General features: G+C 44.8%; 3 protein-coding genes and 2 long non-coding RNA genes across 8 annotated transcripts; 1 reads left to right on the top strand and 4 right to left on the bottom strand.

The window, feature by feature from the left end:
• Positions 1 to 18,548: 18,548 nt before the first annotated feature.
• On the bottom strand, positions 18,549 to 28,786 carry LOC107323106 (ubiquitin-conjugating enzyme E2 variant 1). 2 transcript variants are annotated; one of them, XM_015881865.1, is made up of 4 exons: positions 28,655 to 28,786; positions 23,018 to 23,166; positions 20,665 to 20,790; positions 18,549 to 20,299 (listed from the first exon to the last, which is right to left on the bottom strand). In XM_015881865.1, the coding sequence occupies exons 1-4, from the start codon at positions 28,674 to 28,676 to the stop codon at positions 20,153 to 20,155; spliced, it is 444 nt and encodes a 147-aa protein (XP_015737351.1). In that variant the 5' UTR covers positions 28,677 to 28,786; the 3' UTR covers positions 18,549 to 20,152. The 2 variants fall into 2 exon arrangements, with proteins under 2 accessions (XP_015737351.1, XP_015737352.1); XM_015881866.1 differs by having other exon boundaries at positions 28,661 to 28,767.
• A 3,186-nt stretch (positions 28,787 to 31,972) lies between these two features.
• Positions 31,973 to 45,538, bottom strand: LOC107323104 (transmembrane protein 189-like). 2 transcript variants are annotated; one of them, XM_015881861.2, is made up of 6 exons: positions 45,285 to 45,537; positions 42,096 to 42,215; positions 35,808 to 35,899; positions 35,040 to 35,184; positions 34,219 to 34,431; positions 31,973 to 33,131 (listed from the first exon to the last, which is right to left on the bottom strand). In XM_015881861.2, exons 1-6 carry the CDS (start codon positions 45,499 to 45,501, stop codon positions 33,010 to 33,012), a joined length of 909 nt encoding a protein of 302 aa, XP_015737347.1. In that variant the 5' UTR covers positions 45,502 to 45,537; the 3' UTR covers positions 31,973 to 33,009. The 2 variants fall into 2 exon arrangements, with proteins under 2 accessions (XP_015737347.1, XP_015737348.1); XM_015881862.2 differs by lacking the exon at positions 42,096 to 42,215 and having other exon boundaries at positions 45,285 to 45,538.
• LOC107323107 lies at positions 42,912 to 44,423 on the bottom strand. Its single transcript, XR_001559156.1, has 2 exons — positions 44,361 to 44,423; positions 42,912 to 44,177 (listed from the first exon to the last, which is right to left on the bottom strand). It is a non-coding gene; the product is annotated as an uncharacterized LOC107323107 (long non-coding RNA).
• A 2,938-nt stretch (positions 45,539 to 48,476) lies between the features above and the next one.
• On the bottom strand, positions 48,477 to 128,596 carry LOC116654274. Of its 2 annotated transcripts, none has more exons than XR_004309384.1 (5): positions 128,314 to 128,596; positions 72,147 to 72,345; positions 67,581 to 67,737; positions 66,188 to 66,329; positions 48,477 to 48,838 (listed from the first exon to the last, which is right to left on the bottom strand). It is a non-coding gene; the product is annotated as an uncharacterized LOC116654274 (long non-coding RNA). The 2 variants fall into 2 exon arrangements; XR_004309385.1 differs by having other exon boundaries at positions 67,581 to 67,734.
• On the top strand, positions 51,950 to 54,323 carry CEBPB (CCAAT enhancer binding protein beta). Its single transcript, XM_015881863.2, has one exon. It carries the CDS (start codon positions 52,329 to 52,331, stop codon positions 53,313 to 53,315), a length of 987 nt encoding a protein of 328 aa, XP_015737349.1. The 5' UTR covers positions 51,950 to 52,328; the 3' UTR covers positions 53,316 to 54,323.
• Positions 128,597 to 132,980: the final 4,384 nt, after the last annotated feature.

Raw genomic sequence — 132,980 nt, 5'->3', positions numbered from 1 at the left:
CCCACCAGCACGTCCTTCCCCTGGCTGGCACCAGCCTCCTGTGCCCTGCCACCCCCAGCATCCGCACAGGCAGGAAATGGGGGGACATCTGTCCCTGCGGCGGCGGCACTTGCTTCCTTCTGCCAGTGGCGCTGGGTGGGGTGCAGCCCTGTGCTCGCCACGCGCACACTGGGTGTGCTCCAAGTGGGTCCTGTGCTGTGCAGCACCTGCCGGGCTCCAGCCCACTCCTCCCCATCCGCAGCCACAGCCAGGGAAACACACTGCGTGTTCTTCAAGGGAAACTCCTGTTTTGCACAAATATTTATCCCACCTGCTTCCTTCCTGCCTGTGGCCGTTTGGCCCCAGGGACTCAGCAGGTCATGGGCAGCACTCAGAAGCCTTCATCTGCAGCAGGCCTGCAGTCCACCCGTTTCTTGATGCTGTGTTTCCACTCACAGATGTCTCGGGGTGCAGTATATGGTGGGTGTCTCAATGCTTCTAGGAGAAGGGCAAAGTGAGAACTTCAGCATGGTCTGCTCAGAGGCTTTGCTGTTCTTTTTTCCAGATGGGCCAGGCACCAAGCGCTGAAGAAGGGTGCGGTGCTTGGATCCCACCAGACACAAGCATGGCACCGCACCCACCCTGCAAGCCCCAAGCACTGCAGTGGGCTTCAGTGTGCCTGTGGCACCCCATAGGCCCAAATCCCTCTAGGAGTACTGCAGCCCCCACATTCCATTGTTGTCCCACCATTGCTGTGCTTTCCCCCTCTCCTTGGCACTGCTGAGAGCAATGTGCTGTACTGCAGCCCACGAGCACCTGCAGGATGTTCCTGCACCACTGTATGGGGATGCTGGCAAGAAGAGTCCAACTCACACCACAGTTCATGACAACACAGCTCTGCAGACTGGCAGTGTTCTCACCATTTCCTTGCTGCAGTGGGCTCCTGCTTCCCAGGCAGGGCAGATTTCACTCCTTGTGCTGCAGCTCCTCATGGTGCTTCACATACAGAGGCTGTGATTCTGTGACATACAGCCATGGAGCTGCCTGAGCTGCTCATTTTCTGAAGCAGCAGTGTCAGCACCATAGTGGCCTTTCCCAGCCTTTGTCTTGATTTCCCACAGGGCTCTCTTACCCCAGCAAGAGGTTGAATGCCCACCAACATGACCTACAATCCAGAAAATCCCTTTGTGGGATGTGAAAGCCAGCACAACCCACAGGGAGATGCTGCTCTCAGAGATCCCTTTTGTCTCACCTCAAGTGAGAAACTAAGCAATGGGGCTGTGAGCCACCCTGCAGGGGAGAAGTCAGACCTACAGATGCCCACTAGACACACCTCTGCAGTGCGGGGGACCTGGGGGGGGGGCTGGGCACAGGGACATATTTGGCATCATGCACAGCTGGTGCTGGGGGAGTGCTGGGTCCCCACATTCTGCTGTTTTCCCACATCCCGTGTGGTCCCCATGTCCTTCTGGGTCCCCAGGACTTGTTGGGTCCCCCCATCCCACTCATCTGAGCTTGGAACAGGGCTCGCTTCCTGCTGAAGCAGCATATTCACCAGGGGAGGAAAGGTTGCGCTGAGGAGCTGGGGCTGTCCCCACTTCCTTCCCTGCGCCCAGCGCTGCTTATCGGCAGCTGTGGTTTCCTCCAGTTCCTGTCCAGCCTTTGCAAGGTGCAAACCAAGACCCAGTGTGGGCACCCACCTGCTCCCCTCGCGTGAGAACTCTGCTGTTCCTCCAGCAGAACTCTCCTGTCCCCCCAGGGCAAATGCTCAGTGGAAGCATAGCTAAGCCAGGAACATCCCCCTCTGCATCCCCTCATTCTGTGCAACGAACGCATGCAGCAGATGTGCTAGTGCTCCTTCCCCACTCCACAGAGGGAAGAAACATTGTAAGAAATGCAATCTAATGTGGGCCAACTGCATGGGCCTCTCTGCTTGCCCATGTGAGGAATGTGCTTAGGTGAGGGGTCTGCAGGTGTCCCCTGTTTGTGCCCGCTCTGTGCAGTGCTGCTGGGGACTTGCTCAGGAAGACACACTGCCCAGCACTCTGGCGTCACACCAGTGACTTTTCCTGTTTATATCCTGTCCTGAGGATTCGTCCCGGCTGGAAGCAAGTTCCCGGCAGCCGGAGAGCAGAGATAATCCTGCAGGAAGTGGAGCAGCAGGATGGGGAGAATGGCTTTGCCGTCACCATCTCTGCCGCCTGGCGCTGACACCGTCCTTCTCCCTGCTTTCTGTTTGGCAGTGAAGCCCTGCCACCATCACCATTTCCTCTTGTGCTGTGAGATGGGGCTAGATGCCGGGTAGCATAAGGGATGAGGAGCTCTGCGCAGAGTAGCACGGACACTTAGATTGGAGGGAGCCACGTGGTGCCTGGACTAAAATGATGTAAGACAAAAGTATATATCACTGTGTTTACTGGAAAAACTGAACAAAACTTAACGAGACAATCATGTGGAAATGAAACTTCTAACTTACTAAAAAAATCAGGCACCAGCATCATTACAGCAAAAATCCCCAACATGAACCACGTGGGCTTTCTCCCAGGGAACATCATCAGAATGGCCACATCCAAGTGCTCTGAGCTCCCTGGGAAGCTGCTTCCAGCAGCACCTGCAGGACAGAAATGGGAAACCTGGAGCATGCTGAGGTGGCATTTGCATGAGGCAATGGCATGGAAATGCCCCGGGTTGTACTTAATTAGTACAGTAGGCTGCTGACACTGCAGGGCTGTGTGCTGCGGCTCCCTGTCTGTTTTGCTGTCCCTGGGTTTATCACTGGCCCTTCCTTTCACAAATGGTGGAGTTCTAATTTAACAACCTGGCCATGCAGAGCATGTCATGGCACTGTGCTCACACATGCACAGACTCACGTGAGGTCTCAGGTTGGCTGCCCACATGCCCGTCATCCCCTGGCACATTACAGCATCAGGGACTAGTTGGCTCTGCCCAGGGCTTTGGCTTTGGATTCCCAGGAGGGGGACTTATCTGAAATTCTTCAGCACTCACTATGTGTTTGCTTTGGCTCTGGGTTAATATGTATTGGTTTACTGATCAGATAGGGAGATCAATGGACAGAGCATTGACAGGTCTATTTTCTGCCCATTTCAAAGCCTTCAGCCTGAGCAGCAACACAAGGCTCCCCAACCTTATCAGTAGCCAACTAAAGAACCTAAAATTCAGACTAAACATTTTAGCACACTCTTCCATCGGAGTTCCTCATCGTGGAGGGGACAGTGAGAATGCTGGTGGTAAAACTGGAGAGATGAAGGCCCAGTCATTCTGTGCCAGCTGTGCCTAGGGCACACATACCACATTCAAGCTGTTGAATGCGGGCTCCTTGCAGCCCAGCCATTCCCTCCTGCTCCCCATCCCCATCATCTGCTTGTCTTCCACTGACAAAACAGGGAACAATTAGGGCACTGCTTAGTTCACCAGGGCAGTTAGAACCTGGACAGGTAGAGCAGGGCTGTAGAGCAGGGTAGGTAGAGCAGAGCAGTAGAGCAAGGCAGGCAGAGCTGAGTAGGTAGGGCAGGGCACGTAACAGGGCAGTAGAGCAGGGCGGCAAAGACAAACACCATAGAAGCGGATCCTCCCAGCTCAAGGACAGGGTCCTTTCAGGGATTTAGTCCCTTTGTGCTGGGTGAAGCAAATGTTTACTGAAGCTGCTGCTACAAACCTCAGCAGCCCCACTGGCAGAAAGGTCTGTGTGCACCCTGAAATGTGCCCATGGCCATGGGACTGTGGCTCCAGCAATGCACCTGGCACAGTGCAGCCTGGCTCCTTCCCCCTTCCCTTTGGCACACAGCTCACTGACGTCTCGCAAACAAGAAGCAGGTTGATGTGATTTTTCCATGGATGTCTTGGAGACACAGATAATTCATTATTCACAGTTCTCTCATTAAATACTGAGCCCAGCGGCTGAGTGAGTCTCCATTGGCTGTGCAGGTCAGCCAGTTTCTGCACAGGCGTGGTGCCAGGTCACCATGCTGGGCTAAGGGCTGTGCTGGGAGGGACTCCTCCAAAATCAGGGCTGATGCAAAGCATGGTCAGAGCCTTTCTGCTCAAGGTGAGCATCTGGATGAGCTGTGACCCCGCAGCAGTGCTGTGAAGCTTCACAGTGCATTTATCTCAAAACACACCCATAGAAGGAGCTTAGAATCATAGAATCACAAGGTTGGAAAGGACCTACATGATCATATAGTCCAACCATCCTCCCATTACCGTGGCTACAGCAAACCACTAAACCTTATTTTGGAGCTCCTCATCCAGACACTTGTGGCCAGCTTTCTGGTGTTCACTCTGTACCTTTGGTACCTAATTCCCACTGAAATCCGCCTCACCAGCATGATTTCACTAACTCTGGCATAATTTCACTGTTTCACGCCAGCTTACTACAAACCAGGCTGACAGTGTGGATGCCCAGGGCAGCAGAGACTTAAGAAGTACCCAGTATAGGGGCACGGTGATGGCTTTCTGGGGCTGCTGCATGGGGCAGTTCCCACTCCACATCCCGTTTGCACACATTGCATCCCTCAGCATCATCCCTCTTCCAGAAGAGCTTCCCAGCTCTGCCCGCTGCCATTCCCATCCTCGGCTCCAAGTTTCCATGCAGGGCAGGGGCACCCCTGGAGGACAGCACTGTGTTTCCAGCCCAGCTAATGAGAACTCCAAATGTCTTTGGTGGGCTGCTCTCTGCAGGCAGAGCTCAGCAGCGAAGACAACCAGGGCCATTTTAATCATTTCCAGATTTGTGTGGGAGGTCAGGGCCCTGGGGTGCTGCTCCATGTCAGTTTTATAAACACAGCAGTTTTTCCAGATGGTCTCTGGCTCCAGCCTGGCTAGCAGGTTGATTGGGCCAGACCGAAATAACAACAGGTGGAGAACAGGCCATGGCTGCCTGACGCTATCTCCTTTTTCCATCTACTCCCCAAATGATTTTTTTTTTTTCCTTTGCAGAAAACTTGCACAGGATCAGGGTGTAGGGGCTGAGGCCCCACACCTTCACTGCTGCATGAGAGCAGAACTGCTGTATTCTGTCTCTGCTCCATGCCCCCATCCAAGGCTTGCAACTGTGCTGAGACAGGATGCACAACGCAGCCTGGGAGGTCCCTCCCACAGCTCCACGACTGCAGGCATGTTACACTGCAGCACTCCAGGATGAAGGGCAGGAACCCACTGTGCTTGGCACAGCCGTGGCTCCGCACTGCAGCAGTGCCCTTGTGCTGCCCAAACACAAACCCCAGTGAAAATGGGAAGCCATAGACACCTGGCTCTAAAAGAAGAGCGAACTACATTGAACTGGGGCCATCCTGACTCAGTGCAAGTGCCGCCAGCTGCAGGCAGTGCTCGTGGCTGGGAGTCATCTCCCTGCACAAACCGAAAGGATGGAAAAAACACTGCACTGTGTTGGAGGTGGGTTGCAGTGTATCCCACACAGAGGCCTTTTCATATTTCCCATTTGCCTTTGAGTTCAAATTCCAGCACAGGCCAAATCTCCATGTACAGGAGATGAAATCTTGGCCAGACATTACAAATTGATTGCGGGTGTAAAAAAAAATGGCATATTTAGCACTGCTGCTGCCAAGGTCAGTGCATGCCCCTCCAGCACACAGGGACCCCGCACACGGCCCTGTGCTCCAGCTGGCACAAGCTGAGGTCAGGGAAGCTCCCAGGGATCCTCTGCTCCCTGATACACTGCCAAGGACCAAGGGAAGGTGGATGGCTATGGGCATCCCAGGGAACAGCTGGAACATCTGACATTCTGCCACTGCCCCCATCATGCCCTGAGTGGCCCCCATGGTGTGCCAGGGGCAAAGGCAAGCTGCCAACACACACCTTTATTTCTAAACCTGAGCTAAAGCTGAATCAGACCCAGCACATGGCTGTTCTCCACCCCAATAATGACATCTTAACTTCTTTTGTAGTTTCTGGCCCCTTTTGCTCTGAGCACGCCAACTTTCAGAGAACTGCATAGCCCCTGCTATTAATTACACAGTCCCAAAGTAAATATATCTCTGTCCCTGCCTGCAATTTGTATAAATTGCTCATAATGCTGCAATTTAGCGTTTAAGTTCAATTTATTTTCTATTGATTAATGGAAAAGAGACTTCCCCCTGTGACTAATAAAAGTTGCTGGCAGGCAAGGACCCCCCATCCTGGGAGGCTGCATGGGCTGGTTCAGCTGCATCGCATCCAGCACTGTGCACAGCATCATCCATAGCGCTGTGCACAGCACCATCCATGGCATCATGCACAGCACCACGCACAGCGCGCCAGCCCCAGCTGGATCCCGCAGCAGACACTCAGTCCCAAGCCCACCTTGCCACTGCGGAAGGAGGGGCAGGAGCTGCAGCACCCGCCTCCGTTTTCACAACCTCCTAAAATGGAAATTATGAGTGCTGGGTGCCGGGGTCTGGACAACTTTACCCACATAGGCAGGTAGCAGAGCAAAGCTGGAAATGCTCTCAGGTCTGGGAAACAGCACAGGCTGCACCGAGCCCCTCCTTCCCCTGGCCCTTTGTTGAGGAATCCCATTTGTGCCATGTCTAAATGGGCTCTAATCCTACAAACACTCCTCCAGAAAAGGGACCGAGCCTTTCTCTAGTTTTTCTGTGCAGCACTGTGTGCACCCAAACCCTTGGAATAACAAAGAATGGCTTTGGCTCTTATACAGCACTATTGCACCTGCAATCTTATTGACCTTTTAGAGTTTGGAAGCGTGACCATCCTCAACCCACATGTGGAATCGCTGGAGCTGTGCATACAGACTGGAAGAAATGTGGTTTCAGTGCTTCCCAAGCGCTGTCACCATGTGATACCAAGTGCTGACACTGTGGAATGCATCCTGCAGAGCCCAGTGTCAGCCCAGAACCCACCTGCTGATGCACCTGGGTGCACCTCATCTGCACGCAGCATCTGCCCCTGATTTCAGGAGCCCATAACGAATTCTCCCCTCAGAACATTATCTGGCAAATGCTCTGCTTTCAAGCATAAAGGCATCGGTCACGTGAAATCAGTATCTTTGGAGGGCTCAGCACTGTTGCTGCTGCAGACATGAAGCGTGCTCCAGGAGAGCGATGCCTTCTTTCTGGACAGTCCCTCTCCCCCACACTGTTTTTTTATTATCGTCTCAGGAGACAGTGTGCTTCTAAAATTAATGCAGTGAAACTCCACACGTATATACTGGGGGATGGAAATGGGTTTAATCACTGGCAGACATGTTTGGAAGTGCCAGGACAGAAAAATGTCTCGGAGAAGCACATGAATGGCGCCGCGAGTGCCTGGAGAAGTCCTGGCTCTGACCACACGGCCATGAAACTTACCTGCACAGATGGAACTGTGTGTGTACAACTTGCACCCTGCATGACACGTGTAATAACATGTGCATGTTTCTGCATGCACAAACAGCACTGAGTTGATGCACATGCAAAACTTGAGAGCCACGTGTGCACTTCCCTCTCTGAGTGAGGCGGGGAGGAAACAAAGGCTGAGGGCTGCGGATGAAAGGGAGCAGAGGAAGGGCTCGAGCGGCCCACACACTGAGTGATGCTCATGCCGTCCCCTGCACGTTCCCATGCTGCTTCCAGAGTGCAGGCAAGTATCCTTTATTGGCTGCACCTGGCTGCTATTAAGCATTCAATCATAAAGGGATCATGATCCAGATACAACTAATTTGGAGGAACTTTTTTACACAACAAGCCCCTCTCTGTTTGTTTGTTTAGTTTAATATCTAAAGCTAACTCCAGCTGGTTTGACACTGAACAGGACTCTTGGCTGCCCCAGGAACCAGGAGGGGACGCAGACGTATTTCTCACAAATGCAGGGGAGCTCTCCTTTGGTGGTTTAAAAATAGCATTACAAAGGGCAGCTGCTGGATGCTGGTGGATGCTAGTGCTGGTGCTGGTGTTGCTGGCGGTGCTGGTGGTGGCGGATGCTGTGATGCTGCTGGTGGATGCTGCTGGTGGTGCTGCTGGACGTTGGTGATGCTGGTAGATGCTGGCAGCACCAGGGGGCAGCCCAGTTCCTGCCGACCCTTTTGGAGTCCCCAGAAGCTGCTGTCTATGTCCCCTGTGCCTGTTTTCCATGCCCATCAGGGTAACCTGGCACCCAGACTGACACTGGATGAGACAGGGGAACCCGTGTGACACCTGACAGCAGGGATGCTGTCCCTCCATGTCCCTGGGGCAGCCCCAGCCAGCAGAGTGGGCCCCAAGCATTTTCTACTCGACCGTTTGAACCATGGTTCTGGCAGTGCAGAACACCATCGATCACCTATGACACTTCCTTCCCCTGTGACAGAGGAGTGCTGACTTTTTGTTTCAGTACCAAAAAAACCACATGAAAACCTCACATTTATTCCATCCTTACAGAGACCCAGCCTGCAAAGCCTGCAGGATCCTGCATGACCTCTTCTAAACTCCTTCCTAAGGGCAGACACGTTGTGAAATGCAAAAGAATGAAGGGGATGAGAACCACAACACTGATCCCTTGGCTGCTGCCTGCGAAGCCCCCATCACTACTGATGCCTACCCTGGAGCCCTCCAGCAACACCAGCACCAGGGACACATCATACCCAGTGGGACCTGGCCACCTGCCCTGGGATGACAGCACAGTAACACGGCTGTGGATGTGGCATGGCCCTCCATTTCACACCATCTCAGTGCATCGAATCACTGTTTCTCTCCCCACTTCCTCCCGCTGAGAAGAGCCCAGCACAAGAAACTGCCAGTGAGAGGGTGTCCCAGGCTCTATGCAAATGCAGAAACCAAAGGCTTCTTGTGGATTAGATGCTTCCCTTTGTCCTGTCAGCCCGGAGGAATTTATCAAGCACCTGATCACGGGGACCATACAATGCATCCCACGCATTCCACCACACATGGGCACTTTCAGATGTTTACTGATGTGCAGTAGCTTTTCAGAAGACTCCAGGGAGGTTTTAATTTAACATCGGCAACTGCCCTGAGAAGAATTTTCCAAGTAGGGGTAATTCTTTATCCTGATCAGTATGGGGAGAAACAAGGAGCAGGGAATGTACAGATTTCAGTGTTAATATTCCTACATTTGGGAATGGGTTCAGGTGCTATTCCCCAGATGCTGACATTTCCCAGGAATTTGGCTGTTTTAAACATTCTGGTCACCATTTGCATATTATTCAGAGTGATTTCTGCATTCCCATACAACCCAGCTCATGTGGACAAAGGGACCAGAGGAACAGAGGAGCCTTCTGAGGTTGTGAAAGAGAAATGGGCCATGGGCAGTCACCGTTGTTGTTTCTGAGGTCCCCTTGGAAGCCCAATGCTGCAGTTCTGCTGTTCAGTGGCCCACAGAGAACAGGGTTTCCCAGTTCCACTATCCCCTCTCTTGCTGGCCCCAGCTCTGATGGAAGGAATTAGCAGACTTGGCTGGGAGCAGCCCCCAAATTGCTCTCACAGGGAAATGGGGGAAGGCAAATGTAGAGTTCTCTTAGGAAGGACATTGCAGAGCTTGCCCTGGAGAAGCACCACATCTATGGGTTGTGGCTCACATGAATAATCCTCACCCCTTTGTCTACAATGTCAAGACTCCTCCAAATGCACCTTCCATTTTGCAATGCTTTTGCTCGGGCCATTATTCAGGCTGAGCTAGCCTTGTTTCCTTGCCAAGAGCTGTATTCTCTATCTGATAAGATAAGCTCCTTAAAAGAGGATTTTTGGGACCCTGACTCACTGGAGAATTTTTTTCTGTGAAGCAGTCATACGGCCTATAACATACTTAACTATTTGATGAGCTTATCACTGAAATTCAAATGTCCATCCTTCTTGTCCCATAGGAGGACAGTCCCTTATCTAGGAGCAAGGTCATCTCAATCAGGTGCTAAGCATGGAGAATCTCCCTATCATCTCCACCTCCACGCCTTCAGCCCCGCTGTGTATTCATGATTACCCCTGCTCCTGCCTCAAGACCTTCTGGCAGCGATGAAGGTGATGGTGGGGAAGTGAACCCACCTGGCCACCACAAGACCCTTCATGATGGTTGCACAAACCCAGCTCTCACCACCTGTAATGTCAGCCTAACCTTACTTACTCCATGAAGGCTCCTTTGTGCCTGGCACCCCAAGCAAAGCACCCTTGGTGCCCCTTCGAAGAAGGCAGCCCCACTGCCCCTGCCATGTCCCCAGCTCAGGGGATGTCACTGTGCCACAGCCCCCCAGTACAGGAAGCCTCGTGCTTGGTGGATGGGGCTAGGTTTTATTTCTTTGCTGCAGGAGACCCTCTGTGCCTTGCCCGTGGAAGCTGCAATCAGCAAAGCCTCATATTAGTGTCGCTTCTCCTTTCCCATATGTTTCCAGTTAGAGGCCCTGCCTGTGCCAGCAGTGCTGTCCTGCTCGGCTTGGACGGGTGCAGTGTCAAGCCCAGCAGCTGGACAACATCCCCATCAGCCCCAACAACCTGCTGCCCCGCTGCTGTCCCCAGACATCAGCATGCCCTGACATACACCTGTGCATGGGCAGGACCCAGCCCCACTTACAGCTCTGCTGCTTCTGCCTGCGTGTGCTTGGCCATGCCCTGAGCAATGCTGCACCAAGGAGCAGCTGCAGGGCATGATCCAGATGCTCCAAATCCACTCCAGGCTGTTTGCCCCCCTTTAAGGCACTGACATTTCTCTTGCCCAGGAATGCAAAGATCTCACCTCAAGCAACAACAGCAGAGGGACCCCTGACACCCTCAGCCCCACTCCCAGCACCATGGGGACCCTGTACCCATCTCAGGCCCTGCAGGTTGACAGGCTTGGTGAGCCTCAACAACTGCAAACGATCAATCCCAGGGGGATTTTTTCCTCCCCTCGGCTCTGGAGTCAATTGTCAGCCCTGTTTTTAAAGACTCTCTTGTAGGCAGCCTGGCTATGCTTTTCTGCTTTGGAGGAATTCCTCTAAAACAATAATAGTGACATTGTTCCTCACTTTGCTGGTGGTTTTATTGGGCTCACGTTGGAGAAAGGTGACCGTGGCTGCCTTTTGGCCACATGTGTTTACACAAGGAAATGCATGTGGGTTTTGGGGTGGCGCCTGGAGTCAGCAGCCGCTCTCTGTACTCCTGACCCTTACAGAGCTGCTTTCTTGCTTCTGGGTACGTTTACTGCACTCCAGATGTGAGCTGGCTCCAGCAAGGCTGCGGAGCGCCAGGGATCTGGCATCCCCAGACTCATCAGTCCGTGGGGTAGAATGCCACGGTGGTTGTTTTAAAAGCTGTAATGCGTTCTTGGTAACACATCATGATTTATTCAGTCCTTGTTTGACAGGGTGCCTTTATCAAAAGCTCATGTGAATCCAGGCTGCGTGGCGTGCTCTGGCTGCAGCTCAGCCAGGCTCTGCAGACAGATCAGTGTGGGCTCTGTGGGGCAGTGTGCTTTGTGCCACGCTGCTCCAGGCGTCAGCACCCATGGCTGGAGCACAAGGGAGGTGATCCGATAGAACAAATGTTGTAACATTGATGGGTCTCACTCAGGTGCCCTACATGATGGGGTAGCCGGGGGGTGACAGCCCCAAGTTCCGCCATCATGCCTTATAGAGCCCACATACTGCTGGCCTCACTCCACTTCTCAAGTCTATAAACGGAGGGGAGAGAATCAAAATCAGAGTGTGCTTGAGGAAAAATTCGCCATGGCTGTGGCTGAGTGCGGGTCCTGGCAGAGCAGCGAGGTGTCATCAGCATGTGAGCTTCCCTGTTACTGAAACCACACTTGGTTCCACTTTTATGCCCTTTAAACCACACAGAGCAATTGCAGGGAGCAGAGGCTGGGAGGCACCTGGCAGGTTTCCGTGCACAGCCCCACAAAGTGCTGTCAGCTTTCGGTCCCACTGCTTTGTGGGGTCATTCTTATGGGCACAGACAGATGCAGGAAACCTTAGCCCTGGATTAGGAATGAGCCTTTGGCTTAGAGATATTTATTTGCCTTTTATCGTAATGGGAAAAAATGAAACAGCAGACAGGAGATGAAGAAAAAAATTCAATCTGGGTCAGAATCTCACACGGGCTGGTTCACTTCACAGTTTAAGTAAATAATTCTCATCCCCAAACCCTTCAGGGTCACATAAATGTGCCTCTTTGCATGGAAGAGACTATTTTGATAGAAGCTGGGTGCTTGATGAATTTGCAGCTTTCCCAAACTGGGAAACTTGATTTTTCACAGTGAGATATAAAATCCTATCAATTAATCTAACTTTTATTGCACCTCTGGGGCATGAATGTGATGTTATTTAAACAAATGGTTCCCATTACCTTCAATTATTTTATAAATGTTTTTCAATGATTTACAGGCTTCTATTAAATGGACAATATGCTTCTGTGCTCCTTGAGGGGTAAACAGTGATCTGAGGACTGGGGCTCACTGATCTTTGTTTTTTTCTCCTCTTCCTCTTACCCACACACTGGGCTCTACACACAAGGGGGGGGCACAGCCCAGGTCATGCTGATGGGGCTGCCCCTGACCCACACCACATCACTGAGGTGGGGGACCCTCATCCCTTTGTTTCCACCCCAAAGCCATCCCTGCGCTGTGACAGCCCTAAGCAGAGCTCTGCAGACTGGGTGTTTCCAGCTGCACTGACCTCCCCACATCTCAGAGTGGTGCATCTGGTCCTTGCAGGGCCTTCGTCCCAGGGATTACCTGGGATTTGCAGGATCATTTTGTAATGCACAAATGATACAGTACTCTGCGCACAGGGGAGGGAAGGGGGGACTCCTGTTTTGCTTCTCTTTCTCCCTGCTTGATGCAGAATGCCCCAGAACTCTCCTGCAGGCCCGCACTGGACCAGGACTGTGCACCATTGGGTTGTGAGGAGCCACCAGGCTGCAGCTCACAGCTCAGCCCCACTGGGCTCAGAGCCCTCCAGACCCAGGCACAGGGCTGGTCAGTGCAGGTGGGCAAAGTAGGTCAGATCGTCCCTTCTCAGGTTGGAAGGAACCCATGCTCTGCTGCCAGGAGGAAGCGCTTGTCTTGGTGGGGGTCAAGCAGAGACGTGGCTCCTGTAGTGCTGACCCCAGCCCAGCCCTTATCCATCTCCTGTGCCCTGGTGCTCCCCTGCTAATGCTCAGTGCCACACGTTGACAGGATGGCAATTAAAGTCTGTGCTCTGCTCATTCACTTGAGCCTGTCCACATCTCAGGCAGCCATGGAGATAGGCTCTGTTTACAGAGACTGCTGCCATTTATTATTTTTCAGGGGTGTTGTGAAGAACAGGGAGGGAGAACATCACTGTGGGAAGATAAACCTGGCAGAGGGCAAAGACACATGGCCATAAATCCACAGCCCTGGGTGCACGGAGCTCTGCACTCGTGCTCTGTGCACAGCCAGGAGCTGAGGGAGCACACAGGGACAGACACAGAAGGGACAGAGCTATGTTAGATGGCAAAGCCGAGCTGAGGTGGCAGCGGGCAGCCAGTGCTTTTCTTCCTGCAAGTCAGACCATAGTGTCAGGCACAGGGTGATGTTTTTCTCAGCTGGCCCTGGATATCTGCCTTGAACTGCAGCCATGGGCCTGCTTAGGATGCTGGGTGACCCAAAAGATTATTTTTCTTGGCAAACAATGACTCCCTCCAAGTTGTTACATGACTGAAAATAGCTAATAACATTTTACTTAATTAAACAGTGCAAGGCCTAACAATGTAGATTGTCACTTTTTCCCTTGCATTGTATTGCTACAGCAACCCAGATGGGAATTTTGCATCCATCCCCCAGATGGGGCCATGTGTGCTTGTGAGGACTGTAATGCAAAATGGAATGGAATGCAAAGCCACAGCTCCATGTACACACCAGCCTCAGTTCGGCATCTCCGCACTTGCAGAGCCAATGAACCACAGCTTCACCCCCACCTTCAGCCCCCCAAAGCCTCCATTCTGCTTTCTCTCTGTCATCTCCAGCTTTTTATGCTTTCCTCTAACTTAAACCTATCATATTAATAAAATATATTTACCTGACACCCTGTCTTTTGTTTGCTTAAATCAGGTGATGTTTAGAAGACAAAAGCACTGCATGGAAATGGCTTTCAGGGGCACCAAGGGGAGTCTTGTCTGAAGGGCTGGTGTGGAGTCAGCATGGTGCTGCGATAGCTGTCCTGGGCTCTGAAATCAGATTTCAGTGCAGTGGGAGGGAGCCTTCGTAGTGTTTCTTCACATTTGGGCTGGGGTCTGTTTCTCACAGCAAGGCTACTAAAAACACTCGGACCTGAAATGGTTTCGTTTGTGTCCACGCATTTGCTGTTTATTATTACAAACAAGTGTCTTGAGGGTCATTAAAATAAATTGGAACGAGTAAAAAATGAGTGAGAAGTACAAGGAAACTGAATGACTGAAAACACTCAGTTTCTAGGGCAGAAAGCTCCCACTTGGAGCAATGCCTCAACTTGTGAGACAAAGAGGAAAAACTCCTCTGCTTCCTTTTCAGCCACGCATGTCCTCCTCCCACACAGGGATGCAGGGGATGGAAACAGACAGAGCCAGGTCCCAGTCTGGGCTGGGCAGCTCTGTGCCTGTGCGCACTCCCAAACACTTGACTCCAACCACCCCATGAGGAGACATGCATGTGAATTGCAGGGATGTGTCCCCTGGGGCTGACGGGACCAAGGCTTGTTGCAAAATGCCACTGGGTTTGAGAGCAGCCCAGGTCTTGGAGAAGTGAAGCCCCAAAACTCGATGGAAGTAATGCAAAATTACAAAACCATGACAAGGACACGGGGAGCTGTTCCTTGCACCCCAACAGGACAGCAGCATCTTTCAGAGCTCACGTTTGAATTCACATACGGAACAGAGAATATTTCAGAAGAACTCCTTGTTAGAAACTTTTTTTTTTTTTTGGAAAGATATCTAATAACTAAAACCAAGGCTCTAAACACTGGGTTTAATGCAAACCTCCCCTTCTGACAGGCCCAAACAAGCTGCAAACAAGCTTAAACCGAGTGGACAGGGGCCCTTCAGAAGAAGGAAAGTTGAAAGCAATTTCGGTGCACTTGTGGGGTGAGGGGAAGAGACAGAGGACGCAGGACTGTGTTCTGCTGGGAAGCATGACGACATCCACAGGACGAACACTCGGAGCCTTCTGGCCTAAATTATCTGCTAACGTAAATAATCACATTCCAGGGACCACACTGCTCTGGCGCCACTGGAGCGCGGGGCGGCCCCTGCAGCAGGTGGCAGCCTGCCGGCCCCGCTCCCACCCCGCTCCTGCTGCTGGTCCCAGGAAGCCAGCATCGCTCGTGGTAGTGTGGGAAGTTTTTAATGGTTTGCTCCAGGCAAGGCCTCTAAAATGTTTATATTAATACTTACACGCTGGACAGCCACTCATTGAGTCTCAGCTGGAAAGCAGTCCGAGCAGCTGAAAAACATCTGGCTGCTAACCCCGGACAAGGCATGATCTGGTAGCCCAGGGATTTAAGAGGTCTCTTCGGAGGGAAAGAAGTTTGGCAAATATCTCCCGCAGTTGTTTCTCAAGTCTCAGTCGCTGCCGCAGTGTCAGACAGTTGTTCTTCATCAAGACCCTATTTACACAGCATCCAAGCCTCAGTGATTACAAAAAGCTGTAATTAAGCATTACTCCCAGTTTCCAGGAACACTTCTGAAGGTGTGGGTCTGTGTGTGCGTTTCTCTGACACATGCTCCCCTGTTCTACATGGAGAGAAAGCAGCTGTTTGTCCTTTCACAGCCGTGCTGCTCCCAGCGCTGCCAGCCCTGCCTGCCCCCGGCCCGTCCAGCCCCTGCGCTCACAGCGCATGGACACAGACATGCAGAACCTTCCCTGGGGTCCTCCATCTCGAGTCCACAAACCTCTGCAGATCTGAAGACCAGGATGAGGAAACCTATGAACACACAGACCTACAAAAAGAGCAGGGACAAGGTACAATGGACTCATGCTGGCTCAGAATTTTGCTTCCTTTCTCTTTCTAGAATTCTTGGTTTTCATCTTGGTTAGTTTGCCTTTGGAGAGCATCTTAGCCAAGGATTCATGCAATGTGTCAGTTTCTGCTCACTTAGGAAAACTCTAAGCCACCAGGGAAGCTTTCTTACATTCAAATTAACATGTAAAGAAGGTTATATACTAAGAATATCATCCTAGAACTTTCTTCAACTCCTTTCAGCTCAAGATAGAGCTTGAAGCAGACACGTTTACAGGTACATGCAGAACTGGAACTTCCTTGTTTCACTGTAAGCCAATGCCAGCTTAAAATAAAGCAGTGAATTCACTGTGCTTTTCCTTGATGTAGGAAGCACCGTCCTGGGGATGAAGCACAACCTCAAGTGCCCAGCGGCCAAGTACCACAAACACGAGGTGAGCCACAAACAGCACGACGGCTCTGGGCAGGACACAGCAAGGACTGCTACTGGGAGGAGTGGGGCACATCTGAACACTCCTCACATCGACAGGAAAACCTGAAAAACTCCGGCTTTGCTTCCCCTTTAAAACTGGCACAGCAGCACTGCTCCTCTAATCACATCTAACCACACCTGCCTGGTGCTTTCAGACGGAGCTCTGTATCGCTGTATCACGTTGTTTAGCACCACTAGGATAAAACGCTGGGGCCTGTTCCTGGCCGGGCTGTGCCCAGTCAGAGGCACGGCCACAACCACGGCCGCATCCACGGCCGCACCCAGCTCTACCCGCGCTGCCCCTCATCCCTGCACAAACACAGGCTGAAGCTCAGCCCACGGCTTCACACCCAGCAGCTTAATGGCACCTTTTGGCTTCAAAGTTATTCCACCAACCGTGATGGAAGAAACTTACATTCTAAATCCTAAGCTCCAGGTTAAAGGCCAAAAGGACAGAAAACCATATTTGAGCATGTTCTCCCCATACAAATACACAGAGCTTAATTACATCAGAGCAAGAAGCAAATAAGCTCTTTATTAGCAACTCAGATCTCACTGCACTGGTGGCATTCCCCTAATGGCACAGTAAAAAACAGAACAAAGCAAAGCAAAGCAAAGCAAAACAAAACAAAACAAAACAAAACAAATCAAATCAAAACAAATCCTCGTTCCACAGCCTTTTAAATTATTAATTGATGGACCCACGTTCCCCACGCGCGGATCGAACCTCCCGGCACTCAGCACTGCGCGGCGCTGTGGCGCCCCCTGGCGGCCGATCCGGCACAGCGCAGCGCGGGGTCGGGCAGCGGGTCCGCTGCGCAGGGCCGCCCCCAGCCGACACCCCCAGCCCCCGAGCAGCAGCATTTCGGGGTAACAGGGGTATTTATTATCTCTCACACCTTTACTTCAACAGACACCGGATCGGAGTGCAAACCAAGGTCAGCAGGGACAGCTGAGCGCCCTGCCCTGCACTGCCAGCGGAATACACGCAGGAATACACGCAGGAATACACGCAGTGCCCAGCTCCGTGTGTGCAGCCCGAGCAGCCCGGGTCGGTGCTGGCAGGGATGATGCTCAGCCCCCGCGGAGCTCTGAGGTCGCACACAGCTGACAGAGCCAAAGCACGGGGATCAGTGGCAGCATGAAGACTCCACAGCATCTCAGTCTTATTGAGCTGCTCTTCATGCTGCTCACACTTAGCATGGAACACCACTGCGCCAAAGTGCTCCCGAGTGCACCTCCGACATATGACAATGAACAGTGAAACACTTTTTCTTTCTTTCTTAAAGCATCCCCCCCCCAGCACTGTATCACAAGGACTGCGGATAGCACAGACCCCAGTGAAGCGTGGCCCAGGTGAAAGCAGGACACACCAACCTGTGCACCCTGCGACGCACATCTGACCGTTCTGGAGTTTCAAACCAGCACCTGCAGTTTGAAGGTGGGGAAGCACCAACCAGGCACCAACCAGCCCGTCCTGAGCAGCACACGGACACTCCCAGCAGGGAGTAAAGCAGAGCTGTACAAGAACTGCTCCACAATGACCAAGTATTTTCCCGGTTCCCATTTAACACCTTTAGATACAGAGCTACTTCAAACACACACAGTGCTGACACAGTGTTAGTCTCCCTGTCGTCACAGATGCCCTCTGGGTTATGACCAGCACAGACCAGAGGACAGCAGGAGTTTCACACATGCAGCTCATTCCGTTTCCTGTCCCCAGACCCAGAAATCTGTTTCATCACAACACTGAACACACAACTGGGTCCTTCTGGTAATCTTCATTAGTGGAGGCAATTTGCACCCAGAAAAGCCCAAATTGTGCAGCTCCAACTTCATCCAGGTTTGCAGAGGTTTGCTTTTCACAGTTCACCAGCTGAGAAGAACCAGGTGAACCTTCAGGCTGTGAAGTTCTTCATTAACTCGGCAATGCTGCATGCAACCACACGTGGATTTGACTTCCTCAGCATTAGGGCACTGCAGTACCGGCACTCCAGGCAGCTCCTCAGCACCACTGGCATCGCCACTGACAGCTCTACACAGCTCTGTCCGAGGGCTAAATTAAAACTAAAGCTTCTTGGCACAGCAGCAGCAGCAGCTGGATAAAGACAATTGCCTTTCACCACCAGTTTCCATGCTGTTAACTAAGTGTGATCTGTAGGAAGATACTTCCAACAAATCAAAAATTCCATAGGGGATCAAAATCTAAACATAAATACAATTAAAGCCTTCTAATATTAATGCACACTTTTTATTATATTAAAATCAGGCAATGGTCTGATACAATAAAAAGGCTGCTTATGGAATACTGTTATGTTAAACCTTAATTACAGAGGATGTTAAATCCTTACAACTAATATTTTCCTCAAAAGAGTTAATGGAAACATTGTTGTTCACTGACTTGATAGCTGCTGCTTTAAAATGGAGTTTTATTTTCTTTTTTTCTTTTTCTTTTTTTCTTTTTTTACACAAACACTTGATCTTTTCATAAAATTCCAGACACACTAGGTTGGCTGCATGTAAGCTTGCATCCACACTGCAGTTAGTGGTCCAACAGTAAAACAGAAAAGGCAGCAATTTGCCAGGATGCAAAGCCAATACTGGTCCTCACTCTGCACCACTTCCCCGGATCTTCACCAGGGCGTTTCCTCTTCCAAGACTCAGAGAATCCTGATGGAATCTACGCTGACTCAATTTGTCTGTCAGACCCTCAGAAGCGCCAACCTGGGTGCTGCACTCAGTTAGTCAACATTCCCGGGTCATTCCAAAGCACCAGAAATACAGCTACTCAGATTGGAGTGTGTGTTTTGAACCTACGTGCAGCCTGGCAGCAGATTTTGGTCATCCTGGTATATTACTGCTCTTTTCATCATGTCAAAAGCCTATCTAACATCAGCCGCAGCCAGCTGGGTGGTGTGGCAGCAGAGCCAGAGGGACAGGGAACATCCACGTTTGCGATCAGAATGGATACTCTTGATTCCCAGGCTGGTGAAGACTATATTTGTTGCAAAACCAAAACGATAAGCAGGAGGGAATAGGTCAAGTTATTGCCCCAGTGCTTACCCCTGCCATCCAAGGGTGAGAAGAGACATAGAGAGGGGCAAAAAGAAAGCAGCATCCCTGCTAAAAAGAGGGGAAGAGGGAAGAGATTAAAAGAACCCCGAATCTCTCACCCAATGCTCACATTACTGGTGAGGGAGATCAGGAAGAGGAATACAATCTATGCCTTGGCCAGAGGAAAGGAGGAAAGCTCGCCCCAGATTACCATGGCATGAAAAAAAAATATAAAACCAAAAAAGACTACAGTCACATTCAGCCTTTACTAGAGATAGCACAAAGGGAGGGATGACGGAGGTTAGCACACATCCCCATTAGTAGTCCATAAAGCCCAGTGTCGTACTGGAAAGAAAACCTTTGTGCCTATTCTAATAAACAGCCCTGAGCTTCAACTCTATTGCAAAAGACAGAAAAAGAAAATAAACAACAAAACAATCCTGGCCAGACACACAGCAAGGTGATTGTGGGATGTATGCTTCACAGTTAAGTTAGATGTGCCACACTGGTCTTGACAGTAATAAATTTAAATCAACTCTTCCTGATACCAGAAGTTCAGCTATGTGGACAGTGGTTACACAACAGGATTATTTGTTATAGCACAACTTATATTTCAAATGAAAAAAAAATTAGTATCATTTACAGTATCTCAAGAAAAATCTCCTCTGAATGGGAACTTCCTTTCCAGTATTTTGAGGTCTACAAGATGCATCTAGAAAATTTACTACTGTGGAAAATGAAGACAGCTTAAATTGAATAAGGGGGCATGATTATTTTTTTAATTAATTGCTGTAACATTGTCCTTCAGGTGGCTGAGGAAGTTTCATATTTTCTTTAGACATCATTAGACGCCGAAGCTCTTGCAGAACAACTTTGATGCTAAAAGAATTCTGCCATTTTGCTAGGACTGATATGGCTCTGGGGTCCACCTAGAACAGACAAAAACACCATTCCTGTCACAATCAGAACTGTCAATAACTCCCACACACACCCTCCAGCCAAAGATCTTTTAAGAAGTCTCAGTGGAAGAAACCAAAGAAGGCAAAAGCAAGCAGGTGGCTTTCCTGAAAGCATGATTAATCCATGCAGAACTATTTGCAAGCTGCAAATGTACAAGAAAAGTACATTTTGATTCCAGAATTCTCTCAGTTTGTACAGTTCCCTCCTACTCCCCTCTTCTACTCCAAGAAATGGTACGAGCAAACAAAAAGTACTAAAGCAAACTGCAAATAAAAAGCATTCATTAGAAGCTGCACGTGAAAACCATGTAAAATAGTAAAAAACAAAAACTTACCATTCCATTGGAATTATTTATTCCATTCATATTAATTTTAGTTACAAATCTAACTGTAGGAGGTGCTTCTGGATATTTAGGTCCACACTCTACTTTCAGACTGTATATTCTGTTTTCATAAATTGTCTGGGGGAAAAAAAAGCAGGAAGGGGGAACAATTATATCAGGCAGTTCAACAAACACTTGGTTAAAACAGTGGTTATTTCAGGAACACAAACCACTAAACAGAAGGTCAGCTGCTTCCATTCTGTGCTGCCTCCCCCTGTTTTGGGTTCATTTTACAATATTTGAGCACTAAATGCTGCTCTTCTGCATATTAAATTCTACTATTTTTTTAAGCACACATTGAATTTTCACATAAAGAATGAAGTTGGCATTGCTTCCTGTTCACTCCCTGAAAAAGTTTTTCTTATCACCATATAGTTTAGTTTTCTGCTCTTCAACCAATCTTTATAAATCAGTTCTGTTTTTATCAATTCACTAATCACAGGCATGATCTTGAAATCAAAGCTATAGCTTTAGTGTAGAGAGCCATCTGAAGTTGGCTGGTCCTAAAGCTTCACTTAAAAACTTTCTTTGGTCAATCGTCAACCCAATGCATGAGCTCCCTGAAAAGTGAATGCTCCAAAATCTAGTACATTTAAAGTACACAGGTTGCTCCGAAAGTAATGTCTCCTATTTATTTCCACAGAATCTACCACAGATACACAGAGCACAATAACATTATTTGATAGAGCAAATTCTCAGCTATAAAACATTGTTTTTCAACACAGTCACCACCATTAGCTGATTCATGCAGATGAGCTGATCAAGGCACTCTTCATCTTGTTGTATGACAGCTGTGCAAGGTCACCTGGAACACGGCTTGTCCTTCACGCTGCTATTGACAATGCAGAAAGGCACCAGCATGACTGCACCAATATCCACTGCCTGGTCTCCATATAGGTTCAGCAATCATCAATGAATGTCAATGGGTGCCATTTTTTCTGTTCTGCCCCTTTGTTCCATACTTCTATGTCAGACACCACTCTGTCAGGCTGCCCCTCTGCTGCCAGCTGTCACACAGCAACAAAATGGAACAGGACATTGGTGGGAAGGTTCAGCCCCTACTGCCACACCAGCAACATCCGCCTCTGACATCACAGGCCAACATCATAAAACAGGAGGCATTACTTTTGGAGCAACCCTTCTACATCCTGATTCCAAACAGCAACAACATTGTTCCAGAGACTGGGGGACAGTTACCTGACTCAGCCTGGACTGTCCCAGTCTCCTAACAGAACCATGTGAGCTCTATGCACAGAGCAATTAACACACCAAAGTCTGCAGCTTTTTATGGCCCTTGCATATAACCACATCGCATTAAGACTAGTGAACAGAAAGTCTTCACCATGCACAGGCCTAGAGCCAGACCAAGTCAAAGTTCTGACAGCACCCCTGTTATTGAATAGCTTGTATAAGCAAGAGGAATGACTGGTTGCAAAACCATCTGCACTGAGCCTGGGGAGGAGCAGTATGCTTCCATGTAAGGTAGCAGGGACAGCCCAGAGCAGCAGCCTGGACCCAGCTCAGCACAGCAGTTCATTTTCCCTGCAGTACACCCAGCACCAGATTCCTCCACCTGCCACAAGCGCGACTGTTTTCTGCTCAGAGGAAAACAGGATTTTTTGACTTTTTCCCAAAGTCAGCATTTCTCACATTCTATTAAAAAAAAAAAAAAAAAAAGGTAATAACATGACTGTGTAAAACAGATGTAAAAGCAGAGGAACCTCCTCACAAATAGGAATGTCTGAAAGCTCCCAGCAGGCCGTGGCTTTCAAACAATTACCTCAACTCAGGAATGGAAGAAATAACAATAAAAACTGGAATTCCTAAGTGTGTCAGAAAGACAAAAGAGGCACAGCTGAATAATTCTTTCGTGCTAGTCCTCTAGCCCTGGTTAGCAGTACGACATGAGCTGCAGATTTCTATCATTGCTGACAAGACAACATAGGCCTAGTTGCACATTTCAGTGAAGGATTTTAAACCTTACTGTATTCAAGAGCAGAGAATACTAGAATCCTGGAATCTCAAAAGTTAGGTCTTAATGGATCTGTAAATACAAAGCAGACATGCGACAGAACTAACCAGAGATGGGTACTAAAAGTGTTCCAGATCGTAAGCAAAAAGACATAGAGATACATGAAATCCATTAGTGTACATAAGTTGATCTTTCAACATAAGTCGTTTACTGAAGAGTTTTTCCACTCATTTGTGGTTTTTTTTTTTTTTTTATTTCAGTGCTTAGATTAAGAGAAGAGGAAGAAAAAACGAAGTAGCATTGGTATTTTAATATTTAAAAGTGGATGCTTACCCTCGGTGGCCCAATAATCATGCCTGTCCACCTGGTGAGTGTCATATCTTCATCATCTTCAAGGCCCCAGCTTACTGTACCATCACCTACTCCCTTCTGCCCTTCTTCAAGTTCTTCCAACAGACGAAAATTACGAGGAACTTTTACTCCTAAAAAACAATCAGAACAATACGTTAAATAAAAATGTTAAAACACCTCCATTTCTCAGCAGCATACAAACAGCCTTCTACGTAGAATGGAGATTTCAAGTGATACCAAATATGCCAAAAGTCTGACAGGCCAGATATTAGGGCAGGCAGCAAAATGAAAGGAAACTTCTCCATCCACTCAGAGACACACACAGTATTACAGAGCTCTATGAGCTCTTGTTTAAATGATGTGCAGCATAAAAATGTACAAGATCCTACAAAATGAGCAGGGTCAAGTCCCAAGTGCAATAATGGAAAATCCTAACGAACGCTCTTCATCATCACTGATGCAGCACATCAGCAAAAGAATCCCAAGTGAGCCCAGTGGACCTGTCCTAAGGCGTCACCTCATCCAGCGTTCACAGCACGCTGCACACAGAGGATGTCAGAAAGAAACCAATACAGAGCTCTGAGAACCATCCAGAGCTCCCTGAAAACATGGGCAGCCATGGGCAGAGGGCCTAAAGCTCTGTAAAATGCAGCAGTTCTTAAAGTCTGGTGGCTCTGGTGTTCTTAAAATTGCTTCAAAGTATATTAATGGCCTACAGAAACTAAATGTCGAAGTCACTCTTGCTCCCAGAATTATAGCTGCCACAATTTCATTCACTACAAAAAAAAAAAAAGCAAGTTACAGAAGGAATTAGTTTATTGGCCAGTTTGGTACCACATCCCCAATAATCAAATTTCAGAATACTCTGGGTAAACAGGATTTAGTGACACAGCTGTAGAGAGGAGCCCAGAGCCAGCTGAGAGGTATCCACCGTCCCATCAGAGCAGCACCAAATGCAGGAGGGGCTGCAAGGCACAGTGCAGTGCATCTCCACGCTGGATCGTGCTGTGACTGACTGCTGAGCAATACAAACCTTCAGCTGTGAAAGGAAATGAGTCAGTGAGGCTGTGAAGCCATCACCATGAGGCTGATCCCAAACCCTGAGCAGGAATAGGACCTCTGTGAGACGGATGTCATCTCTCTAGCACAAAACCTCCAAATCACGATGCAGCTTGTGGGCCTTCAGCATGGGAAGGTCCAAGTGTGCTCCTCACAACTGGGCTACGCAGATCAGACATCCCATCCTAACTGGAATCCACAGAGATAGATACCACCTGCACATGCTGCTGCTCTGCAGGACCTTCACTGAGCGTACCATGCCACCAAACCACATTTCCCTGGGCAAAACTACTGTGATGCCCAGCAAATGTGATCTGAGCCTCTCCCTGTCAGCGCTCACTAAAACTGTCTCATATTCACCAGTGGTGTGAAGGAAACTTGCTGAAGCTGAGTGAGACCAAAATCACAACCAAGGAGGAATCAGTGCCATGGTGGCCGCACCACGTGCTTTAAGGAAAGCAGACGCAGGCCATACATAAAGAAGAAACCCACAGATATTGCCTACCTGCCCCTTCTCTGAGCACCAAGCATGCTGCTCAATGATAGAGGCAGGAATCCTGCATGAAAAAATTATGTGATCATGTAATTAAAGATTTCATCATCTGGCGAGGCCATAATTAGACCAATGGGCAGCTTTACTGCTAAGCACAGCTAGGCAAAGCTTTGCAATGCTACAGCAAGAGAAAGCAGCTTGACCTCGGGGCTCCCTCAGGGCACGGCTCCTCAGATGCAGCACACATCACACATCTGACTGCCTGAATCACAGCCACCCAATGCAAACTGCATTTCTGAGGTCCCTGACAGGCCCAAGGTCTGCAGAGCGCTCACTGCTCACTTCTCGCACTGGCTCCTATTACACAGAAAAAGTGAACAGAAATGGTTGTTAGTTCCACAGCAATTGCTTTCCAGTGAGCACTGCAGGAGCATGAGCAAATGACCCGTCCTTACACAAGGCAGAGGAATGGGTTGGATGCAGGCTACCACATCCTGCTGATCCACAGCACCTGGGCAGGACTGCCACTGCTGACTGTACACAAACATACCACCGTGCTTTTGTCCAGAATTCCTGGAAAGTGACTTGAATTGTTCCACACACCAACACTGTGTGTCAGGCAGGGCAGGGGAATGCCCTGCTCCACCCCATCACCTCCCGCAGTGCTCACGGTGCAGCAGTGAAGGTCTCCCAGGCAGTTCCCAAACCAACCTGTTTTCCTGAGAGTTCTTTGTGTAACACAAGAAAACCTCAGTAAAGTCACAGGTAATTAAAAATTAATAAAAAAATACTTCCAGCTATGCATTCTCATAGAGCCTTTGCTATGACTCAAGAAGACTCCCGTGCAGTGGGAGTGTTTATGGCATAAACACACAATTCCACACAGGTAATGGTTTCACTTGCAGTTTCCTTGATCTTGCAGAAATGCTCCCAGAAACACAACAGGAGAAGCATTACAGAGCAAAAGAGAATATTTACTATCATTCAGAAGAACAAACCTATGAAAGCCGAGCCACATAACTGCACTAGTAAGGAAAACATTCAAACCACACAGGTTTGGACAGTGTCTAAGAAGTTCATGTTTAGTAAATTTGCATACAGGAAGCCTCAAATCCAGACAGTAATTCAGTAACCAGTTCATTAAATATTTTTACAGGAAATCTCAGAATAACACTGAATAACAGGGGAAGTTTTGCAGAAAGTCAAGACATGAATTTTGCTGAACTTAAAGTTGCAGTTAAGGAGCTGCTGGGTTCTAGGTGACATTCTCTTCAGCCTTTGTTTCCAAAACTTCCAGTGCTGCGGCGTGGATGGCACCAATGAGTGTTAGGAACCAGAGCTGTTGGCTGGACTGTGAGCCACAGGCTGGGCCAGCTCAGTCACACTGGGACCAGGAGCCTATGGCCGCCAGAACACACTGCAGTTCTGCACCAGGGAAACAGAATTATTCCTGGAAGATAGTTAAATGCAGCTGGAGTTTGTAACGCCCTTAAAGCACTCTGAGATTCGCCTTTTGTCCCTGTGGAGCCTGGCTGCATCTCTCCTAGATCCCATTTAAGGGCTGACTGCCACTAAGGAAGGATCTCCTTCTCTGGAGATTGCTCCTTTGTGGAGTTTACTGCAAGCCTTCAATATTGGTGAGCATTTCCATTTATTATAGATTATCTTTCCATCACGATAATCTTTCTTAACGAAACATCTGTTTAAACCTCTGTTTACCTATTGATTGTACAACTGAATAACCGTACAGTGCCACAGTGCAAACAGCACAGTGAGAGCAGTGAAATGAAGTGGGCAATACTCCTGAGAGTGGATGCTCCTGAATGCTCCTCCTCAGCACGAGCAGGAAGAAATAAAGGCCCCACAAAAAATGTCAGTGAATCTCTTTCCTTTCTACAATGAAATCTTGAGGATTAAAGCACAAATATTTCATAGAGAACAGCTTAGCAAAGGGCACTGAAAATGCTCTTCACTAGTGTTGGAGTTTAGCAGACAGCTAAGCACCTCCCTCCACCCCAGTAGGATGGGGGAGAAAATTAGGAGAAAATGTAGTAGAACTTGTGGGTTAAGATAAAACTATTTACTGAGAAAAAGACAAGCAGCAGAAGAGAGCGTGATGAACTCCCAGCCCCTTCTAAACTCCTTCTGCTTGATGTTGTATGGTATGGAATATCCCTTTGGCAGGTGTAAGTCAGCTGTCCTGATTCTGTTCCCTCCCAGCTCCTTGGAGCCTTGGCTCTGCACAGCACTGCTTAGCAGCAATTATCAACATCACTGTGCTATCAATGTTTTTCTTCTCCTCGAACCAAAACATGGCATCATACCCAACATTCTGAAGGGAACAATTCTGTTCCAGCTGAAACTAAGACAACTCGCCAGGAGATCTTAAAAGAATTGCTGTAGGTTTCTTTATACAGGAAACCCCAGATTCTACTGGTGCTGTCAGGAACACTATATTGCTCTCTGTTTCAAAAAGGACAATCTCCAGCCATACTTTACTGGTGCACCCAGACAGAACAGGTTGGTGGTAGGTACAGCAGTCTGGGATTCACGGCTGGACAACGCTCCCATCAGCGCAAACCACTGGTCTGTATGCAAAAGTTCCTCAGTCCCAACCATGGGGCTTACTGCAGAAGTTCTGTTTCAGCAGCATGGCTTTTTTTGACACATACTGTTTTGCACTATTTCCTCTTGCCAGCAGCACTAAAACAAACAGGACCTCAAGAGCAGCTAAGTGCAGTGCTTGTCTGATGCTCATGTTTTAGAGGCAAGGAGCTGAGCACCTGCCTGCCATCTCCCTGACTCTGCACTGCTTCCAACACTGAAGGCCAGGGACGGTTCAGGAGAATATGAGGTAATGCAGCCATCCAAAGGCACAGCGTGGCTGATGGACAATGGCTACTGACACACAGCTCATCCCAACAGCACAAAGGAGCTGTGCAGGACTGGCCCCAGACTCAGTCACTGCAGTTTGGATCTCCATCTTCCTGCCCCTCTCCTGGACCACACAGACAATAACTCATGAAGCTGCACTGGCTTAAAAGCAGCAGTCACTGGCCTTGCTCTTCCAGACACATACAAAATAAAGTGAGCAGACCGACAGGATTACAGGAGCAGAGAAGTGAGATAATGTGGTAGTGGAAATGTGCTCTGTCCATAGGCTTTACCCAGGTGCTCCACAGCTCACAGCCACCTGCTTCCAAGCAGAGAACCTTCTTATGAACTTGATAACTACTTATTAACTGCATTAATTAATTAACTGCACTGTGACATTTATTCTTGAAGGCCGGAAAGCCACCAGCAGGAACCTATCTGTAAGGAAGGTACCTCTAGATATTTCTGCTGTACCTCCAGTGCAGCCCTTGGATGTTCCCACATTTATCACCAGAGGATGCGATCTGAGCACGGCGCTGTCAGGGCACACTGGACACTGGTTACAAGAGCAGGTAGGTGAGACTGGCAAACAGGAATGAAACCACATTATTTGGTCTGCACAGGTCAGCCAGAAGGGATCAGCAGGAAAAGATACACTGAGGTCTGGTTACTGCTATGTAGTGTAACGTGAACGATAGCCATAGGGGGCCGTTCAACCATTCATAGCAGGTGCAGAACGAGGCAGGAAATCGCCGTTCAACTTCCTGAGCCCTTCGGAAGCGGCTCCTCGGGCCTGTGCTCCCCGGCAGCCGCCGCCCAGCGCCGCGTTCCGCCCGCAGCCCGTAGCACTGCGGCGGGGCCGGGACTCACTGCGGGCTGGGGGCGGCCGGGAGCGGCCTGTGCTCGGCGGTGCCTCCGCCCGGGTCGTTCCGCGGCTCCCGTGCCCGAGTCCCGCCCAGCCGCATCCCTCGGCCCTCGGCCCTCGGCCCACCCAGCCCACCCGCCCCCCGGCCGGGCACCGCGCCGCGCCCCTCGGCCCAGTCCCCGCCGCCGCCCCCTCGCTCCGTTCCCTTCTCCGCAGCCCTGGCCGCTCTGTCGCCGCCTCCCGGCCCGGCCCCGCCGCCCGCTGCCCCGCGGAGAGGGGCGGCCCCTCCCAGCGCCCCCGGCCCAGCCCGGCCCCGCCGCCCGCTCACCCGCACCCGTGGTGGCCGCCATCTTGCGCCGCTGCCGCCGGACCCGCCCCCCAACGCCGCGTCAGCGCAACGCGGGAAGTGAGGCCTCGCGGGGCGGGCGGGCGCGCTAAAGACGAGGCGAGAAAGAGGAGAGCTCTGTGGTGCACGCCGGAAGTCGCCCGAACTTCGCCGCGCGGGCGGGCACAATCGAGGTTAGCGGCGTTCTCTGTTGGGCTGGGGGGGCTCGAGCTGTTCGTGCCCCCCGAGGGCGGCAGCCGGCTCGTGTCCGGGACAGCAGAGCCCTGGATCCTCCAGGGAAGCCTGAAACACGGGCATGCTTTCAAACATTTAACGTCCTATAAAACTCCAGTGCAATTAATAATGGCCAAACCACGTTCATTATGGTCGGAACGCAGGCAGCATTTAACTCCTAATGCTCTTAAATTACCCAGTCACTTGGTAATAATCTGGTGTTGTTTATGTATTTGCTTCCCAAACGTCTTCAGCTAAGGAAAGTACCAGAGTGGTGCAACATTTCCTTTCCTTTGCTGCCATTCTCTCGTTGCCGTGAAGCACTGGCAGCAATCCGTGCTGTGTGTTCTGTGCAGACCCACAGTGAGCGCAGCCGAAGGAAGCAGCCAGCAGCACGCAATGCCCGCCCGTCTGCAGCAGGAAAGACACAGCACACACGGGTGTCCCCGCTTTGCTCCTGAAGGTTGGGACTATGCAGAAATGGAATCGAAAACAGGCGCTGCCAGATGGGACCTGACAGCAGATGGACCTAGAGGGCTGTGCTTCAGCGGCAGCATTTTGCTTTGCCTCTGTCTAGCCAGTACAGTAAAAAACAAACAAAGAAACCTGGGAGGAAATGAATTAATAAATTCTGCTTTGTCTTGCACTACATATCCCCAGATATTGTCCTGAGACATCGCATGGACATCTCACAGAAATTATTAGAAGATTTAGAGGCTCATGACTGCCATTCAAACCCTCATCCTGCTGTATCAACCCCACAGCGCACAGCTACAGCACCATTTCTACCAGCTATTCACTGATGCTGCTTTAAAAACAGCAATGCCAGTCTTGCTGCTGGTCAGACTACAGCTGAAGCCTAACGCTGCATTTCAGAGGCAGCCGAGAGCAGCACGGGAAACGAGCAGGGCAGAAGCTGGGTGGCACAACTGCTCGGCAAAGCTGACCTGGAGCTGGGGGTGCAGATGCCAGGAGCTCCCGTTGGAACTGCTGCAGTTCTGGGGCAAGGTGGGTGCTCAGTGCAACCCCACTGTTGCAGCCCCCTTCCCCTCTGCACCAGGTTTGGGAGGGGATAACAGGTATGGGCACCTCAGGACAGCCCAAACCTCCTATTTTAGAACTGCTCCAGGCGGGATCAAGGCAGCGTTTTGCTGCTGCTGCTGGAGGCTGTTCTGCACCTCCTGCTGCCGTTCTGGGAGCCCCAGGGAGCAGAGGGTCACCCGCATCTTTTAGAGAAGTGACAGGGGGAAACTAAGTGGCCTCAGCAAGTGTCAGTCACAATGAAGCCCAGGCCCACGCTGGAGCTTAAGAGGGGCTGGTTCTGTTTTAGCTCTAATCTGTTCCTAATCAACTTAAGGCAAATTCATCTTAAGCCAGATTTACATCTGTTGAAAAGGATCCACGTAGCTTTTTGCTTCAGAATCGCTATGTGGATTTGACAGAAGCACCCACTGCTTTAAGAAGATGAAGGAGTTCTGGAATCCAGCAGAAAGACCAGAACCAAGCCAGCATTCATTAACACTGCTAGGGATTCTGCTTGACTCAACTCCAGGGAGCTGAGCAGAAGGGAAGGGAGTAGGACAGGAGAGAGAGAAAACTGAGGACTACAAAGCTGTTAGAATATGAATTACTGGAGCCTCAGAGCAGAAGGAGACATGAATTTAGGTTTTTGTCAAGATGGAAGAGGTAACTGTTACTGCTCTTTGTACTCACAGCTTTGTACTCTACGCTTCTAGAACTGCAGGGAACTTGCACACTGGAAGGGGAGCAGAGGGAGAAGCGTTCTTTGTTCTGGACACACGATTGTTTGCATCCCCACCACAGCAGCATCCATCACGCTGTAGTTCAACTTCTGTCACACCTGTTACACCAAAGAAATTTAAAATAAGTTTTAGCCACAACTTGAGAATGTTAACTAACTTAACTGATTCAAAGTAACAAACGACACATCATGCCCAGTAGAGGAACCTACCATTCTTCCCACAAAAATCTATATTCACCTCTAAGGTTGTGATATACAACAGTCAGTACATGGAAATTAGAACTAGTTTTATCGCTACCTGTTTTAGGAACTACTCTGACCCAACAGAATCAAGCTTTATAAATACCTGGATGGGAGAGAAGCAGCATTAATTAACAAAGAGCTTGACGGCCTGTAACAACCTCCCCTAACCAAGCTGGCAGTCTCTGGCTGCAGCCCCCAGCACTGCATGTTCCTATGCATGGCCTTCACCGAGGCTAGTGCTGGAGACCTTGGGTGAGAGCTGCCCTTTTCAACAAGGGCAACACAAAATCATAGTTATTTTCTTCAATAGCAGTATAAAAGGAGTACTCCTCCCTCTTCCTCAGTTTCAACTAAATGCTTACCAAAGTATTCTATACTGCCAAAACCACAGAGATCCCAGCATTGACTATGACAATTGGAGAAGACAATTTAACAATAGTAAAATGTTGTCCTTAAGGGTCTGAATACTTTATTAAACACTTGGTACCTATAGTACCAACTGTGACTTTATTTGTAGAAGCCAGCTCAGACTTCAGCATTCATCAGTTCTTACTGAAGGAGAGATGGCAAGTCCCAATCCTTTAAAGTGTTGTCCATCATTGAAAATTGGTACTTCAAAGCGTACACAGCAAGATCAAGGTCATCCATAACCTATGTCTTAAAAGCCCCTTACCATGTACTTCAGGAAAGTACACTATGAACTCAATACAGTTTACAACTAGTGAAGAGAACCTTCAGTAAGATTTCATTTAGAAGAGAATTAAACAAGAAGCAAACCACACTTACTCATTTCAGTGCCCGCTGGATGTAAACACTTAATATTGTGCTAAGGGAATTTTTTTTCCCCAATCTTATCCTTAGCATCCAAAGCCATTGAAGTTAATTGCACTTCTGGAAAGGTGCTGAAGTCTGGTCTAATGCAGTGTTGAGCTCCTAACAAAGCTGAAGAACAAGCAACCACTTCAACGTAAACAAGGCTTAACAGGCTGCAAAATACCCAGGTGTCTGGAACTGTATTTTGCAACTAAGTGATCAAGTCTGGACTAAACACTGAGAACGTATGAATGAAGAACAGCAACAAGTCATAGCAAATGTGATTAGTATTATCCAATTGCTCTGTTATAAATATATTATATACATTCAAACATCACATTAAAATATTATTCAGTTACACCAGAAGAGATTAAGGCCTTATATTATTTACAGAAACAAGCAAGCACCTTAAAAAAAAATATGAACAAAACATCAGTCATTGACGTTTCCCTTCTAACATTATAAGTTTGATACCTTGAGCTCTTGAATACAGCTATGTGCAATGTGCCCAATGCTATAACTACTTCAAACATTTATTGTCAGGGTAGGAAATGCTCAATAGAATGCCCATTAGTGACCACTCCATACAAACAAATGCAAGCATGTGCTGTGCCTTCCCTCTCCTCAGGTGGCTGTTAAGGTACAACTGAAGGCTTATACAAAAATGGTTTGCCCAATTCCACATAGAGTAGATCAATTTTATGTTAAGGGAAACTGAAGACACTTAAGGATTCATGACCCACCAGTGGAGTGGGATTCTCAAAGTTCTGTTCCACATTACATCCTTTAGATTTAACATGATAGCAAAGATGGAGCTGCAAGTTTACCAAACAAAGAGTGCATTGAACAGTGATGATTTATAGGCTTCCAGTACTGATACAGTTTTCATGCAGTATTATTTGGACTCAAACATGAAGTGACAAACCGCTGTCACCATTCCCCCAGAGGTCTCTGGCAACAAGCTATTTTTGAAGTGTTAAATAATGTTGATACAACACGTTTACAAAGCCACCACGTACCAATGAATTAACTGTCCTGCCTTCTGGCTTGCCTGACAGCTTTACGAAATACAGTGATGAAGTACTTTCTAAGATGTAAGCGACATGGCTAAACAAAAGGTGCTCAGTAAGAGTAATCATCTTCAAGTATTGTTTTAGGAATTAGTTCTTTAAATTACAGTCTGTTAGCACTTCTTAGTTTGTGCTTTAGAGTCTGTTATTTCTTTGCAGGTCTTGAATTTGGCTGATGGCTTCTTTAAAAAAAAAAATTGGCAACAATGGTAAGGACTGCAGACGGCTGGCAAAAGTTATTTGATTTTCTGAGCCCATTTCATGTCGTCTGCTCTTGGCTTCTCCCCAGTAAGTCCTTGGATCATGTTTTCCAAACACCTCCAGAACCCAATCTTCTCCAATGGATAGTTCAGCCAACCTAAATGGAAGGAAAGATAAACGTTTATCATAGCACCCAAATAGCACACATAGATTGCTTATTTCTGCCCTTTCCATCATTCATGACCTAGAAGAAAAACAATTAGGGCTACAGAAACACTGCTCCACCAGAGGAAAAAAAAATAAAAAGCAAATATACAATCTATTACACCGCCTCACATGGGAGCAATATGGTATGAACACTTATATAAAAGACTTATTTTTTTTAAATTTTAAATAAGAACATAGAAGTAACTGGCTCAAGAACACTGTACAGTCCAGCTCCAGCTTTCAGTGTTGCTACCGTATCATTTCAGGACATAGTGGGACTGAAAATACCCATGGGGTGCCAAGATTTTTATGATCATCTGTGCAGTCGAGTTTCTTAGAAATTGTAATTCTGGTCATGAGAACTAAATTTGTTTCCTGACAGATTTCAAAACTGACAGAAACTGCTTATCAAAGTCAACAACAGAATTAAGAACAGTGGCTTATTTCCAGTCATCTGTTAAACTTGATAGCTTGTTCAGGACTGTGCAACACTGGTGAGCAAGTATTCCAATCTCTACAGGAGGCATAACACTGAACACAGACACAGGAACCTACAGACAGTTTCCTCCAAGCCTGTCCTCTCCTCTGCCTCAAATGAGAAAGAATAAATGATGAAAATCCAGAAGCTTTGTTTTAGGAATGAAAATTCAAGGCAAGTTGTACTGGCAGATGAAACAATGCTCTTTGAGCAAGAAGTATCAGCAGCTTTAGCACTTCAGTGAGCAAAATGCATTGCTAGGATGAGGTTCCCAAGATACTGGGCAATTAGATCTCAGTAAGACTGCCTACGTCACTGAAAGTTACCTTTCATACAATCACGAATCTTACTCATTTTTTTCTAATGTCAGATTATGGCTGCAGGAGCTCTTGCCAAAACTTACAGCCCAGTCAGCTTCAACATGCCTTTTTCCGTATTTAATAGACTGACACTAAATTACATCTTGCCATGGGAGTTATATGAGACCACAAAAAAAAAACAACACAAAAAAACCAACCAACCAACCCAACACTTTGCAGTATGAACCACATGACAGTACCAGTTGTAATGCAGAAGTATGTCTCGTGTGGAGACACATGGTGAATCCTGTGATGCTTCCGAGGCAGGATAACATGCCAGTCCTGGAGAAAGATGACCCAGCGTGGAAGACCAAAATATGTGTGAGACCACTTGTGAATCTGGTTCGTCATGGTTATGAAGATGATAAGGGCAAAGACATAGCACTCCCAAGGACATGTTTCGTACAATGCTTCTGCAAAACAAGATTTGTATCGTTAAATAGTTTTCCATAAGAAGGTAAATCTCTACTAGGAAAGTGTGCTCTTGCACAGCCAGACCTGACTGGAACTGCAGGAAATAACAAGGGCCTCAAAAAAGTTGTTTCAGCAAGTTTCATAAGAGCCAATGAGCCATAAATGGCTTCCATATGTCACACGAAAGGCTGGGATGTGTCAGCATCTGCCAAGTTGCAGTAAACAGGAAGTTAAACCCTGTTCTCTTAATCTATATAATTAAATTAATAATCTTTAATTCTTGCTCATCTAGTGTGCAATTAAAGTACTTCTACACACAGGTGAAGCATTTTTATTCAGTTAAGAGCAAAGAGTTTTCTTGTGTAGCTTGATTTCCTCTTGTAGGAGAAGTTTACTTCAAATACTCCCTTAGAATACTCCTCGGATATTTGTTGTTGGGCTAGAGAAAACATTTACTTCCCCTTCAAGAAAAACAGTTTCCCTCCACTCCTCCTCTAGGGAGGACCGTGTTTCCAACAGCAATTACTTATAATCTCACATTCATTGATCTATTCTGTCCTCATAAACAAAAATGCCAAATCCACGTAAGTCATGGCTATCAGCTTACCTGGGGAAAAGGAAACAAATTTGTATGCCATGTTTGCCAATGGGACCAATGTCATGAAGCAGTTGTCTCCGTTGGTCTCTATGAAATCATGCCTGGTAATTGCTGTTGGATCAATATGATGTTCTCTAAAGGGTCTGATGAAAGCCTGAGGAAACAAGTTGAGAAAACGTGTCCCAAGATTTATCATGGAAAGAAAAAAAAAGAAAAACCAGAAATGACATCTGAATACAGTCTCAGAGAAGAGAGAGCACAAACATAGTAAGTAGGAGAGGGACAGTAAAACAGGGATATTTATTTTCCTCCAACACATCATTTGTGTGCTGAAGAGTTCAGCTGCAGGAATAGGACTCTTGGTGAAGCAGGACAGAGAAATTCTGTACTTCCACCTTTTGAAACTCTATACAAGTCTAGTCAGGTTTCTACACTTGTGCGCCACAAACTATTTCGCTGCCACTTGGGAAGGCTTGTGAACACCGGCACTGCAGAACCCTGTGCAAAGGCAGTCGGGCTGATAAACTGTAACAGTGTCACTTCATACCTGTCACTGGGACTACAGGTAAACATGGTGCTTGGAGCACCCTACCAGCAATACGCCGTGCTCTCAACAGGGGGGAGTACAAAGCAACAGAGTTGGTTAGAACTGCAAGCTGCAAGGAAGGTACCTGTCCATACAGCTGAGAATACTGGAAGTGTTTCAGAATAGGATTTCTTTTTCTTTTTTTTCCCCCTCTCTCCCAAGTTTAAGGATAAGAATCTGAAATCTCAAACCTTTCCAACAATGGGCAACTCCACAGATCCCCAGGTATCTGCTCCCCAGTGAAATAATCCTGATAGAAAGTCTGCTGTAATTACTCCTGCAACTTGAATGAAGAGAGACATACAGTTAGATATGCAGAATCATATATTCATTTTTTTACTGATACATCTGCACCATCTACTTGTTTCACAGATATATTTGCTTATCTAGTTCTAAATCAGATGTTTACAGCTATGAGATCTACCCAACCTAACTATATCTAAGGCCAATAACAATGAACAGTGGTTAACAAGGTACCACATGGGCAGTTTTTCACTATAAACACTGCAATCTGTGTCTGACCATCTTCTAGAGAAGAGCTTGTTAATCTTTGCAATTGCTGGCATACAAAGATTAATACATCTAAGCCATGTAATTTCAATCATTCTCAAATGCACCCTCTCCCTGGATCTACTGGCCTCTCTTCACTCACAGTGTTTAACAGACTATTTGCTAAAATTATAACTGCTATTGCTACACCAAAAATGCTACTACCAGCAGACCCTTCCTCTTTGCCCTTGGTCCCTTGTATCTGCAGGCAAGGAACACAGAACTACAAGATTCCACGTAAGCACCAATTAAGATACCACTTCGTGGCACATGAAGACTGCTGACTAAATAAGATTGGAATGTCAAACAACTCTGAGACTTTATCAGCTGCAGTGCTTCAGGCTGAGGCCCAGGTTCTACGGAACAGCCTACACCCATCATACTTCCACACCACTTCAAGTTCACCATTAAACACAGTTTGCTTCCCTTTCTCTCCTTTGATGCTCAGAGCATAAATCACAGCCAGTTACTCCTGATACATCTGGGAGCTCAGGAAAAAGCCTGTAACTGCCTGCCTGCCCACACCAAAGCAGCCATAGGGCTGGGGCAGATCTGCTGGAATGCAGTTCTTCCGTATCCCCTACTGATATTTAGAGAAAACAGTTTGCCTGGGCAGCCTGGTCTAGTGGTTGCATGTAGCAGGGGGTTGAAACTAGATGGTCCTTTTCAGCATAGGCCATTCTATGGTTCTATGATTCTATGGAATTGCCCGTTGTTACTGCCACTGCAGGTGAAACAGCACAGGTGTGAAAATATCCATAAAGCAGAAGACTTATTTTATTTGCGCTCTGACTGCATTATCAACTTCTCTTCAGAGGTCTGGGAAGACAGCAGAACTCCTGGCCTTCTTCTCCACTAGCCAGCATTTGTTTCTCTGTCTGAAAACCTCCCTCAAGCACAGCTTCTCCATCATGGAGCGAAGCTTTCTGTGGCAGGCAGGTACACCTCTGCTTGCCAAGAACTTAGACAAGGCAATTCCGACTCACCTGTAACCCAAATCAAAAGTTATAAGCATTGGTACAACAGTTCCTCTTGCTTTAGCCATCCTGTTACTGCTCTCCCTCTTACAAACTCAAGGCATCGGTGACAAATGCTGGCAGGAGATTTGCCAGGAATTAAAATCAACCAATGTGCACCTCCCTGTAAGTCACACAACTTAGAGCAGCCCTGACCTGGACCTCACCTCATCTTCTTACCCTCCAACCAGGGCAATTTGGTCAGCTGCGTCAAGAGTCCACTTTATGAAGTTCTTTTGACACAAGCAGGATTGCTAAAGAACAGGTTTTTGTTCACCCTATTAATCCCCCAGTGCCTCCAGAATCCTGCATTCTCAGAGCATGCAATAACAGCAGGAAAAACAGCTAAAATAGAGGCAAAACACTGACTGCTCAACTGACAGCTCATATGGTATATTGATGGCAAACAGTAGAAAGCTAAAATTGAATTACATTACAGCAGCCTGAAAAGTCTATCTAGCATAACATTCATCTCAGCTGTAGTACAGAAACAGAGTGCGAAGAGTTGTATAAAGAGGGGGAAAAAAAAATACACAGAAAAAACAGTAATACAAGTCACACTTGCATCATGCCCGCAGACTCAGAAGGCTTATCAGGCACCAAAGAGTTAATCTCAATGTTCACATACACTAGGCATTGTCCCCAGTTATAAAAAACGAAGGTGTGACTTGGGAAAACCAAGGCATTGGTGTTCAGTTACTTCCCTCTCGCAGAACTGATCTTGTTGCTCTGTCACTAAGGCTGGAAGGGCAAGGCAGGACAGCCCAGCAGCCCTGAGCATTAGTTAAGATTTAACTGTAAGGTCAGACATGCAGGACACTACAGCAGCATACGTGTACGGACTGCACTCAGCAGGGTCACATACTGTTAGAAGACAGACCTGTAAAGCACCAGGGAAATACTGCTTTGTGCATTTTTATTTCTTTACTCCCACTGCCTATCTCAGGTTTGCATCTGAGGAGGGTGTAAGCACGCTGAGAACACAGGGGGATATAGTGCTGCCGTTCAGAAGCTGCTCAAAGCAGCAGGATTTTTGTGCTGTGCAGGCAGACTGCTGAATCAGGTGAGAATGAAGGTGCACTTCAGCCAGCTACAGACATTTCAGACTGAGGGAGCACAACAGATACATCAGACTGTGAGAGCAGCTGTTCTCTCCCAGCTGCAACCCTTCGCAGACACCCATGGGGCGCTGCTGAGGAAGGAAGTGCTTGCTGGCACCAGGGATGTGCCAGGGAACACGCAGGGCACCACGTTACTCATGGGCACAGGGCAAGGGCCGGCAGCACGCTGATACAGGCAGTGGTTGAGTCACGGCCGCTCCACTCCTGCTGTGGTCTGCCGGGACACCAAGCAATATGCAGGAGCCAAGGGCACAGAAGAGCTCTCACTGCTCCTCAAGTACCAGAGGGGAGATGCCTACACCTACAGCCTAAGATTCTAAAGAATCAGGACGCTTGCTGTCCTGGAAGCAAGCATCAGCAGAACCTAAGGCAAACGTTCATCTCATAAAGGCATGCCCTGGCTGGGGATCACTACCCAATAAACCTGACAGGAACTGCAACATTTTACTTTCATGTCTTTCACACCAGTGTGTTAGCACTAACTAAGGTATTCCTACTATTTCTCCAGCTGATAGAGAGTTTGTGGAACACCTGATATGTTGAAACAGCAAAATTCCCAATGCAGGGAAACAGCTCAGCTGCATCTGGAAAAAACCCTTATTATTAAACTCTCCTGTGCAGCCTGCTTCCCTAGCCACCTACTGGAGGTCATCTGTGCACAGATGTGCAAATAATGCTGAATCCGAACCTACACAACTGTCAGCTTGCGCAAGGAGGGTAACTCTCACAGCTCATGAGCAGGTGAAGGCATTCAGAACAGAACACGACTGGATGTGACAGACAAGGAGAGACATCCATCTTCTGCCTACGCTCTGCTTCTGACCTTGTGGAGAAGGGAGATGTCCCACATCAGTTAAGCCAGCACATAACACAAGGCAATCACGTGAGTTCCTCCTCCTGCTCTTCCAGACAGGCTTTGCTCAGCACCAAATGGCCTGCTCCAAAAGCTGCTCTGGATTAACACCGTAACATCTCGCCTGCTTTCTCTCACTCAGCAGCACGGTGAAGCACAGCATGCTGCGAGCACCACGAGCAGCCTGCCTGCTCCCAGCACAGGAGTGGTGCTCTCAGACAGAGAGGGAGGAGGGCCAGACCTTCTGTCCCATCAGTTTCTACATTAAGTTACTCACAGTGTAATCCACACTGCAGCTGTGTGCTTTTAAAGGCATTAAAAAAAAAAAAGCCATAGCACAGCCTTTAATTGTACACGCAGAGCCTGAGCCAGGTTAAGTGATGCAGAAGGTTCAAACCACTCCCTGTTTTTTTGTATGTTCTATTTAAAGAAAGGAAGTATTCAGCATGCAGGGTATCCAGAAACCTTTCCTGATGGCCCAGGTGGTGTATCAGATCCAGCCCACGGGATCAACAACTGCTTTGGGGTTTCTCTCACTATAACTTTCAAATACAATGACCTGATGTGAACTCAGTACAGAGCAACTTCAAATGTCTTTACTAGCAGAACGTTTGTTCCATGAGCTCAACTCAAAGGTCAGTATTCTAATCTAAGCGTCAAGAAAGCTTTGGACAGGGACACGTTAGACAAAGTTGGTGACCACCTTCCCTTATCTTACCTGCTGTACTGCACATAGAATTTAGGAAACAGTACATTCAGGCAGATAGGTTTGACCAAACTTAACAAAAACTAATTATTGCTGTCAGACACTGCCCACATCTTACTTGAACAAATACAAGATAACACATACTTATTATTTTATTGCACCCGCTTTTGTGCATGCTATCAGTAATTTCCACACTACTTTATTTGCACAGAATCCAGATTCTGCCTCTTTAATCATTCACTACTACTTAAATAACATTATCAGTGAATTGGCTGCTTTATCAGTTAAACCGGTAACCAGGATATCAGAGAACTTAAGCTTTTATCAATATTAATTTTGAGATGAAAGCCAGTTGCAGACAGATTGCCCTGCAGGTTAGGGATCATTACTGATTCCCTCCTGTATCTGCTCTATTCTGCAGAGCAGTTCCTTTCAGCACTGCTGCCCTGTTGGCTGAGAGCAGGGAGGGAGCGGGTACGACTCCCAGCGGGAGGACACTGCTGCCCAAGAAGAAGACAGCGACCTCCCAACAGACAGAAGGCACTTCTGCAAGCATTCGTAGCGCTGTCAATGGCTTACAGGCCAGTAATGATATTACATATTACTGGGTTTGCTGCATTTTTGAATCGATAGTGATACACAACTGTGATGAACAGGTATAATTCTTCTGAAACATAAAACACCTCACAGTTCATTAACAAAACTGCTTTAATTATAAAGTACAGAAGCCAAACACCTGGTAAGCAGCTGTTACAATCAGAAAGATTAACACAGTGGAAGGGCAATACAGGAGTGTAACAGCAAAGGGACCAGCACAGACATGATGGCACTCAGAAGGAAAAGTAAAGGTTCTCACCGCCTCAAAGATCTCAGCTCACAGGAAAGACTCCACAAGGGAAGGATCTCCAACCAGAGATCCTTCCCCAGTGGCAGTCAGCCCTTAAATAGGGTCTAAGAGAGGTGCAGCCAGGTTCCACCCTTTCCAGTCACGCAGTTGAACTGCCTTCACCTGTGCTTCCAGGGCAGATGTTAGGGAAAAATGTAAATTTCTCAACCAATATGCTACTCATGTATCCCCTGTATAGCCCTGAACCAGGACCCATGTAGGGGTGTTAGACTATCGTGAAATTACAAAACAGCAGAGTTAGACAATAGTAGTGCTGACATTACTATTTAGTAGTTAATAAGTTAAAATGTATAGTTTAACCATAAGACAGATGGAATGGACTGGTCTAGCTCGGATGAAAGAAGATAATGAATTTTTGGAGAAGTTCAAAAGAAGAGTAACACATGAAGCATGAAGCCTGGGCCTAGGATGAAACACAGCGGGAAAGAAGGACTGAAGATATATTGATTAATCACGAGAAATGAATAACATAAATGATGTAATGTTTACCTAATCATATAAATATAGGACGTCTGTAAAGCTCGATGGTCATTCACTAGGAGTGACCCAAGCTCTGTATGCATGTTTCACCTGAGCACTGATCTTGTTAATAAAATCAACCCTGGAGTACCCACGAGTTCGAGTCTCGACCTGGTTCCTTTCTGCAACAGCTGACCAGGTCCTTTCCCCAGGTACCCGACCAGTGGGTCAGGCTGTTTATAGAGACTGAACCATCTTTTCAATGATGCAACTCAAAAAATCATATAAACACCATACAACCCCAACCAGAAATGAATAGAGCATTGCTTATGCACCAGCAACACACAAGAAGTGCAGCACAATGTCTAACAATTATTCTCCTCCTTCCTTTGGAATAAACTAGAAGTTTACCAGAAAATAACCAGAGAAGCATTGTGGAACTGACTTCCAATCTTTTCAACTCAAGTCAAAAAGCAAAGCACAGATCTACCCACCAAACAAAAACCAAAGAACAGCAACATTTCATCATACCAAAACTCCTCTGCTCATTGCAGGAAAGCCAAGCATTTGCAACTCACACCGTATTTGAAGGGTCACTCAAGAAAGAGCAGCTCCGTACTGCCAAGATACAGCAAACCTAAATACTTCTGCACATCTGAGGCAAAGATATGAAAATGGAAGTAAACGAGATCCCTCAATCTGCAGCTTTTGCAGATGGTGTTGGCTTCAGAGTCACTAAGGCAATTACACACGTGCCATTTTTCTCCCTTCCTAGTAACAATTCCAAGAGTAAAAGACAGCACATTTGTTTCCAGCATTACAAGAGACAGTCTTGCCTTGTTCTTGTCAGCGAACACTTCTTACTTACATATCCCAACAATAATGGAGGGCGTGTGTTCAAGTCGCAAGTAGAAGAGAAGATTGTAAAAATTGAAACAGATCAGAGAGAAGCATAAGATGACAGAGATCCACTCCTGCAGCCTTTTTCCTGTTGGAAAAGAAAGAAAAAGAAAAACATTTTACTTTTATCCCAGAGGACAAAAAGAAGTCTGAAATAATACAGGCTATTCTGCTGCCCGGATGACTGCTTCATTTGTCTGACAGGAAAGTGAAACAGAAACTCATTCACAGCCGCACGCATATTTTGTGAAATGACAATCCTCCCTGAGCCACTACTGAGCCCTTCCTTCTCCCACACCCACAGTAACAGACACAAAGCAGACATCAGCTCATACTGTCCTGCTGTCCTCTTCCCCATGGGAATGCCTTTTTATTTCATGTCTTCTTTCAAATCTGCACAGCACTCAATATTCAGTGCTGCAGGTACAGCTGAATATGGGAACAAACGCCTGGCCTCAGATGGCCCACAGTTAAGCCACCTCTTGAGCCATAACAGCCTCAGGGCTTATAAACAAGAAAAAGCACCATCCTGCTTGTTGGTGGCCCCAGAGTTGCTTTCTGAACATTGTAAGTATGTTTCTGGGGCTTATTTATTTAACGCGCAACTGCTGCAGCTTTATCTTTGTCTTCCTGCTCCTAAGCAAAAAGCCGTAACCTCCCAGCCACCCTGATACAGCAAGAGGCTGAATGAGGAAAGAAACACGAGCACAAATTCTCTTCTGTACCTATCTGTGCTACTTAATGCCTCTACAGTAACCTCAAAAGAAGAAAAAACCCACACTCACACAGACATCAGGTCACAGTAACCTTTTTTATGTTCAGGCTGAGAGGCTTTCTGCTGCTAATCACTGCTAGATTCTCACAGGGCACTGATGCTGAAAGGAAGGCAATGCTCAAAGTGAGACCACATGGATTAAGGCATCAGAAACTTTAATATGTAATTGCCAGAGGCAGATCTGGGTCGCCACCCCAACCCAGCCAGGTCAGCCCTCACCTCCTCCAGGCCCAGCACAACTGCCTCAGCCCTGACATTAATTAAGACACAAGAACAAACGTATTTCAATATAGCACCAGATCACAGCATGGGAGATTCTATAAAGAGATCCCTGGAGTAACAAAAGTAAGAGTTAATTAACGCTCACTTCATGTTTAAGAAAGCCACACCCTGATTAGAGGGCCTAAATAGGCAGGTCCTCATGGATCAATTAGCAACCAGGGAGCGCCATGGGCTCAGCCTGTGTAAATGCTGCTGCCACTGAGTGCGGGATCCCAGGGCTGCCCGAGGGACCCCCAGGTCCAGCGCTGGGCAGATCAGGAGAGCAAGCAGCTGAAGGACAGGAAGCCAATGCCAGGAGCTCATGTTTGAAAAGCACTCACATTTCAACACACATGGAAGGACAGGGATTCACTTAAAGAAACTGAGGAAGTACTGGAGAGTCACATTCATTGTGCACAGCTGTACCTCATGTCATTCAGCAATCCAGCATCGCATGCTCATACCAAAACACATTCTGATGCTACTTATGTGTTATTTATGTAATGACAAGAGAAATCTGCATGTCTCAAGCATTACTGCAACTCACTGCTGCCAGACACACACGCTGCTGTGCAGACCTCCCTGGAGCACCCGTCCACAGATAAGGACGGAAAGCTGGACTTGGAGGAAAACCTCTTCTATGTAAGTGGTAGCACAGGTACCACGTTAAGTTGGCGACTGTTTTCCTGTGAAGTACAGGAATCCATCACTTCCAACAGCTTCCTCTTCCCTGACACGTTGAGATGACCGACACAAGCTGTAATAAGCACAGATGTGCCTGAACACCATAGGAAATACACAGGCCCATGAGTGTCTTTTGTTGTGTTTCTTTAAACCACTACTCGGCCCCGTGCAAGCAGGAACATCCCCAGTTAGGGACCTGAATACCGCGCTGAGATCCTGGAAACTGCAAGAACATCATGGCATGGATTGCTGTCATACACCTGGACACAACACGGCATGGATTGCTGTCATACACCTGGTCACAACATGGCATGGATTGCTGCCATACACCTGGTCACAACATGGCCAATGGAATTGCTGACCTACACCTGGTCACATCAATGGCATGGATTGCTGTCATACAAGCGCTGGTCACATCATGGCATTGGATTCTTGCCACTACACTGCGACAAACCTACAGCATGGATTGCGTCATAACTGGGACACAACACGGCATGGATTGCTGCCATACACCTGGTCACAACATGGCATGGATTGCTGCCATACACCTGGACACAACACGGCATGGATTGCTGCCATACATCCTGACACAAACACGCATGGATTGGCTAGCCATCACACGCTGACACAACACGGCATGGATTGCTGCCATACACCTGGTCAGAACACGGCATGGATTGCTGTCATACACGTGGCCCCGTGTGCTCCTTCCCACCACCCGCAGTCACCGTGCTCCGGTTTCACCTCGTGCAGCTCAGGCCGCAAAGCGCCGCACACCGGCTGCTGTGGCTCCGTTGGCCGCTGACACAGCGGGACTCGTGAGATGCGCACAAACCTGACCCAAACCCGCCGCCCCGCTCCCGTCTGACGGGCTGGATCCAGGGGCAGCTTCACCGGGCGCTGCCGTACGGAGCTCGGGTCGGCGGCCCCGTCGGTGACCGGCCGCGTGTATCTGCTTCCGGACAGCGAGGGCTCACCGGGAACCGCATCCGGGCGGGATCCTCCTCGAAGCCCCAGGGCCAGACCCGCCCTCAGCAGCGCGGAGAGCAGCCCCGCTTCGTGCCGGCTGCGCACCGACACCGCCCGGCCCCGAGCTCGGGCTCGAGGCGCCCCGCGAACGTCACCGAGTTCGTGCGTGCGGGTCACGGCACCGAGCACAGACCCGGGCGGCACCGGAACCGTGCGGGGCGGCACGGAGCGATGGGGGCGATGGGGGCTGCCCGAACCGACACCGGGCACCGACACCGGGCACCGACACCGCTCTGCAGCGCGTGGGCCCGGCCCGGAGCACGCGGAGCCCCCACACCCCACACACACACACACACACACACACCCTACACCCTATACACCCCCTATACACCCCCTATACACCCCCTATACACACCCTACACCCCCCACCCCGCCCCGCCCCGCGGAGCCGCGTCCCCCCGTTCGCACCCGGTGAGTACAGCTCTGCCAGCTCCCGGGCCCCGGCGTGCTGTGCTCCCCAGCGCCGCCCGCCGCTCTCGGGCTCCTCCGAGGCCTCCCCGTCCGGCCCCGCCGCCTCCTCCCGCTCGGGGCGGCTCCTCTCCATGGCCCGGCCGAGCGGCTCCGGGCCCGGCCGCTCCTGCTCCGAGCCGGCGGGCGGCGGCAGCTGCACGGAGCGGAACCGCATCGGGAACCGGGAACCGGGAGCGGGCCGAGGGAGGGGGCGGGGAGAAGGGACGGCGGGACACGCCCACAGCGCTACGGGCCAATGGGAACGGGTGGCCAATGGCAGCGGCCAATGGGAACGGGCGGCCGGAGCGGCCAATGGCGGAGCGGGGGGGGCGGGGACACAGCTGGAGGCGCCGCGGGAACAGCTGCCGCGGGAGCGCGCCCCGTGCGGGCACGGCGTGTGAGTGCGCGTGCTCGTGTCCGCATGGCACCGTGTCCTCATGGCCTCATGTCCACATGTCCACATGTCTTCATGTCCATACGGCCCCGTGTCCGCATGTCCTCTCCGTGTCCCCGTGTCCGGTCCCGCTCCTTCCCGTCCCGCTCGTGTCCCGTTGCTCCGAGGCCCAGCCGGGTCCGGCCGCGCCCCCACGTGTGCTCCGCGACGGGCCGGACCGCGACGGGCGGAGTGACACGAGCCGGGAACCGAACGGCAGCAACCGGCACAGCCGGGATATACCGGCACCTGGAGGCTGATATCGGCACTGCAGGATGACAGTGTGTCTGTCTGTCTGTGTCTGTGTGTGTCAGTCTGTCTGTGTGTGTCTGTCTGTGTGTCTGTCTCGCCCCCAGCAAACGCTCGGTCCGGCACAGAAAATAAGGGAAAAAGCCCCAGCCGATATTATGAACGTCTGTTAACGATGCTGTAAAACTTTTTCAAGGTCAAATAAAGAAGCACTGAAATGAGAAGTGATAACAATGCCCGAATAGACCAAATGTGACAGTTCGTTTTAGCTCGTTTACGGCACACGAAGCGCTGCAGTTCGTTGAGCTGGTGCCGTGTTCGCATCACGGCGCGGGACGAGGCGCCGCCCGGAGCTGCCGCCACGGACACACCGCCAGCAGGTGGCGCCACCGACACGGGCACGGCACGAGCCGCACGTGGCGCCCCCTGGCGGCCGTGGCGCAGAACGGCAGCGGGCGCCGGTTGTGCGGCATCACCCTCAGAGCGGGGCGTGGCACAGCGGGACGGAGCTGAGTGTGACCCCATTGTGGTGCCCCCTCCATAGTGACGGGGTGGCCGTGAGTGCAGGGCACACAGCACCCAAAGGTCCTGCTGCCGCAATGCCCGTCGGTGACACAACAACCATTTCGCCTCTTCTCTACGCACTTCCCCATCTGCACCTGAGGGAAGCCGGCAGAAGGATCTGGAGACGGTTTTGAACGCAGCGCTGCACAGGGCTCACGGTTCAGAACATCCTGAAGCCAGACTCGCTGGTCTCGCCTCTCACCCACTATTACACAACCTTCCTGATCTGCACGGCAAGAAGCAGAAGCTGGCTGCAGCTCCTGCACTGGACTCTCCGGCATGGGAAAGTATCAGTGGGTGGGAGAGCTGGAACAGCCGCTCCTAGGGCTCCTTCCAAAGCCATACACACAGAGACAGGAGCTGATGGGGACCAGAGGTGATGCGTGGGGAGGACAGCACCCCATCCCATCCCATCCCATCCCAGGGCCAGCAGCTGGCTGCCGGATGGCACAGACTCAGGAGCTGTGCTCACATGCCGGTGCTCACCACCAACATGTCCCAACTGCTTCCCATGGTGCTCAACACGGGATGAGAGCAGCTGAATAAAAGCTAACTGTAAATCCAGCATGCAGCTCTTAAAGCTTTTAATGAAGAATCTTGTAATTCTTCACCGTGGCCCATTCTCCTGCCAGCCTCCCTAAGACAGCCTTCAGTTTCTGTTACCCCTGGCTGTACGCAGCAGTAAGTTCCAGCTATCTGGGCCCAGCTTCAGGACCACTGAGGAGTTCTTCTTGTTCAGAAATGTCCAAAATCAGTAACCATCGGTCTGTTCCTGGGAACTCCGGGCACTTGTCTGGGTTCCTTCAAAGGGTCGGATTCCTGTTCTCCCAACCCTAAGTTGGAGCACTTGTAACAAATTCATCAAGCTACGATATACAGTTACGTAGGAAATGTCAGATGACTGTGGAGAACTTCTGGAAAGCCAGTGGACAGCAAATGTATGTTTTTCAACGGGATACTCATAACACTGCTCGAAAATAAAGCCCACATCTTCCTGGTCAGATGGCTTCAGCGTGCACATTGCGACACGGGGCTGCAGCCTACAGCTTCTGCTTTTCCACCGGCATTTATGTGCGCTCAGACACTCTCTCCTTTTCTTTCTTTTGTAGCCTTCATTGCAACATTGCTCCACTTAAATTTGCTCTGACCTCTAATTCACTCTGGAAAATTTTCTGCGCAGCAGGGGAAGGTATTTTGTTCACACAGCCCCCACTGGCTGGAGGCAGGGGTGCCATCTCCAGGTGTCGCCTCTGCAGCACGGGGTAGGGCAAAGAGCAACACGGAGATAAAGCGGGGATTGAGCAACCTGGCACTGCAAAGGCTAAGTGTGCTAGGTCAGAGGTGAGCAGAAAATCAGCAGACAACCAACAAACAGCCGAGCATCCCCGTGTCACAAGGGAACGAGGGGTGAGGGAGCCCTGTGGGAGGGGGAGGACTCTGCTCTGTAACAAAAGAACCCAAGGAGGCCAGGAGACGGCCTGCAACTTGCATGGGAGGTCCCCGACACAGGGGACTGTGATGCAGAGCATCACAACTGCACTTTAAGAGAGGAAATAGTGTGGCAATAGTTTGGTTTCTTTTTATTATTATTATTATTATTTAATGTTAAAATGAGGCGAAGTCTCTAGTCTGGTCTAAGAGCTGGGAGAAATGGAAGGAGAGCCAGTCTCTGAGCTGACACACTGTCCCCGTCAGCCTCGCTCTGTCCCTGCCTGACATTTCATGAATGCTGTGTCTTTTATTATTTACTTATTTTTAACAGTGAAGAACAGCACGTGGAAAGTAGATGGGAATCTAACCTCTGCCAGGCACAACTCACGAGTTGGTGCTTGTGTAAGGTGCACAGCTGTAGGAAGAGGGAGCTGGGGCTGGGAACAAGGAGAAAACAGAGCACAGAAACATGCTCAGAAATAAACTTCAATTTTACTTCTCTATTTCACAGCCTTCATTGCAACATTGATCCACTTACATCAAACTTTCAGGTAAAGTCACATCTCACCCCAAGGTCCCCCATAGCAGCCCTGTGCTCCCCCAGCCTGTCCACACGCACGGACACCACTGCTCTCACTCTCCTCTCCAGCTCACCTCCAGCACACTACCAGCAGCGCCTTATTCAGTGATGCAACTGTTGACTTCTGGCATTATCTTCTTTAATCTTTGCCCCTCTTCTGCCTTTCCATGCTTTGCATTGGGCTGCAGTGAGGAGCTGTGTCCACATAGTGTTTAGCATGATGCACCTCTGATCTCACTGATCTGCCAGGAGATACTGCAAAGCAAACAACACGTAAGACAAGTCTTCAGCAAGAAGCATCTAAAATTATAGGCAGCCTTTTTCTACAGTACAAACCCTCAGCCCACAGATCTTCTTTAAAAAGCTTCAGTGTTTGATCTGTGACCACTACATTAATAGCATTTCCCCAAAGCTAGTGTCCTTCCAGGGCAGCTGTTACAGACCTGCAGCATGGGAACTGGAGAGCCTGCTAGAAATCCTGGAAAAGAAGATAAGAAGATAATTTTCAGGAATAATATGTCTCTGCAGTGTCTTATCACAGGTCTGAGCCTGCAGCTGGAAAACTGTGTCTTTCTACAATATAAAAAAATAAAAATAAAAATGGAGAGCAGAATTTAATTCATGACAGAAAAGAATGGTGAAGATGAGATTCTTCCCTCCACTTTTTCCCCCTTCCCACATCCTTGTCTTACCCCTCCACTGTCTGTATTCTTTCACACATGAAGAAAGAGGAATCTGGATTTCATTGCATTGGATTTTGGGGGTAATGTAGATGTTCTCACTAAGTAATTTGTGAGCAATGCTGTCTTCTTCCCCAGCTGAAAAATTAGATCATGAACTCACCACAAATTAGAAGGTGCTTTCCAGAGAAATGCTGCCTTTCTGCTGAAATGTGCTGCCAGGAGAACTGTTATGGAACCAGTTGCTGATGCCCCCGAGTTTTCCATCGAGTGATCCCTTCACCAGGAACACCTGCATTTCTTTTCCTATCTCTCTATGGAGAGGACTTTCCAGGACTATTTGCAGCCTCTGTACATCAGTCCAGGACAGGCTGAGCTGTGGCACTGACAGGGATGGAGCTCCATGTGCCAAGACCTCCACCCAACTCTCTGTGCTGCGAGCTTTGCTCTACACCCGTTTCCATTTCAAAAGCCCCATTTCTGGCCATGCATTTGTTATGACAAGTGCAGAAACAATTTAAAAGAGACCAGAGGTAGCTCAAAACCTGCATGCTGAATGTTAGGGCTTTGGACAAGTGGTTAGTCCCGCCAACAAGATTCCCATGAGAAGCTGAGAGCTCCACGAGAGTGGATGCTGGGATTTGAGGTGAACTGGAGGAGGTTTAAAGAGATCTCAGCAGAGCAGGGAGGTGGGGGGGGGAGCAGGGAAGGAGGGGACCAACCTCAATTACCACTCCAACTGACGTGTGATCCCAGTGACTATGGGATTACTCAGCACTGGCCTGGCAAAGGAGGTGTGGGCCACACCATCTCTGATATGATCTATTTCACATGACAGTTGCACAGACATTTCATTTTGTTAGGGAAGATCAGCCTGGGTAGGAGCACAGCTTTCGGATGCTGAGCAGCAGAGAACAGGGCAGAAATTGGAAGAGGGGAAATTCAGATCTCTGAGAATATCATTTGAAAAATACACAAGAAACGTAACTGATGGGTTGTAGGGCCCTGGTTCAGCCAATGGCTGTGGCAAGCCAGAGACCTGTCAGGGTAATGCCAAGAAACACCAGAGCCATTTCAGCAGGTGGCCATGGCAGGAGACCTTCTGCTTGTGGGTTCCTGATACGTTCAGAGGTAGGAAGCACATGTGGCTGCATTTCAAGAGTTCAGTTTCAAGGGCCAGTTCGGGCAGCTGCTGGATGCAACCGCCAGATCAGAACTCAGGATAAGGACACAGCACAAGAAAGAAAACAGCCACGAGAACAAGCCGTGGCTCACTGAGACTTGCCAGTATTTGCACCCAATACAGATATTTGTATTTATGAAGGTATGGGCTCCAGCCTCCAGACCCAGACCTCTGGCCAGGCCCAGCTCCAATTTAATCTCCGGTGCATTCATCAAAGATTAACTTGGAGATAAGGACAGAACTAGAAATATTTGAAGCCCAAAAACCTGTTGGGGTACTTTTGTTATGGAAAGCAAAACCATCTTGAAATGTGCAAAAGAAATGTAAACGTAAAAATATAAGAAAGACAAAGTCTGGTGATCCACTGACATATTTCTGAATTCTTCCTCTTTTCGAAGTTTTGAGGTTTGAACATTATGAACAGTTGACTGTTTGAATCGTATAATGCAATACCTGTTCCTCTGGCTTAACGTTACCATATTTCCCACACCGCAGGATTGCTTCACATTATTCTAAGAGGCAGTGTCATTTTCCCTGCAGTGCTGGGTCTTCTTTACTGAGGCAAAGGACACTCCTACTTCCTTTAATTATATGTTTTGTTTTAAATTAATGTCCTTTATTCTGGGGATGAATCACCAGCTTGTAGACAGGTAAATGTGGGAGTAAGAGAGTGAAAATAAAGTTTGATTCCCAAGGTGGGTGTCTTTAATTAAAACGGACATCGAGATTCCGTCTTCCTTCCCAAACTCACCCCGCGATTCTGACAGTGCCCGGATTCCACGGTTCCGAGCACGTATCTCACTCTCTCTGAGTTTAAAGGAATGCCTTTAAACACGGTCCCCTCTGGCTTCAGACCGCGGATTCCCTGTCGCCTTTGTACCCTGACAGTTGCACGGTATCGTGCAAAGTAAATACACTGAGGCAAACTTCAGTCACGGTCCCCGCACGCAGAGATGGGGAGCGGAGCGCGGCGGCTGCTCGGCTCTGAGCTCGCTGCCGTCAGGATGCGGCCCCGGCTGCGCCCCGCTCCAAACTGCGCTCGCTCGGCTCTTGTAAAATGGTTCTGCCCGCGTCTGAATGGGACGGTTCTGCCTGACAGTGCGGTTCACTCAGTCAGGCGCTGGACGGAGAATAAGAGGATCTGTCTTCTATTTGCAGCTTTTTCCCCCGCTTTGGCAAAAGAGCTCGGAAAAACGCCTTCTGCCTCGATTTCCCCAGGGGTAAAACGGGACCCAGACGGGTTTTGCACCCAATTCTGCGCGGCACACGCGGCCCCACAGCGCCAGCCCTTGCTCTCAGACGCGAAAGGCCCGTCGCGCTGGCAAAAGAGCAGCGGCGGCACCGGAGTCCCGGACCGAGCGGTGCCCGCTTTCCCCGCAGCCGAGGGACAGGGACGGGACGGGACGGGACGGGAGGTCTCGGCCGCCCCGATGCTGGCGGCGGCGGCTCCGTGCGGTCCCTTTCCCGCACAGCTGCCCCAGGGCCCGCACCTCACCCGCACCCGCAGCCGGCGGCGTCCCGGGGGCCGGAGCGGCAGCTCCGAAGCGTGCAGCGTGGCATGCGGCCAGGCGGTGACGCGCCTGTTGCTATGGGATCCACCGCCCCTATAAATAACAGAGCGAAGGAACTTTCCTAAGTCAGAGACTTGAGGACACGGGCCCCGCAACCAGATGGTCCGCAGGAGAACCGCCAGCTCCAGCCGCAGCTCCGGGAGCGGGAGAGCCCCGCCGCGCCGCACGGACTGAGCCGCCCGGGCGGGCAGCGCAGCGGGGCCGTGCCCAGCGCCGGGCTCGGGAGACCCCCACCCGACGGCGGCCGCTCGATTCCGTGCCGGGGGGGCCCTCCGCGCCGTCTTCTCCTCCCCGCATCTCCCTTTGCTTTCATGCAACGCCTGGTGGCCTGGGACGCAGCATGCCTCCCCATTCAGCCGCCCGCCTTTAAATCCATGGAAGTGGCTAATTTCTATTACGAGGCGGACTGTCTAGCTGCTCTCAACAAGCTGCACCCGCGGGCGGCCGGGGGCCGCTCCATGACCGAGCTCACCGTAGGGGACCACGAGAGAGCCATCGACTTCAGCCCGTATCTGGACCCCTTAGCAGCATCCCAGCAGCCGGCGCAGCCGCCGCCTCCCGCAGCAGCAGCAGGGGGCAACTTTGAGCCTGCCTGCAGCAGCGGCGGCCAAGATTTCCTTTCCGATCTCTTCGCCGAGGACTATAAAGGCAGCGGCGGCGGCAAGAAGCCCGACTACACCTACATCAGCCTCGCCCGGCACGGCCACCCGTGCGGCAGCCAGAGCCACAAGCCGGGGGGGCTGCCGGGCTGCTTCCCGCCCCAGATCGTGGAGACCAAAGTGGAGCCGGTCTTCGAGACCCTGGACTCTTGCAAAGGGCCCCGTAAGGAAGAAGGGGGAGCGGGGCCGGGACCGGGGGGCATGTCCTCGCCCTACGGCAGCACCGTGCGCTCCTACCTGGGCTACCAGTCGGTGCCGAGCGGCAGCAGCGGGAACCTGTCCACCTCGTCCTCCTCCAGCCCCCCCGGCACCCCGAACCCCTCCGAGTCCTCCAAGTCGGCCGCCGGCGCCGGGAGCTACTCGGGGCCGCCGGCGGGCAAGAACAAGCCCAAGAAGTGCGTGGACAAGAACAGCGACGAGTACCAGCTGCGCCGGGAGCGCAACAACATCGCGGTGCGCAAGAGCCGCGACAAGGCCAAGCAGCGCAACCTGGAGACGCAGCAGAAGGTGCTGGAGCTGACGGCCGAGAACGAGAGGCTGCAGAAGAAGGTGGAGCAGCTCACCCGGGAGCTGAGCACCCTCAGGAACTTGTTCAAACAGCTGCCCGAGCCCCTGCTCGCCTCCTCGCCCCGCTGCTGACCCCCGCGCCGGGCCGCGGGGCGAGCTGAACGCTGCCCCCCCCCCCACATCCTCCTCCCGGGGCCGGGCCGCGTTTTCGGTTTCGTCGGGGGTTTCGTTGTTGTTGTTGTTGTTTGTTGTTGTTTCGGTCTCTATTTGCTTCCTCCCCCCGGGGCCAGGGGGCGGCGGGCGGCGCGGGGGGGGCCGCGGCCCCGGGGCTCTGCTGGGCGCTGGGGTTATTTAAAACGGCGAGAGGAGAGCGAGGGCGAAGTGATGCAATCCTTTAAGCATGGCTGGGAATGCTGTGTACATGATGCAATCTCGTGTAACTGTCAGTCATGGATTGAGTAATCTGTTAAAGATGTTCCTACAGTTTTTTTTTTTTATTATAAAGAATAATCTATTTCTATATGAAAATACATATGTATATTTTGGGATCTATGCATTCTTGCTACATTTGAAGCATTAATGAACGATTTTAATAAACTTTATGACTAGGTTAAAAAAAGTAGCTTGTTTTATTTTGAGGGTGCGTTTTGAGTCAGATGAAACGCAGGGCTGACATTCCAGCTGGATCTGGCTCGGCGCTGCCAGCAGGGATAGGACTCGCGTTGGTCTTTTGGCTTTCTCTGCGACTCAGAGAAAAACAAAAACAAAAACCCCAAGAGAAACCAGCAAAGAGCAGCGCTGGAGGCTCCAGCCAGTCCTCGCTGTCTCAGTTTGGTTCCTCTAATCACTTGCTTGAGCTGCCACTTGGGTACTGCCTGGGAAGAGGCGTTTGTTTGGGGTGGTGGTTTTTTTTTTGCATTTTTTGCTGTTCCATTTGTGCAGAGCGAGGTGTGCTGTCCAAACCGTGACCAATCTGGTGAAATAACTGCAAGGCTCAAGTGGGAGGGAGAAAGAAAAAGTGAGGGAGGAAGCTTTCACTTAATTCTTTTTTCTTCGAGGAGTTCCTGTTCTCTGAATTATGATTCAGTGTGTCTTATGTTTGTAGTTTACAGGAATAAACATGAGAAAGTAGCGCCTCTATTGGATGTCGGTAATGTGGTCACTGCCCGGAAGCTCTCGCGAAAGCCGCCAGGTGAGAGGCACATCACCAACCCCTTGACTTTCCTCTTGTGATGCTCTTCTCAAGCCTGTAGCTGGAGTTTCTCTGTTGAGAGGTGTTTGTGTGTCTGTTAGCTGGGAGAAAGCAGCTGATAAGTGAGGATGGGGCAGGCTCTGTTAGACTATAGATCAGGCTGGAGCTCTGTTCTGCCTGCTGATGGAAAGATGTGCTGCTGCCGTGCCCTTCATGCTGCTACCAGAGCTCTGTGAGCAGCTCACGGGCTGGTTATGTGCACGGAGCTGAGAGAAGGACTGGGTCTTACTCAGCATGTTCCATTTTCCTGTTAGGCCAACTTGAAGCACTATTTTAAAATCCAGATTCCCAGTGCCCCACAATAGGAACTCCTTAATCGTCTGTGCTGAGTTGAATCCAGAGGAGTTTTTATTTACCAAGAGAGTGGGTTTGAATTTGCTGCAGGCAGGGCAGGATTCCAGGACAAAGCCTGAGTCTGTCACTTATTCCCAGTGTTCCCTTTAGCAAAGTGTGTTTCCTACTGAAGGAGCTGCTGTGCGTTTTTGTCATTTGAGGTCCTATTTCTCTGGCAGGTAAAACTCCCAGAGCTCTCAGGGAGATCCGCTGTGGCCTGCTCACATAGTGCTCCTATGGAGCCGTGCAGCAGTGAGCAGGGAAGTGTTAGACCTGATACAGATTTCCACTGCTTGCTTTTTAATTTGTGCACTGCAGTTAAGTTGGTTTTATGAGACCCTATGAATAGATTTTCTTGGGTGAGCAAGCTCCTGCATGACTCAGATTCTCACAGGCAAGATAGACGTTAGATCTTGTCTTGGCTGTCCCTTGTGACGCTGATTTCTCCAGCCTCCCGTAGCTGTTTATTGTGCTATTCTTCTAGTTACGAAACTTATCCACATCGTTAGATCCCATTTTCGTGTTGTGCTGTAGGCCATGTAATGTTACCCACACTTATGAGCAGCGTTCCCAGTCAGAGCTGAGTGCCACCGAGGGTAGAATTGCCGAAGGACTGGAGATGTCCTCAGACACATTTCTCTCTTTCTTTCTTTCTTTCTTTCTTTCTTTCTTTCTTTCTTTCTTTCTTTCTTTCTTTCTTTCTTTCTTTCTTTCTTTCTTTCTTTCTTTCTTTCTTTTGTACAGTTTTCCATTAAAAAAAAAACCCAAATTTTTTTTTTGGGAGCTTAACAGCAATCTAAGAATACAGATAAACTGATGGAAAGAGTGGACTAGAAGACTGTCTTCCAGATTTCCTTCTTTTGCTAAAAGCCTTCACAGATTTGTCCTTAGCGTAATGTTTTCTTTGTCATTCTACTCACCTCGTTGTGCCAGTTAATCCCACTTTTTTGTTGTGCTCCCTGTACATTTAAATGATCAGGACACACGTATTTTCAAAACAGAAAGTGTTTGCTTTCTGTACTTTTTAGTTCTTCAAGAACAGCAGGGACAGACTCAGACAGACACCTCCTAAATAACGCTCATGGAAGGTGGCACGCCTGCAGTCAGAAAGCATCCACCCTGAGTCGCTAGCTGGATGCAGGAAAGATGTTCCTGCTGCCGGCACCATGCTCCCCTCCTGCTTCTCCAACAGGCTCCAGGCAACTTTCCGCTTGTTTCCTTCTGATTGCCCTTCCTGAAATTACTCAGCCAGTTAATTGTTTCATCATGTTGCACAGGAGACATTTTGCTGTAGTGTCACTGTGACATTCATTTCTAAAACCACACTTCTCATTTACACAGATAAAGAACTTGGGATCACACAGCTTCTGCGGGCCTGGATTGCAGGTGGGCTGATGCTGGGAGGGGAGCAGATTGACAGCGGCTGAGGTCTTAGAGTGGATTTTTGCATTCTTTGAAGGAGATTGTGTCCTGTGACTGTAATTTCTAGACAACATCAATGAGCTTACCTGACTTCACAGGCTTAATGAATGCTGATTGCAAACAATAGCAAAATGAGGTATTTATAGAAAGAACAAACCAGCTGCTGCGCTTGTTTATGTGGCGAATGGGGGACCATAAACTTTTGTTGCTCATATGTCAAAAATTGCAATTACTTTGGTGGACTGATGTTCAAGAAACAATTAAAACAAGTCTGATGACAAAACCAGCGCCTCTGTAAGTGATATAGAGGTGCTATAAGAGAATGTTGTGTTTTTTCAGGTCTGTGGAGGATTTTTTTATTCTGCAAAAGTGTGATGAAATTCTGAGAACCTTATACAATAAAAACCTCAGTTGTAGAATACCCGTGAACTCTGAGAAGCACTGTTAAATAGCTGTGTATCGTGTGAGTTACAGAGGCATGTCACGCAGAAATGGACAAGGCAAAAAAGCGTGCTGACTGTAATTGTCTAGGAAAATTTATTAGAACAGAATGCTCACATTTTGGGAATTGTTTTAAAAACAAAGGAGGCCAATCATCTCTTTGGTGCATCTGCACAACTTTTTGAATGCACATTTATTTGATAGAAGAGTAACAATTTGTATAGAAAATGAAGTAACTGTCCTGCGCCTTCCAATGCGGGCGCACGTGGTACCAGGTCAGAGCTCCGCCATTGCACGCATTCCCCCCTGTATTGTTGCTTGGGCAAGATAAGGAAATGACCAGCAAAACCTTTAATTAATCAAGAACTGCAGCCAAAACGTTGGTAATCGGTGTTTTGTTAATTATTTGCGTTAGTTCCAAGTGCTACATGTAGTTGATTTCTTTAGTGATCCTACAGCAAAACATCAGGTATACTTTGGCAAATGGCGATGTCCGAGATTGCTGGAAGCTTTGATCGTGACAGGCAGTCGTTTCTGGCATACAAAGGAAACACTTATCTTCTCATCAGCATGATGAAGGACCTTAGCCAACTCCAGTCAGCTGTTGTTAAAATTAATTTGGAGAGGGAATAAAAAGCCCAAACCAAATGACTTTTTAACAAGTCTCATAATTAAAAACAAATTCCTGGAACCCAAAATGCCATAACTTCCCTGCATGCCTTTCTGCTGCCAATAAGCCGTTTGAAAGTCTTACCACACGTTGTTACAGAGCTCACTTTAGGGACAAAGGAAGCAAAAAGAGACCTTGTGAGGAGAGCAACTGGGATGCACCTGGCACTGCATTCAGTTTACAGCATTTTATGTATCTGGAACCTCTCTCCTTTTGAAGCAGAGCACTGTTATGGACAGGATTTTTCCCATTCCCCACTTACTGTGACTTAGGAAAAGGTATTTGTCCAATTTTTGTCTGCTTCTAATGCTAGAATTAGCGCTCAGATTTATTTCCAAAACAGCTTTCTTTTATTATTTATTTTTTTTATCCCCCTTGAAATGTTTTAATTCTGAAGTGCTTTTCCATATGTTTGTTCATTAGTAGGGTATTTCATGGCCTCCATGATATTTAATTGTGCTAGAAAGCTCCAAAAATACACAGTTCTGTGGGCAACTATAGATTATGAATGAAATACTCAGAAATATCTCATTCTGACTCTTTCTGATTCCTTCCGAGATTGGGTGTAACACCAGTTTGCTCATCAGTTACCCTGTCTAACTGCATCTGTCTGATAAAACCTTTCTGCCTGCAGGAGCTACCCCTCAATGAAAAGACTTTCATCCAGATATAAGAGATCACTCGAACACAGCAATAATTTAAATGTTCTCTAAATTGCCAGCAGCAACACGGCCCCAAAATCCCAAGCAGTTTGTAAGGACAAGAAATTAAAGCGCATTCGTGCCTGAACAGAGCTCTAGGGCTCCAAAACTTGGATTATTATTCAAACAAATATAAATACCTTCAGTACAATTTATCTTTCAAATCTACTCTGCCCCTCCGCTCACAATTGAACTTTTGTTGGAGCTCTGTCAGNTTTCTTTCTTTCTTTCTTTCTTTCTTTCTTTCTTTCTTTCTTTCTTTCTTTCTTTCTTTCTTTCTTTCTTTCTTTCTTTCTTTCTTTCTTTCTGACAGAGCTTCCAACAAAAGTTCAATTTGTGAGGGCTGGGAGGCAGAGTAGATTGAAAGATAAGATGTACTGAAGGTATTTATATTTGTTTGAATAATAATCCAGTTTTGGAGCTAGAGCTCTGTCAGGCACGAATGAGCTAATTTCTGTCCTTAAACTGCTTTGGGATTTGGGGCCGTGTTGCTGCTGCAATTTAGAGAACATTTAAATTATTGCTGTGTTCCAGTGTATCTCTTTATCTGGATGAAAGTCTTTTCATTGAGGGGTAGCTCCTGCAGCAGAAAGGTTTTATCAGACAGATGCAGTTAGACAGGGTAACTGATGAGAACTGGTGTTACACCAATCTCGGAAGGAATCAGAAAGAGTCAGAATGAGAATTTCTGAGTATTTCATTCATAATCTTATATTGCCCACAGAACTTGTATTTTTGGAGCTTTCTAGCACAATTAAATACATGGAGGCCATGAAATACCCTACTTAATGAACAAACATATGGAAAAGCCTTCAGAATTAAAACATTTCCAAGGGGGATAAAAAAATAAATAAATAAAAAAGCTGGTTTGGAAATAAATCTGAGCGCTAATTCTAGCATTAAAGCAGACAAAAGATGACAAATACCTTTTCTAATCACAGTAGTGGAACTGGAAAATCCCTGTCCAAACAGTGGCTCTGCTTCAAAAGAGAGAGAGCTTCCCATAGCAAATAAGATGCTGTAAACTGAATGCAGTGCCAGGTGCATCCCAGTTGTCTCCTCACAAGGTCTCTTTTGCTTCTTTTCCTAAAGTGACTCTGTACAACGTGTGGTAAGACTTCACAGCTTATATGCAGAGAAACCATGCAGGGAAGTTATGGCATTTGTTCCAGGAATTTGTTTTTAATTTATGGAGACTTGTAAAAATCATTTGGTTTGGGCTTTTTATTCCCTCTCAAATTATTTACAACACTGACTGATTGCTACAGGTCTTCATCATTGCTGATGAAATAAGTGTTCCTTTGTATGCAGAAACGATGCTGTCAGATCAAAGCTCCAGCACTGACATCCCATTTCCAAAGTATCTGATGTTTTGCTTAGATCCACTAAAGAAATCACATGTAGCACTTGAAACTGAAATAATTAAAAACACCATTACCATTTTGGCTGCAGTTCTATTAATTAACAGGTTTGCTGGTCATTTCCTATCTGCCCAAGCACATACAGGGGATGCTGCATGGCGGAGCTCTGACCTGGTACCACTGCCCCCCTTGGAAGGCGCAGGACAGTTACTTCAGTTTCTATACAAATTGTTACTCTTCTATCAAATAAAATGGCTCAAGTTGTGCAGATGCACCAAAGGTGATTGGGCTCATTTGTTTTAAAACATTCACAAATGTGGAGCATTCTGTTCTAATAATATTTTCTAGCCAATTACAGTCAGCATCGCTTTTTTGCCTTGTCCCATCTGCTCATGCCTCTGTAACTCACACGATACACAGCTATTACAGTGCTTTCTCAGAGTTCAGGGTACTTACACTGAGGTTTTATTTAAGTCTCAGAATTTCATCCATTTTGCAGAATAACAAATCCTCCACAGACTCACACATTCTCTCTATAGCACCTCTATACACTACAGAGGCGCTGGTTTTGTCATCAGACCTTGTTTTAATTGTCTTGAACATCATCCCAGCCAAAGAATTGCATTTTTGACATAGAAGCAACAAAAGTTTATGGTCCCCATTGCCACATAAAACAAGCGCAGCAGCTGGTTTGTTTTCTATAAATACCTCATGTTTGCTAGTGTATTGCAACAGCATTTCATTAAGCCTGTGGTAGGTAAGCTCATTGATGTTGTCTAGAAATTACAGTAACAGGAATCACAATCTCCTTCAAAGAATGCAAAAATCCCTCTAAGACCTCAGCCCTGCACTGCTCCCCTCCCACATCAGCCCACCTGCAATCCAGGCCCGCAGAGCTGTGTGATCCCAAGTTCTATCTGTGTAAATGAGAAGTGTTGGTTTTAGAAATGAATGTCACAGTGACACTACAGCAAAATGTCTCTGTGCAACATGATGAAACAATTACTTGGCTGGAGTAATTCAGGAAGGGAATCAGAAGGACAAGGGAAAGTGCCTGGAGCCTGTTGGAGAAGCAGGAGGGGAGCAGTGGTGGCCGGCAGCAGGAACATCTTTCTCTGCATCCAGCAGCGACTCAGGGGTGGATGCTTCTGACTGCAGCGTGCCACCTTCCATGAGCGAAGGTGTCTGTCTGAGTCTGTCCCTGCTGTTCTTTGAAGACAAAAGTACAGAAAGCAAACACTTTCTGTTTTGAAAATACGTGTGTCTGACATTTAAATGTACAGGGAGCACAACAAAAAAGTGGGATTAACTTGGCACAACGAGGTGAGTAGATGAACAAAAAAACATCAAGGGACAAACGAGCTTTAGCAAAAGCTCAGGAACTGGAAGACAGTTTCTAGTCCTGACTCTTTCATCAGTTTATTGTATATCTTTAGATTGCTGTTTAGCTCCCAGATGTAATGGAAGCTGTACACACATATATGCATCTCTAGCAGTATGTGCAGTTGCCATAGCTGCAGGTGTATTTTCCTATGGTATTTTTAGATCCTGATCTTATATGTGTGCTTTGTTGTAGATACAATTTCAGTGGAACTATTATCACTCACATGAGTAATGATAAGTTCATAGATCCATATTCACAGGAACATGGATCTGTACATACATGGATCTGAGATCCGTGTTTCCAGGATGTTTTTAATGCCTTATACAGCACATGACTGGCAATCTTTGAGTATTTTCATATTGCATATTCAGTTTCTCCAGAGCTACCCAGTCACACGGGCTGACTCAGCTGTCCATTCCCATACAAAAGGCAATGACAGAGGCTTCAGCATTTCTCACTTCCCAGGAAAAATGAAAGCAAATCTAAGTAGGGAGGTACCACCTCTCTCAGCCACTGGGCCCCAACACAACAAAGCCCTTGAGTACAAATTCTGCCTGAGTAGAAGCAAAGCGGTGCAGAACACAAGCTTTCAAGTTTTGGATGTGCCAAATGCTCTGCTGAAATACGCCCTTCCAGAGTCCCAGGCGTAGCCACCTGGCCTCTGGATTATAGCTGTGATGCAGCTGTGTCACAGGTGTTAAGACCTGGGAAAGAAAACATGGCAGAAAACCTGGATGTTCAAAAGAGGCGATGTGATGCACTCGTACGGGCCAAAAGAAATCCTAATCTCCTTCTAGTGCCATGTGTGCTGGACAGGGCTGGCAAGCCACTGCTACAGCAAATGGTGTTAGCACCTGGCTGGTGATCAAAGGATTCTTGAGCAACAACCCACTCCACATCAGCAGGGGCTGATGCCAAGAATCATGGACATCTCTGGGCTGGAAGGCAACTGATAAAACATGCTGAGAAAAGCAATGGTGCTTGCTGAGCTCTACTACTGGCTACTGGAAAATGTGACTTTTATTTTAGTTTTGCAGTTGCATAAGGCGGATTCACTGAAGACTCTCACAAAATGTTTACATGGGCTGTTTTGGGTGTTTTGTCGTTAGTATCCTTTTTTCTTCTGGCAGCATTTAATTTAGATGAACAGACACTCTCACTTCACAGAGGAAAACCACTACTCCCCCACTACTCCCTGGTACTTTTCTTCCTCTGTCAGTAACAAATATGGGTCAGCCGTGCCTCTCTCCAGAATTAGCTCCTGTGCATTTGGCTGTGGAAGACAAGGCACTCAAAAAGAGTGGGAATTATGCAGTCAGCTCTGTTGTAATACAGCCCTGTGCCTGACTGGAGGGGATACAGTTCACAGGGTTGGCATATTGGAAAGGATTTGGGGGAAAAAAAAAAAAAAAAAGAAAAAGAGTACAGGGCAACAGGGCACATTTCCACTGAGCAAAGAGGTTTTAAAAGAAGGAAGTGATACCAAACAGTACGTGGCTCTGGGAAGGCTATTGCAAGCCGTGGCAGTGATGGTAACTGTTACCAACAGTCAGTCTAGGGGCACTGAACTGTTTTCCCACTAACCTCACAGCCATATGAAGTGAGAATCCTACTCTAGCATTTTTTTGCCAAGTTCTTTAAGGCAAAACCTTGGCAAATGGCTCTTGCTTTTGCATTAATTCACTAGCAGGTGCTCTTCTGCACGAGCCCTGCAAGAGCTTTATTACCAGAGCACACTAACTATTAAACAGCCATAAGCTTAATCCAGTATTTACTGTAGGACTCTGCCTTTTTATTGCACGCAGGGAGGAAACTCCCTTCCCAGCCCTCCAGGTGGTCCCTTCAGGGCAGGGTTGAGGCACATTGGTGAGAAGAGGTGGGGTTGGGTGGGAAGAGGCTTTCATTGCTGCCCTACCTGTTCTGGGCATAAATTGAAATGATCAATCTTTAAATCCTGCCAATTAGGCTTACTTTACTGGCATTGGAGTTTACTATGACAAGTAGAACAACGTTTCTCTTAAAAAAAGACAAAAAAGAGGTAAAATTATGCAGTAAAATTCTTCAAGGAAGAGCAGGGCAGCACTCTTCAGCTCTGGGCAGCTCAAGAACAAATCCCTCCTGGCACATTTGTGTACTCTCTGCCTGTAGTGACTGTTAGGGAGCTCATGGGACAGGGCTGGACGATGTAGTCTGCGCTCCTCCATGGCACCCCCTCCTCTGCAATAATTTCACTTCAGCATTTAGTGCAGGATTAGATGTGGTAAAAAAAAAAGCATATTCTCTACCTGCCAACAAAGCTCCATCCACCTGGGAGAGCAAAACGCGATGTGTTTTACAAGACTGCAAAACTGCTAACCTAGGTAGTGTCTGTGCTCCCAAGGCAGTACCTTCTATATCTCCTGATCAACAGATTCCTGTAATGAAGAGGGCCTATTTGCTCTATTGCTTCCTGGTTACTGCAGACCTAAGGCAGACATTGCTCTGTTCCTTCCATGCTGCTCCCATTTTTAGGGTTATCCTTACTACAAAGTCCAGAAATTATAGGGCTGGTTTTCATCCTCAATGGTCTTTGCAGCAAGTACTTCTGCCTATGAAAATATGGCAGGCAGAATCTGGCTTCATCCCTATCTGCATTCAAAGAAAAGGGTGGGCAAAATCTCCCAGCATCCCCATACTCCTTTCCTAAGGGCCATTCTTACCACTTTGGCATTCATACTTTGCTGGTCAAAACCAAACTTTTCAGATATCAGCATTTCAGATCTTTGCATCCCTCACTTGCTTCAGAACAAGCTTTATTCTGAGGGTGGTTTCTCACTCGTACTTGGGTAGGAAGTAAAGAGAACAAATGGGAAAACTATGTCAGAAACATTTAATATTGCATAAAGCTGGCCCGTGAGGAATCCTGCCTTCTGCTCTTTGATGTCCTGGGAACTCTGACTCAGCCTCCTGCATCTGCAGCTTGTAAACCTCCACACTGTATTACCAAATGATTTTGGCATAAATTTAGGACAGAAAAGCCCACTTAACCTTCTTTCTAAATGTGGTTCTAGGTTCTTCCCTCATGTAACTGCCACCGTAGTGGGGAGGAGGGAGGTAAATGTGACCACCTATTCAGCACTTCACAGAACTCACTCCCTGCTAATTTGTGCTCTCCTGCAGCCTCCCTCCAGGGATTAAACATTAGCCAGGGACCACAGGAAGGCTCTCATCAGACTACACAGAGCAGCAAGCTGGTGGGCTTCAGTGTGGAACAGCAAACTGCACTAGTCCTGTGCTCAATGTTAAGTCCAGATAACTGCTTTTCAGCCACTGCTGAAAAGACTGCACCATATAACTAGGTAGGAGTGATAACCAAGTGAGTCTGGAGCAAGGAATTTGAAGTCTCATCATTGATGAAAACTTGTTGCTTGGACAAGATGCTTCACCTTTGAATGCTTCAGTTCTGCTGTCTGCAGAAAGACATTTCCTGGGTATGGGAGATCGGAGGAGGGTGTCTCAGGTATCAGTTGTTTAAAAAAGTGTGAAATATGAGATGAGACATTCATAAAAGCATATATTAATTAAAGTCTGTATCAATTGCTAAAAATAAAAGTGAATTCAGCAGGGAAAGCTCCCAGATGTTTTGAAGTGCAGGCTCTTTAAACCAGTCTTCGGGTGGCAATGACTGGAAGTACAGCTGTCCCTTACTCTGAACACTTCCCAGGCAGTAGCATGACCACACAGAGTCTGGCTCATTACATATGTAAAACAGGTAGATGCCATTAGAATGTCGTTTTTCTGAACCAGTGAGTACAGAAGACTGTTCCTCATGACAAAGTCCTCTGCAGGGGCTCTGTTTTTATCGCACCTCTCACCTTTCAAGGTATTTAAAATGACCAAAAAGTTGGATACTTCCTTTTTCTCCCCTGGAATCTGAGCTCAGTGTTCATAGAATTTCTCTGACCCCTCAGCATTTCCTTTTCAATCCCCCTTGTCTCTGACAGTATGTAATTCCTGATAGTGGTGGGTATAGCTGCAGTTTTATTGAGTACATAATGACATGCTATTCAGGGACAACATGTCATGATAATAAACCATCCATGTAATTGGGTTTGACTCATCAATCAACTCAGAAAAGGACAGAATGGAACTCATAATAGCACCTTTAAAGGATGATGGAAATGTTTAAAGAAAAAAGAAATTCGCAGTGTTCTGTATTATTAAGTATTTTCCAGGGTAGAAAATTAATTAGCAGTGACAAGAACACACAATTCTGGTCTGCCCATGTGCGGCTCATTTCATCCCGCTTTGCCCACAGCGTCCGAGCTGTGCAGGAGCCGGCACAGTGGGACCGAGTTCAGAGCCTTACTCATGTGAGGAAGCACCATGGAGGGAAATTTCCTCTTGAGCCAAGGCCAGGCTACCAATGGCAAAATCTGGTGATGTAAAATTTGTATGCAAAAAAATTCCCACATTTTTGCATCTTTACTTTTTCCTTTAGGAATTTAATTATTTTAGATGAGCTGCTAAAAATGTGTCTCCAGTAAACTATAGAAATCAGAAGCCTCCACATATCCCAGACTGATGATCTGAGAAAGCCAGCACTTACACCTGGGACCTTTCTGAACAGGAAACCATGCGCCATGAAGAGAACACACATTTCCAAGATCTACGTGAAAAAGAAATAGCACAACAGTGCCCACGGTGCCCAAGACCCAAACACGCACAGTTACCACAGACAAATCCAGCTCTGTCCCAGTCTGGGCAAAAGGTCACTAAGAATCAGGAAGCAAACTACTGAGTTACCAGCATTGCAGCAACAGAATCAACTCTCACGGATTGGCTAAGTCAGTGGGATAGCACCCCTGGCTATTGGCAGCTGTCTTCTTGTAATTAACATTTATTAAGGTGGTCACCTCCAAACTAAACAAATGCAAAGTTTGATTGCTAATATAAAAGACATCTACAAGATTTATGTAAGAGTACTGCAAAATATTAATAAAAGTTACTACTGAACAACAGCAGGAAAACTCATAACCCCGCAACTCGCTTCTCAAACAGACAAAGCCAGGCTATTTTCAGGAAATTACACCTTGAGTGGTGACAGTATTTGCTCTATGCATTTGATGTGGGAGATAGGGGATATGGCTGGCACACTCTGCCTAAATCTGACAGTCAGTCCAAGGCTGGCACTTAACTACATGAATCACCAACTACTGAAATTTAAAAGCTTGCATATGCAAATCACTCATTAAACACATTAGCATAGTCAGTTACCCAAACTGTAATCTGAATCGTATCTCCAAGTTAGGCATGCAATCACACACCCATTTTTCAGATTTGCATTTGTGAGCATGGTTTCCTGAGAGCTACATCCAGAAAGCAGCCTAACAATCATTTTTTCCTCATATAAATCCGGGAAAGAAAAAGAAGAGTAAAAGCACGTTGAAAGTCTTCCTACCTGGAAAATAATGGGGAAGTGTATAGAGTCAGGAACCGATGTGGGCAGACCAAACAGGCTAGATGGTGAGTTATGTGCGCTCTCATTTACTCCAGTGTCCATCTTTGTGACTCCTTCCACACAAGCATTGTGGCATTTCCCTCTATTTGCAAATATTCAGACACAGGAAAACACTATGTGTCAGATTTTGGCTTTATTTACATTGAATTACCTGAGATTAGAATCTGAAACTAGAAACTTTCTTTATACAGTTACAAATAGCTATATTATGCCATTTTAAGGGGTTAAGAAAAGGAGGAAATCATAACCACAGAAGTCATAAAGGCAACTTATCCCAAGCCAAATAGTTTTGTTTCTAACGCAGGGCTTTAATTATAACATGTCATATAATGATGACATAGTGCTATAATAGGCAAATATAATGCATTAATCTGATATTATATTTTGGCTTTAACAATAGGTGCAGTGAACCAGCCTTAGTGGATAACTCATTCAGAACCTATCTGCACACTCCACCTAGATACTTATCTGCCTCTTTAATTAAGTGGAGGGAAACTTCTTGAGGCCATACCCATAAAGCCAGTCTCTGATGATAGCAGAGTTACTGGAAGCCTTTGGTAATCACTTACTCCCACGTACTGTGGTTGGCTTCCAACTTTGGCTCTTTCCTTCTTGCTTTGGAACTACCTATTTATCCCCTAGTATAAATCCCCTGGTGTTTTTGTACAAAGTGGTACAAAAGACACTCAGTGGGTTTGTTTGAGCATGTCAGTATAGTGCCATTGGCCTCATCAGGACTGTGCCAGCCTTCCTAATCGGAGTGGTGAAAAAATAATGAGCTTTGGCAATTTTTTTTTCTTCCTAGTGTATTTCTTGAAACAGGAACAACAGACTGCATCAGTGAGCAAAGCACGGACCTTTCCAAAGAGCAAGTTTCCCAGGCTGCCTTTAGCATGTGCTCATGGCAATGAAAGAGCCTACAGCAAGTGACTTCAGTGGACACCAGCTTGGGTCTCCTGATTCCACGGATCCTGTGTAACTTTGTGTATATTGGAAAACACCCTCTTTGCTTCCTAAAGCATAGAGTGCTTAGAGGACTCACATGCTAAGGCAGAAATCCAATTTTAACCAATTAGTTTGGAGAAGGTGGCTCTCTGAGATGCAGTGTTTGCTCTGTGCTTGGAGTTTCTGAGAGAAATATCCTGTTGTGAGGCAGCAATATACAGAAATCATAAAGATCCAAATGGTGAGCTATGTGAGATAAGTTTCTGACATAACAGTAGTGTTAACAAGTCCTATAGTCCTCGTATCAGAACAGAGACAGCTGTCATGAGGCTCTTATATTTCCATACTAGCTGAGCAAGCCACACAGGATGAGCACAAGTAAACTTACCTCCTTTTCCTTTTTCTTTCCTTCTGCTGTGCACTTCCTTAGTCTCCTCCAACCCTCTCCAGTATGAAAGGCTCTGCTAATGACCCCTGAGCAGATCATGTTGAGCTCCTTAATCTTATGGTGGCGCCTAGATAATATGGTGATGGGTACTGAACTGCTGAAAAACAGACAGACAGATAGTTAGATAAGATTAGATATGTAAGTAATTTACTCAGTCATCACACAGAGCAGCTGACATAAGTTCATTTATAAAGCCAACTGCTAAAATTGCTTTAGAAGTCCATACAATTTAATTCTGTTGAAAGACAGACCTTTGATGTGAATTGTTTTAGTGGCATGTACATTATTTGAATGGAACCTCACCTGACCAGGTGATACCAGACTGGTCATTGCTGGCATACTATTGTCATAGGAGAACAGTATACATGCAAATCCATACCTACTGATAGCTCAAGGGCAGACGGATAACTGAGCATCATGGAGCAGATATAGACTGAAAGCATGATCACCACCTTGTGCTGATATGCGGAATGAATCATAGCTAATAAAATTCTCAAACAACTATATATATGACAAAATGTAACCCCAACAACACTTTTAAATTAAGCATGCCCATAAAATAAAAGGAGATAAATTAATAGATGTTACCACTTCCCCTTTTCATTAATATTTATTAACTTATACTGGTGGAAGATGGAAGAGGAAGAGAAATAAAACGTCTGTCAGATTCTCTACCATTTATAAGCATTTCTATATTCCAGCTCTTACGTTTCAGCTAAACATTCCTTACAGGGCAAATTATTTGCATTCACATTGTTTGTTGTTGTTGTTTTTAATTAATCGTTTAAAAACTCAAAGACACTTCCTAGGGCAAGTTATTTTTGAAGTAGATTATTTGTTTTAACTCTGAATCTGAAGGCATGCTTGTATTCCTGAATAGGGAAGGAGTAAGATACTTAGTGTAGAGTCCATTAGCCTGTTTTCTTGCATGGCACTCACCCCAGCACAGACACTTTGCACCACTAAGTCCCAGTAAAGCCAAAACAGCCAAGTGTGTGGCTGAAACGTAGATAAATGGCTGCGTGCCTAATTTGTGACGGATGAAGTTCTCAGGATATTCTGTGGTTTAATTAGAATAGGAATTCAAAAATGCTAATCCAAACCTATTATGATGGAAGTCACCCTCTAGAGCAGTTTACTCATTCCGTTTTTAATATATCCTGACTGCAGTTGGGCTTGAGCTGCTGCACAAACAGCAGCTGTCACAAGAAGTAGATTCCCTCTTTTGTTCTCACTCAAAATCAGTAATTGCAGATGTGCAGAAAAACCAACTGACTGAATAGCAGCCTCCAGACAGTGCTCACCACAGTCTTGAGTCCTTCTGGGACATTTTACTTCTGCATATCTGGCTCAAGGATTGGATTAATTTTACCAAACTATTAAAATCTCTGTTTCCTCAGTGCTTGGAAAGCTCAATCTCTTTTTGAAGGTGTACGTCTTTTGCCAGGGACCACTGAGAAGGAACCTGAGTCCTCATTTGAGCATCTCGTTTATTTGCCTGTACTTTGGAAGGATCAAGGTCCAGATGTGTTGTGAAACATCTGATGTTACGGTATCTCCCTGACCAGCACCCTGCTCTCATGGGTGGTCCATTATGGGTTACTTCAAGTCAGTTTCTCTGCACATTAGTCTGTTACAGTGGGTTGAAATGCAGGAGAATTGATTTTCTAGAAACTTGATTTTCTAAATAGAGTTGTCCATACACAATATTTTAAACCTGACTCTCTACTGTCTTACATTTCTGTAGTCAAAATTCACAGCAAGTCCACAGGGTGTGTAAGATTGTGGCTGGCACATTTGGAAGTGCCAGGTTCCTGGTCTGCATGATTTAAAAGCAATGGAGGACTAGGCCAATGGCAACAACAATTATAAGCCAAATGTCTACACAAGCAAATATTGGACTTGTTATGTGTATATTTGACATCTGCAATGAGTTGTCCAGCCCATGCTTTAATGGAGGCGGTGCACATTTCCCTTGCACACCACATATCAACTGTGTGCAAACTAAGCACAAAAGCATCTCATTAGTTGAGGCAACTATTTAAAAACAGACATCTAAAAGTACAACACAGTAAAGCATTAAAAAGCACAGTTCAGTTGTCCCAGTTGCTGAGCAGAAAGCGATTCTTGGTTTTTGTTTTTATTTTTTTTAAATCAGACCCTGTGCACACTTCACTTTAGGTTTTGGAACATATTTTTATACACCTATTTTTTAAGAAGCATTGGTCAAATTTCTGGCTCTCAGCTGGAGCCTTTATCAGGGAATCTGTAACTCAGCATTTCAGGCCAAGAGGCACAAAAAGCAAAATTGGGTGGAGTGGTTCAGTATGTTGTCAGTTGCACTGGAAACATTACTTTTTTATTTTTAATTTTTTTATTTTTTTAAAAGAAGCTCCAATAAAAAGCTCAATTCAGGAAAAGCAAAATAAATGTACTTCTGTGAACCTGAAGGGTGTAATTCCGTGCTTATAATGATAACAGTAGTTCTTCTGACAACATAATCCACTTTCAAAACATTGAATGAATAACTGCAGCTACTGAATAACAGCACCTTTAAACAAAATCTTAATTGCAAAACAAAAGAATAGTAAAAAAAAGCGGTTCTGATTCTTTTCCCCTAAAGCTTAAAAAAGTTTAGGTCAGAGTTTTGGGTGAAGGTTTGGTTGCTGCTTTTCCCCCTTTTATCTGAACCAGCTTACACGGACCTAATCTTCATTATCTAAACCACATGATTAACACACAAAATAACTTTGGAGCAAGCCAGATCCAAGCAGGAAGCTGCAAGTACTATCATGTCTTCATGAGATTAGCCAGCAAAATAACTGTGGTTTCTTTTTAAATTATTGTTATTAAATTCCCCATGTTTTCTTTGAAAAAAGCTTTATTTATTTATTTATTTGTTTGTTTGTTTGTTTTTAATTATTCTTCCTTGCTGGAAACATTTACATTTCCAGCTTCATCCTTGGAGGAAATGCTTATTCTACACAATCCCCACAAGACTTGGGCAGGCCTGGACCCTTACAACAAGTAGATAAGCACATCCCTCACTCTGCTCATGCCTGTTGCCTGTCAGTCAAAACCACTGTTCAGACAGAGCATCGCTCCCACCTGGTGAAGTTGAAAAGAAATAGTTCTGACTGAGTCATGCTTGGGGACTGGTCCAAATGCTGTGTATGAGGCTGGTTCAGAATATTTCACTTGATAGAACTGTCCAGAGAAAACGAAGTCTCCTTTACTTTCAGGACCCCAATGGGTTCCAGGTGGGAGCTATGCATTAACCTGCTCAGATCACAGCAGCTCAGGGCATGTCCAGGCATAAAGTCTTTGGTACTGGAAGAAATGTTATCCCAAGCAAAGAACTTACTGAATTGGAGGTGCTTAAGTCCTCTTTTGCATCTGGCCCTAACTTGCAGGGGAGAAAGAGCCAAGTGCTCAAAGGCAGCTTTCCATTTTATGGCTTTAAATTTTGCGAAACAATATGGACTTGATGATTTTGCACCTGCATTTGTATTGGAGATGAGACTGGGCAGAGACAGGCTCTAATCCTCTGCCCCTTCTCTGCTCTGTGAATTCAGAATGGAAGACAGGAATAATGCCAGCATAAATCATGGTCCCCGTGTGTGCAATACATGCCTATGCTAAGCTCTGCGGTTGGTACAACTGGGTGCTTGTTGGGCAATGGCATGGAGAAAGCTGGGTTCCTTGGAACATTTTCTGTTCATTGTAATGTTCCTTCCCAGCATTTCACAAACCACCACAAAGACAACAGCAAAAAGGGGGAAGAAAATCTTAAAATGAATTGTGTGTCTCCTCCCTCACCACCCCAATAGCTTTGGCAAGCTCCGAGGAGCCAGGCAGAGCTGGTCTCTGCTGGATGTTAGGCTTTGCAAAATTTTATGATAATCTGGAGGAGTTTGCATGATCAAATGGTGAAAGCACAAGCAATGAAGTTGGGACTCTTAGACTTCATTACTGGTTCCACCACTGAGATCCTGTTTGCATTGGGATGGCATACATAAACTCTTCTCGTTGTTCCATTGGCATGAATCTTGCTTTATGTGTTCACTCCTATTATTTCTAGGACTATCTCAGGTTCAAATCAAAAGAATTGCAAAATGTCCCAATTTATCTGCAAATAATAATAACAAATTATAAATCTATTAACTAAGACCTCGCTGCTCTGATTCAGAACCTACTAAAGACAGTGCAAATATATCTACTCATTTCAATATACTTCAGATTACTACGTTACCTCTTGATCAGATGGAAAAGAGAAGGAAGGCCCCTAAAACTCAAGGAAGGGATGGGAGATCTATGATATATATCAGTGTAAAATAAAACACCTCAAGAGATGTTGGAAGCAAGACTTCTGTCCTGGCTAGAATGTCCAAGTTTAGGGACCCAGCTATTACAACTTCTTTTTGGCTCATTGTGGAAAGAAAACATCTTCCTGTCTTAACTTCTTCATATGAGCTCTATATTTCTAGTTTGCGGTACGGATCTCACCTGAAGGAGCAACTCAGTTCTTGCATTCATGGCAAGAATCCTGGTGATTTTACTGTGAGCACAGAAAAGCTCATGTCTTCTTAGACTCTGCTGTTTTCATGTCCTGTGATGCCTGCAGGTCCTCTCCACTCACCCTTACTACCAGTCGCTTTCTTTGACACAAATAACAGTTGTTAACTCCATCTGAAGATCACTTATTCTGTGGCAACGAAGACAAAAAAGAAGAGGAAATTAAGTCAGTCTCTGCACTCAATCAAATCACCTCCTGCTTGTAATGACAAGGTGTTTTCTTCTTGCTTTTCATCATACGCCCTGTAGTCAAGTTTAGATGTCCTCATGTGGGGATAGCAGGGCAGTTAGACAATCCTAGCTGCCATTCTTGCAGAAGTATCCTTTAAATGTAGCACATGATCATTCTAAAGCACAAATTAAAAAATAATGAAATAAATGAAATAAAAATATATTTCTTTTTAAAAATGAAATCCCATGATTCCACTGCATAGCATTATTATTTCAGTACTGCAGTGTTTTCAAAGCACTACTAGCGCTGTCATCCTTCTTTAAGAACCTACTTCCCTGGGACTGGTACCCAAGAATGCCCACTCTGCCTTTGAAAAATCTTCTTTCAAATTTACAAAGTTGTTCCAAACAAGTGGGAGGTCATACAGATTAATACTTTGAAAGTTTATACAAGAACAGATTTTGCATAGGTTCCGTCAAAGTTTTTTATCAAAATGAAAACTGTCAACTATGAGTGAAGTGGATCCACAAATTATCAGGTGACCTCAAGTCTTTCTGCTCTCAAGGTGCAAAATAAGAGTTTGATTATATAAGGAAATCTCTTGAGTTGTGATCAGAGATGGCTTTTCTAAAACCATATTACATTTGATTGACTAGCAGTATTGACAAAAAAGATCTTTTGGCTCTTAAAGAAATGGTTCGATTGAAATATTAATTCTGTTTTTAGGGCTCCCAAAAATATAATTAAGCATCAAACTAAAATGGGAACTCTGAATCCTAAAGCCAAACTGTGACAGTTCTTAGAAAATGCTAAAATGGCATAATTTGATTTGTTTGGAATTTGATGGTGATATAACCAAAACAGTCAGTTGAAATTGGCTGTAGTTTTCAAAGCATTTCATTTTTCATGGATTTTAGCATTTTAGCTAAGATTTTCAGATGATGATTAATAGGAGGATGTTACAGTGATGAAATAACACGCTGTCAGAATCAGGATTCCAGTATTACTAAATACAGATCTATAATAGTGGTTTGATGGATTATTTTACCAAGGACATTTACAGACCTCTCGGCTAAAGGCCAGAGTGGATACAATGAGGAGTAGGTCAGGGTTGGCTTTTAGTACTTTATGAGCTGTGGCAACACCGCATCTTAACAACACCATGTTTGTTCATACCACCATAGAAATAACGTACAATAATTCATGCAACAGTTCTTTTTCTACAACATTTTCTTTAGGGCACTGACTTCCTCAAAATGAATCCATGCCAGGTAACTGATTGTTTAATCACAGAACATTAAAACAACATATTTGATGCAGTTGGAGTTCATACTTTAAATTTAAACATAACGTCAAACCAACAGTTTTTGGCAAATGAAAAGCAGCAGTGAAGTGTCAAGAATCCAGCGAGACTCCAATCTCATTTAAATGGAGTTGTTCTCAAAAGCTGGCAGCAAGGAGTTCATCTTTTAAAAATGTTTCTAGTAGAAGCTGATGTTTATGATTGCTCTCAGCTTGGCAAGAAAAACACTCTTCTAAATATTTACATTTCACATTCTTTGGGACAGCTGAAAAATGTTGGCTGGCAGTAATGCACGCTGCAGAGAGCCTGCGAGGAAAGCTCAAGCAGAATGTTAATAGCCATGCACTCACGTACTTCTGTACTTTTCTTGATCTTTGATTTACTGTGTGGTAGGTTTTTATTCTAGTTCTGTTCATAATGCTGTCTGACCTGACTGTTGTTTCAGTCAAACAGTGTGAGTTGAGGTTTATTTTTTTAGCTAATAAAGTAAATTCATATCTTAATAATACTTTGTACTAACGTTACTGTCACCATTTGGGCACTTTCCTGTTTGAATGTATTCACTACACACTGTTGCAAACCTCCACAGCCTGGTCAGAAAACCATTTTTCAAGAGGTCCAACCTGTGAAAAAGAGGCTGTCTGACTGTTCATGCCATCAGCTTGTGTTTTGCCTACAGCTGTGACTGCAATGTACAGATCTCACCAAAAAAAGTAATAGCATAATGTAGAACCCCGGTCAGTCACTCTGTTGTCTTGCCTTGAGTTCCTTTCTCCGCGCAGCAGGACACCTGTGCCCCATGTGCAGAATGCATCTGCATGATTTTATGTATGCAAATAATCTCATAGCAGTGCTGCAATCAATGGGAGTCACCAGGTTTGACTGCTCCTGTCAGCAAGCTCACTCATGGTCTGGAGATCTGTGGAATCAGGTTTGGTGGTGTGTGCTGGATGCCTGTCTGCTATTGGCGTAGTTCAGTTTGCGAAGGTGTGTGCAGTCTCTGTCGAGGTGTGTGTAAGCTATGAGCACAGCAGCACCAAGTCGGCTGCCTCAGGTCTGGGCCATTTGGCTGTTAGCTGAAGACACAATGCTGATTATGAGGCTTGCACTATGGTGCTGGGATAAAGAGTGAAATTCACAGTACGCCTTGCTGGTTGCTGTAGCAGAGAAATCAAGGAAAGAGAATTTTACAAATGGAATAAATTCATTATTTACAAACTGTATGCATGAAGTCTTAGCCAGTGTTCTTAATTAGGCAACAACACAAACAGATTGTATGCATATAAAGCCAGGAGAAGCTCCAGGTACCCAATGGCAGTGGCCTCATTTCAAGTCAAGAACCTCAAACCAAATGAAGTCAATAGAAGCTGGAGGTGCTCCATAACTCATTTCAAGGCAGATATTAAAAATGAAGTATCTGTTATTGTTGAAGGCTTTGAAGATTGTAGCCCAGTTGACAGGACAGTGACAGAGGATAAAGCTGAGGAATTCCTGTTCTCATAGACAAGTCCCCTCAGAACAGCTTGTTATCAATAGCTAACTTGAATTCATGATGTAGCATATGTAGGTCTCTATAGGAAACAACTAACACACTGCAAATCATAACCTTAATGGAATCTGAGTATAGCCAGTGTCTTGAACAACACTGGTAACTCTGTATAAGGAAATTAAGGAGCAGCTCGGAGTGGGTGGGAAGCAGTAGTCAGCAGGCTGGATAGGAGGAAACAAGAAATAATTAGGCATTCAGTTCCCAGGAAGGGCCAGCAGGTGTATTTACAGGGATCATATATCTCCCAGTCAATTAGATTTAAAACCATAGGAACCAATGGTGAAGCACCATTGCTTCTGGCTCTGGTAAAAAAACAATTAGACATGCATTTATATTATAAAACATGATTTCTAGGGAATGAAAGTATGGAGAACTTTGCTTAATTGCCAAAAAAGGATAGAACATGATGTGTATTCAGGACTGGGACTAACATGGACATTCTTTGAGGTTTCAGGGAGGATAGCCTAAAACATCTCCCTGCAGTTTCAAAACTTCAGCTAGAATTGAAATAATATTCATTTTCTTTCTTTATTTCCTCCCAGTCTAGAGGTTTACTAAGAGGTTTGTCTGATGTTGGGGTTAAAGTAAATTAACAAAGTCGTGGTGTTACAGTTCCAGAGAGATCACAGACTCAGTCAGAGAAGTATGCGTGGGTAGCCCTGAGAACCTGTACCTCTCAGCTTCATGGGATTCTGCAAGTGGGAGTAATTTCTACCAGGCTGCAAAGAGTCAGTGGAGGAGCTGGGGCTGCCAAGTGCCAAGCTTTTGCAGAGGCGGTCCCTTTGGTAGGCACAAACAACTTTCTGCAAGGCACAGACTCCCAGTAGCTTCCCTAAGTTTAACAAGGAGTAGACCAAAGTCATACCACGATTTGGTGACAAAGCTGAAAAGAATCCAGATTGCCAGCTCCCTGTCCTAAATACCAAATGTAGTCCTGCCTTCTTCTCTATGATAAAAGTACAAAGGAAAATATTCTGAAAGTTTTCAAGAAGCAGTGTGGATTTTGCTGTTAAAAAGAGGAAATACTATCAAAGGGTCAGAGAATTCCACAAAGCAGCACAACAGCTACTATTGCAAAACTTTGGGGGATCTCTTCTGTGGTACAGAGTTATTCAGTAACTCAGATTCATAGCAGTTTTTCTTCATCCTCCATGGTCATAAATTCTTTTGCCTGTTATGGCTAAGTTCAGTATGCTCATCTCATTTGCCTTCAGCGTAATCCAGACCTTGCCTAAAATTTAATGTTTTCATTGTCTTTTCCAAAGAACATTTACTTACACTGCATTTATCAGGTTCACTTCTTTCTTCGTTAGAAGGTGATCACAGTGCCCTTAGCACTGCTTTAATGTCATGAGAATCACACTCAGTAGGGTGCATCCTATGACTGCCTCAGAAATCTCTCCCTGTGGATATTTTGTCTATGTGAAATAGTCTGGTTCCAAGTATTCATCTTTGCCAAGAAGAACAATGTTACCAATTATTTCTACAGTGGAAAATAAATCAGAACAATAATTTGTTTTCTTGCAGTTGGTTGTGCATATCCTTCACCAGAGAAATTTAGCTTTGCGTTAGAAAACTTTTATTCCAGCTTCCCAGCCTGTTCCATTTGGGTAGGATTCATGGTATGAATAAGTTATCTTACCTGGGAGGTAGGAATTGTTCCAAGATCATACCTGCTCAAAATGTAATTCAGTTTTATGCAGGAGGCTGGCACGAAGCCTATCTACAAAGGATCTCCAGCATCATTACATGCAGCATGGAAGAGTTACTAGTGACCCAGTAGAGAAATCAAGAATTTGAAGGTATTTTTTTCAGGATGAAAAGATCTGTCATTAGTGAAATGAAACAAGATGAAATTACTGAAAGAGCATTTGTGATCATGCAATCAAGGAAACATGGAACAAAACTCAATGGCACAGTGGGATCTGTGAGTACTACCCAGGGGAGAAGGCACTACAGCCACTTCCTCAGATATGGGCATGTAAAAATTCAGTGTCTGAGCTCAGAAACCGCAGCACTAATCTTAAAAATGCAGTCAGTTCATATCTGTGGGTTGGGAGATGAGCAGCTTTAGGACTCAGCTCTCATACTCTGCAGTTCATCAGAATAGTTCAGATGTGTCATTGCTGCAGAAGTACCAGGACTCTCAGCAGACATTCACTCAGGTTATACAGTTACCCTTCCGTGCACACAGTCATGCAAACCTGGCCCTGAATGTTCTCGTACATTTATTTTCGCTTGCCACATGAACTGCAGAGGCGTTGTCCGAGGTGCTGAGTCCTCTCAGGTCACTGTGAAGCCAAAGCTGCAGGTGCTCCATGCCACTGGAAATCACATCATTGTCTTAATCATCAGCAACGTCTTGTTAATAAGATTTGCAACTGGTATCCAACGAAATCTGGAATAGCAGTCAGTGTCCTAAGCAACTAGTAGTACCTGTTTTTCTACAAAATTAAAACATGCAAATGTTAACTGTTTTAAATTCATGTAACTCACCTGGAAAGATTTGTGGTTTTTATTAAAACAGAGACTATAAATAGAAAAGGAAATGAATGTCCACATACTTAGTGTTCAATGAACCCCACAGTGTGGCCAAGCCTTTGCAGGGCTGAGTATGCAACAAGATAGTTAGCAAACAGTCATTGCAACCTTCCAGTCATTGTAAGATACATTTAAATGCTTTCTAAGCATGTGGCACATCAGTGACTACCGAAGTAACTGCAGCCCATAGGCTCGACCCTGAACACAAAGGAAATACACATTGCTAAATTGCATGGTGGGGACATGAAACTGAGACTCTCCAAGGAAGTAATTCTGTTCTTGGCTAGTGAAGGAGACTGACAGGGAAGAACATGGCCAAGTGCCTCATTAACACAGAAGCAGCGAGTCTTGATAGATGTCCAGTGCCCACTCACACTACAGAGTAAGAAGCTGTGTTTTGCACTGCGACACTGAGGTTTTTCGCTTATCCTAAGGATAACAGTGATCTATCCAAACCCTAAGCAAACCTGTTGCCTGACTGCTCAGAGCTGAGCAAACCATGCTCCTCCTGAAGCTGTGGCTGTAGGAGACAAATGCGGATTCCTCTGGAAATCTGCCCAGATCTTAATGCAAGTATGGAAAAGTGTGTCATTGCCTGCACTGTGTGTTTGTGTTCAAACTCTCCCTTGAATGCAGTTGCAAAATTTTTTGTAGTGAAACTGATCTGAGATGATTAAATTAAAAGGATCTATCACATAACTAGGCATCATCTTGGTAATGATTTATAGATGCACAAGTCTCAGAGGCTGAAAAAATTTGAAAAATTATGCACTTGCCTCCAAAATAAAAGGTAAAAGCACTCGTAAGGACAATACAACTTCTGTACTGTAAAATATGTAGCAGAAGTAACTTGAAGTGTAGACTGTATTCTGAATCTAGCCTTCTCTGGTGGCTGAGATGTATCACCTTCTACTATGCCACCAACCTGGCAGCAAGCATTTGCACTATGCCACTACGGCAGAGCCACCGCCTGCTGTCTGCCCAGCCTGGCAGGGTCCAAGCAATGACACTGCTCGATGCCTCTGTGGGATCACAGTAAGAACTACTCAGCTGACCTCCATAAAAATGAATGGAGCAGCCCTGCTTGGAGCAACATGCATCTTCCTGGAGCTGTGCACAGGAAAGAGCTCTGTCTGAGTCATCCTCCTAATCTGAATACCCCTTTACATCTTAGCATTAACAGTCAAAAGCCAACAGAGCCAGCTAGGAAAGCCTCATGTTTGTGCTCTCCCATGCAAATATCTCTTCTCCCTATATATTAGTTACCATGTGTGGGTTTTCTCTCTCGCTCTCTCTTGCCATATGTGTGGGAGTTGATGGCATCAACTTTATGAAATCTCAGCGCATGCCAAGAACAGCTGGAGAAGTTGAAACAAGTTCTGGGTGAGGTGAGTTTCATGGGCTGGGCAGGGACTAAAATTATCAAAAGTGCTGTGGCTGCTTGCCATCCCGAGAGCATCACACAGAGCCTGCTCCACGAGCAGGTTCCCAATGGAAGAAAAGAATCTGAATTGATTTAGATAGCAATGATTCCAGAGATAGGTGAATAGGATTATTTGTTCACTAGGAGAGACCATCTATGCACCTCTTCCATGACTGCTTCATTATGCAAATGTAAGAATACAACCACGGATCCGAGGTAATAAATATCTTTAGCCAGCATGTAGCATTCTGTATCTTCAAAGCATTTCAGTGATGTTAATAATTAGTCACCACAGCACTTTGAGAAAGTCATCGTCTTAATCAATGGGTAAACTGAGGCACAGATTTAAAGTATCCCAACCTGCTAGTCGAAGTACACTTGTGTCCCAGGCTGGTGCTCAGTTACCACTCATGGCCAAGCTACCTGATATGCTCCATGATAAGGGACAAACCAGAAGGACATTCCAGGATGAAGGAAATAAAGCAGAGACTGTTGATCTCCAGCTGCTCCCTGCAGGCCTTGGTGCTTGCAAAGCCAGGGTGGTATCATCCCCTGGTAACACCCAGAAGACGTTTCTGTAGTTCTCTTTGTATGTTCCCTTCAACAGTATTCCTAGCACAGCAGATAAACCCTGCTTAGCTATGATTCAGTTATTTACATCTTCTTCTTTTCTATATAATTTTAGAATATAAAGAACCAGTGAAATGTCTGATGAATTTTGGGGTTATAAATAAGAACATTTAACAACTAGCATTTGCTTTTGAAGTGCTTTACAGATCTATTTCAGAAGTATTTCCTGCTTTTGCCTCAATCTTTTATTCAGGAGCATTTGAATCTGCTTCAAAGTTTGGTCTCAAGTTCTAGACTTTCTGCAATCAAGTCTTGCTAAAGCTTCTAAGCACTGTTTTTGTCTAATCAGTTCCTGCCACCAGTTCCATCTGGACATCTGCACTGGGTCATACATTATTGCATGTATGTTATTCTCTGACAAACCTGGGCAGAGTTGTGAAAGAAGCGACATTCCTGCCCAATTCAGAAAATGAAGCTTCAGTGCATCTTGCTAAAGACAGAAAAATGCACGGTACACCTGACAGAAGTTGCTTGTCTTGAGGCTTCTCAAGAACAATCTGTCAAATGTAGCAGGCCATCATTAAGAACAATTAAACTAAACTAAAATCCCTTCTCTCTTATTTCTGCCTAGTCAGGTGAATATTAAATGCTGATTTTCCAGGGGCACTGGGAAGAAGAGGAAATCAGCATCTATGTTTTCATTCAAACGTGTACGAAGGAGCAAGTACAGATTTGCCTTCCTATATTCAAAGCATGCAAGTAATTAATATGACTGCACAGATAGTCAGGAGACCTGTCTATATGAATGGCTTGTCAGTGGAACAGTTGTCTCTACAGTGACAGTGCATATGTGTGTAACCCTGGCATTTAAACATACAAAAACACACATTTTCCTGGTAAACGGGATCTGCGAAAGCTGCTGTTCTGCTAACCTCACATCCCAAGAGCTCTGGTACCCGTTAAGACAATACTGCTCATTGAGCACACACATTTTTGTACCTGATTAGTTTAAACTTATTGCTTGTGATGTCTGAACTCCCAGTGTCACCACCATGGGTGACCCTCATCATTTCCAAATCTCTTCTGTGCTTTCCAGAAGTGGAGGAGGCAAAGAAAACCTGCAGCTCCTTTAAGGTGGGAGCTTTCCCCTGGGGGGAAAGAGGGAAACTGACATCCAGTATATTTACAGATTGCATTTATTTTAAAAGGCACTTAGCCATGAGGCTCAGCCGATGGCCCTGCTTCCTGCAGGCACACCCTGCTTGTGGCTGTGAAGGTACTCACTAAGCACTAGTAACACCCAGCATTTATATAGAGCTTTTCATCTTCAAAGCACTTCCCAAATGTCATTTAATTAACGAATCATCACAGCCCTCTGAGAGGTATGCACAGTTATTACCCCCACATTTTACAAGTGAGGAAAACTGAGGCAGCGATTAGCTGAGACAACACTGTGGGAATTGGGATTAGAGATGAGGAGAACAGCCCAGACTCCCATTCCTCGCTCTGAGTGTGAGGGCCCCCCTGGGGTATGGTGCAAAGCCTCGGGTCAGGACAGTGTCCCACTGTGATTGCTGCAGACCCTTCAGTACATCAGCAACATTTCTTCCTTCCACACCCACATAGGATTTTCGTGTGGAGCATGAGGAAAAAAAAATGTTTTCTTCTTTCAGTTTCAGCTCCAGATCCTGCTGCCACCCAGGCTGAAGATCCAATGAAAGACACAAGGAGGAGATATCAGAGGCTTTTACCAGCTACAGCATTGCCAAACAGACATTCAGTTTTAGTGCCTTCACAGTCCCACAAAAGGGGGACTTTCACCCAGAGATCTCAGTGCACCCTAAGGACTCAGGGCAGTGATGCAATCCCAGATCAGTCGGGCTCTCGGTGCAGGCTGTCAGACCCACTAGGGCCTGGCCTCAGCTGCAAAGCCGATGATTCACGACCCTCAGCCCACATTCATGAAAGTTCAGTGAGTTTCACTCCCATCCTCAGTGGCTGCGGGTTCCTCCCTCATGAGGCCCCAGGCTGTCCTGGTCCCAGCTGACACCGGGAGGACAGAGCAGACATCCTGCTCTGATGGCAGCCAGTAGGGTGAGAGAGGGCACCAGCGATGGGGTTAAACTTGGATGGTTCAGCCTTGTCAAACTCGAACATCCAAGAGAACCTGTAGGGCTTGGTTCCTTTCCAGCCCTCCAGGGCTCTCACAGCCCTAATTATTATTGTTTTTGTTGTTGTTATAACAAAACATTCATATGCTGTCATAAAACGCAAACTAGATAATACACGTTTCTTGCCTGAAGAGCTCAGGCATTCAACAAGCTGGACATTCTGAACTGGATCCCTGGGGAAAAACAGAGGAGGTGCAACCCCTTCACAGCAATTTCCCCTCTCAATTCAAGTGAAGCCGGGTGCTGGGGAAGGGTTTGGGATGCAGCAGTGAGCAGCTGGGCAGGCAGCATCAGGTGCAGCGTGCTCCTCCAGCTGCATCGCAGCTCACATTCTGATACCCAGTCCCCCGATTCACAAGCAGGGGACTTGGGGAACAAAATGTTGTGGTTGTGCTCCATGAACAAGCTATGGTCTGGAGCTGGGACTGCCACTGGGGAAGCATGCTGAGTTCTACAGGTGCTACAGGGGACTGCTGTCCACTGCAAGTCAGCAGCACTGCTGTGAGCCAGAGCTGTGTGAACACCTGTAGAAACGTGGTCAGGACTCCTCCAGGCTGCTGCTCCTATGATTAACACAGGTCCTGTTTCAGAGGCACCATTCAGCTAAACCGACGTAGTGGAACTCGAATACTTGAAAGTAAATAGGATCACATGAAAACATGGTGCACGATGCTTATGCACAACTGTGCATATCTGTGGCTCATAAATACCCTTTTGACTGATACCAAAGCCTTTTCTTGCCTGCACAGTCCCTTCTGTTCCCTCCTGACAGCATTTCCCAGTGAAATCTGAAATGCCATGAGATACTGAGCCAAGGCAGAACTGGAAAATTGTGCAATTCCCAAGCTGTACTTTAACATGAAATAGTAATAGTTGTAATTGATGATAATCTCTAATGAAAAAAAATAAAAAATACACTGCTTATTCCAATGTAGACACTTCAGGTGGTGCTAGGGTGTCAAGTAAGCTTATCCAGCTTCTGGACAGACTCACCCACAAGGTGAGTGGGTTTGAACAACTGCACCAAAACAAAACAAAGACAAGGAATATTTTAGTTTTTGTTTGTTTGTTTGTTTGTTTTTTTGTGTGTCTATGCACCAGAGAGGAAACCTTGGCTGATTTTTACCAGCTGAAGACTCTAACACAGAAGCCATCCTTGCAACTAGATTCATAACTCATAAAAACCAACGACCCACCACCACCACCAACAGCAACAATAAGAAAACAGACAAAACAAAACCAAAATATATTTACATTTAAGGAAACATTACTCAGAGGTGCTGCTGTTTTCATTCCCTTCATTGCTCTGTGTTCCAGCATTCTAATGTTCTCTCACCATTCAGTCACAAAGACATTGAGCAGACATTTTTAAAATGCTTCATCTGATCTCCCTTAGGCTTGGCATCAACCCAAGAAAATAGTAAGGACACACCTTATATATTATTCAGGGACGCAATGATAATGTTCTGATTACTGTTAAACTCTGTAGCAGTTCTCATCACAGAACCTATAAGGCAGTGGGGAAGCTGCCCTGGACACCCAGTGTAAAGGTTCACATCTCACTGCCTATCCCAAAATTGCAGCACAGCTCATACCTCACATGCTTTCCCTTCAGGCTCCCAGTCCAGACCCCAGCCGAACACTACTCTGTCTTTATGGAATTTGTTCATACACATGCACACATATGTTTATGACTCATGTCTTAACTTTTCAACAGTCATCTGTCTCTCATGTGCAGTCCCTTGCAGCCTGCTCCATTCTCCTCCTTCTTTCTTCCCAGCTTTTGGCAATCACCAAAGGAGCTCTTTATCCTAACTGCATTGCCATAGCACAGCCCACGCAGCCTCTCGCTGCTAACAAGCCAACACTTTCTGCGAAGGGGACACCTGCTCGTAGTCCCACTGCACACTGTTACACGTCAGAATTTGTATATTCCCATTTGCAGTACACAAAGAAGATGATCCAGATGAGATGGCTAATTTACAAGCTAGTTTCCCTTGGTTTGTGACTCCCTATCATAGCAATAGTTGTAAGCCAAGCACAGCTTACAGCTCAACTCTGACATTAACTTGAACACAATCAAACATTGTCAGCAAACATCAAGAGCACTGAATGTGATAAGGCTGACTGTCATGACAGGCTTCACATTCACTCCTTGACTTAGCAAGAGTCAGATCCAGCCCATGCAGACTAATAAATGGCAATGCTGGCATTAGCAAGTGCAACTCCTTCAGCATCAATTGATTTCTGCCTCACTAAGCCAACAAGGATGTTTCTGAGAGAAAAAGTTTTTTATGTCTAATCTAAATATCCTTTGGTACATCTTTACTTCAGGATATCAATTCAAATTACAATTGGGCAAGAATAACAAGGCCAAATTCAAGGCACGTGGTCTAACTCTAAAAGACGGTGTCTAGGAGGCTCAGAGTTAGAAACATTCACGTGTCCAGACCCAGGGCAGCCAGCTGTGTGTGGGCCCTACTGCCATTTGGGTAACTGGGATCTAGCCTGGCCTTCCTGTTGCCTCACTGCCCTTCTCACGTACTGTTTTCAGTCTTGCTCTATCTTGTTCCACTTTTGGAGATGATTTGTGCAGCTCATTTGGAACCCTGTTAGACCTCGCTGGGGTTCACAGTGACTCAGGTTATGAAGAGAGATGACTTGGGACAGATTGTCATCATCTTGGGTCCAACCCAGGATATCCATCACCCCATAGCCAAGAGCCATCTGGGCCACGTGCACCACTTACCAGCCGGACACTTTTTCTCTCACTCCTCATCACTTATTTGTCTGGCTATCTGTTTTTCTGTTGTTACCTTTATCACAAGCATAACTTAAACAACATGGCATAACAGCCTGATGTACTTAGCAGATTGCAGCGTGACTCAGTACAGAACTCTTCCTATGTTTTCACACACAAACACACTCTGTGGATGAGAAGACAGTGAAAAGAGTACGTGATGCATCATGGAGATTGCAAAACCCCAAGGAGTCAACAGATTGGATGGTCCCTCACCGAACAGGTCCCCAGTCTCCATCAAAATGCCCTGTTCCTCTTCTGATATGAGCAGTCCTAATGTTCACAAAACACCCAAGACTCATTAAGCTATGCACAGAAATAGCCCATATTATTAAAATTCCTGAACAAGTGTATTCTATTAGCAGTACTTTGGCAGCCACCCCGAAGGCTCCCTGGGAGTTATCCATTCACAAGGAAATGCATCTGATGACCAGCGCGTATTACACCACTAATTAAGCTGGGGCAAATATTTTGAAAGTGATCCATAGGCAGAAACATATTTGCATTATCCACTCATTGAAGAGTATTGCACACAGATATATCTTACCCAGAGGGTGAAATGTAAAAAACATAATCCAGGTGCTAAAACTATTCTATTCAAGATTGATTGTTGTATTACACTAGAACTATTGCATTTGGTAGATTGCTTGGTCAAAAGGACATCTATTTCCACCTAAAAAAACAGGAATAATTCTGTTCTATGAACAAAATCTTTACCCCAAATTTAAATAGATTTATCCTGCAAACATACCTCACATTTACTTTGCTGGATGGTGCCTTTTGGACATCCTGGAAGCTACAGTGGTCAGTGCACCGCATTCTGCATTGTGTAAGGTGTTGTTTACTTACAGATTACATATTATCACAATTTTTTTTCCCCAACTGATTGAAAAAGAATCATTGATAGAGTCTCACCAACAAAAATGCATTAGAATTCATACTGAGAAAACGCCTTGTTATGGTTTTACCAAAAAAAATCTTGATGAGGTTTACTGTAAAATGTCTCTATGTTAAGATTTGCATGCACAAAAACTTGCATCTGTGCTGCACAGATCTTTCACTGTCTCCTCACAAAGTCAGCTGTGCAGATCTCACTGAGATCTCACATACTGCACCTGTGCCTAGGAATTACCAGGTGTGTGTTCAAAAGATAGCCATTGCAGCACAGCAGCCTGTTGTGGTCTTGTTTTCACTACTGAATTGCTTTCAGATCTTGTTCAACTTTCAGCATCTCATTTGGTTTTTTGGTAGCTTGAGGAAAAACACATATCTGCACCACTGATGCACCAAGATCTGTAACAATAACTGTGAGCTGTTTTATAATAGATGCTATTGAATGACAAAGGTGTATTATTGCAAAATGTTGTGGGTTGGCAACTTAGCTTGTGGCTCTGTATTGCATCTAGGCCCCTTTTGGCTCCTGACAATGTTATGAGAGTGGGGGGGGGGAGAGGAAATCAGGTCAGAGTTTTTGGCAGAGCTGTTCCAGGTAAGCATAATCCAACTGATTCACTATGTGCTGCAATCCTTGCTGGCAAAGGCTCTGAAGTAAAGTAGCCTCCAGCTCTATTGCAACTCAACCTCCGTGTGTGGGTGTTGATGCTGCACATTAAGAAAGGGTGTCACTGGTGGATAAACTGAAGGGGGTGACATTGGAAAAGTTTGTTAGGGACTTCACACAAGTGCAACACCAGCCTCATGCTCCCTGCTGAGCAGTCCACCCGAAAAACATCATTCCCACCTCCTACAAGAGTAAGAGGAAACCTTTGCGAAGGCCCTTCCCATGACTAAGGCAATCTCTGTGTCATGAATCATTGGCATTGGGATGTCCCTGTGGCACAATCAGAGCTCTGGTTATTATACTCAATGATGATAAAACAAGTAAATCTTAATGAGTTGTGGGAAAGCAGACAATAGGGCCCTCTGCCAGGTCTCATTTACCTTGACAACACGCCTACAGCCCAAGCACAAAGATCACTATTGTTTACCCTGAGTGTTTGTGAGGGGATCCAGCAGTTCTTTTCATTTCACCTAATCTGATGGTGCTTTCTTTATCTCTGCCTTAGCATTTCTAAGGTGCCTATCACTATGCAATCTGAGCATCTCAGCTTCAGTCCAAGGATAGATTTACCTGAATAAACCACTTGGACAGCCTTTGAAGGTGAGAAACTGATATATAGTCAAACAGCAGTAAATAATACAATTTACACAGTGCCCCTTCTTTGACTAAAAGAACAAGCAAAGCCACCTTGTTGTTTATATGGTAAACAAATACATCTGCATATGATTCAGACACTGACTAACTGGGTCTGTTACTTCGCTATTACAGCTAAGCCAGTTGCCCATGCCAGAAACTCATGCCCACCACAAGGTCAGTCTCTATCAGCTGGGCTGTATTTGCACTAAGGACTCCTGGCAGTACAACTGCCTTTATCAGGGTTACAACTCCTCATGCTCTCTACCAAAACAAATCTATAGCTTTAGAATTACAAAGAAAGAAAATATTTCTGAGAAAAACAGACCTATTCCACCCAGCAATCTGTCCCCCATGGTTGCTCCCAGTCAGATCTGCTGACCTCACTGCAGCTCTTACCCTTCTGCTGCTGGCTATTCATGAAAAGCCAGAAACAGCTGAGGGGAAGCTTTCACCTGCTGCATGGTGCACTGACAGCTCTATCATCTACAGCTTCTTGGGAACTGTCAGTGAAAAGGATTTTTGAATAGAAGCAAGAGATCTCTATCGATACATTTTTTTAACATATTTTTCAGGAAGGTGCTTGTTAAGAAAAGCTTGACAGATCCCAAAAGGACGAGGAAGAGCAGCCCCTGACTAGCCTGTGTTCCAGCAGTCAGGCACCCAGGAGAGCCAGGGGAAAGCAGAGCTCAGCACCTGGCTCAGCCTCATCCCAAATGGCTGCCATGATGACTACACTGCTACTTGTGCTGGCACTGGGGATTTCTATGATTTGTATGCAGAAAGCATAAAAGATGTCAGTTTCAACTCAGTGGGAATTCAGCACCTGTATGGGAATTCTGAGAAGTTTGTCAGGATGGCAAAACACTTCCCTTCAGATCCAGAGATAAGTGCGAACTTCCAGCAGGAAACTAAATCCTGACATTTAGACCTTGGTGTGAAATCCCTGGGACAGCAACAAGAGGAAAACATCTTTCTACTTATCCTACAGCCAAATCAAATCAATGGCTGATTCATAATGCATCAAGAAGGTGTCCTTTTTTCCCAATGTATTCCCAGCCACAGTCCATTGCAGCTAAGGTAGGGGTTGGCTACCGTTCTGGTTTAAACAGCTTTTTGTGTTCTCCCATTTTCTCACCCTGTTGCCTTCTTTTGCTACTGTCAGCTGGAATGCTGCTCCATGACTCACCACGCAGAAAGACAAATGACAAACCTTTCCCTTAGGACAGACAGTTTCACCTGCACAGCACGCCTGTGTCTGCTGGATTTGCATGTTGATTCTCACACTGCCACCCTACAGACACTCAAGGCCATTTTTTCCTGTGATGTTTCTGCATTTCTGAGGTATTGAGGCATATGGTGAACAGGGAAGGAGGACAAAGTAATGCATATACAGTAAAAGCATGGCAATTAGCATACAGAAGAGGTCTCAGTAGGGTATATATATAGTCGTGCGTTGGTAGGGAATGTTGCATAATCAACCAGACGCTCTTCCATCACAAGGGAACTCAAGTTCAGCACAGGAGGGGGGGCTGCAGCCTTGCAATTTCCTTCCTCATTCCAATAAGTCCACCATGAGGCCAAGCTGCTTAAGGTCATGTCATAGATGGGAAGATTTGCTTCCCACTGTATCTGTGCAAAGAAACATTTTTCAATTATGTTTATTTCACATGTAGAAAATATTTACTGATAGAAGATGCTCAGTGAGTGACAGCTTAACAAAAGAGGGCCTGAGTGAAAGGGACAAGGCTAACATGGAGACAAATGCATGCGCTTCTGCTTGCTCACTGCTCATAGAAGTGATATCTTGAATTTTCTTCTCACTTGCACTGAAGTAAATCAAGCAGCTCAGCTGAGGATATGTATCTACAAAGCTTTCATAAGTGACAAGCAAATCAGATCCATTGCATAAGCCAGAAAAATAATTTCAGTGGTCTTTCACGGAGCAAAACAAATTCCTGGCTTCCCTCTATCTCCTTTCAGCCACAGCAGCAAAAGAATACACAGCACAATCCATTGCAATATTTCAGCCCTCCAAAAGCTTTCTTATTCACTCGTCACTAATTTAGATGACTTCCTTTTGAAATCAGCCACTAACAGTCAGTGAGTTCTACCTTAGCAAGACATGGGTAGTCAACAGTAATGATTATTCTTTACTTTGATATGCTGTAGGAACAGAAGCCATTTCCACAGGAAATCTCCCTGCTACTGATTTGCTCCCGACCTTCAGTTTGACCCACAGGGTGAAGCTTCACTTGCAGTCTGGTCTGCTTTCTGTTAGCATGTGCTAGGCAGAGACAATAAATAGTTTTGTGGACACTCATATACATGTACCATATTTATGCTAGATTTGGACATCTGCATAGCTTTGATTCAAGATGCAGATTCAGCTTGAATTTGAGATATGATAGTAGTGGCTTCCATTCCCAATGCTAAAATAACTTCAGGTTACAGGAACAGAATCTCAGCTGCAGCTGGTTTTATTTGGGCACATCAGTATACTAGTACTAGTGTCAGTATTGGTAACTTATGCTTATAGACAAGCACAGTGAAAATAGAACTTGCTGGAATTATTAGATAGAGAAAACCCTTTTGCTGCTGACCAGACTGGGCAACGTTCAGAGACTGCAGGTCTTTGGGCCCTGGATTTAATTCCTAGCAGGCAACACTAGACTAAGGTTTACATGAGGTCAAGAACAAACAGATTTAACATCCAAAAGCCACTACAACTCATGATGAATACACGAGAAAGTCTGTAAATCCATAAATATCATCTTCAAGTCTATTGAGACATATCCACACACTGGTATATTGCAAAACATTTCATTCATGGAATGTCCAAGTACATTAATGAGCAGCATTAACACGTGAACAGATGGAATAAGCAAGGGAAGAGGTAAAAGCCTGAAAGTACTAATGTAATCTAGGAAAGAGATACTCCATAGTCTGTGGGTTCCACCTAGTAGAGGAATACACTGGGTATTGTTGAAAGCAGTATGTTTATCTTCTGGAATAAAGGCAGCACATATCTAAATATTTTGCAGGCCTTGGAGGTGTTCAAAGAAGTTGCCAAGCCCTCTGAAAAATCCAGCAGCCCAGGAAGAGCTGCAAAGCACTGACCATTTTGACAGTTACACGAGTTTTAGAACGAGATGTGGGCTGCTTTGAAAATGTGGCCTTTAACTGAAAGTGCTGAGCTCTGGCAATACAGTTTTGACCTGTTGTGAAACATGGACTGTCAGTACTTAACCACTGTCAGCTGCCAGCAGTTACAGGTTGTTAACAAGGCTCTTATGGTCAAAGGAAGAAAATGTCCTGACTAAGCCAGGGTGGCAGGCCCAGAGAACAAGAGAGCCCCGAAAGAAAAGAAGGTGAGCTCATGAAACCACACAGAGTGCTTCAGTAACACCCCCACGGCGCACAGCAAGGATCAGCAGAGATCTGGGTCATTTCTGCTGGTGAGGGACACAACCTTCAAAGAAGAGCTCAAATTGTATCACAGGTTACCAGATCATACCCACAGAGACCTGTTGGCTCCACAGGGATAGGTGAGCATCTCGTGAAGTTCAAAAATCATCACTGCATTCAGGAAGAGGGTCAAAGTCTGAACAGGCAATGGGGACTGCAGCTCTCACTTCTGGAGGAAGCCAGGATAGAGATCCTACAGCAAGATGTGCTCGTTGTGCTCACAGACTGACACTTCAGCCCTGAAATCTTCTCATGCCAAATAAATCTACCACACTACATGAGCTGAATAGCACTTGCCAATTTGTGCATGCAGCCATAGATACACAGTGTGTAATTGCATTTGCCATCAGGGTAATTGTGCATGCAAATTGAGCAGTAGGCTACATATACATTTTATACATATGGTTGTGCTTTTAAATTGCTTTTTGTTCCCAGAATCAGGTTCTGATTGAGCAAATAGTCAGGTAAAATTATCATACTTTTTTTTTTTTCTTTTACTTGCTTTAGTAATCAAACCATATGGAACCACAGTGCTGTGCACATAAACGACAGAGAAGAAAGACACGCCACATCACTACCTGGCCATTAGGACCTGTCTAGAGCTTTTTAATTTGTCTGAAGAAAGATGAAGCTAATTTGTTACACATTCACTGGAATCTAAAGCCAACTAAGTAATGACCATAGTTAATATACAGTCATTGGAAATTACTTCCTTTGTAGTAATCCTGCTCCAAACAGGAGCTCAGATCTGCATATATTTTTTAGTCATTCTTGTTAGTTTGCTACTGGTCTTTAGAAAATGAAACAGCATTCCTTGTAATGGAAGAGCCCTATCTGCAGGTGGCAAAACACTTGCACAAAACCAACTTCCTGTGCACTCAGATGCATAATGCTCAGCTTCTACCACTGACTTACAGAGTCTACAAATGTACAGTTACATCCGCTTTTATTCAGAGTATCTGCATACAAACACATGCATCACATGTGTTTATGCACGCAACTGTATAAATACACTCACATACAAGCTTAGACACGCAGAGCGCTCAGAAATGCACATGGTTGCTCACACGTGCTTACAAGGACTCAGCACACACCCATGGCTTGCTCAAGGTAGTGCCATGAGCCTACAGCAGTCAACAGAAATCAGATGATGGGGCCAGGAGGTGTCCCCAGGGCTGAGATGTCAAGGCCTGTCCTGCAGCCCTTCCCCTCAGTGGGCACTTGTCTGCAGGCAGTCACACTTAAACCCTTGTACAAGAACAGCTTGGGCACCTACAGACGCAGAGAGTTACTTACCCTTGATGTGCTTTTCAGCAGTCATGTGTGCATGCTCAGCTGACAATCCTCCCTTCTCTTAATCCTGTATTTGCACACAGCTCTCCATTCCAGTGTTTCATTTTTAAAACCATGCCTGTTCACTCTGTTTGCAGGCAGGACACCAGGCTGTGTCTCTGTGAATGAGCCTCTGCAGCCACCTCGGCACAGACAGCCCCATCTTGATTTTTTTTTCTTACTTAATACCGCTGTGTGATGGTTTTGCATCCAATTTTCTTCTGCCTTTCCCTTCACCTCAGCTGGCCTTGTGTCTCTATGGCTGACTGAGGAAATGAAAGTTCCCCATGTTCAGCTCCAGCTGCTGCTTTTCAAGACCAGCTGCTGGTGCCTGTGAAACCAGCCTGCTCTGACTGCAGGGAGCATAATGGGCTGCAGGGAGCAAATGAGAGTAAGCAAGGATGCATTAAACGCAGCCTGCTGCATTAGTCAGGAAGACTTTGTTTACACATTGTGCATTTTCACACCTGTACAACTATCTCATATCCAAACCCACAAGCATTGTTGAATGAGAGCCAGTGCTCTTCGGTGACCAGGCTCCATTACCTTGGTAAGCTATGCTGACAAAGGCACTTTCACACAAATGCAGTGAGAGCTACCCTTGCTTTAACTATAGAACATTAAAGTGCCTTTCTGAATTATCTTCCTCTCCCTTTACATCCTCCCTGTGCTGCTTTAGTGAAGGCAGGGGCTGCACAAGCAGGGAGAACAGCACTGAGAGCCCAAATGAGCAGAGCAGGGAGTCAGAGTTGGCTGCCACCCATGTCACTCACAGCAGTCCTCTTACATGCTGGTTACAGACCCACAAGCTATGAGAAACATATATTGGCACTGCTTTGTATACGTGATCATAACACAGCATTTGCTAGCATTCTGTAATTTAACATGAACTTTTTGTAATACTGAGTAGGGAAAAAACAACAACAAACAAAACATGAAACAGTTCTAGGGATTTTTCTAGTACCACACTGCTAGGAAGATTTGTTTCCCATAGCTAAATTACAGGCACAAAAGAACCACTAACCTAACCACTTGAAGGGAAGTGAACACACAGCCAGGCAGACCAGGGAGATGGCACCAGTAACACAGGTTGAATGCTGCCTGTCAAATGCAACAGCAGACAAGGAGAATGATTTTCATAGGCTTCAGTGATTGCAAAAAGTAAACCTAACCAGCATAAACTCAAGCATTTCTGCAACAAGCCCGTGGAGTTCTGGATGTAAAAAAAAAAAAAAAAAAAAGAGAGAAATAGAGACAGAATGGGAAAACAATTATGCAATTAAAGAAATAGTAAGATAAAACAACAGGGCATATTTTTTAAGACACATACATTGAGAGGTACAAGTTAGCCTTTTTCTTCTATAAGCACTGTTTTAGCGTCCATTCTAGGATTACATACTTTACACACATGCACACCTGGAATGCCTGTACTTCAGTACTTGCATTGCTTAGAGAACTTCTCAAAGGGGCATCATCTGCATTTGCCAGTCAGAAAGAATGACACAAAAAACATCAAGAATGATTTGTTCAAGTTCATTCAGATATCAGTGACCAAGAGGCAGGAATGGCTAAATCCCTCAAGCGCTCCATTTATTGGGTATGGAATAACAGCACATTTTCAGACTGTCTTTGTTTTTTGGCCGCATCTTGTAAGATTCACACATTTCAATTTTATTCCCAACTCAGAAACAAGTCAGAATTACACTCACAGTGAATAGCCAAATATTCAGTTGCAGTTTCTTGGCCTATATCTGCTATACCCAAGATTCTCAGATGGTCTCCCATCCAAACTGTGCAAGGACTGCTAAAAGTCCACCATCAGATGAGTTCAGCTCACAGACCTCATGTAAGAACAAAAATCACCCATTCCCTGTGTACAGATCTCCCCTGGGAAGAGCAGACAAACTAAATAAGAGTTATTTCCACTTTGTTCTCAGATGATGACTGTGATAGCTGCAGAATCTTCTAATCCTTGAACCAGACCAATCTTTAATGTTTATGAAAATCTCTCCCTCTTATTAAACAGGCTTCAATGGCACATTTTGCTGGAATAACTATTTCCTTGTAAGAACTGCCTCAACCAGGAAAAAAAAAATCAGTCTTCCCATGCAGAAGAAAGTTCTTCAGAGTGTGTGATTCCACTTTCACAGTAAAGTCTGCTAAACTCCAATACTGATTAAGGAAATGCTTCCAATTACTACTTTTCCGGAATAAATCTTCCCAGGTCTTTATACGATTTAAACCTACTCCTCCTAAAATTTCTCAGACCTTAAAAGAAGCAGGATCACTTAGATGGCCAAACTGAGTCACACCTGGCCTTAAGCTCTTTTATCATGAAGATATCCCTATCAGTTCCAAGAAAAGGGGCCCAGAACCAAGAATGTGTTAATTCTATAATCTGTAAAAGTGCTAAGAATATATTGATTCTAAACTCCCTTTCTCTATCTTCCCATTTTGCTCCTCATTCTCCTCACACGTGGATTGTTGCTGTGCACCCATGTTCACTTTCATTAGAGCACCTAATTTTCAAGCCTCACACATATTCCACTTAACCATACCTGTCTTTAAATAATATGCTTACTGCAATAATACAATCAGATTAAAACCAATAATCGGATTGCAGAGGCTTTAGGCAACATTGGGGTCAGTGGGATGGGATGACAACATTGTTGTGCCATCTGTTTCAGCTGGTGAGGAGGCATGTGGTATCCTTTTACTGCTGTTGCACCTCTTTCTGGAGGGCAAGAGGAGGAGATGATCCTCTCCATGAGTTTTCCTTTTCGACAGGCCTGCAGATGTTGTAAGTGCCTTGTTTCAGCTCTCACAGATGGTGCTCAGTCTTTGGTGAGCACACCCTGAAAAGTAGCACCGGAGATAGCCTGAATCTGTTCTAAATTCTGGCATTTTCCAGGTGTTGATAGCAGTCTACTGTAATTACAAATAGTAATGATTCAGCAGCTGTACATTGATGCATCATTTTCTCAGTCTTTTTTTTGTCTTATATCAGCAACTGTAATAATTGAGCTCCTCAGGATCACTGGCTTCAGCAGCCTGGAAAAGTCTGTTTTACAATCAGTGAAATGAACTTTTTTTCTCCATCTACAAAGTACAGTAACATGATTTAAGACCTACATCCATCTTTCTCCCTGTGCTCTCGTTACATCTCTGATACAGTGACAAACGTTCAATGAGTGAGAAAGAATGAAGGTGGTTATAGAACCACAAGATTTGCACAGTGAGATATTTTGATTATTAAGCAGCTTTAAAAATTTGCTTTAACTTTGGATTCTTTGAGTATCGACTGGTTATTTGCAGCGTTGTCCTCTGCCTGTATTCTTTGACCTTCTGATATACAGTTGCTGCAGTCTGTTGAATGTGTCCCCAAGCAGAAAGCAGATTGGATGGAGATTAGATAATATCGTGGTGTATGGGTTGGGTCCTTTTTTCTTACCAGTTTCCTGTTGATAGAATCACACTGATAAGGAGTTTAGCTGGTAGCTGAAGTATGAAACTGCAAAAAGCTGCCTTCTAAAAGACATGTTCCAACTGGGATGTGAATGCAATCAAAAGACAGTTTGATGGGTAGTTGTGCTACGATGCTCAGGCCCATCCATCTAAACACTACACAGGACCACTGAGGACAATAACCATGAGTGCACAGCACAAGTTTAAGCATTTTCAAAGCCATCTGTGAAAACAGTTTGAGGAGTACTGCAGGAACAGAGGAAGATATCTGAGGTATTACTTCACTCTGACTGCAACTTACCACTTTCTTTCTGATAGTTATTGCTTCATAGTGCTTCAAGGGAAGATGAGTTAGCAGAACAGTGTGCTTCTGTCTTAGCTGCTTCAGTACGAAGTCATCCAAGTTGCTTCCAGGTATCACAAAGTAAGGCAGATGATTTTGCTCAAAGTGGACTTGCAGCAGTGCCACAATCATTCCTGCCAGCCATGTGGGAATAAACAGCTGTGCGCAGTGATACTACACGTGGCTGTAGTTCTACTTGCCATGATACACAAGCGAAAGGCTTCAATGGCTCCTGATGCTAACTTGAGATCTTAGTAAGAGCTGAGTTGGAATAAAGTTTGGAACAAACCCACTGAAACAATTGATCACTCACATTTCAGTTTGGAGGCTTTTTCTTTTAACTGTAAGTAAGTACAGTAAGTAGAAAGTTGTGGTTCCTCTTAATTTTGTGAACGTTCCTGAAAACAAAACCTTGTTGGTTTTAAAATACAACACAGAATTCCTGTTCATTGCTGGGGAGTTGGACAAGATGGCCCTCAAAGGTCCCTTCCGACTCTAAGGATTCTACAGTTCTATGACTACTGGTTTGAAGAGCTAGAGGCCCTGCAGAACTTGAAGGCATAGGTTTGTCTTCCACTATCTGTAAGGAAAATGAAGAACTAGTCAATGCTTTTGCTGTTAGAAGTTTTCTGGCATTGCAGCATTTTCAATTGTAACCAGGGAGGCTGTGGTTTCACATTTAGTTGCATGGGCAGCACCACGCTTCATGCCCACCATTGTGCTGGTAGACCAGAACAGCTGAAAAGTTCCTTTCAGATGACAGTTCAGTTTACCTCATAACCGCAGAAAAAGGTGTGCTGATTCAAAACAGGAGCAGTGCAAGAACTGGAGCAATCAGCTGAGGGGAGAGAAGTGGCCACTGAAAAAAACTGATGTGAATTTGCAGCCTGAGACACAGAGGAAGTCCTGGAAGATCTCAGTAGGAAAACTCAGCAAATAAAGGGTCAGTTCACACACACGGCAGCTCCCTCTGAGGCAGCAGGGAGTCACAGATATGAACTGGGGGCTGTGCAAGCAGAAGTACAATGTAAAGCAGATTTTCTTTGATTAGGCCTGGCCTCTAATCTCTCCTGTGCCTCCCTGCAGCGAATTCCAGAGTTCAACAGCCCCCACTGGACTTTCCCGTTAAGGCTCAAATCATTACAAGTATTTGTTTAGTAAAGGCTAAAGCACTCAGCTCCCAGTTCCTGAGAGCTCTGTGAGGTTAATGTTGTCAACCTTTTGAATGCAAGCCATATTCCATATGGGCTTTGTGATTCACTGGTGGAGATATGGAAATTTTATCTTCAGGCTTCACCTTTCATCCCAGCTCGATTCAGTAGCTGATGCAAACTGCTTGGACAATGGGAGCTAACATGGTCTTGGACATAATCCTGAGCACGTGGCAAAGCCTCTACCAGACCATGTGCACTCAGTAGAGATGGCACAGGCTGACTTTTGATAACCAGCAAGGGAGCTCCGGCAGGCAGGGAGCTGAGCAGGAGATCATGATGCACTGCCTACTTCTGTTGACGAAATGAAGGTACAACATAGGCAGGGAGAAGCCCTGACCCATTAGACAACTTTATCAAATTCGAAACATAGCTGTTCTGAAATTAAGGATTTACACTGCTCTGCGACCAGGTTTATCATAACATTGCTCTGATAATGCTATATTGCACGTGAACCAGCAAACATAGTTTGAATGCTGCAAGTCTGACTGACCTCAGGCTTGACTCAACATAGTTGCTTAGGGCAGGTGTTCAAAGATGGGAAGGATCTGTTCCCAGCTTGATCCAGGATTCACAGCTTCCAGAAGGGTTAGTATTTCTCACAGAACACTCCTAGTTACACCTGAAAGAATATTCCTCCATTGGCCTCGTTTCAATTAAAGCTACTTTTATGAAATCACCACAAAATATTGGACAAGTTCACACTCCTGAGAAAAAAATGAGTTGTTTGAATTTAAAGCTGAGCTGGCTGATTGATTTCCTTGTCAGAAAAGAAACTCTGGATTTTATCTTGCTGTTTTCACAATCTGGTGAAGTAAAACAAAATGAAACCAAACCAAAAAGCCTGAATAATCTTTCATGGAGCAGCCGGAGAGTCCGCATACCTGCCTCTGGGGGAATGGCTGCCTGGCTCTGGAGAGGACAAGAGGTGAGAACCCGAGCCCTCCAGAGCTGTGAGCCCTCGGGGAACCCCACAGTTCATGGGGTAAAGGGCCTGGGTCTGGGCAGCTGCTGCAGGACCAGAGATCCTGAAGAGCCCTACAGGTTGTTGCAGACCTGTTAGTCTGGGGGCATTAGGCTGGAATCTTCCCCTACAGAGCTACATCAGCCACTCCTGCCAGAGCTCCAGAAAGGACTGGGGACAGCCTTGATGTTTGAAGAGCCGTGGAGGTGAGTTCTGGCTCTCAGCTCTCCATCTGTCTGTCAGCAGGATCCTGAGGATCATTTAGCTATTACCGAGCACACAGAAGTCTGTAAAAATGGAGGGTTTCGTTTGTAAGCCTATTTGTACCAGCATTTATCTACAATGTCTATGATATTTGCAAGCAAACAACCTTGAAAGTGTAGAGCTCATGGGAAGTATCAGACATTTTACAGCATTTCACTGGCACTTAGACAGAGTTGTCTGTAACAAATAATCCCTTATTAAGATTTACACATTGTCTGTTACCATAAAAAACAGTGATGAGTAACTCAGTGAAGGTCTCTCACCTCAGAGAAGCAGGAAGGATTTGTTACTGACGACCAGCTTTGTCCTTCTGCCAACTTGCCAGGCACCAAACCCTACCGAGAGCCTGCTTGATTCAAAATCTACACAGCAACTCAGATTAACTCCAAGTGTCCTGCATGCCAAATCCTCCTGCCAGGTCACTCACATCCCAGATAAAGACAGGGTCAGTAACACCTCCATGAAGTTTACAGCAGTTCAGTGCTCCTGTGAAAGCACGTCAGAAACAGAAATCCTGATCAAACACACATCCAGGTGGTTCCATTTAGACAGGCAGGCTCTGAAGAACACGGTATATTAATGTAAGGCAATGTGACCTTTCATGCAGAGAAATGATCAGTTTCCAGAATGTATTTGATGAGGGAAATGGAAAGAAAAATAAAAAATAAAAAGCTTTTGACCCAAACCAACATTTTCAGTTCCTCTCCAGCTCAGCCCTGTGAAAAACACTAAGACAAGTTAACTTTTACCTCCAGAAAATATCATTTTGTCTTTGACTTTGCAAACAAAACAAAACAACAAACCACAGAGTCATCGGCCACTCTTGGACAATGGTTGGTTTTGATCCAGCCATTGCCTTCTGTTTGAAAGGGGAGAGTAATCTGCAAATGCACAAAGTAGTCCTATGTAAATACAGTGGAGTGGACAGCACTGAGTAAAAACACCGCGAGCCCAGGTACCAAGTAGCAGCTTACATCTATTACGTGCGATAGGCATCTGCACAGAACAGTTATGCATATAATTGCTTCCTAATGGACAAAAATGGAGGTGATGGTTTTGCTTCCTGTGCTCATAATTCACTTGGTTTCTACCTGGTAACAACTTGGTATGAGAACGATCTGAGAAAGAGATCACCACAGAGCTACCTTCACCTGGGAGCTGAAGAAGGATGACTTTACTGATGTGGACAGAATTGGACTCTTGTATACTTCAGGGTTAGTAGTTTTTTTTTTGTTTTTTTTTTTTCTTTTTTTTGTTTGTTTGTTTTTTGTTTGTCTGTTTGTTTCTTCCTTGAAGCACTTGGGAAGAGGAGGAATCACCTTCTAAAAAGCAATTAAAAATACATTTATTTCTGTCTATATAAGAAACTTAACCTTAAGTTCCCAGACTGGGCACACTGATTTGGGCAGTCTCACATGACCACATCCTCTAGTCATTCTCTGCTGATTTTTGCACAGTGTCTGTCTATGTTTTCCTGGATGTGATGGACATCTTGTTTGACCTTCTGCATAATACAAGGCTATGGAATTCCACCCAGTTTTCACTGCAAAAAGCTCATTTTCACTCAGCAGCAGTATGGTGGCTGCTGCATAAGATTAAACAAAACTTGTTTATAAATTCCCAGCTAAGGTCCCACCTGCTTGAGGAGGAATGGGGCTGAATGGAAGCAAGCAATGTCCACTGATAGTGTTTATGACAGCTTAAAAAGCTGGTGCACAGTTCTGGCAAATATCCACTGCAGTCCTCAGAAGCAGACACTGAAATATGGTATAATCCCAGCATTGGTGATCTTGGAAGCATGAAAAGATCCTCTCATGTCAATGGGAACATGCAGATAGCACTGGGAGAGGCACACTCATCCCACTGTCCAGACCACGATAACTGTACAAACAAAAAACAAGGAAGCCTTCCAGAATAAGCAGGGCCCCAGGCATACAGGTACACCTGGTGGTTTGGCTTGCCACTAGGGAGCTTAGATAAACATTTCTAAAAGTATTCTGGGACCATGGAGAGGATTCCCAGAATCTCACATGGCACTTAGGACAGATCTCCTACCATACACTGTATGATAAAGGTCCCACTTTCAGAGGGAGAGATGGGCTCACTCTCCATGGTGAGTATGGCCAGGATGCCTTCACAACCGTGAGTCTGTCTTAACCAAAAGTGCAAAGAGGTCTTGATTGGAAGCCAGCAAAAGGGAGAGAGATTAAATACAGAAACTGTTCTAATTTAAATTAAAAAACAAAATAAAAGAAAACCCACAAAAACATCCCAAATACAAAACTAGACAGGACAAACCAATGTAATCTGTAGCTTACTTGATGGTGCTGTTATGAATTACAATTATTGTTTAACATTTATAGTGCAGTAGTGGTGACAAACAGGTCTAAAACCTCATTGTGCAAATTAGGTACTCTGCAAATAAAGTAATACAGTCAAGATGTCTCTGGTGTTGTATTCACTGGTACACACTCCTGAATTGCGGGAGATAGTAGAAAAACAATCCAGCTCAAAATTACATCTGGAAACATTGTTCAAGATGTGTATTGATGTCCCTGAACTTTTCAGGACTTGTGCAATCAGGTACTGGAGAGGCCGGATTTTGAAGCGGTCAGCTTTTCAGAGGGGACAAAGTGCTCATCCATCAGCAAACAAAAAACATAAGACCAACCTTGAATCAACCCCTGCCATTCAGCAGCCTGCGGAGCTGAGCTGATTTCAGAGTAGTAGAGCTCTGCCAGCCTGCAGGAGGTGCTGCACATACTCTCACCCCAGACTTCAGGCTTCCTGCTTCCAGGACACCTGTGTCTGAGCTGTATGCTGCAAACAGAAGTGCAGGAGATGAGTTACAAGAAGTCATGTGCTGTGAATAGAAGTAACTAGAAACAAAAAGACTCCAGCAGTTTATAAATGTTTATCAGCAAAATTTAGGGTTTGATTCACTCAAGTAAGAGAAAATCTAGGGGTTTTGAAGGAGAAGGAAAAGAGAGGAAAAGATAGCTAAGTTCAAGTTAACATACGTGCTGCTCTTAAATTAGACTTCACATGCAGGAGAGGGCTGAAAAGGAGCTAAAGGGAAGTTCCTCACCCAACTTAAAAATAAAAATTACCTCTTCCTAAGATCTCAAAATTCAATAACATTCCAGAAAGGAACATGTTTCTTTCTCATAAGTGTTACCCAGCAATTCTTATGTAAGATTGAACTCTGGTTCCTATTCCTAACAGCAAGTATTACTAGACAAATAACTGAGCTCTGCACCCTGGGGTGGAAACATAACCTACACCAGCACAGTTCAAAATGTATCACAGTGCTCATCACTGAGCATTATTCATTCTGTGACCCAGACTCTATGTCTTTGCAGGCCAAAAAATGTCATACTGGAGCAGTAGGTTGGGATCTGTGTTCCCTCTGCATTATAAATTAATCAGCAGTGCCCACAACAATGTGCTGAGGGCAATTGTCACCAAGAGCTTTGGGGATCCACTCTTTAATGCAAACTGAACTCTAATTCTGTTAGCCTGCCTCCCTTGGTCTACTGGATCTGAACCAGAAAATGTTCTCACCAAAAATGGCGTTGGGTAAAGCATTCTTCCTTTAGTGGGAGAAAAGCTTTTCAAGAGAAAAGCTAGAAACCCAATAAAATTTTTGGAATGAAACATCACTAAGATACTCTCCAGAGGCCAAATATGCACAGATGTTACACATCTGCACAACCCAATCAGCCAGCCCTTCCAGCAATATGTTTGCTGATAAAGCACTACAATTACAAAAGCAGCTTAAATGATGGAGTTTGTTCTCTTTGATCACAAGAGAATTCCAGGGTCTCTCTGCTTTGTTTTATCTGGTTGTTCAGAATTCTTCCACATAAGCGGATACTTCTGTGGGACTATTTTTCAACTCACTGAAATACTCCATTTTTAACTGACAGCATACCTTATTTTCTCTACTGTGCATTATTCCCAAAGCAAGCACTGATTTAGTGAACAAACAAGCAAAAGCATTTTTTGGGGGAGGAGACCAAACAACTACTAGGTAGACATTTCAAGGCTTATCCAAACCTATAATCAGAACTGCAACTAGCATTATCCCAGGGTGTAAGGTCAGATTGCAGTGATTCACATATCCACTTGCCTCTGATCTAGGCTGCCTGGCTCAGATGAGCAAACGATTTGCCATTCTGCTACAGAATATTTTGAAGCGATGTGCTGCATCAAGCCATGCTCCAGCAAGCGCACTCAGTGTGCCACAGAACTCAGCCCATGGGATATGAGGCCAAAGATGGAGACTGAAATGGATGAGCCCAGCCACTGCCTACAGCTGGGCTCCTTTTCATTCCTTGCAGAAGGGCACACACTAATCATGGTGTGTCGCACTGCACTCTAGAGGCTGACATGATTCTCATCACTGGCAGAAGATCTTCCACATGAAACACTTTTCCAACTTGCTACAGGTTGATTTCAAACTGAAAAACAGAAGAATTTAAATCCTTTGTAAAAACTATCTGTGAGCATTACCTGATAACCCTGGCTCACCTTAGGACATGCAGCCATGTCAGCTTGTTTTAGAATTCACAGTTCTTGTCACAGGGAGATCCAAGCTTAATTGCTCATGGGGAAAGAATAACACTTCTGTGCCCGAACTCTGGGAGCAATGTTTTGTACACGTGAAAGAGTTCGCAAGGGAATTCACTGGGACATAACACCTCAAGTATTTTGCAAAATTCTGTTCTCTTTTACTCTAGTCCATGAAAATTAGGCACATACATTTGTAAAGTTCAGAGGCTGAGACCTGATGAGCTGTTTGAATGTCAGTCTGAAAAATATCAGCGTGTAAAGGATAGGAACTACCTGAAAAACAAGTTAAAAAGGCAGTACCAAGAGTTCCCATGTTTGAGCAGAGTTATGTGTTGGTAAATGGCCCTGACAACTAGTGCCGTGCCCGAAGGAGCAGGTATGAGCAAAAGAAAAAGATTATTCAACAGATGCTTACCAACAGCAGTGTGGAGAAACAACAGGATGCTCACTCCGAACTATCCTCAGCCACCGCAACGCACAGTTTCAGCCAAGGAGCTTGGATTATATATGGCAGCATTCATGAAGTCAGAGGCCATGTACTGTTGCTCTTCCTTCTTTTCACTTGCTAGAGGCCCCTGCTTTTGCTGAGAAGCCTTTTTCTTCCCTGATTTTTTGAGTTGCTGACCTAACGGTTTTCTTTTTGCTTTTTTCTCAGGTGAAAATATAGACGGAGCAGTAGCCCAAGCCTGACCAATGGGTAAAGGGTGGACCAGCAAATCCCTTCATGAGGCTCAGGCCCTTTGTGTATGAACATGACTCTCCCAGGTGATTCTTTCCAGAGGCATACAGATAATAATGTCAGGCAATAATAGGGGGGACTAATGACAAAAATTGGGCCATAAGGGTCTTAGTGACTTCAGTGTCCTTGCTGGTTTGAATCTCAAACCAAAAGAGACAGGGAGGTTAGAGATGTGCTGCTGCCTTCTGCCAAAGGAAAGGTTCTGCCCAGAGCAGAAACAGGAAGAATTCCCCTAAGAAGGAAGAAAGCAGCTTACCTAGAGGAGACCACACATCCAATTAAGAGAAACAGGCATGCTTACCTGAACGTTACTGCCTCTAATTGCTTCAGATACATAAAAAGGAGGGGGGAAACAGCAAGGTGTGTTTGTCAACACTGCTACTGCTATGCTCAGCTGAATAGGCACAAAGGACACAGCTGGAAAATATTCCCATGTCAGTGAGCAAGGCTCCTGCAATTTGCTGCAGGCACAACATAGAATCATAGGATCATAGAATCACAAGGTTGGAAAGGTCCTACAAGATCATCTAGTCCAACCATCCTCCCATTACCGTAGCTACAGCAAACCACTAAACCATATCTTGGAGCTCCTCATCCAGATGCCTCTTGAACACTGCCAGGGATGGCGACTCCACCACCTCCCTGGGCAGGCCATTCCAGCACCTGACCACATGAACTAGCTAAAGACTAGTCCTCTATCTGCAATTGCACTTCAACCCTATGTATATAGATATATATATTCCTCCTATATGCTCATAGGAAGTCAGCCAGTGATCAAGCACACTGACACCTCTGGCTTTCCTTTGAGCCTCCCAGCACAAGTGAGAAGAAGCAAACTTGTAGCAGAAGGAGGAGGGATAAAGAGGAAATGCCAGCCATGAGAGCTGGTCCAACAAAGCTGGATATTATAACCAGCTCAGTTTCTAATGTTAGTCCCTTTTTGAGGACATCAATCACAAAATATCATTATGCTGTCCAAACAAAAATTTTAGGAAGTGGCTAAATCCCGAGGACAATATGACACTGCTCTGGTCTGCACATAAGGCAATCATGCGCATGAGAGCATCAGCCCATCTGCTCACCATAGACTCCTCCCTTCTCATTGCTGCTGGTACTCCAGAGTGGGCTATGATCAGCACTAACTCCTGTGTCTGAGCACGTTAAGGAGAAATAAAAAAATTACTGTTCTACATGGTGCTTCTGAGATGCCTCAAGTTAGAGACTTCCTCTTTCATCCTGGGGTAGCTTCATGCTTCCTGCAGGGTGAAAGTAGGCACACAAGGCAAACCAGAGACAATATGCAGCAGCTTCACACCTTACCTTACCCTACAGTAACACATTCATGTTGCCATATTGTTATAAATAATTATATTTAATACCCCTATAGGAATTATTAATAATGCATTAAGCTATCTAGAAGAAGTTTAAAATACGGTGATCTATTTTTCTGGTTTAATACAAGGAAAGCCTTTAGTCTTGGTGTGTTCTGGCTTTTTGAAAGCAATGCCAGGTAGGTAAATGGTAAATATCTTAGTCCCATTTGGCTGCAGTATTCTGACATCCAAAGAACTGTGGCACTCAAGGATTTTAATTTATTTATTTATTTATTTCCTAATAAATTTCCTGCATGGATACTCATGGGGAATCCACTTCAGAACTGGGTTAAATTAATTTGCACTACATCACTTACATCCTGGAACAGCCTCCACACCGCAGAGGAGCAGTGATCCATTTAAATTTCACACATACATTTCATACAAATTAATGACTCTGTGTGAACTAATCGTTTTCACTCAGCCACAGGAAGGAAAGACACACTTGTTTCCCTGCTGCAGCCCGGAGCTCGTTACCATCCCCCTCCCTGCTGTGGGTCATTGCGGGGCACGCAGAGCCGGCCTGGCTGGGGGATTTCCCTCAGCCCAGCAGTGCTCGGCTTCTTGGAAGCAGGAGCACATGACTGTGAGTGGAGAGACTGCTTACAGTCAGTGCAATTAAGTGTGTTGGTAACTGAAACTGCATCACGTAATTAAAGCAGCACGAAAAGCAACTCCCTGTAACGCGACGCCCAGGGCCCGGCTGGGGCCACAGGAGCTGCGTTGTTACAAGGGGCAGAGGCTGCACAAAACTTGGCCCTGGTACAGAGCCTCATATCTGGGCATGGAGCTGCAGGAACAACGGCGTCCCTGCTGCCTGCCCGGTGGGAGCTGTGCAGCTGCTGCAGCGTTGCTGGCTGAGACCTTTAGTGGCGGTGCTGCACCCAAACCTCAGCATGGCAAAGGCAGTGGAATTTCTGAGAATGTGAGCACGCACACACAGCCGTTCATCTCTCCCAGACCTGCGCCAGCTCCACCAGCTGCCTGCTCATGCCTGTACGGACACTCGCCTGCTTCCTCTCTATGTCCACGTACAGGCACAAGGTTCCACTCACCAGAAAGCACGAGTCACACATGAGGTGTGGGGCTTTCTGCACCAGCAGGCTGACATTCCTTCCCCTCAGATGTGGGAATGTGATGTACATGTGCTTTCACTTTTGCATTCAGCTGACCTACTTTGTAAGTAGTCACTTGTAATTGTGTTGCTTTCCCAGCTGATTCTGAGATCAGGCTTTCAAAAACAAAGCAGTTTCTTAATACTTCTGATGTCCCCCTGCTGATTCTGCACACACACCATTTGTTACTCAGTAAACACCTGTTATAGAAACTTGCTGTTCTCATTGCACTGATCCTTCATATCGCTGCTGGCCACGATCCTGATTGTGATGAAAAAATAATATTGTCAATGTGCTTGCAGGCATTCCCATTATCACAAGCAATGCAGGATGGGGAAATCCAAAATATGCTCAAACACATAATGAATGGATCATTCCTTTCAGTACAGCACACTTTTCATCCACCAAACAGTACGTGCAGTGAACTGGTCACATAAGCGGTTTACCTTCAGTATGTCCAATATTTAAATTATAATGAATAGTAAATGAACTACTAATGAATTGAACAGGCAGCTTGCCTGGTCACACTGACTGCCATAGCCTGCAGTACTGTGGAATTTTATTGAAACTCCAGCACAAATTGGGAAGAAGAAAAAGGAAATGCATCCATTCAGTTGTGCATTGTTCAGGTCTGGCAGTGCTAACAGGAAATGGGAAGAAGAGCCCTAATTTTCAAGTAGCGTTTCCCAAACCATTTAAGAATCTATGACTCTTGGAGTGTAGGCAAATTTACATAGCAATTCGTCAGTGGTAGTGCTTCAAAGGCAGCATCTGTGTGAGTAAGCCTCATATTTGCATGTGCAAACAGCACTGGCACATACAAAATGCAGGCATAAGTTTTTCAGAAATGCATGCATGCTTTTATGCAGCTAGTATGCACATGAATTACTGATTGCACTTCCATATCAAAGGTCTGCAGCGACCCTTTTAATTTGTATAGAGATCACTGTTTAATTACCTGCGCTATGCTATAATCTAACTTCAAGAAAATTTGTGCTATAACAGTACATATAGTTGTCTAAACACTTATGCATATACTCCTTGTAAACAGGAATATTATCTGATATATGCAGTGTATTAAAAAAACAGTAAGGAAGTCTAAGATTTGCATAGCATTACATACAAAAATTATATGAGTATCCCCATTTTATTTTATTCTTTTGTACGGTGAAATTACAGCTGAGGTACAGCACAGCATCTTTCCTGGCTGGGAAAACATCTTTGCAGTTCAGCGTGGCAGCTCCTACCTCCAGTCGTATACACACAGATTGAGAAGCAATAAGGCTTGTACAGAAAATAAAGGGCATTTCTGTACTTTCCTGGGAGCTCTAACAGCCTTGTGATCATACAAAAGCCCAGTAACTCTGTGCGTTATGCTTCCTAAGGTTGAAGTTAGAAGATCACTTATTTTAAGGGATGACAGCAATCCACCTAAACCACAGTGATGAAACACCCCTTTATGTTAAGCCCTGCTGCTGATACTGAATATGATTGTGGATATTGAACAATCACTTTCTTTACAATAATCTTTTTTCCTTCTCAGCTGGGAGCTCACAGACATTTAAGGTGTTTCCTAACACCTCTGCAAAGTCATCATGGACAACAGTCTCAGCCCATTCTCAGCACAGAGAGGTAAGAATGGGCTCATGATGCAGCCATACAGTTCACAGGTGGCTGCTTCTCTCTTAATGCTCTTTGTGGGCTTTTCAGGAGCTGTAGGGGAAGGCTTCCATCCCAGAACTAGTTGTGTAGTGCATACTTCTGAAACACAAGAAAAATGTCTTTTCCATGCCAGTCAGCAATAAACCACAGCAAGACTGATGCAGCTACAACTCCACACCCAGCAGCTCCAACATCCCCTCACTCAAGCACCTCTGGTATTGAGCAATGAATAGTTAATGCGAAAAATAATTCTTTCTTAAGTCTAGCAGCTGAACTCTTTGCACTCTGCAGCATGAGACTGGATCATGCTGTTCATTACCTTATCATCCTCAACTACATGTTACTAATGGTCTAAAAATTAGCCAGGCCTTCTGTAAAAATCCACCCACTCAGCCGGTACTTTTGACTCAGTTGAATGGCAGTTTTAGGGCTGACACATTTGAAAACCCCATTTATCTTCCCAGTGCAAAAACAAAGCACATGCTTACAGAACCATCACACACAAAAGAGATCTGTTCAACAGCTGGAACTCTTAACACCATTATAATACATGCAAATAATTTAAATACATGCTGATGTGCACTGGAGGATATTTTCCAGTCTCTGGGATGCTGAGCACTGCCAGTGTGAAGCTCAGCCCTTTGGACTTCACTGTGAGATAAAGATGGCCTGTGTTCTGGCAGAACACAAGAATTATCTCTTTTTTTTCCCCCCCTAAGACTCTAGACTACAAAGGCCTGCATGAAGAAGTGATTAATATGAAATAAGTCTTGGGGTCCAGCTGCTGTGTGCAAATATATCACCTGAAACATCTCCTCATACACAAGAGATTCCTCTGCTCAGGCATAAGGTGCCCGCTGATGGTGGTCAGACTTGCCCCAAGCCTTCAGCTTCCCCAGCTAGAGGGTGCTTTTCTCTTCTACTGCTCTTGGCTATGGGCAGAAAGTAGTCTACCCCTTCCTATCTTTTTGTTTGAAGTGAAGTTACTGCCTTATTAGACTCTCATTTAACAAAAATAACAGTCTAAATATGCTGAAAAACTGGTCTCTGGAATTGCCCTCAGGCCTCGGGGTAAGTCACTCAAGAGGAATGGGTCCTCAGATTGCTTCACTTGGGACATAGATACCCGTCATTAGCTGATGCTGAACAACACCCAGAACTGCTGTATGACTGATGAAGACGCGGGATATGGTAGGTGAGGGAAAGGGCAGGGCCTGTGCTGCCTGGGCAAGACATTGGTTGGTCCTTACTGATTTCCTGTAACAAAAGGGCTGCACTTCTGCTTTCCTTCTTGTGGCTTCTGTCTAACAGGAAAGTTGCCTTTCTGCCTTCTTTGGACATTGAACATAGGCCAATTGCATAAACTTTAGGGGTACCTCTGGTACCTCAGTCTTTCCCCTTCCTCATTAGATGTTTGCTCATAGCCTCTTTTCCTTCCTCTTCTTCACTTCCTTGCTCTTGCAAATACTAACTGAATGGGGAAAGTGTCCAGAAAGGAACTTCAGACAGGGAAGGATCCAGTGGTCCTTCTGTTATGGGTAACATTTACGGAACCTTCTGTTAATCAGAGATGATATTTCTTAGTGCAGTGTCATACATCCCCTGTTGCTGCTTGTTACTTAATCTTGACTTCCTCAAATGGCTCCCAGAACTGGGTAACAGCTTTCCTGAAGGTGACAGAAGCAAGGAAAGATAGTATTTCAATGATAAAAATGAAAAGCTTCAGTTTATCAACAGGAGCTCTGATCCACATCCACCAACGATACAAGCAGCTGACTTTGTTCTAGTGCATGTAAAATGGACTCAGCAGAACTAGCTGAATATTGCAGAAATCCAAACCTTTCATAGTATTTATGCCTCTTTCCATCTGCCTTCCTTACTGAGCTCACTAGAAATGAACAAGCAAACAACTGAATGATGCAATTTACTGCCAAAAGTGACCATTTTTTGTTGATTTCCACATTTGGACATTCAACTTGATGGAGAGTATCAGACAACTCTGAGATGACAACTTTATCCCGAGAAGGTCCACTGAGAACAGGCTTGGTAGTCTGTTTCTTATCACTGATGCTTTATTGGTTATTAGGGAACTGTAAACATCTGACATTCTTTGTGCTCCTGAACAGTGATTTAAACTTTCCAAAAGTGCTTTGACTTGCAGCATGTTATCAGTTCATACAAGTTCTATGTACAGATACAGATTTACCTGATCCACTAGGAATAAAAAAGGAAGTTCAGAACTTTCCTGTGTGACAAAAGCATCAAAGGTAGGACAGGAAGTTGCCAATGAATTTTGAACAGATGTGACAGCAAACATTGGAAGGAGGATCACTCTGCAGAGCTACATCCTTAGTGGGCTTTAAGGAAGTGGGGCAAGTATATCCTTACTCTCAGGATGAGTATGGAAAGAGAAGCATTGAAGGCATCTCTTCTTGATACTGACAGTAGTAACCTCAGCTGTGCAGAACAGCCCCTGTGTTGCCAGAACCTCTAGTTAGAAAAGGGAAGCATTAAAAATCACACAGCCTATGGTTCCTTGTGTTTATTCATCACAGACATCTTCCCAGCCTTTGGAATTTACAGTCTTATAATGGTTTTTGTTAGCAGTCTTGGGAATAGCACATTCTACAGAAGCCAAAGCCCCAGCAGAATAAAATATGTCTTGCAAATAAGAGTGAATATGAAGCATCCCTACAAGCCAGTCACATCTCAGAGCAGCTGCTTGTTTTTCCTTGGCATGTGTTTTTTTGGATATGAGACACCTTCATCTTCCTAAACCCCAGACAGAAGAACAGAACACTCTGTGCCTGTTGTGGGCCAGATCCTCCACTAACATAAATCATTCTTCTATTCAAATCAGTATAGATATTTTGTCTGATACTGACTGGGATTATGACCACTTACACCAGCCTCTCACACATCTAAGACATGGGTTACATTAACAGATATCACCTCGCTTCACAAAATAACACAGCTCTAAACACAGGGAGCTCATGCTCTACAAGGAGGCAGGATCTGTCAGTGAGGATACTACACAAGGGTCTGTGGATTTTGTGGATTCTTAAATTGTTATTTTAGATTTAGAACAGGTTTTCTTAATGTTCAAGACTCTGGGGAGACAACAGTTGGCAATGTAACTTGGAATCCCATGAAATGAAGCCTCCATGCATATACGTCTCACAGAGAATCACTTTGAAGTAGTAGAGCCTTTACTTTACAATCAGAGATCAACCTGCATATAAAAACAAGTTATGTCTATAAAAAGGTAGCTACTTTATCTCAACTTCATTATAAAGGTTTTTTGGATTAAAGGACAGAGTGCAGGTTTATAGTTGTTATATTCCTGTCAGTCAAAGAGAAAGCTGTCAGATTGCGTTTTTATTACAGCTTTTGAAAACACCGAGATCTTGCTGAAACAGAAGCCAGGTTTCACTTTCAGAAACTGACACTCATGCTGCCAAGAATATGAAGAGAAAGATCTATGTTTGATGACAGATACAAAATCTAACATCTTTTAGCCCAGAAAACAGGCTGGAAGAAATAGCAGGGAGTTGTCTTGTTCATCCCAACAGCTCTGGTTGCTTATGTGAATGTCTGTCTGTTAGTGAGCTGAGGTAGGTTGGTTGGTGTGCTGCAGTAATTCTGGCAGGATCATGGCAGTATTTCCAAAGCTCCAAATTACAGATTAATCATCAGTGTATGAAAACATCTGCTTAACACTTAGCAGGTAAAATAGAAATCAGTCTTTATAGAGAGTTTTCCATACCATATGTATGCCGCTGAAACAAAGCGCATAAAATACTCAAGTAAACATGTCAAACCCTTTGCAGGCTCCGCTAGCATTTGCTTGTAGCCTTGAACCTTAGAATCTAGTTTGTTTAGAGAGGAAATGTTGACAAGGACACTGGGATTTATTCCCCGCTCACTGTTGTGGTTTAACCCAGCTGGTGGCTGAGCACCACAAAGTGTTTGCCCACTCTTTTCCCTTCTCAGTAGTACAGGTGAGAGAATTGGAAAAGAAAAGTAGAATTTGTGGGTTGAGACAAAACTATTTACTAAGACAGAGAAAAGGAAAACGTTCATAGTTATGACAATACATATCGGTATGAATATATATAATGAGTGATGCACAAGCAATTACTCAGCAGCCCCTGACTGATGCCCAGTGAGCTCCTCAGTGAGCAGAAGAGAGTGAGATGAACACCCATGGCCTTCAGAACTCCTTCTGCAGGACGTCGTGTAGTATGGAATATCCCTTTGACAGGGTTAAGTCAGCTGTCCTAGTTCTGTTCCCTCCCAGCTCCTTAGGCCCTTTGCTGACAATGGCCTTGGCTCTGTACAGCACTGCTTAGCAGCAACTATCAAAACTGTTACGTTACCAACACCTTTCTCCTAGAACCAAAACACGGCAAAATAACAGACACTCCGAAGAGAACAATTCCATCCCAGCCAAAACTAAGACATTTATTTTAAAAGAGGACTTTTAACTTATACCTGATGAGCAAATTGATTGACCCTGCACTAGCAGAACATCTGCTGAGTAGTACACACATCTGGGCAGCACATTCCTTTTACCATATTGTGAATGCAGCACAGGATACAAATCTGAGCAAAATTTCACTTATACAACTGCTGGTTAACTCTGTGCCAACAGTAATTAGGTTCTGAAAAGAGTTTATAACAAGAAACCACAAAACAGTTTTATTCTGACGAAACTGATGGGAAAAACCCATTTGCGTCTGTCCATGGGATGTGAGCTCCAAGGCTTGGCTGGAGAACTGAGACACAGGCTTTCAGGCCAACAGCAAAAAAGTTCTTCACTGAACTAAAGTTTTTAATAATTATTTGTATAACAGCAGTATCTCTAGTCCTAGTCAAGGATGAGGGCTCCTGGTACTAAGAGTGAAACAGCTAAATATAGGAAGGACCTTGCTCCCAAGCACGCATAGTCTAGTGCCCTAATTTAGCAAACACTGAAGCTAAATCCTTATTGTATTTATGCCAAGGGGATTGCTGTCAAAATTAGGTGAAATTTTACAGAATCAGAGTCTTAATCATTAGTTTTAAGTGGTGCTAATTAATAGTATTGACCCTAAAAGAGCAGTGAGTATATGCTTAACTGTGCAGGTTGAACCAATTAATTTTGGTGTGATTATGTCAGTTTGTAAACTAGAGAAACTGTTGTCAGTTTGTAGCATAAAAGCTTGCATTAACATTTACAATGTGCTGGAATAGGTATTCTGTTCTGCCTTCTTTCTGCTAGCACATAGCATATAGAAGCCCCCATCAGAGGGGCTCATTGCATTAAGTCCTGGGCAAATACTGAGCTCCTCATCTTACAGTGGAACCAGATAAAGGGAAAGAAGTGAAAAGATTCACAAAGTTCACTTTATCTGGCTTCCTGTGGCTGCATGCCAGATCACCTGTGTCATCGTTTTCATTTCCCAGTAGAGGAAGCCACTTCAGGAAGAGACCATGACTGAGCTGAACCTGGGGAGAAACTGGGCATTGCACAAGCTCCTGCCTGCCTGTGAGATGCAGGGCTGACACAGCTTTGGCAGGGTGCCGCCTCAGAACTTGTTATGGGGTAGCAGTGGAACTACATTGTCACCACCCTCAAGAAATCACGTTCTTAGAATTTGTACCCTCTTGTCCTGGTAGTCTGACATTTACATTATCTTTTGTATAAGGTGCTATGTTAACCAATCAACTGCTCGTGAGGCAAAAATCCAGCCCTGCCTTCTGTCCTGCAGCTCACCTCTCTTGCTGGCAGGGCAACATCTACTAATTCCACAGATCCAGCTGATCTCCTGATTTCACAGAATGAGCCCTGACATTCTGCAAGTGAAAAATCTTAAATGAAATGTGTCATTTGACAAACCTTTGGATACACACATTGTTCTTCATGAAAAAAAAAAAAAAAAAAAAAAAGGAAGTGGGCATGGTAAAGAAAGTATTTTATTAACTATACAGGAGATGTGGGTTCAGTATTCGGTTTTCCCTGACCAAGCTCTATCACTAGCTCTGCCATCACATTCACATTATTACCCCTCCTTCTGCTTTTGTTTCTCCTCTCACTGTTTCATTCATTTATGCCGTAGTTTCTCTTGACTTGTTTTGAATAGTACATAGCAACTGGTTCCCAGACTCACTCTGGGATTTTGGGCACAACTGCAGTAGCAATAAGCAGTAATTCAAATCTGTACTGATGTTCCTTGGCATAAATACCCTCCCTGCTAATTTAAATAAGGAACAAAAAAGAGCTTTTTTTCCCTGTGTGTCTGGGGAGAGCAGCAGGTAATCCCTGGGTTCTGTACCAGTGTTTCAAGCAGAAAGTTTAGAGTTCAGAAGTACTACTGATGACCTGTACCCCTGTTGATGGGAAATGCAGCTCACTCTTGTGTTTCTATAGACCATCACAACCAACAGATCGGTCTTTCAAAATTTGTTAAAGCTGTGAATCTACTCCTGGATTAAACATTTTCTTTCCAACACTTACAACAGCCCTAAAAATCCAACCTTAGAAGTGACTTCATGAGACAGCAATTAAAGAAAGGCCAGCTGGGGGCTATTAGTCAATAGCTTGTTGTGATCCAATTTTACTAATAAGAAGTGGCACTGGTACCTTGCTCTGAAAGTCATTATCTCTGGCTCCAAAACCTGCTGCATTCCCTTTTAAAATCAGCATAGAGTTTATAACTCAAAAGATGTATAATTGAAAAAGATCTAACAGGAAACTAAAGAGAACCTCTAACCCACTTAATCCTGAGTTTTATTCAATTGAGAAAATAGAACAGAAAAGCTTTAGGCTCTATCTTTAGCTGGTTCTAAACAGAGTGCCATTAAGTCTGGTCGCAGTAAGTGTTGCAAGAAAGCAGATGAGGATAAGAGGGTAAAAAAGAGCAAATGGCTGAACTACTCCTGAAGGCGTAGAAGAGCTTTCTCACTACATCCTCAGTTTCCAGGAGACAGGGAATGTTCTCTGTCTGCACCTGCTGAGGGCATTCTGCCCTAGGGGAGGGAGCATCTTCAGGAAAAGCATTATGCTGTGCACTCCGACTGGCTTACTGGCAGAAGTCTGGAAACTCAGTTAGAGATACCAGCTAGTCAGCCCTCTGATAACCTTCACTGAGCAACGTGTGCTCAGGACATCACGACTGAGTTTTCATTATCTTCTTGCTAAGATGTATCAGTGTGCAGGAAGCAGCTTTGGGGATGGACAGGGAAAGATGCTGGAAATAATGTGAAAGGAGAAGAGGGCAAAAATGCACTGCTGTGGTATTTCTGAGTAAATAAAGAGCAGCAGTGGAAGCTCTTCTATCTGGGACATTAACTGAGCTTCAGCAAACTACTTCAGCACTAGAAAATATACATGGAATGGAAACAAGGCATTCAAAGCAACCACATGTTTAACTAGGCACAAAGCCGAAGATATTTAAGAAGTGGAGTTGGTTCCAGAGTAGCTAATTCACAGCTCCTTATCTTCCTTTGGCTGGGGATAGATGCTTAAAGACCAGTTGATGTATGTCTGCTGCTTCCTCCCTTCTCCCTTCAGTTGTATATCTAGCAGGAAGCAAAAATTAGGTCTACTGCAAATGACTCCCATTCCCAAGGGGCTGTGGAGAAACATCTCACAGCTTATTGGGTATCTATGTGACATGCTGGCATTCAGAAGTGGATGAATATTTGCCCTTGCTCTAAGATCAGCTATATGCTGAAACATTTGCTGGAATACAAATCCCAGCTACAAGTTATTATTAGCATTATTATTTTCATTACATTTCTGTGTTAGTAAACAGACACACTGTCATAAAAACACTTTGCAGACAAATCTTTATTTGCTTTGAGGAACACAACAGACTACGGATATTTCTGCTTGTAAAATGTTTTGTTGGAACAAGTCTGCTATAGATTTTGGGGGAGATAATGAAAACAATGGGCTTGATATCCTCAAGCTATAACACATTTTCCTATTCTCTGATAGTTAAATTGATTTTTTCCACAGTTCAGTTAGCAGAGCTGATACAATGTGTTCAGGAGATACAAGAAAATCATGCTAGACAGTTCTGCCACAAAGTAAGTTCTGGTTTGCACTGATATTTAAAACAAAGTTGGTCCTGTTTATTACACCTTGTAATTCTTACATTCACAGTGAGTTCTGTATTTGCAAAATGACAGGAATTGCTCTTTGCACGACTTCTCTTTACTTCTTTGATAACCTGAATTTACAGATGTAGAGAAAACAAGAGCAATATGGAAGGATCAGAATCAGAGAATAAGGAACTATAGACTTCCACATTCTGACTTGACTCTTCTGTTCCTAAGTAGGTTTCAAAATATGTCAGGGTTATGACAGGTGTAGGCCAAGCTGGTTATCAATCTGGGTCAACCTTGTGACAACTGTCTATCTCAGCAGATACTGCAGGTCTGAGCTACACAGTCATCAAAAACTGCCCTCTGAGCTTTTCAGTGTTTAACACCGGTGACTAATATAACTTCAGTGATAATTTTAAACTTAGTCCCAATTGTAAGTTGAGACCAAAAATGCTACCATCATCCCCTTCTTTCAGTTCCTCTGTCTGAGGAGATCCTCTGTCCATTCACCATGACAGCAGTTCTGTTTTCTAAACACAAGCACTCCTTTAGGCCTCTCTCCTCAGTCATTTTGTCACATCACAGCTGATCGTTTTATTTTATTTATTTATTATTTTTTTTTCTGAAGCTCTTGTCCAAATGTGGGGGCAGACACTGCTCGAAGTTGCACAGCTTGGTTTTCCCAGGAGTGAGGACCCATGCCAGGACATCTCCTTTCTGCTTCCTGTCTATTCAGTCCAGCACTACGCCAGTTCTGCATGATACTTTCTCTACATGTTTAACTTAATGTTTTGGAACAGGTGGAGAAGAGGTTGACTCAGTTCATCCCTCATAGTTTACGCTGAACTGTCAGTGCAGACGATATGAACTCACTCAGTACACTGACCTCTAGTTCTATAGTTTGGTGGCTTCCAGTGAATTTCCAATAACCCCTCAGAAAACACCTCTGCACTCTTCATGGCTCTGAGCTCCTCACTTCTTTTTCTACTACCTCTGTTATTTTATACTCTCTTCATAGAGGGGATTTATTCTGCTATATTTGTCTAGTAACAAAATGAGTGCGTTTCTAGGATTAATTTACTATAAGTACTTACAATGACCCGGAACACAATCTTCAGCATTTTAAGTAGCGAAGTGGCAGTTACCTTTGAGCTACAAGTTATAAAACTGTCAGACTCTGCTACAAAAGCTGTATCCATGAATGACTGGAAAATCTGGGTTGCCAACTAATTGCTAGCATCAGTTACAGTAATGGCAATGACATGTTGGAATACCTAACCCAGTTGGTAATTTACTATTTTAGAGCAGATGTATAAATTCAGCACATTCTCATCAAAACCAGAATATGCATCTAGCAAACTGGAACTTGATGTCAGCAGTAAACATTTGTACAATGAATAAAAACATGCAACATGAGAGAGTTCTGTGCCATCCCTTTGGTAACCCAGCACCAGGCCAGGAGTAAGAAATTGTTTCACATTAGATCAGCTTTCCTGACTAAAGAGACAAATTCACCAGGAAGAAAAAAAAAAAAAAAGCCCACTTGTGCAAGTCAGAGACAAACAGTGACCTTGCCATATGTGATATCCCTTAGGCAGAATCTTTTGTGCTGGTTAAAGAACTAAGCTGCTCACAGGCAATGTCTTCGACAGCCTTACAAGCTTCAGAATTCAGGGAGTGGTAAATGTGAGAGTGTGAAATCTGTTCAGCCCTGTGTTCACTTCATGGCTGTGCCTTTTAGAGCCAGGAACACACAGGAACATTTTTGCTTGATTATAGCACACCAAAGGACAGAAGCAACTGAAGCAAAGAACAGAAACAAACAGCAGTCATAGAAGCTGCTGGCATGAAACAGTTAAAAATACTTGACTTGTGTATTTTCAAGAACTGAAGGACTAGCTGTGAAAAGCTCTACTGACTTCCAGGGAACCAGGCTGTAAACAACACAGAGAACTGAAGATGAGGACAGTGTAATATATCTGATGGGTACAAATATTCCACATGGCCAGCATCAGTCGAGGTGCTTGTCAAAAAGGCATCTGCAGCTGTTCCCTTTTCGGGCTGTTTACTCTACAGGAGGATTTACCATCTGTGCAGAAAAACAATACACACACCAGAAATCAGTGTCTGTCAGATGGAGACTAGTCTCGTGGCTATGGCACAGGACAAGCAGTCAGGAGATTTGGATTCTATTTATTGCTCTCCTGGTGACTCCCAGAGCAAATAAGGGGAAATCACTTTGCTGCCTTGTGTCATGTTTTCCTCCAACATAATACTTTACCAAATTAGTGGTAAGAACACCAATTGTTTGTATTTATAAAGTGTTTTTTTGTTCTTTGGATTGTAATGCTAAAGCAGAACTGAACAAGATGTATTTCCACAGCATTTCTAAAGCTTCAGGAATAGCAGCTCGACCTTTCTACTGTAGCAAAATAAAAGGCCATGGAATCACCAAATGCAGCCCCCGGCTCCATACAGGACAACCCAAAATCCAGACCCCGTGTCTGAGAGCAGTGTCCAAACTCTCCTTGAACTCTGGCAGCTCGAGGCTGTGAGCAGTGCCCTGGGGAGGCAGTTCGATGCCTGAACACCTTCCAATTGCCTGAACACAAGTATATCACATAAAACTCAAAACCAGTCCAAGAGTCACTGTGCTCATCTCTCCTCCAAACTTAGTATAATAAATAAATGATCTCTTAGAAATCATGGCAATGACAACATCAGAAATATTTGACAAAAGACAAATATTAAATTTGTTCAGAAGTAAGCCAATGCAAAAGACCACAAATATGGGGAATTTGCATATTCTGCTCTGATTTTTTTAATCTTCTTATTGAGATTGTGAATTAATGATATTGAAAGGTCAAAGTACCCTTTGTTCAGAATGTACAGTTCACAGCAGCATGTTTGCAAGTTCAGTAACTTCACAAACTGTGCCAGCAGAGATACATAACATTGAGCTCCAGTTTGTTCAAACATTTCATGAGCTTCTTGGATTGCCCTTACTCTGGGATTAGCCCCGAGTCTGTATCAAAGCAGATCACATAGGGGTTTTAACTGAGAACACTTTTAAAAAGCCTAACAACATAAAATAGTTATGATTCAGGTTCTAAATAAAAATATGTAATAATGATCCATGATTTATGGAGCAAGACTAAATAAGTAGGATAAGTACTGTTGTTAGTTCCGCTGCTGTATTTTGGTGGGATATGAGTTATACTCCTCTGTGGCACTTAAAAAAGCTTTGTTCCATTAAAATTAATGTGGCTGCCCAAGTACTGTAATATTGCAATTAATATTTCCTGTAACTTCTGTTGCCCACTGAATAACTGCATGATAAGTCTTACTCCTTTACTATCACAGGGAGGATGATAGTTTACATAAGGAAAACAATCCAGCCATTTTTGTGTTTCCTTTTAATTCTTCTGTTGTTATTGAGCCCTAAACAATCTTTTTTTTGTTTTGTTTTTACTGCTCTGTACTGAGTCACTAGCTTATTTAACTTAATTTTATTGTAATTGTTATCTTTTCATTCTTGTTTTTTTCCAGTCAGTTACTCATAAGACCACAAGATATAAACAGGACACTCTTGCTTGGACAACTTCTGAGGGTAATTTTTTTCACCACTGCCCAAATTCAGAGCAAGTTACCAAACGGTCCTTGCTTCCAAAGAACTTTCACTTCAGCCCATATATATTTTACCATGTCACATTTCTGTTGATCTCTACATCTTCCAGCTAAAAGAGATCTGCCTGTTTGGTTTGGATTTTTTCTGGAAGCTTTCTTGGCCTTTCCTTCCATGTCTGGTCTAAATCTTTCCATGGAAGTCTTAGTGACAGAAAATGAAGTTAACTTTTACATAATTTCTTCTGCAGCAAATAATTTGTTTAGACTTTTGCTTGCTATACTTCTCTTTAACTTGGTTTCCTACAGAAAAGGGATTTATGTGGCCGTGCTGTGCTTGTGCATGTTACACACGTGTCTTTATCCATCAGTCTTTCATAATTTTCTACTATAACTTTCCACTAAACCTGATACAAAGACAGAGGTCTAAATTTTGTTAAGACTGTATGTATCACTGTAGTAGTCAGAGATTTTATTAATGAAGAGAAAAGCTTCTGCAGAAGTGACCTTATATTCAATACTACCAAAAACAGATGAGAGAGAAGACCTATAGGAAAATTTTCCAGTGGAGGTTGCACCCATGAGAACACACACTACAAGACAAAAGGGCATAGAAAAGCAAAATTCATTAGTTTTGCTTCTTTTTGTACTTTGCTTCCTATGAGATTATGTTTATATGAGACTAATTGTTTATAAATGTGCAATACATTTGATTAGAACCAGTTCAAATTTTGGGCCAAATACATTCTTTAATACTTTTGTTTAAGTTAAGTTGCAACTTTAAAACTCTTATATGTATCCACAGAATTAGCAGACTTAGAAAAACTAACAAAGATGAAGTATATTAAGTTCATGGAGTATTTTGTAGTAGTGTGCACCACAGAATCTCAACAGTATCTGCAAATAACGTCCATTGGACAATAAATTAATGATATAGATGCCACCAAACTGCTGTAGATACTAGCCTTTGTCCAATAAACAGTTTGGGTATGCCAGTCTTTGAAAAGCATTTTTAATGGGGAACTTTGGAGAAGTCATGAGAAGTGGTGATTAATTCTAGGCACAGGCTTTGACAAATTCCAGGTGCTGTGGAAGAGCCTTGGAGATTAATAATATAGAGATTTTCTCTGATTCAGTGTTGAGCTAACCACCTCCTCACAGCAGGAGGTACCAGGATGCTTGGAATGCCACCCATAGGAGAAGAGGTCAAGCTGAACTTCTGACCGGTGTGATCACTGAAAAATCTGTGGCTGCTTTTGCAAGAGTTAACACCAGTCAACTGAAGTCAGATTCCAGCTTGGGTAATTCCATTCTGCCTCTCTAAAATTCCCCTTTTATTTCAAACAGATGCAATATTTTTTCACTTCCTTCATTAACAACTGCCAAGCAGTTTTGTACATTTTGTTGAGTACTTGCTATGTTTTACCCCAAACGTAGCTACAATACCCAGTGAATGTCCCGCGCAGAACTTTGGTGCACTCAGTACTATCTGTGGGAAAAGTTCATATGCAGAACTGCTAAACACAGATTTTGTCCCATGAAGAAATCTACAGAATATGAAGCAGAAGACCTAACCCTTAGTTTTAGCTCTGCTGCTTATCACCAATAGCAATGTGGTTGTATTCATTCATGATCTATAAGGGTCAAAAAGCACCTTAATTTTACTTTGGAATAAGTTCTTTGGACCCTTAATTTCTGCGCCTCAGTACTCACTAGTAACAATAAAGCAGCAAAGCTCATCCAGAGAAGTATTAATATTTACAGCAATGGATGCTTGGTGGTCATTTTCAGAGGGAAATGTACTTGCATTTCCCATTTCTTTTAGGAAATACAAATTGACAGATGAATAGGTTGATCAATTTACACCATATTCAGTGCTAAATAACTCATAGTGCTTGGAGGCAGTAAAAGGAAACACAAAAGTACAGCTAGCAACTCTAATTAAAAGCATGCTCAACAAGACACAACTGGAGCTTGGTCTTAATGAGCAGGCAATAGAGATAATGTAAAAGCAATTACTTTAGCAGAGGCAATTTACTGAAAAATTGTTTTCACTGAGCACCAACTTACTGAATTCATAGGCTTGCTGCCAAGTAACAGAGTAAATTAGTGCCACTTCCTATTGAGAGAATGAGCAGTGGCCACCTGCCTGTTGAGCAGATACCTGCCACCGCAGCTTTTCACACGTAGCCCGTGATTCCTCTGTGCCAATAAGAATACCACTTCCAATCTATACTCAGCAATCAAATTCACTGATATAGCATCTCTTGTCAAGAATGACACCACAGTAGATTATCAACTTAATAAAGTAATCTATCATTTATCTTTCTTGGTTAAACCATAATGTGCAACCAGATGTTGCAGTAGTTTGAGATATTGGTGTAAATCTGAACTGCTCCATTAACTTCTAAACTTTCTTCAACATAACTGAGGTAAGAATCTGACTCTTCGATCATAACATGCTTCTTCTAGGACTGAAGACAGTTGACAGAACAGTTTACTGAGAAATGCAAATGAAAGGAGTATTCAAGTTTCCTTCTTAAGGACAGCCATGAACCAGCAGTGATGCATATATCAAAAGAGAACCCTCTGGGTTTTTCTGCCCTCCATAGGATTTTAAAATTCAAGTAACACTCACTAAATTTTTATGTTAAAAAAATAAATAATAAATAAAAAAAACCCAACACAACAGTAAATGTGTAGCCTCTTGGTTGCAATTCAAGTTCTAATAAAACTGTTTATTGAACTCCTTGACCCCTTCCTGGAATCTGCCTGAGCTTCCCAGAACTTTGTGTCATGTGGTTCTTGGTCATTAATAACTAAGTATGACACAGCAGTTTAGACACACAGCCCTCCCTGCTCAAGCAGGCGCCAGGACACAGCACAGAGAACACAAACAGCTCAGCCCAGGCTTCAGGATCCAGTCCCAGAGCAGCACTGCTGTGATGCAGCAGCAAGCAAAAAGGGCAAACACAGGAAGTGATTCATCTGAGTACAGTACAATGTGTGGGACACGATCAAAAAGATCCCAACTGTTGGTCAGCACAAGTACAGTACTGGGCAAATGGCTTCAGGCTCCAGCTTGGATATTAGCTGATCTCCCACTCTGTTTACATGGAAAGAGTCCTCCAGCAGCCAGCTGTGCATTAAAAGCAGCTGGCTGGTGCTAAGGAGGGTCAGTGAATCTAGAGACCTCTGAATACGTCTGGTCCATTCTATCCACCCACTCATTTACATTTATGTAGCCCTTCTGGCTTCTGCTTGCAAGTCTTTGGCTTTCAAAGTAGAGATCTCTCTAGCAGTTCTCCAGCTTTTGGCTTGCTTTAGTGTTTGCTGAATTTGCACTTGCCAGTGCCCAACCTTTAGCAGCACCCCCTGGCTCTCCCCAGCCCCATAGCTACTTAATCATCTCTTCTTGTGACAACTGGACTGCGCCTAAGAAATTCTGAGTGTCAGTTTCCAAAGAGCAGAGCTGTTGCATTTGCTGCAGGAAGGTATATCCAGGTATATTCTGTTTCACCAATTATAAGGTTAAAAGAAAAACAGGAAGGAATACTGCCGTATAGAGGAGTAAAGCACATTCTAATGGAAGATGCTGCACTTTTGAGTTATGCTGTAATGAATAGGACTCATTGCGAATAGATTCAAAAGCCATATTTTTGCCAAATTTGGATTTAGTTACACACATCTCTCCTGAAAAAATATTTTGGGAAAAAAAAAAAAAAAAAAGTCTTATGGACCTATGGGCAAAACAAGTTTACTTTCTGCCCATAGGGATGCCCCATTGACACTCACTGTAATTTCACTGGACTGGCCCAGAACTTGCTGTAGGAACAGCTGTAGAAGGAGAGAAAATTGAAGTTTCAAAGTAGGTGGACAGTGATATATTAAATTATGACCATTTTTTCCTTCCTATTTCTGGCCTAAGCTTCCTCTGCTTATTTCTTCCTGTTTCTTTCCACTGTACCTACAATGCACATTTGCAAACACCATTCCTCTGCAGACTCAGATCAGTTAAAATTCATTTCTTAAGGAAAGAGTAATAGCCCAGAGCCCCTGGAATTAAGTCTCCAGCACCCAAGTCCATTGCCACCTTCTAATACAAGTATCAGGCAAGCTTTGACCCACCCTCCTAAATACAGCCACAATTCAGGTACAACATTTGAAACAAAAACAACCTATGGAAATAAAAGGATTTGCCTACACAACCAGTTCTCTCTCTGGTGAGAGAATGAGAGAATAAACTGTTTATGACAGGTCTTATTTGTACTTATTTGTACTGCTTTAGGCAAGGCTGGGAGGTGCTCAAGTACAGTGATGGGGCTGATATTGATGCTACTCTAGAAAGAATCCATTCTCTTCAGAGAATGAGAGAGAAATGAAGGGCTCCAGACCATGAGACTTTCAGTCTAAGTGAACTCAGAACAAGCTGAGTACTTTCTGTCTTATCTACTCTAGACTGTTAACTGGGGTTAGCTAACACATTCCTCACCCTGGTCTAGACAAAGCCTAGAAGCAAGGAAAGCAAGGGAATGACACATGGTGTAGAGACTGTATCAGAGAGAAAAAAAATGAGGAGAGACACTGTGAGAAAAGCAGCACAGGCAAGAAGAAAGACAATGAAATGGAAAAAAACCAAAACACTACAGTGAGCCGGAGCAGCTGAGCTTTGGAGGGTGCTCTTCTTCCTAATCCATAACACATGCTTCCTCTTAACTCCGGTTATGTGTTTGTTTATTTGTTTTGTGTTTTTGTAAAATGAATCACCCTTATTAAAAAAAAAAAGTACGGATTTAAATGACAGAGGGCAGAAATCTCATTGTACGTCAGCTGCTTTGGCAAACCCCATAGGTAGTTCAAGAGGAAAAGATACTTGGGAACGTTTGGATGAAGTTACTCTGTTTTTTTTTTTAAAGGAAAATGACACTATGTTGATCCTGAAGCTGCTCATGAGAAAAAGCATTGGAGCGATCCTGCTTTGTACAATATGCGTTCACTTTCAGCTCCCACTTCCCACAGAAGAGCTCTGACCAAAATCATCTCTTCATTTAGATCCAGTAACTTGCTGAATTTTTAATCAAAATAGAAGAGTGCAACAGCAGAGCCCTAAAGCAACCGGTCTAATGGTTAAAATCTTCACATTAGTGTTAGGGCATGAGTTCTGCTTTTGAGTGATGACTTTTATGAAAAGTGATGGACTGGAATAGCAATACTCAGTCTCTTAGTGATAGTGATTCTGATGGTGGATGCATTTGAAGACAGTTTTGGCTTTTGGGCCCAGGCAGCCAGACATGTGCAAGTAACTGAAACACAAGTGTTTCACTGCTACATTTCTGGGTGGATGTTCTGTCACAGTGTGGAATATATTGTGGGTATGGGCTCACCATGGCATTACTGTTATGCAGATAGAAGGGGTATGTACATTTTGAACACATGACAGAGACATCTCCCACCATCTGACTGAGAAGAGGCAGAAGAGAACAAGATCAAGACCACCATCACCAGGATCCTGGTCCCCTGGAGAGAGGTGGGGGGCAGCAGGCTGCGGGGCACAGGAAGAGGAAGGGAAGTTCCCTTTGCAGTTAAATCTTCTACGTGACCGAAGCCTTGAGCCTGTTTTGCTTCAAACAACATTCCATTCAAAGTGTGACTTAAATTTTAGGGCCCCATCCAAAGCCCACTAAAGACTTTTTCCACTGAGTCTAACAGCCTTTGGATAAATGCCTTTACCCTGAAAGCCTGATCCACACGAGAAAGGCTATGCACAGAAAGAGCAAACACAGAAATCCTTTCTGAGATTTTACCCAATCCCTTTGTAGGTATGTATAGAAAACTATGCCAGCTAACCCAACTTAGTCCAGTTGTGCGCTATCAACTTCACATTCCATTTGATGATCACAGAACTTTGTAAGGATAAACTCTTTGGTCCTACACTCCCACATAATTGTTCTTGCTTGCAGTATTGATAAATTGATTTTCTCCCTACTTGGCTTTATTGTACCTGAGACTGTTATCAGAATGTAATTCACAAATCATTTAGTACAGACTTCAGCATAAACAGTATAGTTACAGCCTATGGTTCACTTCTACTTAAAAGCAATCTTTATTACAGAAAGCTAAGCTGTTCAAACTGTCGTTTAGGTAAAATAAGTAGGACTAATGCTTCCACATGCTGTTTTGGGGGACCATGGTATTTTTTAGTAATATCTACATTATCTTTTTTGGCCATTTTGCTGTGTTTGAATAAAACCTCTTTAAGCCCCATCCATAAGAGAACCATAAGAGAAAAGAAAGTTCAAACAATGAAACATTTGTGCTTTGCAGCTCTCTCCACATTCAGTTCTGATGTAAATCTACTTTGTTGATTTCTGCCATTGCTTTATCTTGTAAAGTTGTGTTGCTCCATCTTAAGCACAACCAAAAGCTCAGATTGCCTCACAGAACTGAGTGCTCAAGGATCCATTAATGTCATTTCCCAGGATAATCCTTGACTTTTGTTTGGGTCTGTTAATTTTCACTTAATATTCACAACTTTTTAATTTGTTATTATTATTTTGAATTATATTTGAAAATTTTAAGAGTCTCCTAAGAAGCAGAAATGAAATAATTAAAGAAAAGATGCAGACAATAATTCAAACCCAGTGTGACATTACAGATGTGACAGACATTGATTTGTGCCCTTAAGGAAGGAAACAGGACGCTGTGGTGGGCCAGAGCTCTCAGCCATCATTTGACTGCAAAATATTCCCTTAGGATTAACTTTGTAATATACAGTCACACAAAAACCATCAGCAGCTTCTGCTCACAAGCTCTGTGACGTAGTCTGTACTGCTGCTGTGCTTGCATCAGGATGAGCTTTTACATTATTTTTGATGCCAATGTAATACAATGGACAATGATTTACTTGATTTAAGAACAGCCACTGAGCTGCCACATGATTTTGAGCAAGTTACTTGTGTGTGCTGTTTTTTTTTCTTGGATATACTTCCAGATCTTTAGATCTTCTTCTAATCATAAATAAAAGTATTAATAGTGATGACAGGAAAAAGTGCAACATGAGCACTATACATGGAGACTGAATAAGGTAATACAATACAATTTTTAAACAGCATCTGCAATCAGATTTGATAAAAAACAGACTAATTTTGTATGTATTGATCCTTTTGCAACCTATTCTGAATGACAAGCTTGACTGATTGGTTTGCTACATAAGTTCTTCCATGCTCTTTTCAAGTAGTAACTGCAAGACCAAGCTGCAGCTTTAAATTGGACAATCATAAGAAAGAGTTTAACACGACACTCCTACCACTGACTCTGGTGAGTACTGAGTTCAAACAAATATGGCAGCACTGCATCCTAATTAGTACACGATTTCTCATACTGTACTAAAGACTTTACTGCTTTTCGTTATTAGACTTAAGGTGCTGCACAGGCAGCTCCTGGGATGCCCAATCTAATAGTGTTCCGTGCACAGTGACAGCTAGAGATGTGTCATGGTGTCTGTAAGATACTCTGATTATACTGTTGATTTAAATTCAATCTAGCTTTCAGAACGCAGCCTTGAGACTGAAAAGCTGCTTATCACAAAGCGAGGATCAGTAGTAACAGAAATGGGAAGATTAGGAAGAGGAGACTGGAAAGCATAAAGGCGCTGTCAAAGACTCCCAGTGCTTGAGTGACTGTAGCCTGAGCAATCTAGGATGGGTGATTTGATACAATAAGGATAAACAGGACAAGATCAAGGACAGAAAAAACAACAACAACAACAACAACAAACCCCAACACCGTGGGCTCAGATAATACTGCTACAGAAATCCCATGTGCTGGTTGTTGTTAACAGTGTCTGTGTGACACATTCACACCATTGCAGGGTAGGTGGGGCTGGTTGCTGATCTCAGCCTGATTGACGTTAATGACATTCTTCCAATGGCTGTGGCTTTCCTCATACCACACCCAGGAGGGGTCAGAGGCAAATTCCTCCTGAGTACTAATGTGAAAACACCATATTTTTAGTCAAGTTTTTAAATGATGCCAGGTGTTTACTCTGGTTGTATTAACTAGTCTAGTACAGTTGAAGCTCAGCTTGCACTTCCCAGCAATGTACCTACAACTCAGCTTGAGATTGCAGCCGCTGTTTTTAATCCAGTTCCAGACACTCAAAAGATCATACGCATCTCCATGATAGTGCCTCTTAAGCAGTGAAGACAGCAACATCTGTAAGCATGGATACAATCCCAACACAGTATAGCCAACTGTGGTGTTTATTTGTGTTGCCTAGAAGCCCCATTAACAGATCAGGACTGTGTGTGACAGACATAAAATAGTTCCACTTTCCATGGAAGGGTTATTTACTTCTGTTGCTTTTGTTCTGTCTGCTATGAAGAGCTTTACCTCTGTCTATGAAGAGAAGCACCAGAAGTTGAAACTGTTGCTGGACCACTGTCCTCAAGACAGCAAGACTACAAAACCTGAAACAGTCCCTGAGCAAAGATATCAAAGCATTTTGCAAAGGTGAAACCTTGTAGCACGCCACACTGTGAGCTTCTGGGACCAGATCCCAACGCCACTAAAAAGCAAAATCTAACAGCAAAAAGGAATCATTGCCTTTCAAGAGAGAAGTCTTTCTTAAGAACGCCATACAAATGCATTGCTTACTTCCACACTGTCAGATGCTGTATATCTGAAAGTCACAGCACTGTGCTGAATACCAAGCAGATCCCAGAAAAGCCAATGGAAACTGTTAAAGATCAGATTTCCTGAAAATCAGAATCTTTTCCTGTTAAGCCATTCATTTTAGAAATTCCAACTGATAAATAACTAATTCCTGCTATATCCAACTTCAGTAATGCCATTGACTTAAAATCAATGTGCTGAAGACTTTAAGAGGTAGTTTCATAACAGCTTGATAGGAAGTCTGTGAAACCTGTACGCCACAGTATTCATGCCAGCCTCATTACTATCCCCCTGGCAAGGCTGGTGTTTGCATGTTCTGCCCTGTTCTCTTTTCCAGCCTCACAATCTCTCATCAGTAATAGCCCTGTGGAAGCAGAAAGCAGACTAACCCGGACTGTTCCAGTGTCTCCAAATGTGCGGCAGAACACAGGGCTGCAAAGGTGGAGGAGGAAAGACGCCTTTCTCTTACCTACCTCATGTACACAGAGGTGATGGCTCAGTCCATACCTGGTCATGAAGCAGACAGCCAGGTGAGCGTGCACAATGCTTGCACTGCTCTTCCTCACCCTAGAAAAGAAAAATGATGGATGCTTTTAACCAGAGATGCAATAAGTGCCAAGTTCCATTTCTCCTAGACCTCAAGTGTGAACTCATTTCACGCTGGCAGGTACACCATGACATAAATACACAGCCTGGAGCCCTTCAGGTATAGGAATTCCTTCAGGGTCTGAAAACTGAGCTAAGGATAAGTGCAGATCCATCTACAGCAAGACAAATATTTGTTGGTGCATGTGTAAACACAGAGAGGACAGATCTTTAAATGAATTAGCATGCATTCTGAAAAGGGAAGATTAAACACTGAAATGCTTTCATATGCTTTAAAAAAATATTCTAGACTAACTTCCTAGATCATATTTTCTAGAACAGAGATCTATATTAGCATTTCAGCTGTCTGCCTACTTCCAAGTTTTGCAAGAACATATTCTTCTCTTTCTTTTCCATTTTCCTGGTGACCCAGAAACACACACACATTTTATCAGGGTTAGAACAGGGATTCCTTCTTGAAGGTGATTCTGTTCAGCACTTCACATTAAGGCTCAAAATGCTAATCACAAAAATAAGGGGACAGAACAATTGGGTGTTGTTTACAGAGCAGTGACTGAAAATGCAGCCCCTGGGCAAGTCATTCTAATAAGGATCTGTTTACACTTTTGGATACATAATGTTAGTTGATTGTATTCAGTAACTTAAACTAATCTCAGAAAGTAACACTGGAATGTTTTGGCCATCAAGATATTACAGAGGAAAGCACATTCTTATTATTTATTATTCCTATGCCAGAAAGATCCGCAGACCAGCCAAAGACTGGGGACCACAAAATGACATGCAGTGCAGATAGGCAGTAATAATGACTTGTTTACCATGTAAAAGGGCATTCTGGTAGAAGAAAAAGGTAGAAAAACTGAGGGACTTTTTCCTTGGGTAATAGCTCGGGAAAAAGAAGCAGAAAGAGTTAAGCAATCAGAAGTGGGATACGTGGTCTTTGAATGGCCTCTGAGTTTTCAGTTGCCCTCAGCAGCAATTTAGGTTTCAAAACTATTTACAGAGCAGAAGCAGAGCATAGACTTGTAATGTCTTCAAACTGTTTTGAAATGAAGGAAAGTCACAGTCCACAGAGTAGTAAGCCAGGAAGTCTGTGACCAGAGTGGGTTTCCAGCTCTTCTGCTATGTTCTAGAGTATCCGAGCCACGAGATAGCGTTTTCCCTTTGTCAGTGCCCTTGTTTTCTCCTAAACCCAAAACATAGCATCGTAAGACACTATGAAGAAAGCATCAACTCCATCCCAGCTGAAACTGGCACACCTATTCAGATGTGCTACTCTCCATTGCCGCAATGTGCTACATAAGATTGGAATCAGAAAAAATTCACATCCGATCTATACTTCCTGATTGCAGCTTCTTCTGCACGCCAAAATCTCACATCTGGCATCTTTGATGGAGTCACTTGTAAGCTACGCTGATGGCAGGAGACTGGGAATTTGTGAACTGTCTCGTATTGCTTTGCAAATCTGAGTCAGGCACAGAAATAAGAGGGACGGGAAAAAATAGAAAGGGAGAAGTGGTTAAGGCATTCCTGTGTGACGCAAATGTAGTGATGTCAGAGTTAGAGACCACAGACATCTCTGCCAAAATGAATGGGATTCCAGCAGGCTCCAGCTGGTCTCAGGGTTTGTGCATTCTGCTCTGTTTCCTGGATACCAGCAATTCCCAGCTGTAAACTGAGCAACCATTAACCCCTTCCCTATTGTGGGTTTCCAGACAGCCACTCACCAGGGAGGTTTTTCCCTTGCTGGTAGAAGATTCCAACATTTCATAATCAAGCATCCTTATTGAATCAATGGCTAGTTTAAAAATAACCCCTTGACCCAAACTGTCTGGGAGAGCTCTCAAAAACAATGAAAAAAGATGCTTTTATACAAAATCTCATTTCTTATCTGATCTCTCAGCTGTAGCCTCAAGGTCTTCGTTTTCATCCCCCGCTTATACATATGGGTTTCTACCTCTTCCACTTTCCTATGAGCTTAACTTTTCTTTCCTGTTTCCCCCTCCCCCCGCTTTTTTCCTCCTCCCCTCTCTTCCTATCTCCAGAATAAGAAGATAAGCCACAACTCTAAAGTGGTAATAGATCTGAAGCCCTGGACCTGACATACAACTCACAGAAATTTTTGTGAGGGAAAACTTCCAAATTCTTAATCTAGTGCCTGATTCCCTCTTGGAACAAACTGAAAACCTAATTTTGGATCACAAAACCCTCAACTTCCCGAAAGTAAAGATTTTTTTTTGGCTGAGCTGGCTCTCCCACAGCTGGGAGTGAACAAGAATCTGAACTCAGGCCAGACCAAAATAATCAAACATCTGAATTATTAATCACTATTAATAAGAAAGAATTTAAGCTGCAAGTGCAAGTTCCACTGCTCTTCTCTGGGTATGGACTGAAGGAATTGATAGCCAAGGAAAAAATCATGATGCAGACTGACATATCAGAATGAATCTCATAAACCAAGTACTAAGATGGCAAGCAGAATTTATGAGTTACTCTGAAAATTTCTATGCATCAAAGAAGTAAAAAACCAAATACGTATAACATCAGAGCATGTTAAAATTATGATTATTACTTTTCTTCATCAGGGAGGGGACAAACTTGTCCAAAACCAAAAGAAGTAAAGTAACTCCATTAAGAGCTAAATTCCATTTCTAGCCTGATCAGCACAAAGTTCGGCTGACATCACAAAAAGCCCATTGACTTATTTACCCAACAAGGAATGTGGGTTGGTGGTTCCCAACCAAGAGGCACCGCTTTCTTTGGGACAGCCTCTAGCAGAGCACTGCACCTGAGCCCAGTGCAGACAGGGATGGGCCCCGCTCTCTGCACTGTGCACAGCCAGTCTCACTTGCCTATTTCCATGAGCTCAACTCGCCAGGAGCTTAAACAGGGCAAATGTTGGGTCCATTTTGCTGCTTTTCTAAGGATTGAATTTTTATGGTTCGTGCATTTACATTTTTCTCTACTAATATGAAAACTGATAATTCTCACATGGCTGGAATAATACAACTAAAAAAAAAACACTGAAATGTGAAATTTGTAGAAGTTGATCCTGGAGTTTCATTTCCCTTGGCGTGTCGTTGATGCAGTAGCTGGATAGATTCCCATTCAAGAAGCAGGGCTCACAGCCCACAGCAGTGCGCTATCTGAGGACAATGTTTGTGGGCCCTGAGCACACAGATTACCACTCTGGCAGCCCTGCAGAGAGTGCTTTGCTCTCTATCCCTCATAGGGCCATTCTTCTTTTCCAACTCATAAAATGATGCACATTAATTAGCCCATTTGTTAAGACAAGAATCATTGGGCCTTATTCCACAAAACATTTTATTCCTTCCTGCCTCACTGCATGGGTGTATTATTTACCACAGTGGGAAAGTACAGTTCCAGACCCTCGAATCTCCTTCAGAAATAATATTGTGAATGGTCCTTCAGCAAGAAGAAAGTGATACAAGAAGAAAGGTCAGTAAGCTTAACAAAATGCAGTGTGGAAAAAGTACATGACTCCTAGCTATAAATACAAGAAGGGGAAACAGAAAAGTTAGGAAATTAACAGCTTAAGCATTATTGCTGCTGTAAGAGCATATAGGCATTAACTGACTACTAGTAAAGTAAGACTGAGAACCAGAAGGCTCACAGCCAGTTCTATGGTCTAGTTCTAGGGCTGTCAAACATGGGAGTAGCACAGACAGGAACTCTTGCTGTAGAATAAAACTGTTAGGGCAACAAAAACAGTTTTATAATGTGGTACTTTTGAGAAGGCCTTGGTAGGTCTGTATGTCTGCATTCTCTTTTTAGCAGCTTTAGCAGAACACCATTTCACTTTCTTTCTCCTTGCAGTAATGTTTTTATTTCTGAGACCAAAGAGAAAGAGGAAAGATTGTGTGGCACTTAGGGGCTAAGACCCAAAACATTTTGCCTTTCTGTGTCTCAGTCTATCTAGCATCTTGCCTGCTCCTTGACCATCCTGCTTTCATGCAATTTGATTCCATTTATACCAGGTGAGAGCTAAAAATACACACACATCTTTTATTATTTGTTCTGTAGTAGTGCTGTAGAGCCCATGACTGCCTCTCACAGAGAATTACAATGCCCATCCTACATAATGTTTACTACTAGGTACATTTAACAAGCAAATAGAGAAGCAAATATAACTCAGTGTGACAAAGCTGCCTTATTAGATTTGAAAAGACTTGTGGGATCTTTGAGTCCCAGAAGAAAGATACTGTCAAAATAGGTTGTTACCTTTATAAGGCCTAAAGATGCACACATATAGGACTAATGCAAAGCAACTAATACAAAATGTATACAACAGTATAAAAATCTGAACAGTAAAGTAATACAACAGTTTAGGCTAGAAGAGACCTCAGGAGGTCATCTGGTCCAGCTCCTCACTCGCAGCAAGACAGCTTGAATCAAGCGGAATAGACCAGGTCTCTACCAAAGACTTTTTACATTCTTCCATTGCCAAAGAAAGTACAATCCTGCAGCTCCTGAGCCAATGTTTCTTTGATATTCATTGTGAGACACACATAGACCT

This window comes from Coturnix japonica, chromosome 20, assembly GCF_001577835.2.
Source record: "Coturnix japonica isolate 7356 chromosome 20, Coturnix japonica 2.1, whole genome shotgun sequence".
NCBI classification, from domain to species: Eukaryota; Metazoa; Chordata; class Aves; order Galliformes; family Phasianidae; genus Coturnix; species Coturnix japonica.
The sequence above is the reverse complement of the archived record's forward strand: the minus strand, read 5'-3'. Positions and strand labels throughout refer to the sequence as shown.

What these genes read in the sequence shown, in the direction of transcription:
- LOC107323106 (XM_015881865.1), bottom strand. Translation starts at nt 28,676, where the DNA reads ATGGCGGCCACCACGGGTGCGG. An exon ending in GGCGGCCACCACGGGTGCGG is followed by an intron (nt 23,167 to 28,654) that starts GTGAGCGGGCGG and finishes ATTGTTTTTTAG; the next exon opens with GAGTAAAAGTTCCTCGTAAT. An exon ending in TGATTATTGGGCCACCGAGG is followed by an intron (nt 20,791 to 23,017) that starts GTAAGCATCCAC and finishes TTTTTCCCCCAG; the next exon opens with ACAATTTATGAAAACAGAAT.
- LOC107323104 (XM_015881861.2), bottom strand. Translation starts at nt 45,501, where the DNA reads ATGCGGTTCCGCTCCGTGCAGCTGCCGCCGCCCGCCGGCTCGGAGCAG. An exon ending in GGCAGAGCTGTACTCACCGG is followed by an intron (nt 42,216 to 45,284) that starts GTGCGAACGGGG and finishes CTTTTCCAACAG; the next exon opens with GAAAAAGGCTGCAGGAGTGG. An exon ending in ATTTGTTTCCTTTTCCCCAG is followed by an intron (nt 34,432 to 35,039) that starts GTAAGCTGATAG and finishes CTTGTTTTGCAG; the next exon opens with AAGCATTGTACGAAACATGT.
- CEBPB (XM_015881863.2), top strand. Translation starts at nt 52,329, where the DNA reads ATGCAACGCCTGGTGGCCTGGGACGCAGCATGCCTCCCCATTCAGCCG.